The sequence below is a fragment of the Bubalus kerabau genome, chromosome 21 (assembly GCF_029407905.1).
Source record: "Bubalus kerabau isolate K-KA32 ecotype Philippines breed swamp buffalo chromosome 21, PCC_UOA_SB_1v2, whole genome shotgun sequence".
NCBI lineage: Eukaryota > Metazoa > Chordata > Mammalia > Artiodactyla > Bovidae > Bubalus > Bubalus kerabau.
This window is the reverse complement of record NC_073644.1, coordinates 45,818,391-45,959,275: the sequence shown is the minus strand read 5'-3', so window position 1 is coordinate 45,959,275 and position 140,885 is coordinate 45,818,391. Positions and strand designations below refer to the sequence as shown.

The following is a 140,885-nucleotide window of genomic DNA, read 5'->3' as shown; positions in this document are numbered from 1 at the left end:
ATTTGCTGGCCAAAAAAGTGCTGAGGTCAGGGGCTGGGTTCTGCCTGCTCTGGTGGTGGGATACTATTTGAGTAATTAAAGATGATTCATTGATTTACTCCCTCTTTTCTTCAACAGTCTTTACTGTGCTGTGAACACTGTTAGGTGTATAGGGAAGCCTGGCTTGCTGCAGTCCATGGGGTCGTAAAGAGTCAGACATGACTGAGCAACTGAACAAGGATTAGCTGTATAATTCTATAATCCTCATGAGGTTTTAGGAACATCTATGCAGACAAAAAATAACAATGACAATAATGCCATGAGTTGGGAGCAAATAGCAAGCACCATCATGCTTACTGTTAAACAACTTGGAGATATTTTCATGTTAATATTAAGGAAGAAATGATGGGGAAAAGCTGTCCATGAGCATGTGAGAGAATAGGCCTGTGGAGACACGGCCAATGGAGGATTCAATGGGACTTGCCTGCACAGGAAGAGCAGAACCCCCAAGGACAGCATGGGCAGGGCCAGCTGTGTGGCACAACCAGCCAGTCCTGGTAAGATGTGGGTGCCATCCAGGTTGGGTGCCTCTGGCCTTGACTTCTAGTCTGGAGGGCAGAGGAGCTGCTGATGCAAGCAGTCTTGGGCAAAGGCCCTGGACCTCTGCACCAGGGACCAGGGAGGTAGGGTTCCCTTGGATGCCAAGCACCCCTGCCCACCGCCTGCACACTCAGAGGTCAACTAGTAGTTTCCAGTGCTTTGTGGGTGATGAATCCCATGAGCATTTGTACTCACACCAGGGTACATTTTTTTGTGATAAATGTTATAGGCCAGAAATCGCATCCACTGATTAGTTGTCCTTGCTTTGTGGTCTCATTGGTGGAAAAAGACTTAATTTTGTGTGTCCCTACTCTGCCTTGAGCTTTGGGCGCAGTCATGAAACCATTTCTCTGTTGTTTGGATGCTGTTGTGGGTCCCAGCCTGAGTCTGTTCGACTTCTTGAGTCTGGCTGAGCCCCTCCCTGTGAAGCCACCACTTCTTGTTTCCTGCCATCCTCGGCTACCACCTCTCCATGCTGTGTCTTCTGCTCGGGCCTTGGACCCCTGACAACAAACTCTGTCCACCTTGGGGACCCCCATCCTCCTGCCTATAAGAGACCCTCAGGCCACCTCTTCACCCCCACCCCTGAGCTTGCAGCCTGCCTGCTCCTCCACTGCACATCTCTGGATCCTTTAGACCTGATTATCTTCTCTTCCAGCCCCTCTTATCACCCACTGGGCTGCTGTGTGGTGAGAAGCTGTCAGGAAAGATATTTAAAGCTATGTTGCACTTTCACAACTAAAAGCACAGATGAGAATCATTGGTTTTGTGCTGCTTAAACCAGCAGATTGGATTAAGTTAATCTGAATCATCCCCACTGCAGGTGGGCTGTTCTGATGGGCCCTTGTTCTGGTCCCAGATTCCAGTTGGATGTGATTCACCCCTCCCCCTCCTCCTGCAGGCGTGTCAGAGCAGTTCTCATCTGCCCCTCCTCCATGTCTCAGCAACCGTGAGTGCACGTGCCCACGAAGCGCCCACCAAGCTGCCAAGGCTCACCTCCTGGGTTGGGTTGTAAACTCCTCAGGTTGGAGACTAGACTTCCTGCCTGTAGTCATACTCAGCACATGACTTAACTGAGTAGTAGTAAGTGAAGGAAGAAAAGACAGACACAGATTTCACAGCCTCAAGGGACTTTCCTTTTCTGAAAGAGGGGACCCAGAATATTACGATGGGAAATGAAGAATTGAATAGCATCTCCCTAAGCAAAGAGGTTTCCACCACCGATTTTCTCCCAGTTAAATATAAATTCAGGAGGTGCCTTGAAAAGAGTCATAACCACGTCACAACTGATTCTGATGCACCAGATTATTTGTCAGAATTCCTTTCCCACCACTCAGGCTGGTTTGCGGCTAATCCTGACTGCTCTCTGCAGGGGTGGTGGGCACAGATGGCATGTGGGGAGGTTCTGGCCTGCCTTTCCTCCTCCACTGCTCAGGGGTGAGCAGCTTTCTCTGCTGACCGGCTTGGCAGGAGGCCGACCAATGCAAAGCCATGTGAATTCTTAGTACTTCTTCCCCAAGAGGAAAACCCTTCTATTTGGAAAGCCAGACGCAGTCCTGTCAACTCCCCCCTCCCCCCTCAGCTGTCCCAGCTGTCCTCAGGAATGCAGTGGCAGCCGCGCCCACAGGCCCGCTGGCCCCAGATTCAGAAAGCATCCCCCTCCACCCACCCCAGCAGCTCACCCCACGCTATGGCCCTTCCCTGCTAAATGTGTGTGTGCCCCCCACCCCCACCCCAGACACCTGCTCCCTGGCCCACTCATCCACTCCAGGGAGAGACAGAGGTCTGTGCCCATTGTCCCAGTCCTGGGAGGGGCTGACAAGTGCACCCATCATCCTGTCCAGGCAGGTGCATCCACTCTTGCACAGGTGAGGAAATCAGGTAACCCGTCCTCAGCCACACGTTTGACTCCAGCTTCTTTTATTTTTTAAGTTCATTTTACTGGGATTAGAATACTGAACACGAAGCCTACCCTCTCCTAGTTCCCAGGTGTGTTGCCTCAGGTACAACCGCTGCCGGTCGAACATCTTCTCCTGGCTTCTGACTGGCAACCGCTGCCTGGACCCTGGCTTCCTGACCCTGGTGGTGGGCCAGCACCCGCAGCTCTGCTGACATGACCCGTTTCAGGTGCAGTGGGGTTGATTGGAAAGTGATGAACAGGAGAACCGTCCGGTGAGATGCTCCTTCCCCGGAGGGCTAGGGGTCGCAAGGCTTTCCAATCGGGTGAACAACCCACCCCACCGCCCACTTCTGATGCAGCCGCCCCAGGCCGCCCTCCCCACCCTCTCATCTGGCTTCCGCTCAACAGAACAGCCGGCGAAGTGGTACCTCCAGGCCCCTGACTATTTTTATGCGACCATCTGCATCCTGGGCCAGGCCTGGCGGGCAGCAGCAGCCCAAGGAATCCCACGGCAGGTGGTGACAGCCGGACAGCTGGGACCCGGCCCTGCCCGCGACTGTCCTGAGGATGCTGCAAGTGTGTCGAGAGGACCGCTTAGGGCGACGTGGTGTCCGGCCCCTCCACCTCTGCAGCCCTGAGGCCGGTCTGGGCGCGGGGTGGGTTGGGCTGGGGGTAGAGTACGCCCCCACCCCACCCCCACACACACCTCTCCTAGAACAGCCCGGGAGCCCTGGATGTGGAGAGGAAAGGGCGCTGAGTCAGGCGGCGGCTGAGTCAAGGAACCGGGCGCTGAGTGAAAATTCCTTTTTTGGAAGTGAGGCCGTCCCTTTCCTGGAGGCCGAATCCCCGGGAAGTGACGCCGTCTCACCCGGGGAGGCAGCAGCGGCCCCTGGCGGAGGTGCTGGGAGCCGGGAGCCGTCTCGCCCCAGGAGGCCTGGGGACGCCCCTTCCGTCCGCCCGGACCGTGGGGAAGGGCTTCCAGCCGCGCTCCTTGTAAGGGAAGCGCGCGGCGAGCCCGCGGACGGGGTGGCGTCTCCCCTATCAGCGAGAAGGACGGGACCCTGAAATGCCTGCGTTTTTTTTTTTTTTTTTTTTTTTGTCTGAGTTTGAAAAAAGAGGCTGTCCTTCCAGGAATAAGGCGGCAACTCCTTTACCTCTGCCCCTTCCTCCATCGACCCCCCCCCCATCCCGCCCCACCCCGCCCCACCCCGGCATGAAGTCCTGGCTGCCGGCCCCGCTGCTCCGCGTGTGAAGTGGAGAAAGGGTGGGAGTCAGGTCCGGTGGACGGGGAGCAGGGGACGGAGGGGCTCCGGGATGCGATGGGAGGATGAGGGCAGGGCACGAGTCCCGGCCCAGGGGTCTGACTGCAAGCGGCTCTGAGGTTCTGGGACGAGCCGTGGGCCTCCCACTGTCCTGAGCCTTCAGACAGGAGGGGTCCAGGCCTCCGCGCCAGCGGTTCTCAGGAGGAAAACCGCAGAATGAAGGCACCTGGCACGTGCGGATCCCCTGGTGCAGCAGCCCCCCCACCCCCACCCCCACCCCATTTCTCCCGAGAGCCGCACTGCCCCCTCCCAAACCACGTGATGGGGCCTGGGGCCTCGCCTGACTCGGCCACGCCCACCCTGATCAGGATTCATTTCCAGCAGCTTCGTGTTCAGGAAAGGCTGGCAGAGCAGCCTATTCTCCGAAGACTGAGGCCCGCAGGCTTTCCGGTCTCTGGGCTCATTAGGAGCCCGGTTGTAATCTCTGACCCTACTGTCCCCGCGGCACCGACTCCTGATAGAGACTTAAGAGCGATTGCCTTTGTTGGCGGAGAGTTTCTGGTTGATTCAGCGTCTGTGAAACTTCCTGAGGTGAAGGAGACTAAGAAGTACGTGTATCATAGCAGCTTTCCTGATGGGTTTATTGTGGAGCGGAAGGCACTGTGCAGCCCCTGGATCCTGCCATCCTAGCCCCCACCGAAGGTACCACCACCCCAGGGACCCCCGCCCAGTCCCTGATAGTCGCTCAGGCCCGTTTTCTTTCCTGAGCAGGTGATACGTGGTGGGAACACAGCATTTTCCAAATTCATACCCTAGAGGAACCGGCTGGGTCAAAGCTGGCTGACCTCCCAGGTGTGCCCCTACCCTCTCTTGATCCCTCTCCAAGGGCGCGAGCCAGGCACCGCCTGCTCCTCTGTTTCAGCCAGCACTCGGAGCATGTAGGTGCCCATGTGGACCAGACACTGGCCAGTCACCTGGGCAGCGTGAGAGAGGAACCGCAGCAGGCTCCTGTAACAGAGGGAGTCAGTGGTAACAGAACCATGTGTGTAAGTCCTCATCGAGGTTTGGGGGCTACTCTGTACAACAAGGAGCATCCCTGATGCTCAGCAGTAAAGACTCTGCCTGCATTGCAGGAGCCACAAGAGACTTGGGTTCAATCTCTGGATCAGGAAGATCCCCTGGAGAAGGAACAGGCTATCCACTCCAGCATTTTTGGGCTTCCCTGGTGGCTCAGGCGGTAAAGAATCGGCCTGCAATGCATGAGAACTGGGTTTGATCCCTGGATTGGGAAGATCCCCTGGAGAAGGGCATGGTAACCCACTCGGGTATTCTTGCTTGGAGAATCCCATGGACAGAGGAACCTGGTGGGCTACAGTCCATGGGGTCACAAAGATTCAGACACGACTGAAATGACTTAGCACGCACAGCACAACCAGGTCAGAATTTCCTTGGGTCTGGATTTAGCCCTTGTTGCTGAGAAATAAGGTTTTAAATGCATGACCCTAGTTTTTAAAAGGAATTTGGTTCTTCTATTTCTTATACAGGGTTTTTGTTCCATTTTGGACTTAACGGTCTTTGGAGAAAACTATGTATTTTAGCTCAAGTCTCAGTTTTCTGAATAAGTCTGTGGTGTGACAAGTTTTTATGACGACACGAGTGCGAGTCGGGCCAGGGCTCAAGGGGCTGAGGAAGGGCAGTAGCTGTGTCCAGACCCTGCCTTCCCGGGTGCGTTACCTGAGCATGGCCTTGAACCCTGTGCAGTGGATGTCGTAGGACACAGAATACATCTCGTACATGGTGGCCTTCACGTTGAGGCAGCCAATGACATCCTTGGGGCTCAGCTTGTACAAGTCGAAGGTGACTTTCGCGATGCCCCGTCTCTGAGGCGGCCGGCGGGCTGGGGTTTGGTGGCCAGCCTAAGGGTGGGGAGGGCAGAAGCTGCAGTGCATCCCAGCTGCCACCTGCAGGGCCTGCAGTGCTGGGTTTTCCTGTCTGCTTAAAATCTAAGCATGAATAAGCTGCTAACTATTTGAGGAATGTTTTCAGCCAGTCAGGGTGCTTCTGCGGCCACAGGGTCCAAACCCATAAGAAGTCACCTCCTCCAGCAGGTCTCTTCAGGGACTGGGGGTGAGTGTGGTGTGGCCTCAGGGTCCAGGGCTCAGTGGACAGTTGTGCCAGTGATCTGTGGTGGACACGCACTCACCCTGGTCCCCCAAGGCCACTGCGGCTGCCTGGTGATGTGGATGGGCCCATGACAGTGTCACAGTACATTTGACCAGCGGGCATACTCTTCCACCATATGAGAGGTGGCCACGGAAAATGCCAGAATCCTATGGCCAACCAGGGCTGGTGTGAGGGCCGTCCCCTGATTTCTACTTCCTGCCCTGAAGGAAGGCTGACCTCTTGGGGACACTTAGCAGACTCACTCTCAGTTCTCTTGAGACCCTTGGGGTTGGGAGAGGTCAGAGACCTCTGAAATCCCAGGTTTATAAACAGCATTTTCACATGGTCTTCCTGCAGAAGCTTTGAGAAAAAACAGGAGAGAACTGTCCCAGGGCCATGTCCCAGGCACACCTCTGGTGGGTTTGCTGCACACACGGTCCTGTAGTGCACAGGATGCAAATAGAGGAATGACTTTCATAAACCTTGGGACCTGGGGGTAGTTGGGGCTCTGAGTGTTAAATTCACTGACAAAAGTCTAGTAAATTTGAAGTTAAACTGTAACCCCCCTAAAAGCACCTAAACCCTTCTTGCTGGCGCCTCTCTTCTCTCCCCACCCCTCAACTTGGACACATGATGGTCCCAGCTCAGGAACTAATACACATGAGGTCCTGCTGCCTCGGAAGAGGTGCATCCATTGTTTAGGAAACGTTATTAAAAATTGACTCAAGGCAGGGGGTTCTGGACACAGCTCCTCTCTGAAGCATTAAAGTTTTGATCTCTGCCAGCATCCTTGGTCTTGAGTCAGAATCAAGGTGCCTCCCCAAACTCGGAATCTAACCATGGCGGCAGGGGGGTGAGGTGGGCTGGGTGGTTGGGGGTAAGAGTTTCATCATCACCACCCCCCAGCCCTGCCCACCCCCAAGATACCTCAAGGGGGATTGACGGGCACCAAAGCTTTGGACTGAGAAGGGAGCCCCCTGGTGGATACTTCTGGGAAGTTCTGTCCAAGTCAAATCCAAGTGGCCTCACTGAGAAGCTCCTACAAGTGGGACAGGACCTTTGACCTCAGAAGGAAGGCAGTCCAGACACGTAGGATCCCGTGTTAAGACTCACATCAACCAGACTGTTACCAGATGGAGAAACATCCCGCCCCCAAGAACCATCACTTTGGTGCCACTCTTGTCCACTGCCTCCTGTCACCACCCTGACTTGCAGCTCAGTGCCCACTGCCGTGCCCACCACTTGGGGGCTTCAACCTGTTATGTGGCAACCAACTCCCCCACTAAGTAGAAGAGCATCTCACAGAACAAACAGAAAAGACCCCTCCCCTCTGAATTAGTGTCCCGGGGCTTCTAGGACCAATGGCCACAAGCTGAGTGAAGATATAGACTGATGCTCTGACAGTTCTGGGGGTCAGGGGTGCTGAATGAACTATGGGCTGTCCTGCTGGGGCAGGACAGAGCTGCCCATGTCCTTCAGCCCCTGGCCCATCCTCCTGTCACTGCTCCCTGCTTCCGCCCTCACTGGCCCTCCTATGTCCCTCTTACAAGGACCTGTGATGACCACCCAACCAGGTAATCCAGGGTCATCACTCCTATGAAGATACTTAAGTCAATCACACCCGCCAACTCCCCTTTGCCATGTAAAGTGACAAGTTCCTGGGTTCTGGGGATGAGGATATGGGTCATGGGGGCTGGAGGGAGGAACCAGCTAGGTCATGAGCATCAGTGAATAATCTCTGTCCCTGATTTCTGTAAACTACACTCAGCTTGGGTGGTCTCAAACTGAGCAGACTCTAAAGACTCGGGGGGAAGCTTGAGGCCAAATGCTCGGGAGAGAGCGGTGGGTGGCCATCTGCCCAGCCTCCAGCAGCGCTGGGGTCACTGGCTGCCCAGAGGGGAGATACCAATTTCGGCACCTGCTTATGCCTCTGGATTCTGGTTCCCATAGAATGTTGACCTCTGAGGATTTCCCCTTGTTGAAGGTCAGTTGTGTTAGTTGCTCAGTCATGTCCGACTCATAGACCATAGCCCACCAGGCTCCTCTGTCCACGGGATTCTCCAGGCAAGAACACTGGAGTGGGTTGCCATTCCCTTTTCCAGGGGATCTTCCTGACTCACAGATCAAAAACAGATCTCCCACATTGCAGGCAGGTTCTTCACCATCTAAGCCACCAGGGAAGGTCAGTTAGGCATACAAAAAGATGTTTGAATATTATGCTTTACATGTTTAGGTGTTTTATGGTGGGAATGTTTTTCAAGATTTATAATCTATAGTTTTCTCAGAAATAAAACCCTTTATGCCACTTCTTTGCTTATCTAACTCACTGTGTCACACTATGTCACACCCTCACATACCTCCCTAATTTCATCATCTCACTGCCTCCGGAGATCCAGGTCAGATCTACATGCCCTAACAGGGTCTGCAGCTTCTCACTGGCCGAAGCCTGACCCTCAGAATTACTGGCTCTAAATCACACAGTCCAGGTTTGCAAAGATGCCACGTTTCCTAGAAACACTTAGAAGCATCCCTGGAGAGCAGCAGATCCAGTTACCCGGTGAACACAGAGGAATTATTCAGAAAGTGAGCCAGTCAACCCCAAGTGGGGACCGCACTTACCCAGGTGAGCAGCCTGCCCAGCTGCCGCCCAGATAACACACTTACCGGTGTCCATTTCTGCCCCTGCTCCAGGACCATGAGGTGTGTGTTGTCCCCCAGGGTCTGGAAGAACTCCTCTGTGTCCACCACAGTGCCATCCTCCTCCAGCACCAAGGTGACCAGTTGGCTGGCGACCACCAGTGCATCCAGGGTCTAGGTCAGACGGAACACACCAGCGTCACCAGGTGAAGTGACTCTATTTGGACCCATCAGTGGCATCCATTAAGTCATGGTCCCCAAAGTGTTGGCTGACTTTAAGGATCTAAATGGTAAAGATGTACCTTGGCTGGTGTCTATAACTCAGACTTTGCTTGGAAAAGAGAAGTTGAAAAGTTGAATGGACCTAACTTCTTCAGAGGTTTCAACATCGTGAGGTAAGGAATTACAGTGGACAATATTCAGTTTCTAAAATGTCTTGCTTATTTGGACAAATAAAAAGAACGACCCTGTGTCCATGATGCTTAGAGAGCCGTGTCTCTCTTTCTTCAGAGACAGCATATTGGATGCTCAGGTCCTGTCTCTGGTGAAAGTCTATGATTCTTCCTTATTTGGTGATTGAGGACACTGTTTTAGATTAAGAACAATTGGTTCCTGGCCTATGTAACCAAAACCAGATTTCTAAAGTTGTGCCTCTTATATTCTCCCTTGTCAAGAAACTAAAGCCACATTATCAAATGATGGTTGTTTCCTTCTTATTTTTTAAAAATATTTTTATTTTCTTTTTATTTTTGACCATACCACAGGGCTTGTGGGATCTTAGTTTCCTGACCAGAGATCAAACCCTGGCCCACAGCAGTGAAAGTTCAGAGTCCTACCCACTGGACCACCAAGGAATTCCCCATTAATGGCTATTTTGAGGGCTCTCATCTCTGTACCTAAGTGCTGTATAGGACAGGGACACAGCAATGTTCCCTTTAACCCTGGTAGGGTCCCCCAAGCTCCCTGTCTTGCACTTATTTGTCCCCGAGACCCTGTGAGTTGGGGGCCCTCGTGGCTCATGGGGGTACCTTGCTGAGAAGCTCCTGTAGGCTACTGGCCATCACCCCTCGGCGGCTGCTCCGGTCATGGTTGGAGACACGGAAGGGGCGAGCAGGATGCATGAGGGGTGTGAACAGCACCTTCTTTGTCTGCGACCCCATAAACGTCAGGGGCCTGGAAAGAAGGGTCAAGTGAAAGCCAACTGAGGTTAGTTTAAAGAGTCTTTAACGAGAGGTTTAAAGTACATGGAAATAAGGTTAATATTTGCACCTAAAGAAAGGAAGTCAATGGTTGGGGATGATTAAAAATTGTGTACCTGATACCCAAGAAACAAACAAATATGTAAAATTAACAAACACAGTATCATCACACCTGTTTTACCAGAACATTCAAAGCCCTCGTGATAACTGAGAAGGAAAGGTGAAGGCACCAAACTCAAAGGAGAAATAAGGATAATATTCTGCAAACGTTGGCTTTAGAGTTGAAAAGCCTAAGTAAATGATTTCTTGAGGCCATGGAACAGCTGAACAGACTTAAAGAATCAGGCACACACAGAGTTATAGATTTGTACAGTAAGACTAAGGAAGAAATGGCTACCCAGCCAGTATTCTTGCCTGGAAAATTCCATGGACAGAGAAGCCTGGCATGCTACAGTCTATGGAGTCACACTGAGTGGGACATGACTGAGCGATGGACACTTTCACTTTCATACACACCTCTGCATATGTCAGTCATTTATCTATCTATATTTTATATCTCCAGCTAGACTGGACTTTCCTTACAGACAAAGGTGACAATCTGGACTTGTGACTGGCATCTACAGTGCAGGCAGGGTGCAGTCTTGTGGGGCTGAGCCCATACCCTGTGGGATCAGACACTGTCTCTGGGTAGATGGGGTCGAGACTGAGCTGAATCCTCGGGCACCCCACCGGCGTCTTAGAAATGCCTGGTGCTGTGTGGGAAGCCCCTCCCCTCCCCTGACATGCCGGAACCTGTGCCACAGCCTCTTTACCTAGACTGCCAGCAAGGATTTGGTCTGAAGCTTATTTGGCCAGTGTCAGGCTTGTGCCTTGTGACTGAAGGCACCTAAGCACCTGCCATGGCCAGCAGCATGCTGGCTTTTAAGATATATCAACTAATTTCATTATAACCTTACAAGGAAAGTATTACCCCATTTCTCAGGTAAGAAAGTCAAGGCTCAGAGTGATTTCTCAAGGTCATCCAGTTAATAAAGAATCTTTCTGAACTTCATCTTAAGCAATAAACATTAATTGGAGCTGGTGAGGGAGAGCTGCCTGCCAGGAGGACAGCCCTGGCTCCTCTCCAGGGTCACCACCCAGCCTGTGTCCAGCACAACAGCTGCAAGGAGACTGGGCCTGGTCACTGGTCCCTCCGCAGCTCTCCTCCAGACCAAGGCCGGCCCAGTGAGGGAGTCCAGGCCCGAGCCAACCCAGTGGAGGGCCTGGCACATGGCTTCTGGACCTCTGCCCCCATTCTGGGGGATTACACAGGCTCCTCAGTTACACAACTTGACAACCAGGGGCCCACGTCTGCCAGGGTGATGCTGCAGGGAAGTTGCTTGGTGCTCTCCCTTCTGGGGAACCCGGTAAACAGGACAATGAGAGTAATCCACATGATGCTTTACAGCTGAAATCCAGCTCTGTTCTCAACCTGATGGAAAACCAGCTCGCTGTAAGGAGCGAAGAAAGGAACAGGTTCACTGCCTGATCAGGACACAAGCTCACATCTCAGCTGGGTGTGGGGGGTGGTGCTCAGGGCAGAGGGAAGGGTCACCAGGGTCAGGGTGGGGGGAATGCCCTTCCCACCCTCCCGCCCCCTGGTGAAACCCTCCTCTAGTGCAGAAGAGCCCTGGGCCTCCCAGCAAGAGCCTCCCTCCCCCCAAACCCATTCCTTTGTTCCTGAGAACTGGAAGGCTCAGGCTCAACCAGAGAAATAGCAGGACAAAGTTCACGTCTCAGAACCCGGCCCCGGGGAATCAGTGCACACTGTGGGCCTGACAGCTCTGACCCAGTTAGTCAGGGCCCAAATCTCCTCATCTCTGCAGACGCTTGCACCTCTGTGAGCACCAGTGATCCGCTGACCTCGCTCCGCCATCACAAAGTCCTCATTGTCTTCTAACTACTGACCAGATAAGCGCTGGCCTCCCTCCTCACTGCTCTGAGATCGCCAGTTGTGATAAAGGAGGACGTCCAGTTGTTGCTGTCCTTAATCCTTACGTTTCCCAACCAAGAACTGGGTCAGTGTTGAGAAAAGGCTTAGGTACACCTAACAGGCTCAACCAACACCAGGTGCTTACTCTGCGCCAGCTAAGTGCACAGCGGGCTCAACCAGCCACATGAACAAAGCAACACATTAATCCAACTCAGTCTGGTCTTCTTGGTGGGATCATTTGTGTCACTGGCCAAACAGCCCCGTCCTGCCTCCCAACCTCCTACAGCAACATTGTCCCAGAAGCATTGAGAAGTCTTAGAGTCCAGCTTCTGATGACACGTCATGTTGGCCACCCTCTTATCCCCAGGAAGGTGCAGGTAATCACATGAAACAGGAAGGGGAAAGGCTCAGGACACGGGAAAACAAGGAAACAGGTTCTTCAAGGAAATAATATTGTTTCAGGGAAATCAAGATAAGAGAAGTCAGACTTTATGGAAGATTCTTGAAAATCATGGAGGGGCACAGGTCCCAGAACTGAAGGGACAGGGAAGTCTACCTTTTCCTGGAGGGACAGAGGAGACCGTAACACACACAGGTGGGAAATAGAGCAACGGGCACTGGCTGACCATGGATGTGAACTCCACTGCAGTGGAGCAAAGCTGGGCCTCCAGGTCATAAGATGGCATCTTCCTAGGCTGCCGTCTGAACTGGTGTTTATTCTAGAAGTACTGGGGGAGAGCAGGGGGCCCAGGAACAGGTTGTCGGGTGGACAAGGAGGGTCCATGGGAAGTCATAAAGCTCAGACAGATCCTGTGCCCACAGTCAGGTGACAGGACAGTGCTGGAAGGAAAGTGCGACCCCAGCTGTGGGATGGCAGAGAAGGGACAGGCCTTGGAAAGCATCCATCAGGCCTGGCAGGGCCTCCAAGAACTGTAGGGACAGCAGGTGAGGGACAGTGTTTCGGGGTGGGGGGATCTCACTGTGGCAGGAAGCAGAGCAGTGTTGGCCCCAAAGAGGCTTCCTGCCCTCCAGTGATGCCTGACCAGTGACAAGCAACACATGGGACATGGGGACCCACTGGGAGCTCCCTGGCAGGACTGTGGCCATTCCTAATGTGCCTTGAGCCCCGCCACCCCACCCCCACCCCACCCCACCCCCACTCTGGGAAAAAAAAGCTTGGCTAGAAAGCACATCCAGCACATGGCCGTGAAGTCTCTGTACACTTTGAATGTTACTAACGTGAGTTTAGACCAGAAAGGAGTAAGCATCAGTAACCATAGAAAAGTCAATTCCTCCCTTGTGTCTCCTACAAGACTGGTCAAATTTGTCCCAAAGGTCAGCTATTCAAAACCTAGAGTTCTTTGTTCAAGGAAAGAGGACCAAACAGCTACTCTGCACAAAGTGCAATGGAGATGAGCTCTGTAACTATCTCAGTGTGTGTGTTATCGTTGCCAGGACACAAAGTCAGAGCAGACTGTGTCTGTGACAACACACACTGTGGGGATGGACATCCTGGGCATCCGGAGCTGGGCCAGGAGACCTTGGGCTGCTTCCATTACCACCAAGGCCTCCTGATCACAGACAAAGAACAAACTAATGACTGGGTTAAGATCATTGCTTACCCACGTCTGATGTTAAAAAAAAAAAACATTAGGTTCCTGCCTTGGCAACATGCAGGTACTTACTAACAAAAGACAGAGTTAGGAAAACTCTACCAGGACCACCAGGCAACAGAAGTCCAGCAGTCACCTTGCCTGCCAAGGGGTCTCATGCAGCCTAGATATAGCTTTAAGGAAGGCAGAGGATGCAAGTTTTCCTTTCAGCAAGTGTTACAGGTGGGCAGAAGCAGGTGGGGTCCCATGAATCAGAGCAGCTCAGCATGGAAGCAGGACCTGGAGACAGTGTGTCCCCAGGGTGGTCCTCTGCCCAGAGCCCCGCACTCAGGGTTGGCTAAGCAGTCAGTCCTTCCCCATGAGATCATCTGCACAGTAACTGCAGAAGCAAGACTTCAGAAGCAAGTCCTTCCTCCTCACAGAGACGTTTTGGGTTTGGGATTGATGCTGTAGGGTCAGGAGCAAGGGCAAGGGCAGCCTTAATCTTGCAGGTCTTGCCTTGTCCTCCTGTTCCAGGCCACACCAGCCAGGAACTGATGCTCCTGTCGTCCTTACAACTTGGCCCACCAGCTCAGTGCCCAGAGGACCTTGGAGAGGTCCTTGGGAGAAACGTTTGGAGGATGCACTCCAAACTGTCAGTGTCTGTTACCCCAGGAGTGGGATTGGGGGCGGGGGAGGGTTGTGAGTGGAGTTGGAGGAAGAGGAAGAAACCAGGAAAAAAACCAGGGCCCTTCCTTTAGGTCTAAACCACATGAGTAAAGAGGCATGAAAAAGTCTTTCTCACCTTCCTGGGGTCACAATTTTAAAGAGACAGCCCCAGCCAGACAGCTCCCCTTCCATTGTGGCAGCTCTCTAACCCTGGGTATGGCAGGAAGCCCCTTTTAAGAACCCAGGTTCAGAAGCTCACAGATCACACTACTGCCTCACCCACCAATCCCTTCACCCCAATCACCTGGGGAAACCTGTATTTATATGTACACCTATGGCTGATTCATGTTGATATTTGACACAAAACAGCAAAATTCTGTAAAGCAATTATCCTTCAATTTAAAAAAAAAAAAAAAAAAAGGCATTCAAGGGCTTCTCCGGCCTTTTAAGGATCTTCAGAGAAGCATGCTGCTGCTGCTGCTGCTGCTGCTAAGTCGCTTCAGTCCTGTCCGACTCTGTGCGACCCCAGAGACGGCAGCCCACCAGGCTCTCCAGTCCCTGGGATTCTCCAGGCAGGAACACTGGAGTGGGTTGCCATTTCCCTCCCTTAAATCTACAGTCACTGCCACCAGGATCGTCAGGATTTTACAGAGGAGGAGTGGGTTGGGTTTTTGGACGTTAAGACGAACCCAAGAAGGAAAAGTGATGGGGGCCTCGGTCACTGGGCGTGGGAGGCGGGCGAGGAGGCCCCGGGGTCCGCCGGCACCTCTACCACTGCCCCGCATCCCCTGCCCGGCCTCGGCGGCAGCGTCACTGCTTCCCCCCAAACTCCGCGGTACAAACCCGAGAGCTCAGCCAGCGCCATCAGGTAGTGCCAGAGCCCGCGCGGCCCTGAGGAGTGAGCTGGCCACCCCGAAGCCGTCCCACCGGCGCCCCTCGTCTAGCCCTGGCTCCCGCCACGGTCGGGACCCGGAGCAGCCTGGCCCCGCGCGCGCCGGGGGTCTCCTGGGTCCCGCTTCCTCTGCTCCCGCGGCGGCAAGAGATGCGGCTCAGACACTCCCATGTTCATCTGTTCCCGGAGCCCGCGCACGTGGGGGCCGCACCTGGCGCTGGGGCGGCCGGAGACGCGGGAGGGGACGCGCGCGGGCTGGGGGCGCAGGGCCGCGCAGAGGGACGCGGGACGCAGGGGGACACGGGGCGTTGGGGGCCCCGGGGGGCGGGGAGACGAGGGGCCCCGAGGCGGCGGGAGCGCCAGGGGGATGCGAGGCGCTGGGGGCGCAAACCAGCGTGGCACTCGCCTGAGCAGGGCTCCGGCGCAGTCCCGGGCGGTCTCCATCGCTCAGTACGGTCAGTCCCCGCCCGGCCGGCCTCCCGGCGCTCCGGCCTCTTAAAGCGCCACCGCTCGCCCCGCCCAGGTCCACGCCCCTCGGGCTGCGGAGCTTTGTACCCTACAGCCGTTCCGCCGCCAACCCGGAGCCCAGCCATATCCTGGGCCTTCGAGGGTCGCCGATCGGCCTGTCGGATGGGTCAGTGGGGACATTGCCACGCCGGCAGCGCAGCCTCTGCAGTGGAGGGGCGGGTGCGGCCCAGGATGTGGGACACGGGACGTGGGAAGGGATGCTCTGCCGGAAAGGGTCAGACCTCAGAGGGGCCGGGCTGTCAGCTGTTCCGACTCTTAATTGCGAAGCCGACTCTCTAGAGCGGGTTAGCGGGTGGGGCACTGACCCTGACCCTTCGGAAGGAGAAACCCGGCCGACACTGTCCAGCGCCGCCTGCACTCGGGGTGACTGGCCCCCGTCGGCGCGCTGCCAGCCGGGCCGCGCGGAGTCGGTTCCCAGAGCGCTGTCGCCTGACCTCCGTCGCCTGACCTCTGCCTCCTTCCCCGGACTCACGTTACCTGCACAGCTGGCCCTGCTTTCCGAGTTCCTACTCCTCCTCTTCCTCCCCCGTCCTGCCCCGAGGCTCATGGTGTCACCGAGGGAAGTGTGGGGCCAAAAGCAATCTCCTTCCAGAGTCCTGGCGTCCCTGGGGCCTGCGGGGTTCCAGCCTTGGCGGACGACAGGGGTTCAAGCCCAGAGCCCCATCTGAACCTCGCCCCCTGCCAGTTTCCTGAATGTTGTATACCCCTCACAACTCATGTACTGACCTCCTAATGGCCAGTGTGCTAGCTTTAGAAGGTGGGCCTGGGTGGGGGGTGGGTGATGGGGTTATGAGGCCAGTTACCCCATGGATGGGGTTACTGTTCTTTTAAGAGAGCTCCCTCACCCCTTCTGCCTCCTGAGGACACAGGGAAGGGACTGTCTGCCGTGAACCAGGAGGCGGTGTCAACAGAACTGGGCCCTGCTGGTCCAGATCTAGGGCTTCCAGCCTCCAGAACCTTGGGCAATAAAACTCTGTTGTTCATAATAAACCACTGGTGTCCAGCACTCTGTCGGAGCAGCCCCACTGGACTGGACACCAGCTTGACAATGAGACAGTGGGTCCAATCAGTTCAATTCAACTAGACTCTAAAAAAATGTTTTATTGCAAAAAATTTCAAATATAAAGATGTATAGACAGAACATGCCATGAGCATCTTTATATGCAGTGCCTGGATTCAGCCACCCTTTAATATTTTGACATAATTGCTTGTTTTTTATCTGTATTTTTATTTGAACCCCAAATGCTTCAACTTGCATCTCTGAAGAAACCAGAACATTGTTACAGGAAACAGTGATGTTTTCTCTCCGAAAGAAATAAAAATGACTCCCAACTGCACCTGATGTTCAGTCTACAACTGAGCTCCCCGGACCCTGGGATCACTGTTGCCTTGTGCATATACACGGCCTCCAGGCCTGAGGTCCAGGTGTGTCGGGCCCAGGCTGGAGTAGTGAGGGTCAAGTTCACAGGAGCCTCGAACATGGAAGCAGCCAGGCAGCAGGAGCAGCTCACTGACTCACTCCCAGGGCCTCGAGGGTGAAGGCCTGTTAGTGAGCAAATGAGTGAACAAGATGCTATGGCAGCAGCAACACGTGAAGGCCTATTTCAAAGGGGGCAAAGGTGTGAATTCTACCTTAAAGTGCCCTGGAAGGGACTTTGGAGATGGGGCCAAGTGAGGGTGGGGAGCTGTGTGTGGTGGGGGCTGTTCTGTGCTCTTTTAGGAGGGGCAGGGGTACACCAGGACATGGGGGGTGTGGGGGGATCTGGAGGAGCCAGGGTCAGGGAGTGCCCACTGGGCAGCCATGTCGGGGAGAATCGGCACAGCAGTACCGTGGACGGGGCCTCACCCAACTCACACCTACAGTCCAGTGACTGCCAAGGAAAGCAGGTCCGGGAGCTGGGCAGGCTTCTCTGTGGGAATTCTGCACACAGAAGAACCACAGCCAGGAGGGGTGGAGCTGGCCCCGGGTGCCAGCCCTGCCGCTGGGTGGGGTGAGGCCCTGGACTGGCCATCCCATCCGCCCGGGGCCTGGCTGGGAGACAGTAGGTCAGGCTGTAATGTAAGGCCACAGGGGCGGGAGCTTGTGCAACAGCCCTCAGTCGAGACAACTGTCTCCCCAACTGGACTAGGAGCAGAAGTCCTCCTCCATTTCGCAACCTCATGGAGTCTGTAGCCAGTGTGAAGACCCCAGGGCTGACTTACAACTCATGCCCATGACACTCACTGAGACCTTGGGGCAGCAGTTCTCAGCCTTTGGGGGCTCCAGACCCTTAAATATAGTATCAATGCAAACTGCAGCGTCCCCTCAGAAACGCCTATACCCAGGCCCTCTGAGGGGTCCATGGGCCGAGAAGCCCCTCTTTGGGGACCAGGATTCATCTGCGGCCTACCCCCGGGCCTGCCTTGCCCACCCCACCCACCTTACTCTCCTCTCCGTGTGGTTGTGTCATTTCTGGGTGTGGACGTTTCCTTTTCTTCCAAATGTAGGAACAAAGGTGATGTGCTTTTCTGCTGACTTCTCTGCAGAGAAAGGGCCCAGAGAAGGCTGTGTTTTGGGGCTAATTTCTGGTCTTTCTTAAGTGGGCGGAAGGGCAGAGCGGAGCTGGGCCAGCACCACCACAACACATGTACACAAACTGGTGCTGGACGCTTCCCACAAAGGTCTCAGCGAAACTTTAACTCTCTAAGTAAAACACAAACACCTTGTCGTTGTGAGGTGTTTATATTAAAACCTTACAGATAAGGTGAGGTCTTCCCAGGCCACTGTCACCAGTTCTGCCCGCCTCCTTACTTACCTGAGTTCTGCCTGCCTCCTCACTTGAGTTCTTCCATGGGATCATTTCTATGTGGTTAAATACACACATGAGTGTCACTGCTTATGGTCTGTTTACACAGATGGTACTGTATTACACGTATTATATGCAGTGTTGTGCTTCACACCTCAGTCATATTTAATGCACACTGATAGACTTCAGACTCTTAACACAGCATACATATCACAGCACGTAGATAACAGGTTGTATTCAACATTTCTGCTTGATGAATATTGAGCACTTTCCCTTTGTTCATGTGTATAAACAGCACTGAACTAAGCATATGTCTTTCCAAGGTCGGGCAGCCCAAGCCTGCTTGCAGCATGGGCCAGACAGAAAGGATTAGTGTGAAAGGACTGTTTTGACTCTTCAGGAAGATTTATTGATACATTAGAGCAGTCAATGGAGTCCATGTTTGCAGTTCTCACTTTGTGAATTCCTAAGACTCTTGAGAGTCCTTTGGACTGCAAGGAGAGCCAACCAGTCCATTCTGAAGGAGATCAGCCCTGGGATTTCTTTGGAAGGAATGATGCTAAAGCTGAAACTCCAATACTTTGGCCACCTCATGCAAAGAGTTGACTCATTGGAAAAGACTCTGATGCTGGGAGGGATTGGGGGCAAGAGAAGGGGACGACAGAGGATGAGATGGCTGGATGGCATCACTGACTCGATGGACGTGAGTCTCGGTGAACTCTGGGAGTTGGTGATGGACAGGGAGGCCTGGCGTGCTGCAATTCATGGGGTCGCAAAGAGTCGGACACAACTGAGCGACTGATCTGATCTGAAGCACTCACTGGGCTTCCCAGGTGGCTCTAGTGGTAAAGAACCCCCTTGCCAATGCAGGAGACGTAAGAGAGGCAGATTTGATCCCTGGGTCAGGAAGATCCCCTGGAGGAGGGCATGGCAACCCACCCCAGTGTTCTTGTCTGGAGAATCCCATGGACAGAGGAGCCTGGTGGGCTACAGTCCATAACGTTGCAAAGAAATTGAACACGACTGAAGCAACTTAGCATGCAAGCACTCATTAAACGATGAGTCTTGATTTAGTGGTCAAGAATTCAGAAAGAGGGCGGCTTTTGTAAAAAACCAAATTGTGTTAATGGGTCTGAACCTGCTCTGCATCGTTATGGGAGCACCCAGGATTCCACCTTCCTCTTTATCCCTGAAGCCAGCCTGCGAGAGTGGGATCTCCACGTGAGCAGATGATGTTAAACCTCCTGACGAAGATAAAGAAGGGCAGCAGGAACACAGCTGTCCGCAGACTGCATTCAGCAGACATACTACATGCAGTGTTTTATTTTTTTTTTGCTTTTAAAGAAATTGTATCCAAATTATTATTAGCGTCCTGAGCCCCTCCACCTTTTTCTTATAAAATTTGCAATTTTGAAACTCATTTGGCCTATGAGTGTGTATGTCCTAAGTCACTTCTGTCTTGTCCGACTCTTTGCAACCCCATGGATTGTGGTCGGTCAGGCCTCTCTGTCCATGGGATTTCCCAAGCAAGAATACTGGAGTGGATTCCTTCCCTAGGGCATCTTCCTGACCCAGGAATCGAACCTGCGTCTTCTGTGTCTCCTGCATTGGCAGGCAGGTTCTTTACCACTAGCGCCACCTGGGAAGCCCATTTGGCATATAGATCTCATGAAATGGTCAATAAATATTGCCAAAAAGACAAAGAAAAAAGCTTATCACTTCTGCATAAATTTAAAACTCGGTTATCCAATCACCTCTATTAGGTGATGGGGGAGGACAGACCTAAATCAGGCCTGTCAAGTGTTCTTAGGCGTGGCTTGTAATGTCTTAGGTGGATTCTTAGAAGGAGCGAGGAATCATTCATAATAGCAGACCGTGCTTTGCACCTGTGACACATATATACACACACACACACACACACACACACACACTCACACTCATACATGGGCCCCCATCAGCATCTCCAGGGTGGTTCACACAAAACCTATCATAAGTTGCTCTAAAACTATTAGCAGCATTTGCCTCACTAGGGACATGAGAGACAGAGGCAGAAAGGAAATTTAATTTTTATCTATTAGCTTTTTGGCACAATGTGAATTTTGTACCTTTTAACTTAAACCACATGTATGAATTACTAATTCAAATATTAACTGGTCAGTTATTTAAAAAAAGTAGTTCAGAATGCTCTTCAGTTGCTTCTGTGTAAATATACAGACTTAATTATGGAGGATTCTTAAAAGAAGAGAAACACCAACAGAGGGGCCAATTCAACTCCACTGACATGGCTAAAGTATCAAAAACAGAAATTCAAAAAATCGATAGAAAATAACAGAGGTTGACGAGAATGTGAAGAAATCAGAAGCCTCATACATGGCTGGGGGATGTAAAATGGTGCAGCTGCTATGGAAACAGGCTGCAAGTTCCTCACAAAGTTAGACAAAGACTTACCATGTGCTCCAGCAATCCCATTCCTAGATATACACTCCTCTCCCAAAAAAATAGTCGAAAACATATATTCACACAGAAATCTGTACATGATTATTTTTTGCAGTGTTACCCAAAATCACAAGAAGTGGAAATGTAATCAAAATATCCATCAGCTGATGAATGGATAAATAGAATGTGCTATATCCATACAATGGACCTGTTTGCAGCTATGGAATAAAGGACGGACACCTGTTGCAAGATGAACCAACCTTGAACACATTGTTTGAAGTGAAGGAAGCCAGAATTGTCCAGAACTGTCAATGCCATAGAGAAAAAAATAGATCTGTGGTTGCCGGGGCTGGGAGAAGAGGGGTGGGGAGTGATGGCTGATGGTTCAGGGGTTTCTTTCTGGGGTCATGAATGTTCTGAATTAGACAGTAGTGATGGTAACACAGCCTGGTGAATACCTGAGATTCCCTTGTGGCTTAGCTGGTAAAGAATCTGCCTGCAATGTGGGAGACCTGAGTTCGATCCCTAGGTTGGGAAGATCCCCTAGAGAAGGGAAAGGCTACCCACCTCAGTATTCTGGCCTGGAGAATTCCATGGACTGTATAGTCCATGGGGTTGCAAAGAGTTGGACATGACTGAGAAACTTTCACTGAACTGTAAATTTTAAAACTGAGACTTTTATGGTATGTGAATTACACCTGAACTAAAAAAAGAAAACCTTACAACATGATACTTATAGTGAAAGACTGGAATAGTCAACACTCAAAAACTGAACACACCAGAGTGGTGGAATTTATTGTATGCAAACTATGCCTCAATACAAAATGATATAAAGATATAAAATACATAAATAATGCTGCAAAAAGAGAGAACAGTAAGACCAATAGGCATCATATTTTAAAAGTAATTTTAAAATATTTTAATTGTGGTAAAACACATAACACAGAATTTACCATCTAAACCATTTTAAGTGTACCATTCAGTACTGTTAAGTATATTTACTGATATGCTGTATATTTAAATACTGTATATTTAGTTATATACTGTTAAGTACATCTATGCTCATGCAATAGATCTGCATGTTTCATCTTGCACAATGGAATCTCCATATACTTTCTTTTTTAATAAAAAAAAAATTCTATTGAAATAGAGTTGACCCATACCCTTCAACAGAGAAGGCAATGGCAACCCACTCCAGTACTCTTGCCTGGAAAATCCCATGGACGGAGAAGCCTGGTAGTCCATGGGGTCTCGAAGAGTCAGACACGACTTCACTTTCACTTTTCACTTTCATGTACTGGAGAAGGAAATGGCAACCCACTTCAGTGTTCTTGCCTGGAGAATCCCAGGGATGGGGGAGCCTGGTGGGCTGCCATTTATGGGGTCGCACAGAGTTGGACATGACTGAAGCGACTTAGCAGCAGCACCAGCAGCATACCCTTCAAACAATAACCCTTCATCCCTCTCTGAGGCCCCGGGGCCTACTTCTGTCTCCATGAGCTTGACTGCTCTGTCACTCGGTGTTGGTCCTTTTGTGTCCGCTGGCTTCACTGAGCAGAATGCTCATCCACCTGGGGGCAGGTGGAAGGATCCCCTTCCTTTTTAGGCTGAATACCATCCCGACCATGTGGATGGACCACATTCCATTCATCCATTGGTCGTCAATGGACATTGGGGTGGCTCCCCTCTCTTGGCGACTGGGAACAATGCCACTGGGGACATAGGTGGACAGATGTGGCAACATGGTTTTTAAAAATATAAAGCCAGGTGGCCCAGGCCTTTTCCTTCCTTTTCTGCAATGACCTCACTGCCAACTAGAAGTCTGTTGCAGCCAGAGCAGAAACAGGGCACCCATGCCAGCATCAAGCTGTGGCAGTGAGCCAGGTGAGCAGAAACTCAGGCTTTTCTCCAAGTCGAGAGATGGCAAAGGCCCAGGGATGCGACTCTGGATGGTCAGGAGTGAGGGTCCAAACCTCTTGTCCCACACATCTACCCTGGCTCTATCTGGCTCTGCATGTGGTCTCCACCCCAGGGATGGGGAGGGGGACTAGCCCCCAGCTCCAACGGCAGTAAATGGCCCCTCCTCCAGCTGCTGAGGCCCCCATGCCCCCACACAGCCTATGGCTATCAAAGGTGGGTCTTTGTGCACAGGAGTGGGAGACTCCTTAGCCCCAAAGGAGACCCCAGTCCTCATATGTCTAGGCCCTTGACCATTGCATCTTTTGGGGGTTTACCTGGCACCCCATTCAGATAAGGAAACTCCTTCCTAAAGATAACAAACTTATCAATCCACAACCCAAGGGCAGGTGGAGATGAGCCCTCTGGGGATTGGCTTGGGAGGGGATTTCCCGGGAAACCCCCTGGGCTCCATCCTCCAGGGGTCTGAGTGGGCACCTGCCCTGTGAGTGGAGGGCAGTGGATGGTGAGGGGGAGTCAGCGTGCAGGGTTGTGAGGCTCCGAGGTATCCCAGGCTCCTCGGTGTCAGCAGAGCTCTCTGGGCATGGTTTGGTGACAAGGCCTGTGTCATCATAAGGGCTGAGCCCCTGAGTTCAGGCGCCAGAGGTGGCAGCTGTCAGGCGGCTCTAAACGCTCTGTAAGTATTGTTGACGGCAAATTAGGACACGAGGGAGAAAGTTAAGCATGACTGGAACTTCCTCTGTCCTAAGACTGACTTTCTTGATTCTTAAACCTCAGTGAATGTTTAAGTTCAGCCAGAGAACGTCCTCATTAGAATTGTTCTTATATAGAATTCCTCTTCCTAAAGAGGAAAAAAATAAGGCCAAGAAAATACTTTTCTTTATTAAACTGATGACAAAAACAATAGGATTTTAGAGGTTTGATTTTGGTTAGGTTTCCTTCAGTCTGACCCATGCCTTGGATTTTAAATACAGACGCGATAATGACTGAAGTTGTCATCACCAGTGGCAGGCAGACAACAAACCATGTGTGGACTCTGGGCTGTAACGTGCCAACAACTTCCCTAAAGGGCCTGTGGATTTTGGGGTCATTAGGGGAAACAGGAGACACACTTGTGGAGGGAAACATAAGCAGAGTGGCGTCACTTGGTTTATTGTATTCTGAAGTGTCAGAGGGGGCCGGGGAGGGGTGCTGAGAACGAGCCTACTTTATCAGCAGTTCTAAAGCCTTATCACCTGAGATTTGCATTCTGGAAACAAAATCATGATTGCAGTATCAGCACTGCACAGCATATATGTCCTGTGAGATCTGGGTTCCAGCCCTGGTGGATGGCTGGACTAACCTGACGTGAGGTCACAGAGAGAAGACACCAGACAGCAAAGATGCCCAGACACAGGCTCAGCCGGACAGCCAGGCTTGGCCTGATGGCTCTTCTGGGGATCAGGAATTCCTGTTGTTCAGGGTCTCGCCAGCTCCAGGCTCCCGGTAGACCCCATCCAGTGTGGCCCTGTGTCTGCTCCCCTCACCGCTCATCGTCCCGCCCGTAGTTAATTGTCTGCAGGGCCTGGGCAATGAGCACCGCCATCTCCCGCGTGCCTGCAGCAACCACCCTGCATGACATGAGGTCCAGTGGCCCGCCTATGGACAGAGGGACAGGGCATCAGGTGAGGGGTGAGCGCCAGCCCTGCTCTGCCTGACCTGGTCCATCCAGCCTGCGGGCCCAGCGTGTCCTGAGGCTGTGCTAGGGGATACCAGCTTCAGGTGCAGTGCCTGAGGCTCAAGACAGGAGGCAGTTCTCAACCTCTGTGTGCTTGGGGCTCCGCGGACCCCGCAGGCCTGGGGAGGCTGGGGGTAACCTTTCTGACAGGCCCCTGAAATGGATGCTCTAGGCACCAGATATCTGGGACAGGATGAAGGACCTCAGCCTCCTGGAGGTGTGAAAAGGCCTAATGGACTCGTTGGCAACCTTGGTGCACACGTGTGTTTGTGTGTGCTCACATCCAGGAGCCCCTGGTGCACATGGGTATTTGCAAGTACATGTGCTCATGTGGTCACATCCAGGAGACCTTGGTACACACGCATGTTTGTATGTGCGTGTACTTGTGGTCACGTCTGGGAGACCTTGGTGCACATGCATGTTTGTGTGTGCTCACATGGTCATATCTGGGAGACTGTGTTGCACACACGTTAGTGTGTGTGTGCTCACATGGTCATATCTGAGAGACCGTGGTGCACCCACGTGTTTGTGTGTGTTCACGCTCATGTGGTCACATCCAGGAGACCTTGGTGCACACGTATGTCTGTGTGTATGCATGCTCGTGTACTCACATACAGGACAGACATGTCTTCAGCTGAGATGGGTCTGCCTGTCCTTGATACCCAAAGCCAATGTGTCTTCATGTCATGCCCCACCCCCCTGCAGTCCCACCAGGCCCCGAGGAGAAGGAGCAACAGGGAAAGGCCAGCACAGGCCCCAGAGGTTATTCAGGAGCCTGGCATGTCCACAACAGGCTCTGGAGCAAAGGTTGGGGAGAACAGGCTCCACAAGAACCCTGACGTAAGAGGTGGCTGCATGGGCGTCTCTGGGGCGGGACTTGCCCCTGTGGGGCCAATCACTAGGGTGGTCACCTCCAAGCAGAGGGATAGGTCACCTCTTGGATCACCACCTAAAATCTCGTCATTAGATTGGGGTGCACATGGCCAGCTCTGCGGTCTTGGTGGACATGAGAGCTTAGAAAACACTGCCCGCCCTCCCCCAACCCCACCCGAGTCCTGACCCTGGCTCCATTTTCACACCAGGAAGCAGGAGAAGCCCTCTGGCCTGGCCCACTGTCTTCCCGACCTGTCTGTCAGGAAAGGTGGGAGGATGTCTGTCTGAGCTTGCGGGTCTGTTCCGGGGACACACCCCTGGGGATGGAGAGCAGTCTGACAGCCAAGCTCACCTGATGTGTCCATCACAACGCCCCCAGCTTCCCTGATGATGACCGTGGCTGCGGCCAGGTCCCAGCAGTGCAGGCCAAACTGGTAGTAGGCGTCGGCGGTGCCCGCAGCCAGATGGCAGAGTGCCAGGGTGGAGCTGCCGATGACACGAACCCTGACAGAGAGGGAGGGGGTGAGCACACTGAATGGCCCTGCTCCAGCGGTGCCCCCGAAGGTCTCCTGACTCAGAAGCTGAACAGGAGCCCAGGGCCTCTTCCCACAATCTCTACTCTGAGCTCTGAGCCCAGAGCAGTGCTGCCCAACAGAACCACCTGTGCTGACGGACCAGCCCTCAGTTGCGGAGCCTGTAGTGTGGCTGGTGCTGCAACGGAAGAACTCAGCCTTCACTCTGCGGACCCTCGATGACCTTGGATTTAGACCACATGGAGCGGCTGCTGTCATAGGGCAGACCCAGGGGAGGCTGAGGGGGCGGGGCATCACTGACATCACAGAGGGCGCTGAGCTCAGGGCCCTGCCCCCACCCCGGGCTGTGGAGCTCTGGGCTGCGGACTGGCTGGCATGTGTGTCCCCTGCTCCCGCCCAGGGGGCAGCTGGCTGCTGTGCCTGCCTGGAGGTCCCGGGAGGGGAGGCGTACCCGTGGGCACCCGCGTGGAGCAGCCTCTCCATGTTGCTCAGGAACAGCTTCAGGGTCGCGGGGTCCCGTCTGGGTCCGATTTCTGTCAGAACCAGGGCCTTGGACAGGTCTGCATGGAGAGAATATCCCCCCCATTAGAAATGTCACAGCGTGGCTCCCACCACACAGTCAGGGTACTCCCCGAAACGAACGTTGCACCGGGCTTCTACTCCTGCTCACACTCCATGTCCTCCTAGCGTGGTTGACGCTGCAGAGGTTTCTGACCTGGAAAAGGGAGGTCGGGCTGACCAGTCACACCCTGACTCTTACCTTCCAGGCCCCAGAAAGGCCTGGATGCCAGGGGAGCAACCTCCCAGTCCTCTCGTTCCAGGGACGCACAGCACAGAGGAACTCGGAAGGGTCTGGGGGTGGTTACAAAACCAGCATCACTCAATCACAAACAAAAACAAAGTGACTCCAAACAGGGAGGAAAAAATGCCTCATCTTAAAGCCTTTCTCCTGCTGCTGTGATGACAAAGATGGAAACATCACCCCCGAAGAGGAAGTGACATCTAAACAACGTCTTTGGAAAGGGGTCCCCAAGAGTAATCCCTCCATACACCCCCACATGAGGTGTGGCCGCCAGATGCAGGCAATTGGCTGACTCCCTGTGGGGCTGTAGCACTGTCCCTACTTGGCTACAGACCCCCTCACACTCAGATTTCATGTCCTGTGCTCTCAGGCCCCGGGGCTTGCCTGCCTGTGTGTTCGGTTGAGAGAATGAAGCCCCTCCATGAAGTGGAGGAAAAACCTGCCCACAGGTAACCTCACTCCTGCAGTCACCTCGCACCAGGAACAGACCACCTGCAGGAGACACTGATACTGTTGTTCCGTCTCTCAGTCATGTCGGACTCTTTGCAACCCCACAGACTGTGTAGCCCACCAGGTTCCCGTCCTCTACTGTCTCCTGGAGTTTGCTCGAATTTTTTGCCTTTTCATACTGTTCATGGCGTTCTTGTGGCAAGAATACCAGAGTGATGTGCCATTCCGTCCTCCCGTGGACCGTGTTTTGTCAGAACTCTCCACTATGACCCATCCTTCTTGGGAGGCCCTGCTGGGCATGGTTCATAGCTTCATCAAGTGACACAAGCCCCTTCGTCACGATAAGGCTGCAATCCATGAAGCAGCCATGGCTTCTAACCATTTGAAAACCTTTTTCTGGCTGAGGATCAGAGTGAGGGTGTCTTGAGAGAGGTTTCACAGCCTAGAGGCGAGGGAGGCAAGTCCTCTGCCCTGAAACGCGGCCTCACTACACTGAGCCTTCACCTCTGGGCAGTGAGCACGGGCCTGGCAGTTCCCCGTGGCGCCTGGGACCATCAGGTGTCACACGCGTGCTCCTGCCTCCAGATCCTTACAGGCCATGAGCCCCTCACGTGAAAAGTAGTATTAGCCGTACTACCTCACTGAAAAGCCCAGAACTAGACAGAAAGCAAGCTGGGGGCTGGGAGGAGGGCCACCTCGACTGAGCCCAGGACCAGAGAACTGCTCAGTTTACAGCAGTTAATTTCATGTCATGTGACTGTCATCGCAAGACTTTATGTTCTAAAGAAACAAGTAACTGAGGGGAAAAAACGCTGTTGAGAATCCTAGAAAGACCGCCGTGGACACCCACGTGACTTCTTCCAACTATCCTCTGACAGAAACAGCAGCTTAGAGAGTAAAACACAAAAAATAGACGAAACCAACCATAAAACCTGGCCACATCCGGCACTTCCCCATCCCGACACCAGGGGGCGGCAGACGCCCGTCGGCGACACGGTCCCGCAACCCGGAGTGGAGGCGGGGGAGGAGAGAAGGTGGCGGGTCTCCTGGACCCCAAGCAGTGAGTGACGTGAAAGTCGCTCAGTCGTGTCCGGCTCTTTGCGACCTCATGGCTCCAGGCCAGAATACTGAAGTGGGTAGCCTTTCCCTTCTCCAGGGGATCTTGCCGACCCAGGGATCGAATACAGGTCTCCCGCATGGCGGGCGGATTCTTTACCAGCTGAGCCACAAGGGAAGCCCAAGAACACTGGAGTGGGTAGCCTGTCCCTTCGCCAGAGGATCTTCCTGACCCAGGAATCGAACCGGGCAGGACCCTGAGCAGGAGACCCTCAAAATCTGCAATAGACTGAGGGGCCGAGGGAGCCCCTTGCATGGGGCGAGGTCTGAAGAGCGGGCGTCGACAGCCCCACAACTGTTTGTAACTGACGTTCCAGGGCCTCTCCGGGCAGGACCCACGGAGCAGACACTCATGGGAGTGAACCCCATGCTCACTGGGCTGGAATCAGGGGAGCAGGACCGAGGAGATGACGGCCGCCGTGGGGGAGGGGCAGAGCCAAGCATCCAAGGAAGAGCCAACTTTGCAGACACTTCACAAACAGACCAGGAGAGGCAGCCCCAGAGCCACTAAATGACAAAAAGTGCCTTCCCCTGCCCACCCCATCTCCTCAACTTCCAGAGCTCAGGACTACAAATTTCAAGTAGCAAGAATGTACAAGAATGATATTTGAATCTCATACGCCATTATCACAAGAAGAAAAAGAATAGGAAGCAGAGTAACATCTCTCCAGTTGATTAAATATTTCCTGAAAGATCTGCCAACAAAACAGAAGCAGCTATAAGTGAAAAATGGAGAATGCACGGGAGAGCATCATTCACAAGTAGAGGGGAGGGGTCCCAGGAGAAATCAGGGAAGAAAACTTTCATAAAAGAAAGTCAGACTAAATGAATAAGATACACACACATGATGGGGCTTCCCTGATAGCTCAGATGGTTAAGAATCTGCCTGCCATGCAGGAGACCCGGGTTCAATTCCTGGGTCGGCAAGATCCCCTGGGGAAGGGAATGGCTACCCACTCCAGAATCCTTGCCTGGAGAATTCCATGGACAATTCCATGGAGAACTGCATAGGGTTGCAAAGAGTCAGAGATGACTTTGAGTAACTAAACACAAACACGATAGATCATGCTTTACAAGAAACGGACTGTGAAAAGGAGAAAATTTTCAAAAATTAAAAAACTGGTAGAAAAGGTGAAAAGGTTTAAGAGAAAGTGACATATTGGAATGCACATGTACACACTGATATATTTTAAATGGATAACCAACGAGGACCTACTTTATAGCACAGGGAACTCTCCTCAATGGCAGCCTGGATGGGAGCCAAGTTTGGAGGAAAATGGATACATGTATATGTATGGCTGAGTCCCTTCACTGCTCACCTGAAACTATCACAACCTTGTCGATCGGCTATACTCCACTATAAAATAAAAAGTTTAAGAAAAAACAATGCTTAGATAAAAAGAGTGACAGAAAGATGTGTACTGAAATGTTGGCTAAGGGGCTTCCCTGATGGCTCAATGGTAAAGATTCCACCTGCCAATACAGGAGACACGGGTTTGATCTCTGGTCCAGGACGATCCCACGTGCCACAGAGCAACTAAGCCCATGCGCCACAACTACTGAGCCTGTGCTCTAGAGCCCAGGAGCCACAACTATTGAGCCCACACACCCTAGAGCCAGAGCTCCACAATAAGAGGAACCACCACAATGCCCACGCACTGCAACGAAGAAGAGCCCCAACTTGCTGCAACTAGAGAAAGCCTGTAGAGCAATGAAGACCCAGCACAGCCAAAGATAAATATTCTAGGAAACGTTGGCTACAACATGCCTGCAGAAATGCATCCCAGCCTCAGCAACAGGTCACAGCTGGCTGATTCTGTGCAAAGACTCAAGTTCCTGCTTTGATTACGACTCTCATTCTGGGCACCAGCCCCAGGGCGGTTCTCGAGCGCTAGGATGCAGGATGTAATGTAACCCTCCCAGCTGTCATCGCACCTCTCTGCCTGTATGAACACGGAGGTTCCAGGGGCACAGCTGACCAGTCACACACGCAAGGCATCACAGTTGGGACAAAGCTAGGTGTGTAGATATCCAAGGGTTGTGCAGCTGAGAGGAACATCCTGTCACCTCCGGTGGAAACCAAGTTACCCGGTACACAGAGGACAACCAGGGCGGAAGCTGTCACCCTGGACTGTATGAGTCAGAGTCTTAAAACAATCGTGGGAGGGCTTTGGAACAAAGCATGGAGAGACTTGGGCTTCCGTGTCACAGAGGGGGCGGATGGTGGGTGTGAGTTGTGGGAGGAGGGCTGGATACAGGAGGGTCTAAGAGAGGCATGAGCGTGGGGACCAAGCCGCCTGTCATAGCACATGAATGTGGAACAAAGTTCACCCACGAGTTTAACAACACACTCCCTCACCCCAGCGTTATACAACCGACTGCCTGGCCGCCTCTGGCAGGCGAGGCTGTAATTAACACTGCGGTCTACGGGGGCCAAACCAAACTGTCCTGGGGCGGGGCAGCAGAGGCAGTGGCTGGTCCGTGGTCCTACCCCACCCACCCTGCCAGCCCCTGTAATGTTCCTCTCATCCCCACCCACACTCTGGGCACTCATGACCTCCAGGCCGCCTGCCTGCCCTTGGTCCTGCTTGGCCCATTCTGCACGTGGTGGTCATCTCCCGTGCAGACCTGCTGCTCATGGTCATGGTCATGGGCCTGCCATCCCCTCTCCCCCAGTCTGGGGATCCACATGGTCTGCTCTCACTGGAGCTCAGCTTGGTGCACCTGGCCTGGGCTAGAGGCCCATCTCCCCACTACTGTGGGGAGCCGCTGACCCCTCTCACTGCCTCTCAGGCCAGCTTGCCACACAGACTGTGAGTCTAGCAGCAGACCCTCTGTAAAGGCCACTGTGTCCTCTGTCCTGCTCCAGGAATGACAAGGGCTGGCAGCACCTGTGCAGTGTATGACATGGCTCGTGATAAGGCTTCCCCGGCCAGCCGTGTTCTCACAGGAACCAAAGTCAACTGCATCTGGGAGCCACAGCCCCCACCCAGGTGATGTCATCCAGCCACCGAGAGGTGTTGAATGCCAGAGCATGCCTCCGACTCCGCCCTCGCCCTGGCCGGCTCACTGGGACCACTCGGGAACAGGTGGCTGGGTTCCTTCCCTCGTTTGGGATGAAAGGTGAGTGAAGAACAGACCCGGCCCAGCAAAGGGAAACACAGAGACACAGGCTAGCTCGACGTCCCGTCCTCCAGGGATGCGCTATCTCCAACGACACTAGACCTTGGCAAGGGACCCCTGTGGCTGCCCGGAGGAGCCAGTGACTCTTGACAGGTCCCTTCCCACGAGAGGGCCCACCTGTCTCCCCAGAGACGCGCAGTCGCTGACCGTTGCAGAAGGCACCCTGGCCCCTCCGGCCCGTGTACAGCCGCTCCTCCGTGCAGTGGTAAATCACCCCAAACTCCAGCTGTGGACAGGCAGGTGGGACAGAAAACAAAGAACGTGACACAGTGACCAAAGGCCATGAAGCTCCAGCTGTGACACTAACGCAAGGGGTGTGGGTGAAAATCAGCTTTCAAAAGGGAACTCAACAAATCAGCGTCCGCAGCCAAACCTAGACCTGAATGTGAAAGCAACTGTTCTTTTCTTAAATCACTACACTTAAAGATATATTTAAAGGAATAAAACTATATTTTAAATTGATATCATAATTGAGCATTTCATTTTGATATGCTCATAACTGAGCATATCATTTCAGCATTACTGAAAGTAACTGGAAAGGCTTCATTCTTCAAAAAGATCTCTTGTTTTTTTCCTGGGAGGTGAAAAAAGGCTCTTGAGACTCCAATCAAACCCCACAAGAAACTCAAAATTGCTGACATGTGAAGAACTCAGAATGTCTCTGGAGAGCTGAGGGCGTGACAGAACCCAGAGTGGGGAGGAGGGGAAGCCCAGGAAGAAATGTGGATCCCCGGAGGGGCTGGCCCCCCACCACACACACGTCGGGACACACAGCCTCGGACCCCAACAAGCTGGTGTCCAGAGGAAGTGAGCCTCCTTACATCTCTTCCCCTACCTCTCTGTTCTGGGTTAAGAACAGCATGTGTGCCTGTCCCGAGGTGGGGAGGGCAGCCAACAGAGAGAGAAAATGGGAGAGCTGCTGGGAGATACCCAAAGGAATCTGGGCTGGCAGGAAAAGGACCCACTCCTGGAGGACCCCCAGTCAGCCCCCACCCAGGGCCAGCAGCACGTGACTTTCCCCCTCCCCTTTCCCATGACCCTGGCCTTATAGGGCTCCCCAAGTTCAAGTCAGTCCTGGAACCGGGCTGGCCTTCCTGCACCCATCAGAGGCCAAGGCCTGGCTGGTCAGCGACCCTGCGGACAGAATGAACCCTCCACCCCTCTGTGCTCACCGCTCCACGCGCACGTCTCAGTGACCATGTTTAACACAGAAATAATATGAGTGACTGATTCCCTAACCAGTATCAACATGAAGACTCTCGCTTATTGTCACCTCAAAAACTAAGTTCTTTCTCACGAGCAGGACTCCCTTCCCGCCCGCCATCCGTGCTCACGCTGAGAGTGAGGATAGAACACGAGACTCTAACAAGGGCTCCTTCTGCACAGCTCGAGCCCCCGACCTAGGCAAGGGTAACTGGGAGCAAGGAAAGGTCCTTCCTGCCTGTAATCTCTGCAGTTGACTAATGAAGCTAAAGCCTGCATCCCGGCCTTTCCCGCAGGTCCCACAATGTGGCCCAGTTCCAGGGTCTGTGGGAACTGGGCGACAGCCACGCTCTCACCCAACAGCGAGAGGAGGATGAAGGCCTAACAGAATATTGGGACTAGAGATGTCCTCCCAAAATAGGAGCTTCTTTATTGTGTTACTCGATCACACGCCCCCGGGGTCAGATGGAGACTAACTGGAAACACGTGCCCAGAATGTTCCCTACATTCGGCCCTGCTGAAAGCCCTGGGGGGTGGGGCTGGTGGAGCCCCGAACCCTCACAGCCTAAACCTTCACAACCCAAACCCTCATGCCCCAACTCTTCACACCCCAACCCCTTATGCTCCAAACCCTTACGCCCCAATCCCTCATGCCCCAAACTGGTTTGCACCTGTTTCCTTTCTTGGATTTGAAATCAATACTAGTCACAATGAAGGCTTAGGACAAGGACAGGAAAACAGGTTAGAACCATGAAGTGAGATCAAGAAACAGCAGCCAAAGGCCCAGGCAGCCAGGGCTCCATCCACTATGTACCTCCTGGTTCACAGCAAAGCCAATGCTCACCGCCACGGTCGGGAACCTGCAGAGGAGACAGATGGTTGACGCTGTGACATCATGGACTCGTGCAAACTCAGCAGCCTCCGTGTGGCTGGAGACATAGAAGACCTTTCTACAGTATGGCTGGGTTTGTTTTGTCAGAAGCTACTTCCCACAATGGCACCAAGTGCTCCCAAGACAAGCAGGCCAAGCTGACCTGTGGGACAGCGACCTTGACAGACAGCTGCACTGATAGTTGTTAGGATGGACAGTGACCACAAAGGACCCGGTTGAGAGATTTTAATAATCAGCTTTCTGGTTCTCAGTGGCCCGTGAGGTGGAGGGTCCAGGTCTGCGACAACCAGGCCCTCCTGACACGAATCCTGGGTGAGCCTCACACAGGACACCAGGTGTGGTCATGGCATGGAAGGCAGGCAGTGACCTCGCAGCCTGCCTGTGGGTTTATGTCTCCAGAACAATCTCTCCTTTATGTGAAGACTGTCAGAGCTGAACAGGCAGGAACAAGGAAGAGCTGGTTCTAACCCAGGAGTCTTGGGACCAACCATTCCCAGGCTGTGAGGTGCTGTCCCCATGGGACCACTCATGACACCCCATGGCCCAGCAGGGGTCCCCACCCTCAAAGGCCCTTCCCTACTTTCTCTACCCCTGACGCAGCAGGACACGAGCAGGACAGGTCCTGTCAGAGCTGCAGGGTGAGGAGTCACCATGGCTCTGTGGCCCTGGACAGTGTCTGCAGACTAAGGGTCAGCCGCAAAGCTTGTTTCCTAAATGACACTCTAGTCCAGGTTCTCTCTCTCTGGTCCTGGGGTAGACATGTGGCCTTTGTCCACCATGGGGCTTGGCCCCTTCTGTCCCCAGTAGCCACACACACGGGCTCTACTCGGTGACCCACAGCTTGGTTCGTGTGCCCCAGTCCCACACGACTCCCCAGGGTGTCACACGCTAGTTAGAATTAGAGTCTGGTGGCACTGTTGGGGTCACCAGACCACTCTGTTCCACGGCCTCCAATAGGGCCATGACCAACTTCTCAAGGTGACCCTCATGCAGGAAAGGGTGACGATTCATGTGATGGGCAAAATCACTTTGCACACTTACATGTAAACACTCCAAGTGAGGGCTCCAACCCCAGCCCACTCACCTCCTTACTGTAAGGAAGGAAGTGGGTGTCTGGGGTCATCTATAGGAGGCCCTCCCTAAGCATTCAGCTGGGGGGATGCAGGTCACGGGACACTCCCCCGCCCTACACTGCAGGATAGGGACCCGGGCCCTCCCTGAGTGTCTGGCTGGGGCGATGCAGGTCATGGGAGCCCCCCCTGCAGGACGGGGGCCCGAGACAGGGCAGGAGCTCTGGGGGCTGCACACATGTTCTCGTGGGAGAGCCACCTTCTGTGGAAACCACGGCACCCTTGGTGTCCTTAGGCCCCTGACCAGCTGCACAACCCTGACACCTGCCCCCGGTCAGTGCTTCTAGGGCCGGGTTGCCGCCATCATTGCCCAGCCCACTCCCCTCCCCACCAGGGCCTCTGACCCCCCGAAAACCTGCTGTTTGGGGCCGATATTTTCCATCAGATCAAGCTGGCAGCTGGCAGGCTCCTCACCCCCAAGGCCACTGTCCACACCGCGCGTTCCTGAGGCTGCCGGCCAGACACCTTGTGTTATTTACAACCCTGTCTGTCTCTCCAGGGGGACTCCTTAAGGATCCTTCTTAATTCAACCCAACGTTTAAATGTGACAAACACAATAGTTTTTAAACAAGTGAAGATTTCCTACATGCTTTGAACGAATCTCACAAATGGGAAACCTTAAAGTATCAAGACTTGATCACCTTGTGAGTGAGACCAAAGCCCGCTAGAGGTCTGCTGACCGGCCGCTGCCTCAATAAATGCCTCTTCTGAAAAGACGGGTGTGCCCGCTCACCTGTGCACAAAGTTGCAGGTGCCGTCAATGGGGTCCACAATCCAGGTGGGGCTGGGTGTGAGCACGCACTTGGCCCCGGCGGCCGCAGCCTCCTCGGCAATGAACCTGCAGTGGACAGAGCTCAGTCTGGGAACGCGCCAGGTACCCAAGACACAGCATTTCAAAGCCCAGCTGTGAGACCAGCAGGCTTCTCTGGGTCAAACAGGGGCAGGATCTAGTGAGCTCTAGTTCTCTGACCAGGGATTGAACCCCGGGGCCCCTTGCATTGGGAGCTTGGAGTCTTAGCCCCTGGACCACCAGGAAAGTCCCTCATAGGCCTGTGGGAGGTACAGAAGGAAATAGCCCAGGGATAAGGTTCACAGCTCCAGACAAATTAGACCAACCCATTTCACTTTATTAGTTTTCTCTAAGAGTCGTAAAAACTCTCCTTGTGATTTTTGACGGCCCAGTGCACCCAGGCCTTCTCTCTGGCCAGTTTGTTGACTCTGTGACAAGGTCACCTTCAGTCCACCAGGGAGCCAGCTCATGGTGCTCGGCCTCAACGGTCAGGCCACAGCCCAGCTCCGCTGCCTGATGACGCAGCGTGAAACCAGGGAGCCCATATCAGGTTGTTTCTTATTTTATCAAAGTCAAAACAGCTGCAATCTATCTTTAATACTGTTTTGTGAAAGACTAAAAACGAGGAAGAGCAAACACTCCAAAAGAAAGTCCTTCTTAAGCAAGGGTGACAATCTTACACCAACTTGGTTAAGGGACATATTTAAATACTTAGATATGCAGAAAAATGACAACATACTATTTTATCTTACAATACATATGCAACTTTTTTCTCATCACAGATTTTTCAATTTGTCTCTGATCTAAAATACATTTAAATGCCCCCAAATTCTGGTGCTAGTGTTAAGTGCTAAGTCACTTCAGTCATGTCCAACTCTTTACGATCCTATGGACTGTAACCCACCAGGCTTCTCTGTCCCTAGGGGATCTCCAGGCAAGAATATTGGAGTGGGTTACCATGCCCTCCTCTAGGGAATCTTCCTGACCCAGAGATGAAACCCACATCTCTTATCTCTCCTGCATTGGCAGGCGAGTTCTTTACCACTAGTGCCAGTTCTGGTACTTTCTCTTAAATCTTAGTCATTGGGAAAAGACCAAGCCTGGGTTCAAGCTGCTGAAAGATGATCTCAGATATCTGGATTTTCTAGGCAACAGAGCAGAGAGCAGTGTCCTGGAGCTGGCCCAGAGCTGAGAAGGGGGCGGGCAGAGCCAGCTGACCCGGGCAACCAGCCCCCGCCCCTTGCAGCCTGCAGCTTAGGGACCCTTGGCTCTTGATGGGGGCTTGGGGGGAACTTGCATCCCCCACGGCTTTGTCAGGGGGGCTGGAAAAGCTCCAGGGAGCTTGACGCCCACCGTGGGTGGGGGCTGCTGCTCTGGGTGGACCAGATGGTCTTCTGAAGAGGTTTTTTTTTTTTTTCCCCTGTGTAACACGCTGACTTCTGCCCTGAAGTTGGCAAGGAGTATGGAAATTCACACCGTGCAAATAGATACCAGGCCCCACGTCGACACAACAGTGGATCCAAACCACCAGGAGCTGAAGCGTGATTCCAGGATTTGGCCTGTCAGAGCAATCTGACCGCAAAGTGCCAGAAGCCCTGGTACCATTTCTATGCGGAGCCCTGGTACCATTACCACACGCCATTACCACACAGAGCCCTGCAATGGCCAGAGCCTCTACCTGGACCCCCGGAGGCCCAGCCCAGACACCTCACTGCTGTCGGAGCCCTTGGATGACACATGGACGGAAGGAACCCCTGGAACAGACCTGGTGGTGGTTCCTGAGCTGCACTCTCTCAGAATCCAACCCCAGAACATGGCGGGGCTGGGGCGCCGACCTGCTGGCACCCCCGCCTGCATCTGCAGTGTTAATACTGAGTGACTGACTCCATGTCTGCGTGGACCTGCATGGCTCAAACCCATACTGCTTGAGGGTCAACTGTGATTCCTTGGAGGCTGCCAGTTAATTTAGATTTTTATAAACTAAGAAATCAAACATTTCAGAGCCTGTAACTATTATAACAGATGTCAGGTCCTGACTTTACACCAAACAGGAAAACAGGAAGAGATGCTGAAACACAAGGGCTGCCAACAGGAATATGTGTGTACACACCTACATACACACATCACACAAACACACTCACACAACACACACATACACATACCACACCACACGCACACACACCATACACACATACACATGGACACATACCACACACACACAAAACACACATACACACCACACACACATACACACCACACACACATACACACATATACCACACAAACACACACCCAACACATACATACATACTCACCCAACACACACACACCATACAACATACACACATACACATACCACATATACATACACACACCACACACACATACACATACCACACACACATACCAAACATACACACACAACACACACATACCACGCACATACACACACCCACACGTACACATACCACACACACAACACACACACATACACACCATACACACATATACCACACAAACACACACACATAACACATACATACACACCCAACACACACACACACCATACAACATACACATACCACATATACATACACATACCACACACACACACACACCAAACACACACACACACCATACACACATATACATGTACACATACCACACACACAACACACATACACACCATATACACATACACCACACAACATACATACACACAGCACACACACACACCACACATGTACACACACACACACCACACACACAACACACATACACATATATACACATACATACACACACAACACAAACACATGCACACAGAGTACACACCATGCACACACATGACCCCCAGGTGATGCAGGTTAAAAGGAAGCAGCAAGGAGAAGGTGCGAGTGTGGACTGGCTTGTCCTGCAACCTTGGTCACTTGCTGGGCAGCTGAGGAGGGAGCCCCTCACTGGTCCAGATAGACAGCGGCCAGGCCGACACTTTGTCTACACCCAAGAACCTGGTGATTGAGCTCTGGGGTAAGTGATTCCCTAAGGCGAGGACCTTCCTGCTCAGGAAGGCCCCCTCCCTCCCCAAGGTCCAAGCGTCCCCTGGGGCCCCAGGTTCCCCCGGAACTAGGCGCACAGCATTGGATGAGTGCTGGTCTTTCTCAAGGAAAAGATGAACAGTTGCATCAGATTCTCCACGCGGTAACTTATAAGGTCAGGGACACCTGTCCTGGAGAGCAGGTAGCCCTGGGGGACAGCCTTCCCTGGCTCGGGCTTGGGGCCGCGTCCAGGCAAGTCTGTGCGGCCTGGGGGGACCTCGGGCGTGGGGTGGGGGAGCGGGGTGCGCCTACCTGTGGGAGGGAAATCTGGTCTGCAACTCCTGCAGGATCAGGGCCTCCACCACGTGGTCCGTCTCTGTCACCAGGTCTGCGGCTGATGTCTTGGTTGAGACACGTTTTTCCTCAGAAAGGGCTTTTCTGATGATCTGCAATGAAGGTTGGGAGGTGGGTGACACTGGCCGCCCCCTCCTGCTCCAGGGTTGGGCCCTTCCCCCACTGCCAGTAGACAAACAGGACAGATAGGCAGACGGGCAGTGCCAGGCTCTCTGGGGGCTCTTAGGAGCCTTCACTGCTGCTCCCTCTTCTCATGAGAAAGCACCTCATGGCTCCCATCACCCCTGATGGTGGCTCACAGTGGCCTAGAGGACTGGCCTGGAGCAGAGACAACCGGACCTGAGAAGCCGGCCTTCCTTCCAGGAACAGAGCCCAGCCCAAGGCTGGCAGGCACCGAGCCACCTGGCAGCCCTGCCTTGGCCTCCTGTGAAGGCAGGTGTGGCCCTGGGCCCAAGGGTGGCCGAGAGGACGTGGGGGGCATCAATGTATGACCTGTGAGTCACATCCTCAAAGGGCTACCATTCGCTCAGTGCTTCTTCCTGCCTGTTACACTCCCCCCTTGCCGTGATACAGGCATGCTAGGGGGTCGGCTTCTGTCTCCTGGGTCAGAGCAATGGAGACGGGTCCCTGGGAGGCTTCAGGAAGCAGAGCCCATCCCCAGACTCTAATTGGATGGGGGTGAGGAAGGAGCCCCACCTCTGACCCCCGACCCCCTCTCTGCAGGAGCCAGGGCACCCTCCCACCTCTGCGTCCTCAACTTCCTTGCCCCTTCTGCTCCATTGAGCCATCACTCACCCTCCAGCCCTCTCCCATGGGGATCCTGTGGTCATCCGGGCTTTTTCTTTTTTGATGGTGGGGGAGGTGGTGGAGTCAGGCTCTGGGCCACAGATCACACAAAGGACTGTGAGTCGAGGAGGATGCCAAGCCTGTCCTTCTGTAAGGACTTCTTTTCCGTTTCTACTAGCGTTTACTATTGCCATCCTGTGATCGTTTCATTGAGGGCCCCTGTCCTTCAGCACAGGGCAGGCCACGCCACACCTGCATCCTCTGCCACCCATGGTGCTGCTCTGGCCAGCCCTCTTCACCAGCTGCTACTCCCCTGGGCCCTGGATGTGTCCTCTCATCCAGTTACACTCCCAGATATTCAGACTTCGTTTCTGAATCATTGCCCCAAACTACGCTGCCCTTCAGACAAGCTAGCCGCCACTAGCCCCAGGTGTCCTCTGTCTCCTTCCTCTGAAGGTCCATCCACCCAAGGGGCTGAGGCCTCACGAAACTTAACAACTTATGGCAAACCCCCAAAATCTACTGCACACACGATGTACAAACCTTAATACTAGGTTAACAAAGTTCAATTTCAGACATTTTCTACATGGAGAGGAGAGGTGGGGACAGTGTCTTAGAACATAAATCCTTATCAGGCTCGATCAGTCTTGCCCTTTATCGACAGTCCCATCCTCAGGGGATAATCTGTGGTATTTCAGGTGAGTTACCCACCAAAACCCTTGACCACATCTGTTTTCTCCCTGTCTAAAGGATTTTAAACATTCTCATTCTGCCAGCAATAAGTTAGTGTGTGCTGTTTTTTAATTGATGTTTTTCAGCTACTCACTAACTAAGCCTGCACTTCACAGACCTCCTGGCCTGGGTCTCTCCCTCCAAATAACATTCTGTTAATGTTTAATAGATAAAATATGGGCCTTAAGTCACTGAAGCCTGAATTTCAAACCTCATCAGCTCCAGCATCTGGGGCTATCATTCAGAGACATGTCCAGACATCTCTTGCTTGTCTGTGCACCATCTTGGTTCTGTGCTACTGTTTCCAAGTCGACCATACGGTTATCACCCATCCCCAAGGAGCAACTCATGTGAGCTCCAGAACCGTAGAGTACACTCGGAGAAGCCTGAGCAAGCGGGGTTTGGGCCTGGCAGTACCGTCACATTTCAGGTTCCAGACTTATGATGAGTGTGATGAGATGGTTAATCTTATGTGTCAGCTGGATACCCAGATACTGTGTCAAATGTTATTCTGGGTGTTTCTATAAGAGTGTTTTTGGATGAGATGAGCATATAAATCAGTAAAACAGCTTGCCCTTTGGAACATGGGTGGGCCTCATCCAGTTAGTTGAAGGCCTGAACAGACAGAAAACACAAACCCTTCTCTGTGTGAGAGAGCTCTCTACAGACTGCCCCCGGGCCCTTGGCCCACATATGCCAATAGGGCTGCTGCTGCTTCTGTCAATAGCTAGCTCACAAGTTCTGTTTTGGCTGAGTCTTCAAATGTTGGCCAAAGTGTTACAATTGTCAATGCGGGTCACCTCCCCACCCTGTGGAAGCTGGGGGTGCCAGTGCAGGTGGGGCCAGCTGAGGCCAGAACTGACACAGAAACACTGAGCTCACCAGCCGCCCCCTCTATCTGCAGGCAGGACAGCTGGGGATCTCCAAGAGGAAATGCAGGGGCTCAACCTGCGATCCACCTAAGGAGAGCTCAGGGCGGACAAACCTGCTCATCCCTGTTCCGGGGCAGGACCTGGCCTAAGACACCAGCACAGGCTGACAGCTCCCAAACTCTACCCTCAGCCTCTCCCGTGAACTCCCCAACACAGGGCTCCATGCAAGAAGAGATCCACTGGCAATTCAAGTTCAACAGCTTACAGCTGGGAACACAATATCTGACCTCTACCTCCAAACCTGCTCCTCATCCCCCCGCAGTTCTGGCAAATCCATGGACCAGTTTTTCAGGCCCGAACCTTGCAGGCACCCCTGGCTCTTCTCACATCCACCTCCCATCTGGCAGCAAACCTGCCTACAAAATCCAACTGCTTTACCGCCTTCTTCATCATCTGCAGTCAGACCCACCCTCACCCCTCACTCAGACAATTCTCATAGCTTCCATCGGAAGCTTCTGCCTGCAACCCTTTTGTTGTTGTAGGCCCCCCACCCAGCATCGGTCAGGGTAAACTCCCCTTCACCTTGTAAGACTCCACACAGAACTCCAAACTGAACCTCAGTCACATTCAGAGTAAAGGTTAAAGTCCTTTCCAGAGTTACTCAAATATTTGTTGAGTGAATGAATATATTTCTAATCAGTTTAGCACCATTATTTTAAAAACAGAGGATCTCTAGGAAGTCAGTAAACACATAAAAAGGCCCTTAAGTTCTTTAGTCGTATAGCACATACAATTAAAACTACCATAAAATACCGCTTCAAACCCATCACAGAGGCTAAAATGGAAAGACAGACAACGCCAAGTGTTGTCAGAGAACCCCCAACTGCTGCTGGGGAAGCGGGAACCCATGTGGCCTCCTTGGAAAAGCACCTGGTGGAATTTCCTACCCCGTGACACAGCAATTTCACTCTTAGTGTTAATCCAGCTCCAGCATAAATGCATATGGACGTAACCAAAAGACACATGCAAGAGTGCTGCATGAGCAACGTCACTGCTAGTAATTCCAAACTGAACATTGTACCAAGTCTCAAGAGTTGAGTGAATGAACTGTCATATCCTCACTCACAACAATGTACTATGTACAGCAGAGCCTCTCAACCAAGAACACCAGCTGGGGATTTGGTGGAGGTGCTTATTCTGGGCCCCTCTCAGGACCCAGCGGGTAGGAACCTGGGGGTGGACTCAGCCGGCCACAAAGGCCCTCCTGGTGCTTCTGATGCACTTGAAGGTGTGAGGACCACGTCTCCCCAGGAGCGAGATCCATGAGTATCTACACCGAGGAGACCATCAAAAATTCTGTTGGAAGATGGAAGTTGGTAGGTACACAGAAAACTAAGCAAAAGAGAAAAAAACACTTTTTTTTTTAACTTTAAGGGAAAATGCAAGTTGAGTAAGAAAGCAAAGAATGTGTAATACTGTAATACAACCATGCTGCCCAGCTTACCCTTGCGATATGTGTGGTCACAGCACGTAAGCCCAGGCACCAATGGGACTGACAGGGAACGCAGCTACACGACACAACAGCGTCTAATGTGGATGATGCAGAAAAGAGCTACTATTTAGAAGATGGGTGTAACTATCAGAAAATTGAAGACAGCGAGCTCTGGGGAAAAGGATGAGGATGACACAGGATAAGACACTGCTGGCTCCATGACAGTCCTGTTAGCGGTATCTCACTTATCAAATCCCCCCGTGTGAATAATTGATAAAAAATACAGTCAAAAACCAGACAAGTGGGGCTGCTGGGTGAGAGCCCCCACCATGCCCCTCTGCTCCAGGCAGCTTGAGGTGGACAGGGGGCACCCCACCTCAGAGTACACCAGGAAAGTTTTCCCTGTCTGACAACTAGAATGTTAAAGGAAACAGGATTCTCAAAATTGAGGGCAAGCCTAAATATTTATAGGAAGCCACCAGTAACAAGTCTGAAGCCTAAATAAACTTTTCAAAGCTATTAGTAATCAGTTTCAATGAGCCACCCTACAGAAAAGCTTGAATTTATCTTTCTAGTCTCTGCACAGAACATACTACTAACTCATTGTCATTTGAAGATGTACAGTATGAAGCCAAAACGTGAAAAAATATTACAGAAGGTTTTGAGAAGCAGTTAAAAACCTATTTGGATGTATTTTGTTATATTTGGGAGCATCTTAAAATGTATACTGTTGTGACCTTTTTTTATTCTAAATAAACAATTTTTATGTCGAATTTTGAATTTTGTATATTTTTTCTTATAGAAGGCCCCTAAATTATTTAAATTTCAGCTTCAACAAAACCTGGATCTATGCTGCAGGACAACTTAAAAAACATAGTTTTCTTAGATACTTTTGCTCACACATCACATAAAAGATGATAAATATTCATTTCGATGAATATCCCTCTCTTTACTTGTGGTGGTGATGGGGGGGCGGCTGACGTCACTCTGTCCCCCAAAGCCCAGCAGCCAGGGCAGGGTTCCTGCAGCTGTAGGGCGGTTGGACTGGCCAGGATGCCCCTGACCCGAGGCACCCCAGGACTGGGCGGTGGAGAGGCAAGGACGCAGGGGTCCAGGAAACCTCTCGGGATGGGCAGAGGGGGGACGGCAGCAAAGGGTCCAGGCTGCCCTGACCTGAACCCATGACTGAGAGACGGAGGGCCACACAGTCTCCTGGGAGCCAGTCCTTCCTCTGGCTCAGGACCTGAGCACACAGAGCTGTGTCGGGGCAGCAGGATGGGAGGGGCAGGCACCCCTGTGCTAGGAGGCCCTGGAACCTGCACCAAACACACCTCTGGCTGAGGAGGACTCAAGGGTGAGTGCTCAGCACCCTCTGTCCTCCCCACCCCAGGCTCACTGGCTACAGGCCAGGCTTTCTCCTCTCAGCGCCCTGTGATGTTACTGTCAGAGCATCACTAAGGCACTCTGTCCCTCTTCACACAGGACAGGACCACCCTGTGTGGCTTCTGTCCAGTCCCAGCCCCAGACCAGACCACTGGGCCCTCCCTACCCGCCTCCTCTAGTCAGGGAGGCAGGGAGCAACAGCATAAAGCCTAGGAGGGAGGCTGCAGTCCTGGGCCTCCTGACTAGACCCCTAAGGGTAGAATCCTTACTGCACCCTCACCCTACTGTCAAAAAATGCGTTTTCTGTTGTTCTTGGCAAGTTGCAAAGGCAGAAGAGATCTCTTAGATAAGTTAAAGTTCCCAAGACCCTTAGAACGGGGCCTGCTATGTTGCAAGTTCTGTGTAAGCATTTGCAAACTTAAAAAAAAAAAAAAAGGGGGGGGTTTCAAAAACCCTTCTGTTTCCTCAAGGATCTAAATTTGAAAAACCACAGAAACCCTGTAACAACCCAGCAGGGTTTACACAGTGGTGTCTGAATTCTAGACTGGCTTCTTCTCCAAGGCTGAAGGAAGAAAGTTATACGGTGGAACCTAAAAGTTACCATTATACCCCGAGGACGCGCCTCCGGAGAGGAAGTGAGGGTTGGGGAGGGGCGGGGCAGTGCCCCCGCATGGGGACCCGCTCTCCAGGAAGGACGTTGGCCCTGCAACCGCGAGCTTCCTCAGGGTAGCAGGCGGGGTTGGGGTCCTCCTTCTCCCCAAGGATCAAGGCTCACAGCGCCCCTTTGAGTCTTCAGTCCTTCAAACTGCAGAGGGAGGGCCCCCGACACAGAAGGCGTCCACTAGTGTTGAGGTTAACTGTCAGGCGGCCGAGGGACCGCACGGTGACTGTGATCTGGGGACGCACTTCTACGGCAAAACTGGCGACAGCCTGCCTTTAGAAAAGAAACTACCGCAGGGACAGGGCTCCTCCTCCGTCCACCTTCTGTTCGGATCGCCGGAACGCAGCCCTGCGCCTTGTCGAGCGAGGGGGTACCTAGCCATCCCTGCGCCCGGCCTCCCCCAGCGCCCCTAACTTGGCGCCGCACGTGGCCTGAGGACCCCAGGCGCGGGGCACCGAGGAAGGGAAGAGCAGAACATAACGAGAGCGCGAAGAGAGCGCTGCCCTCCGCAGGTTTCTTCGGCTCCGCAGCTCTACTTCATCCTTCCGGTGTGGGCAGCAGTTCCTCCATTCGCGCAGCGGAACCCTCTCGACTCCGGACGCTCGAGGACAGACGGTCCGCCCTATCTCCACGCGCCGGGTTCGAACTCCGGGCAATCGCACAGCGTCCCGCCCTGGGTCAAATCCGAGACCGTCCGCGCGCCTTGACCCCGCTCCCCTCGCCAGGCCGTCCTGCGCCCCCAGCCCGAGGGACCCCGGGCGCCAGCCCCCGCGCGGGAGCGGCAGGTGCACAGGTGTGCCGGAGGCGCTGCGGAACCCCTCGGCGGCTCGTGCCCCGCGCCTTCCTGCCCGCAGGGGTCTCCGTCCGCCACGCTCTACACCCGCTGTGCGCCTTGGGCCGCTCTCACCTGTCCCGCCCGCAAAGCCAGCTGCACCGCCGCCTCGAAGCACTCCTCCCACGGCCCCCCGGCCGGCGCCTCCCCGTCTTCACCGCTCGCCTTCATCGCAGCCTCCGGGCCTGCCGGCGCCCCCGGCCCCGACGCCAGGCTCCACGCTCGCCCAGCGCCTCTGGCCGCTCCGCTCCTGGGCCGCGCCCGCCCGCGGGTGCGGACCTGCAGGGGGCGGGGAGCGGGCGGGAGCCGAGCTGGACCGGCGCCTGCCTGGGGAGCAGCGCCCAGAGCCCCGCCCCGTCCCGAAACAAGCCGGGCCGGCTCCTTCACAGCCCCGCCCCAAGCCCCGCCCCGCCCAGACCCCGGCCCCGCCCTCCTCCCCGAGGACCACCCCACCCTGTTTTATCTCTTCTGAATCCCAGAAGTGGGCCCAGAGTGACCTCTAGCCATTCTCTCAACCTCGGGTGTGCCTGGTCGTGATCTGGACCACCCTCCTCCATACTGACCTGTGGACAGTGTATCCCAGAGACACTGAGACCATCCTAGGGAAGCGTTTGTTTGATATAGAAGCCGTGCAATGACAGGGTGGGCTGTCAGGTGGGCGTGGGGAGGGGGGTGAAGTGTGGTCCGGGAAGGTCTCACAGAGGAGGGGGAAGGGTAGAGGACCGGAGTGGGGAGGGGTAGAGGAGGCATCCACAGATGGAAAAGGGGAGAGTGTTTCCAGGCAGAGGACATATTCCCAGGGCGATGCCGAAAGGTAGCAGAAGCAGACCCACACACAGGGTTCTGAGCATCTCTATTTCAGCGCTGTCGACTTGGCAGTGCTGCCCACAGGGGACATTTGGCAACATCTCGGGACATTCCAGGCTGTTGCAACTGCTAGCACCTAGTGGATGGAGGCCAGGGAAGCTGCCAAATACCCACCGATGTACAGGACACCATAGCAAGGGATTGTTCAGCCCAAAAGGATAATAACCCTGGGGTTGAGAAATCATGTCCTACTTTAACTCTCTTCCCAGGAGTTTGGCTCCAGGTTAAAATTCCATGTCTGATGTTTCAGACCTGGCCACAGGCAACTACAAAGCTTTACCTGGCAAGTCTCATGAGGGTGGGGTCTACCTTCCTCGCGCTGGACTTGGGACCCGGCCAGCACGCTGCCATTTTCTGGAGGGAGGACTCAGAAGCCTCCCCCGCACTCCCCCATCCCAGCCATGCTCTGGGGCACGTCTCCATGTCTGGTCTAGGCACCTCCCGTCCCCAGGGGCAGGGCCTCACATGAGGCCTCTCCCAGGGTCTCTGCCAAGACCACCTTGTCCAGGAGCCTTGAAAGTGTTTCCTCCCCTCTGACTGAGGTTCAGTACTTTTCCACTCCAAGCCTTTCCAGGCCCCCAGGTCCCAGCAGCTCACCTACTGGCTGCAGACCTAGTCACGTTGTGCAATTACTTGCTTTTCTTTGTCTTTGAATCTAGTAGGCACTTGATTTTAGAACTGAATGAACAAAAGCATCTGTCAGTCTTGAGCTGACAAACCAAAGAGAGATAATCCACAGTAGATGACAGAATAAGGCCTCAAGGAATTTTGTGGACAGCTTTTTGTGGCAAAGGAGAATACACCTGGAACTGAAGTTAGCCCCTCTGTTTTGATCTCAGAAAGTCACTGCAAGTGTAAAGCCTGGGCTGAGAAGTAGGCATTAGGACCCTGGATATTAGAGCCACATCGGCTAGCATCTGGGGTTCGCTGGTAGCTCAGCTGGTAAAGAATCTGCCTGCAATACAGGAGACCCTGGTTCAATTCCTGGGTTGGGAAGATCCCGGAGGAGGGATAGGCTACCCACTCCAGTATTCTTGGATTCCCTGGTGGCTCAGATAGTAAAGAATCTGCCTGTAATGCAGGAGACCTGGGTTCGATCCCTAGGTTGGGAAGATCCCCTGGAGGAAGGCATGGCAACCCACTCCAGTATTCTTGCCTGGAGAAACCCCATGGACAGAGGAGCCTGGTGGGCTACAGCCCACGGGGTCCCAAAGAGTCAGATACGACTGAATGACTAAGCACATCACAGCACAGGTTAGTGTCTAGCTGTGCTCTGGCAGTCCTCCTAGGGTATCTTGTTCAGTTTTTAGTGTGTTCCAAAAGTTATTTACTTAAACATGTGATTAAGGGCATTTTGGAATGGGCTTTCTCACACATATTCAAACCAGGAGGAAGATAGTTGGTTTAGTTTGCTGAGGACTCTGGGTCCTTGCATGTTGACTTCTCAAACTCAGCTGTAGGGCCCCCACTGCCCACCTGGGAATATTCGTTGCTGCCCTAATGGTCAAGGGCCACAGCCACTTGGTCCTTGAGACAGGCTTATTGACACTTCATCACAAGGAAGCAGGGGTGATTATCTGCCTGACAGTGATGCCACTAAATGCCATGGTCACCAAGGACCACTTCTCAGCATCAGGGAGCCCTGCACTGCACTCAAGGCCCGACATGCCCGCATCAGTCCTGTGACTTGACTCACAAGTCTGCTTCCTGGGATCATCACTCCCAGCAAAACATCAGTCAGGGTCAGTCAGGACAATAGAAACCACCCTGAGTGTTTCAACAGAGAGAATTGAATATAAGAAATTGAATAAGCAGATAAAAAGGCAAAAACAGAAAACCAAAGCCACAGAGATAGTAAGTGCAGGCAGCAGCTGCCACCCTCAGGGTTGGGGTTGCCAGAACATGTCAGCCAGGAGGGGTGCCAGGATTCATGGCCAAGAGGGGCCTGGAGGCAAGGCTGCGCTGCTGTGGGCGCTACTGCCTCTGCCAGGTACAGGCAGGCTGGTTCAGGGTGCAGTGCTGTCAAGACCAGCAGGCGAGTGGGCCCTGCTCCTGCCTCCAGCCGCCCAGTTCCTCCGGGCCTCTCCTGTGGGTGGAGCCTAATGGAGCCAGCTGGCAAAGGGGCCTGCAGAGCCTTGCTGCTGCTGTTACTGCTGCTAAGTCGCTTCAGTCGTGTCCGACTCTGTGCGACCCCATAGATGGCAGCCCACCAGGCTCCCCCGTCCTTGGGATTCTCCAGGCAAGAACACTGGAGTGGGTTGCCATTTCCTTCTCCAGGGCATGAAAGTGAAAAGTGAAAGTGAAGTCGCTCAGTCGTGTCCGACTCTTAGCGGCCCCATGGACTGCAGCCCACCAGGCTCCTCCATCCATGGGATTTTCCAGGCAAGAGTACTGGAGTGGGGTGCCATTGCCTTCTCCACTGCAGAGCCTTAGCCCCACGTAAAGCTGCAGAGCAGAGAAGGTGGCTCTGACAGTAGCTCAGTGTCTAGCACAGCCTCCCTATCCACCTTCCCCAAGGATGCCTACACTCATCATTGGGGTCCCCTACTCCCCTGGAAAGCTGCTCCCCATGGCTCAGGCGGAACTGGTGCTACCCCCTCCCTCATGCTGCTCTGAATCTGCCCAGGGAACCAGGAAAGTCCCTGAGGACTTCTCTTTATGTTGATATGTCTGTTCCCTCAATTAAAGTTCCTAAGCCCTTGAGGAAAAGAATGACTTGTAATTATTGAATCTCCAAAGCCAGCGCTGTGGTTGGCACATAGTAGGTGCTTGAAGACCATTTGTTGAATGAATGACTCTTAAGTGTTTGCCCAATTATAGCACTGATATTCTCATCCTGAGAGGCCTTACAAAACATCCATATACAAATTGAAAGCCTTCAAAGGAAGGTAACAGATATTGGACTTAAATTAAAAATAAAAAGACTTCCCTTGTCTATAGAAGACCAGCATAACTTCCTTTTAGCCATCCAGTGCAGTGGACAGCTCTTCAGGAAGCTTGATTCTCTGGGCGTCTAAAAGCTTCCCTCTCTGCATGAGATGATTAACACACGGAAAATGCTGGTGGTCTGAAAGAAGGAGGTGTTTCTGTATAGGGTAAGTCTTTTTTTCACATTCCTTTGGGAAAGATGATAGAAACAGCCCAGCCCTACTAAATTTCCAGGAAAGGCAAGACCTTCTCTTGTCTGCTCCCTAGAGAAGGACTCAGTGATGTCTTTGGGCTCAAGACTGTCTCAGCTACAGCTGTGGAGGCTAAAATATGCTGACTTAGTAATAATTTGAAAGGCATGCTTGTCAAGGGGTACGGATCCTTTAAGGAGAATGGGGCTGCTACTTCCACCCATTCGGGCCAGGAGGCCAGGCAAAGGACTGGACCGCACAGGGAGCAGGTGTGGGTGATGGGCAGTAGGTGGTAAAGCTGTGTCGGGTGAGCACAGTTCTCCAGCAGGAAGCGGGTGTGAGCGAGTCAGGGCTGGCCATGCAGCCCGATCTCCGGCTGAAATTCCCAGCCAGGAACCAGTCTCCCCACAGAGACGCCCACCCCACACAACAATAACATGGCCACGCCCAGGAGACGTCCACTCAGCTAAGTGTATTTCATGCAAAACACTGTCCTTAGCTAAAGTAGTGTCCTTTCTGCATTTGAGTGATAAAATATTGTTTCTGTAATAAAATGATTCTGGGGGAAGATGGCAGGTTTTATTCTGTTTTTCCTTCTCACTTGGCCACATGAATGAACAAATTGACAAATCTATGTAGGTCACCAAAACAAAATTTTTTTTTTTAAGCAGTTGTTGGTGTGTGGGATTGAGAAGTCTGGAAATCACGGAAAAGGGCTCGTCCCCAGGGCCCTGTCATGTGTCTTTTCTTAACCAGGATGGGAGGGATCTGAGGGTCCAGGGAGGGTGCGCTGCATCTGTGCCTGCTGAGAGGAGAAAAACAAGTTGCTGAGAATCCCCAGAATGCAATTAGCTTTTCCAAGAACTGAACAGGGAATGCTCTCACTCTCAAAATGCCTTTTCAGCAGGAAAGAAAACACCCATTGGAAAACACGACTATTACATAAATGTTCCCCAAATTGTCTTAATCAGAAAAAATCAATCATGCAATCATCAGGAAGCGGGAGCCTGTGCCTTTTCTGGGGCGTGAGTAGTTCCATCTTCTCTGCTTGTCTCAACTGTGGCCAGAGGCCTGTCCGCTGCATGTGTGGTAGGGAGGGGGTGTTATGCTCAGAAAAGAAAAGAAGCTGGTGTTTTGTATCGGTGCCTAATGAACTAAAATCATAAAATTCAGGGAGTTCTCCTGTCACCTAGGAGTTAGAGCTCTGGTCCAGTTCAATTCCTGGTTGGGGTATTGAGATCCTGCAAGCTGTGTGGCACAGCCTATATATATATATATATATATATATATATAAAACTCAAATCCAAATGTTCTTCAAGCTTTTTTGGGGGTGGCATGTGGCATGCAGGATCTTAGTCTGCAACCATGAACCCGTGCCAATGCCTCCTGCAGTGGAAGCATGGAGTCCTAACCCCTGGACCTCCTGGGAAGTCCTCTTCGAGCGTTATGTTCACTTTGTGAGTCTTGTTAATCTATCCAATGGCCTAATAATGTCAGCAAGTCCAATGACTGTTCTGTAATCAACCCTCAACTTGTGCATAAATTAGACAGAGGAAGTTCTCCCAAACAACAGCATTTCTAAACTTGACTAAGTTACTGTAGATAGTTCAGGCTGTAATGATGAATGTAGCACCTGATTCTTTCAAAAACTTCCACGAGGCATGTTTATAAAAGTCAGGGTGGAAAACCCCTGCACACGTCCCTGTTCTTTTCCACCTGATGAATCAGACTTCAAAACCCAGCAAGTCAGGTGCCCTGATGCCATCAAACAAGCTAACAGCAGTTGAAACAGCATAAAACAGCATGTGACTTGACAACTGGCTACCACAACTGTACAAACATAACTGAAACTAGTCCCATATAATATGGGCTGGACTCCTTTCTTCATCCCAGAGTTAAGTCCGGAGTTAATCCCAGAGTTAAGCCCCCAGCCCAGGGATGGGGGGTCCTAGACCCCAGGTGTCCTGGACTTGAGCCAGTATCTACTCAATCTTGGGTAATTCTCCTCTACAACTTTTCAGTATTTTCAAACATCTTGTGGTTAACGTATTACTTTTACATTTTAAAATATCTTTAGAAAGTGAAGTTTTAGGGGCGAGCTGACAGTAAAAGCAGCTGCAGAGAGTTAGCCACATCAGTGGATGGGAGGGGACAGAGGCTGCAGGTGCCGACAGCTTAGCTGTTCACTGGAAATTAGTCACAGTCATGAACTCCCAAACTGTCTCTGGAAACTTGTGAGGACAGATGTCTAAGAAGTGGATTAACAAAGCTCTACTTTCCAGCTCAGATTTGAGGATGATTCCAAAGAATACATGTCATGTTCCCTGCCTCTTGTGCAGAGATGTCAATCTTTCCATTCTGCTGTCTGCTTACTTGTAGACAACACACAGCTCAGAGCTCAGGATGCAATAGGCAGTGAAGCAGCAGGAACACTGACTGGTCCCAGTAACCCCCAGTTAGTGTCACCTGCCCTGAGGTTTCCTTCAGAACTGGTTTGTCTGTTACAGGAAGCCTCTCTTCACTATGAGCCCTGCACCAATTATCCTGCCAGGAAAAAATATTTTGAGATGTGCTAACTCCTAGTACTTTGTTGTTCTTTGGGCCTTAATTTAAAGCTCTATTCTGGAAGAATTCTTAACTTTTTCAGACCCCCAAATGATGTGAATGGAACAGATTATTGGTGCGGTCAGTACATGTTTTTAACAGTTTAACATGAGAAATAAGTGTAAAAGCCTCCAGGTTTTGTCTTCTCTACTTGGTGTCCCCTGGGGTCCTGCTGACCAATTTCTTTCCTAACCCAACCTCTTACCTGGTTAGGGTCCATTGTCTCCACCATCCCAAGAAGAGAGAACATGTTTTGACACTAACGGAACCCAGGGTGAGGTCCCATCTTGGCAGAGGGCAGCGTGCGCCATCTGCTGGAGACGCTGAGTCTTTCCTTTCAGTCGTGAAGTAATGGGCTCCCAACTAGTAAGTGTATGACCTGATCGCCTTACTGCTTCTAATGGACTATTACTGGTCTTGAACCCCACTGTCTTTTAGAATATGTTCCAGAGAAAAGCAAAGAATAGTTGAGCCTAGTGAAAGTGCAATTTAGTAGCACAGTCATGTCCGACTCTTTTCAATTCCATGGACTGCAGCCTACCCTACTCCTCTGTCCATGGAATTCTCCAGGTAAGAGTAATGGAGTGGGTTGCCATTTCCTTCTGTAGGGGATCTTTCCAACCTGGGGATCAAACCCAGGTCTCCTGCACTGCAGGCAGATTCTTTACCAACTGTGCACTAGTGGCAATCTCTAGTTGAGCCTGCTTCTGCTAAGTTGCTGCTGCTACGTCGCTTCAGTCATGTCCGACTCTGTGCGACCCCATAGACGGCAGCCCACCAGGCTACCCTGTCCCTGGGATTCTCCAGGCAAGAGTACTGGAGTGGGGTGCCATTGCCTTCTCTGAGTTGAGCCTAGAGATACAAATAATTCTAACCCCAAATATGCAGAGTTATCCCAACCATTATCTTTGGTTACCCTAAAGGATGATGTTTCAGGAAGGGCTAAGATAGCAAGTGTAGCTGGAAAATAGCTGATTTATTTAGGGTGATCGTAATGTGGTATGTGAGGTGTGTGCAGTGTGTGCGGTGTGTGCGGTGTGTGAGATGTGTGTGTGTGGTGTGTGCGGTATGTATGGTGTGTGCATTGTGTATGCGTGGTGTATGTGGTTTGTGTATGGTGTGTGTGTTCCCATCAGAATGATGTTCCTCCCTCCCTCTCTTTTTTTCAGCTGTCTCTCTTTCATTTCTTTCCATTCTTCCTTGCTTTAACTAGTCTACTGTTTTCTCTCCCCATCCCCCTCCTCCCACCCCTCCTCCTCCCTGTCTGTCTGTCAGTCTTTCCCTCTCCTTTCTAATTAACAAAAAACATTTCTGGAGAATCTGCCGTGCACCCAGAAGAAAGGCGTGAGTGAGAGAGCTATGTGAGTGTCCTTCTGTTGACAAACATCCCACCTTCACAGGTGGCAGAGGGTGGTGATACACTCTGAAGAAGGACACCTGCCAAGGGACTCAGGCCTCTTGTGGTTCCAATGCTGGGCTGGGAACACCTGTCACTGCCCAGTCTGGTGGGGCCTCTGCTCCCTAGAGAGACAGCACAAGTGCGGGCTGGGACCTGTATTTATCAACTGTTCCCCTGACCACTGTCCAGTCTGCAGAAATGCTGAGCTCCTGACCTGCCTGCTGGCACCTAGATCCCTGCCCCTACCCTGCCCTGGGAGCACCCCTAGTGGCAGTGTGGACACTGCCTTCACTGCTCGGCCTTCCCTGCTCCCCATGCCAGGCCTTGGCCAGCCTCTGCGCCATGGACCAGTTAGCTCCCTGTTCCTCACAGAGGGATTCGGCCAGGGCATGACCCCCTGTAGATGCTGGGTCCACTGCTGTTTCTGCTTGTTCCCAAGTGGTTGCCCTTCTCAGTCCATCCAGCTGCTCTGGCTGAGAGAATTCGAAACCTTGCTCTTCTCCAGCTGTCATGGCAGTGTTTCCACAATGATGACACCGGCAATTTCTACCTACAGAGATTTTAGAAAATTGTCTAATATGACCTGGAAATGCAGTGAACCAAGCCTAGAAGCTCTGGGTCTGCTTCTGGATTGTTTGTGTCTGTTTATAAAAGTATAATCTACCAAATTGCTATAAATTATAGAAAGGTTAAGAGAGAAGAGAAAAAGTTTCCCTGGATCTCTAAAGAAAACATTAAAGAACCAATCACACTCATTTTTCATCAGGGCCTAATAGAATTACAATGAAAGTGAAAGTGGTAGTTGCTCAGTCGCATCGGACTCTTTGACACCCCATGGACCGTAGCCCACGAGGCTCCTCTGTCCACGGAATTCTCCAGGCAAGAATAATGGAGTGGGTTGCCAGGGTATCTTCCCAACCCAGGGATGGAACCCAGGTCTCCTGAATTGCAGGCAGATTCTTTATCAACTGAGCCACCAGGGAAACCCTCAATATCCTATAGTTATAATCTGCATCATCCCCTCTTATACAAGCAACAGTGTTAGAATAACACTATCAATAACACTGCTGCTCCTAAGTCACTTCAGTCGTGTCCGACTCTTAGCGACCTCATGGACTGCAGCCTACCAGGCTCCTCCGCCCATGGGATTTTCCAGGCAAGAGTACTGGAGTGGGGTGCCATTGCCTTCTCCCAATAACATTGCTACCAATATGCTATTGAAAGCAGGAATTTGTTTCTGCGTTTTTGCTCTCCATTCTTCCTCTATCAATAAAGAGCTGTATACATCTATTTTGTCAGAGCATATACCATTACATACCACTCTCTCTCTCTTTTAACCTGAAAATGGTCTTAATTCAAATGACACTGTGACTTTGATGTTCACCTCCTATTTTTATAGCAATATCTCTCCCTTGTCATTCTGATGGTCTGAAGCTTGTTTTTTGGAAGAAATCACGGAAACTAAATTCTCTGAATTCCTGCATGTTGATAACAGTTGTCTATGATCTTTATATTTGAAATTCACTTTTGCTGCATGAGTCCTAGGCTCATATTTTCTTTCCTCACAAAATCTTAAGTACGTGTACATATTCTCTGCTGGCATAAAGCTTACAGAGTCTGAAAGTGAAAGTGTTAGTCCCTCAGTTGTGTCTTTCCCACCTAGGGATTGAACCCGGCTCTGCTGCATTGCTGGCAGATTTTTTAACCATCTGAGCCACCAGGGAAGCCCAATAAACTAAATCCTATTCCTTCATAAGTCACTTGCTGTTTTGCCTGGATGCCCAAAGATACTTCCTTTTCATTTTTATTTAAAACTCAGCAGTTTTACTAGAATATGTCTTGGTGGTGTGCACTCTGAATTGACATTCTCTGTTATGCCGTGTTTCCCTTCCTTATATTTCAAGTATGTAGAGTTCATATTTCAGGAACATTTGTTTCCTTGAATTGCAGGTTTTAGAACTGTTATCTCATGTCACTTTTATCTTCCGGGACTCCTGTTATCTGCTGGATGCTTTTGGCTGTCCCCAGTATTTGTTCTCTCTCAAACTTATTTGCCTTTCTTCATTAAAAAAATTTTTTTTAATGATTTTCTTCTTTTCAGTTTCCATTTCTCCTAAGGTGTTGTTGGTTATGTTTAGTTCCTCTCATTCCTTTAGACTTTATTTTTTCTTTTATTTCTATTTCTTCCTAATTTTGATTCACATTGTCTCTCACTCTCTAAATGTCTTTAGTTTGTTCTGACATAGTAGGTGACAGCTTTGGTCTGTTTTGTGAGCATACCCCTGTGGTATGCTTTCATTGTCTGCAAGAATGTTATTCTACTTCTTGTTCTTTGTTTTTCTGATAACTTTGCTGACCTTTGACCTCACTTCTTTCCTGATGCTCATTCCTGAACTGATGTCAGCTGTCACAATGCCTTCTGTCGCTGTCATCGGCGGGCTAACGTGTGAGGGCTTGCCTTCTGCAAGTCCCTTGTGCCCAGTGTTATCGGCATGTCTTCCTTTCTGTCTGTCTCTTCTTCAAGTCCTGCAAGTGCTCATTCCCCGAGGGGGTCCCCCTCCATGTGGGGTCTTGTCCTGGAAGAAGCATTGCTCCAGCCCCTCAGGCCTAGAGGAGGAAAAACCCTTCCTGTGTTCAGCTGCTGTTCTCTCTGCACTTTCTGGGGAAACTGATGCTGGTTCCCTGTCTTCAGGACCATCAGGTTCCTCAGTGCTCCTGCTTCTACCTGCACACACACTGATGTCACCTAGGCTGCAGCACTCTGTGGTTCATCCTCACTCCCCTTACATCTAGGGGTGAATGGGGACAGCTTGTCAGACTGTTTTCCCATGAGCTCTGTCTGTGGGTTTTGAATCTGCTACCTACTCATTTAGTTCATAGAGCCTAATGGATAAATGAGATGAGATGGTGAGATAGCATCACTGACTCAACGGACATGAATTTGAGCAAACGCTGGGAGATAGTGAAGGAAAGAGGAGCCTGGTGTGCTGTAGTTCATGGGGTTGCAAAGAGTTGGATACAACTTAGCTACTGAACAATAACAATCATCTGACATCCATTCCAAATCCAAATTTCCCAATCTTTTATTACTTTTTTTTTTTTTTTTTTGCTATTCAGTGCGGGTGGAATGTGGGATCTTAATTCCCTGATGAGGGATCAAACCTATGCCTCCTGAAGTAGAAGTGTGGAGTCCTAACCACTGGACCTCCAGGGAAGTCCCCAAATCTCAAAAAAAAACCATTTTTTTAAGCTAGTTTGTCCCACTCACGACCCAACCCAGGCCATGATCTGCTTTGGCTGCCTTGTTTCCTGTCTGATTTGCAAAGACAGATCCTCCTCCCTTCTGCTGTGATGCTACTTGTTCGTGGAATAAAGACAGTGGGCCATCTGCTCTGTACACTTACTACACCCTGGGTTCACTGCTCACTTTCTGCTGTGTCACATAACAGTTTCGTTTGGTCCCTGTATTTCCTTAGGCTTGTAGTTCTAGGCTTGGCCAGATTTCATATTTTTCCTTTTCTTTCTCAGTGAGAATACTTTGGGGTGACTGATGTCTACCTAATTGCATCATGAAGAGTCCGGTTGTGTTGGTGTTCTGGAGATGTTAAAATTGTTCATCTGGGCATATTTGGAAATACCACAAAATTTTAATTAATAATACCACTTACTGCTTACATATACCAGGCATCTTGCTAACTGCTTTCTCTGTGATTTCTCATATTACATCTCAGTACATTCACTGTGTTCAGATTTGAAAATCGGCCCAGACTTGGTTGTTTGGAAGACTCTGAATCACTGCTCTGAGCTTCTGTTTGCTTGACATAGTGATGCTTGCTCTTGATTTACAGGGTCATTTTGCGGATTATTTGAAGTCATGATGTGTGAGCATTTTGACAAGGAGAACATGGCCAGCTTTACTGTTATAAAAAATTTAAGAAAGAAAATCCCAGATAAACAGTGACTGTGATGTCGTTTCACTTGTTCCGCATCTGTTTCTTGAAAGCGCTGAGCCCCACAGACCACGCAGAGAGCTGCCGAGTGCCAGAGCCGAGAGGAAGCCCGGGAGCTGCGGAGATTTCGCAGCCAGTCCTGCACCGGGCGCAGCCTCGTGCGCCGGAAGCCCAGGTCCTCCCGCGCGCCCCGCCCCCGTGCCTCTACGCCCCGCCCCATGTCCCATACTCCCCGCCCCTACGCCCCGCCCGCCCCTACGCCCCGCCCGCCCCTACGCCCCGCCCGCCCCTACGCCCCGCCCGCCCCTACGCCCCGCCCGCCCCCCCCCTACGCCCCGCCCGCCCCCCCCCTACGCCCCGCCCGCCCCCCCCCTACGCCCCGCCCCCCCCCTACGCCCCGCCCCTGCGCCCGGCCCTCCCGCTCCCCAGCGGCGCTCGGGCCCCGCCCCGCGCGCCAGCAGCCAGACGCCTGCAGCTTGCGGGTCCGGATCCGAGCGAGAGTGTCGCCGCGGGCAGGTCTCGACACGCTGCCCTTGGAGGCCGAGTGAAGGAGGCGCACCGAGCGCGCGGTGGAGCCCGCGATCCGAGGTCGGCGCGGGGCTGGGCCTCCGGGACCCCGGGTCTGCCCATCGGCCCGGGGAGCAGGTTGCGCGCCGCGCTTTTGTGCTTCCGTTCGTTGCTGTTCCGGCTCTGCGAGCTGCGGCCCCCACGCAGGTTAGTCAGTACATGAAATATTCTGCTCCCGGTGATGGACGGCAGCTACTACTCCTTTGGTGTTGGGCCACACAGAAAGATGTTGTATATGCGCTTTTTATGCAAATATTTAGCTTAAGTAACTGTTCTTGACCAATCACGTAATGTGGGTCATCAGCTGTTAGATTATCAGCGCATTTTACTTCCCTCCTGGCTCAGGCTCCTCGGTGTCGGGGGTGGGGGTGGGGGGGTGGCAGCCGCTGTGCCCTCCAGAAAGTGATGCATTTTCCGCTTTAGTAATACTTGACGAAAGATTATTCAGCCATAAAACACACGTTTGTGTTTTATTTCAGGTAAAGGCGCTCTGATTTGGGGAAGCACAAGTCGACCTTTAAACGAGTTTCATTCTTTAAAAGGTGAGAAAATGAAAAAGAAAAAAAGAAATGAGAAAAATGACTCAGTGATATTCCCTAAATCCAACTTCTGGAGACTTTTCCTTTTTTTAAATATAAAAGTAGTGAATTTAAATCAGAAAGAAAGCCTTTGTTATAGGATATTGTTAACTTATAGGCTCCTCTGTGTGCATGTGTTTGTCTTCTTTTAAAAAAAATTGTGCAAAACCTCCATCAGTTCAGTTCAGTTGCTCAGTCGTGTCTGACTCTTTGCGGCCCCATGGACTGCACCGTGCCAGGCCTCTCTGTCCATCACCAACTCCCGGAGCTTACTCAAACTCATGTCCATTGAGTCAGTGATGCCATCTAACCGGCCATCTCATCCTCTGTGGTCCCCTTCTCCTCCCGCCTTCAATCTTTCCCAGCATCAGGGTCTTTTCAAAGGAGTCGGTTCTTCGCATCAGGTAGCCAAAGTATTGGAGTTTCAACTTCAACGTCAGTCCTTCCAATGAATATTCAGAACTGAGTTCCTTTAGGATGGACTGGTTGGATCTCCTTGCAGTCCAAGGGACTCTCAAGAGTCTTCCCCAACACCACAGTTCAAAGGCATCAATTCTTTGGTGCTCAGCTTTCTTTATAGTCCAACTCTTACATCCATACATGACTACTGGAAAAACCATAGCTTTGACTAGATGGACCTTTGTTGGCAAAGTAATGTCTCTGCTTTTTAATATGCTGTCTAGGTTGGTCATAACTTTTCTTCTAAGGAGCAAGCGTCTTTTAATTTCATGGCTGGAGTCACCATCTGTAGTGATTTTGGAGCCCCAAAAATAAAGTGTCTTACTGTTTCCACCATTTGCCCATCTATTTGCCATGAAGTCATAGGACCAGATGCCATGATCTTAGTTTTCTGAATGTTTTAAGCCAACTTTTTCACTCTCCTCTTTCACTTTCATCAAGAGGCTCTTTAGTTCTTCTTCACTTTCTGCCATAAGGGTGGTGTCATCTGCATATCTGAGGTTATTGATATTTCTCCTTGCAATCTTGATTCCAGCTTGTACTTCGTTTAGTCCAGCATTTTTCATGATGTACTCTGCATAAAAATAAGGGTGACAATATACAGCTTTGAAGTACTCACTTCTAGATTTGGAACCAGTCCATTGTTCCATGTCCAGTTCTAACTGTTGCTTCTTGGCCTGCATACGGATTTCTCAAGAGGCAGATCAGGTGGTCTGGTATCTCCTAAGTTTTGCCATTTTTAAGTGTACAGTTCAGTGGCTTTTAGTACATTCACATTGTTCTGCAACCATTACTCCATCCATTTCCAGAGCTTTTTCCTCTTCCCAGATAGAAACTCCACATCCATTAAGTAATAACTCTCCGTCCTCCCCATCCCATGCCCTGGCATCCACCGTCCCACTTCTGTATCTATGGGACTGACTGCTGTAGGGCCCTCATGTACCTGGCCCTCATGAAGCGTTTGTTGTTTGTGACTGGCTTATTTCTCTCAGCATACTATCCTCAGGGCTCATCCACGTTATGGTCTGGGTCAGAATTTCTTTCCTTTTTTAAGGGCTGAATGATACTCCATTAATAATTACAAGTTTATGCAACATTTTGTTTATCCATGATTCATCTGTCACTGGACCCTTGGGTAGCTTCCACATTTTGGCTCTTGTGAACTGTGCTATTGTGAACGTGGGATAAAAATATCTGAGTCTCTGCTTTCAGGACATTTGCGTGTCTTAAGAGTTATTACTTAATGGATGTGGAGTTTCCATCTGGAAATGGATGGAGGTGATGTTTGCAGAACGATGTGAATATACTGAAAGCCACTGTGTACCCAGAAGTGTGTTTGCTGAATCATATGGTAGTTCTACTTGTAATTTTTTTTGGGAGCCACCATACTGTTTTCCCCAGTAGTGGGAGCCTGTGTGGCAGCCTGTATGGCTCTCCTGCTGGGTTAAATTTGATGAGCTTAGTAAAACTGACAAATTGAACATGGAGACAGAAAAGAATAACATTTTATTAATTTTGCCTTTTGAGCCCAAACCTGCTAACTCAAAGGAAACCTAATATTGACAGAATGATTCATCATTTATCACAAGAAGGCAACACACAGAATATAGCCTTTATCCTAACCTCCCTCTTCCTCCTTTTACAGACTGGTGATACAGATGGATAAGCACGTCTTTTCCACATGTTTGTCAAGTAGACAGGAGGGGTCAGTGGCATCTGGGCCCAGGCAGCTTTGAGGAGGGACCAGACATCCCCACCACCCAGGTTAGTCTAGAAAAGGACATATTTTCTCTGCATTCGTCTCTGAGCGCCTGGACGTGAAGGGGACGGTAGTACTTCGTGGTTAAGTAACACAGTAGTGGCTGTGTTACAGAAGAGGGACCCTTCACAGGCCTGAGGGTGGGCTCTTATCTAACACTCAGAAGTGAATTGTCTGAGGAGACAGTAAGAGTCAGGCTTATGCCCCGAGGCTGTGATGAAGGCTGATGAAGCAGATACTGATGAAGCAGAAGGCTTTACTGGGAAGGGTCACCCGGCGGGAGAACAGTGGAGTCAGGGAACCCAGGAGACCTGCTCCGCCGTGTGCTCCCAGTCTCAGGGTTTATGGTGATGGGTTGGTTTTCTGGGTCGTCAGTGGACAGTCATCTTGTTTGGCCCATGTTAAGTCCAATTCCCGATGCTGAGGGCATCTCAGACAAGGCTCATCTCAGCTCAAGGGCTTCTGGGAGGTTGGAATGTATTATGGGCTGGCATCTCCTCCCTCCTTTTGGCCCCTCCCAAATTCTTCCTTATCCTTATTGGTACCTTCTGTTGTGAGATAATTCATACAAGCGGTCACTGTTCTGCCTGGCCAGGTGGGCGGCTTCAGTTATTGGTTCCTGAACCTCTGTGAGGATCTTACGTCATTGGTTTTGTTACGGTTGAGATAAAACATGAGGTTTACTTTCAGTGAGTCAAGGATCTGGGGCTTCAGGTGTGAAACGTGAGAAGTGCTACGCAGTGAATGGTGGAAAAGTGGGGTCAGCCCTGCGGCCACAGCTCCTAGGCCCTCTGGTCACTGGCCTTTCCCTGGACCCGCTGGTTCCTCTTACCAAGCTGGAGGGACTCTCTTAGGGTGTGAGCCTGACTCTTATCTCATTCTGATAAGCCTGCCTCATGGGAATGAAATAAAATTCATAGTTGATGGCAAGATGAGGAAAACCTCAAAATAAAAATTTTCTCTGCCCATTTGGGCCTCCTCCCCCCCTTAGTGCACACTCTGCACCTGCACTGACCAGCCCTCCTGAGAGAGGGGGCTTCCATCGCCTCCTTTAGGGGGCCTGGTGACCCACCACCCACCAGTTGTACGTGCAGGTCTGCCTTGTTCAAACTGTCAATGAGACATCTGATGCATGACCCCTTGCTCAGAAGCAAAAGACTGACTCCCAGGCTGGCTCCAATAAAATTCTCCATTTCTTTCTTGGACGAACTGTTAGTTAATTTTCCCATCAACAATAGAAAGGCTTTTTTTTTTTTTTTTAAAAAAGCACTTTTGTGAACATTCTGTCAGTGTCCGAAGCAGCAGTGGGGGGTGGGTGCTGTGACCCTGTGAGGCCCAGGGGGTCAGAGACTCACTGAGGACCCCAAGCGGAGCTGCAGTCAGTTCTCACAGGTCAGTGCATCTCTCTCTGTGTGGTGGAGGGTGAAGCGCGAAGAGGACTTGAAGACCGCTCGGTCTTGCTCTTTCCAGCACTGCTGGCCGCAGGGCAGTGACTGGGCATCCATGGCCACAGGTTCCTTCCAGCTGGGCCAGGAGGTGGTGAGGCTGACTGTAAGCTCCGTGAGAGCAGGGAGCTGTCAGAAGCAGCTGTGGTGGGAGTGACGTCCAGGCCCCTAGTGTGGGGTTTGGAGTTGAGCCCAGCCCCGTTCTACTACCCCATCAGCCCTGGAAACACTGCCTTCACTTCAGAAGGTGAAGAGGGTGAGCTGTGGCCGATGTTGAAGACGGTGAGGGGAACTCGACTTTGATGGAAAATACAGTGAGTTTTGGAAGGAGGAAGAGCCGTTTCCAGGATTTGAGGAAAAGGAATTCTGTTGGAAGGATTCTGTGTCAGAAGTTGTCAAGTATGGTTTCACTCTTATGGGGAGTTCTGTGTATTTTTCAGTGATCACACTGTAGCAGGGTCACGTGGCCTTAGGGTGTTCTTGAGAAAAAATGTCTCAGTACCAGCAGGCTGGCCTGCTGCCCCTCCTTCCTCCTTTTCTCCCTCCTTTCCTCTAGGTCCTCTGGCTGAAGGGCTCTTTATGGAGGAGAGAAAAGGGAGCCTGGGGAAGGGCGGGGCCCTGGGTCCTTATCTAAGCTGACAGCTGTGGGCGGTGCCCAGTGGCAAACCCTGTGTCCCCCATCTCGTGTCCCCCTAGTCCTGTGTCCCCCCCTCTCCTGTGTCCCACCCCGCTCTTGTGTCCACTGCCCAGCTGAGCAGCTGGAGTGTCGCCTCTCTGTACTCCAAGGTCTCTGTCCCCACCACGCCTGCCGGGAGCAGGATTCCATGACGGAGCAGTGGGCGTGGAGGAGCCACTTGACTTGTCTTTCAGGCTTCCTCACTGGGAAGCTTGGAAGCACCAGAGCAGAGGCCACAGGGATGGGCTCCCTCCCTCCCAGTTCTTGCGGGACATCAGGTTGTCGCAAGTTTCAGCTGCTGCTGGATCTTAGCTTTCAGGATTGTAGGGTATTCTAGGCCTTTTGAGAGAAGATAGGCAGTGAGAGCAGATGCCTTTCATTTATTTTTTTCTTTGCCCTGTTTTTTTTTTAAATTAATTTATTTTTTAATTGAGGGATAATTGCTTTACAGAATTTTGTTGTTTTCTGTCAAACCTCAGCATGAATCAGCCATAGATGTACATATATCCCCTCCCTTTTGAACCTTCCTTCCATCTCTCTCCCCATCCCACCCCTCTAGGTTGATACAGAGCCTCTGTTTGAGTTTCCTGAGATGTGCAGCAAATTCCTGTTGGCTGCCCTGTTTGTTTTTAGGTGAAGTTGTACAGTTTTCTGTGTCTTGGTGGGTGTGTGTTATGAGCACTGCTGTGGAGCAGTCTGGGCTTTTACTGGTGCAGGGGGACTGTTCCGCAAGCTGGACTTAGCGGAGATTGTTTTAGGCCCTAAAACAATGTGTCCTGGTCCCTTTGGTGTCAACCAGATGCAGGTTCCTAGATCATCCTGGAAAATCGCCTCCTCCAGAAAGGGTTTTCTGCATTTATTGGCTCAGTTAGGACCCGTGGTCAGTGTCTCCACAGCCCAGCCCCCCCACCCCCCAGGCTTCTGGGGCGTCTCCCATGTCTGAGCTCTCTGTGGCCCCCAGGTCACCACGTGCAGGATCCTTGTCTTGACCATCAGTGTAGGACCCTTCCATGGAGGACTGGCTCTCAGAGGCCCCCTTGTGTTGGCCTTCACTTCAGATGTGTCAAAAGTGGATACAAAGCTCATCTACAATGAAGGCGAATCTTAATGTTTAAAGGCTCCTGAAGAGCAACCACTGCACATGAATGTTTCATGAAGGAGGGTCATCCAGAGTGTAAGGCTGATGTGCAGGTGAAAAATCATGTTTGTGGACATGTGTGTAATCCTAACACAGAATTCATGGCTGTTGCTCTGTCCAACCCCGACTCTGAGCCAGCGAGGGGGCACCTCGCCTGTGAACATCCACTTCTTTTGTGGAAAACCTGTGTAGAGAAGTGGTGAATTCACACCAAAGGCAACACCCTATAGGGGGCTACATACAGCCTGTTGATTTTTGTGGAGGTGGGTGGTGGGGAATCCTGGAATTGGCACTTGCTTGTTAATTGTTGACTTTTCCTGTTTTTTTTTCTCTGACCTTAACAAACACCCTTTCATCAAACGACTTTTGTCGCGCAGTCCTGTCTGACTCTGCGACCTTGTGGACTGTAGCCTGCAAGGCTCCTCTGTCCATGGAATTCTCTAGGCAAGAATACTAGAGTGGGTTGCGATTCTCTTCTCCAGGGGATCTTCCCAACCCAGGGATGGAACCCAGGTCTCTTGCATTGCAGGTGGAGTCTTTACCGTCTGAGCCACCAGGGAAACCAAATGTCATTAAAATAGTGATGAAACTGTCATCTTGTTGGGAGAACCATTCTAATAGCTCCTCTGGCCCTTGTAGATATAGAGACCTCGTACGGAGCCATGACAGGTTGTCCTTGTGAAAGTACAGGACAGTGGGTCTGGGAAGGTTACAGGCTCTGAAAGTCATTGGTTCTTAGTGGTGGTGCCTGATGGTGGCTCCTCAAGGGAGACACATAACCTGGTCCTTCTCTTCCCTGCAGGTACACAGCGGAGACGCGGACACCACCGCACCCGGCCAGAAGCCTGGCTTCCTCGTGGAAAGTCTCTGGCTGCCAGCACCCCTGGGCAGGGATATGGCCTCAAGCCAGCTAGGGGCCAGGGGGCAGTGCCTCCGTTTGCTGAAGACGAGGGGCATCTTGCTGCTGAAGCTCTCGGCCGCCATCTTGGCCGTGCTTGTCTTCTGTGAATTTCTGATCTACTACCTCGTTATCTTCCGGTGCAGCTGGCCCGAGCTGAAAACCCCTGAAGGTGCTGGCACCCTTGGGGCTCCCAAGGCCCCTGAGCCTGTGCTCAGGGCCATGTTCTTGGCTGACACCCACCTGCTTGGGGCCGTAAGAGGCCACTGGCTGGACAAATTACGGAGGTAACTTGGGCCAAATTCAGTTTTCTGCAGGTCTGTAGGCCTCTTCCCACAGGTGGGGTCTCACGGTCCCCCATGTATTTCTGTCTCCACCACCTCAAGGGCCCGTGGGCACTGGGTCGCTTCCACCCTTTGACCTTTGTGGGTGATGCCACCAGAGGGTTGATGGGGGCACCTCCTGCCCCGGTGGCCCTGTCTCTGACCCCTTTTGTCACCCTGGCTGCACTTGTGCCTCCCTGAATAAGCCTTCACTCCTGGGGTGGGTGGAGCGTCCTGGGGCACCGGGATATCCCCGGGCGGGGGTGGGGGAGGCCAGACAGATGAAGGCAGGGCTACTGTATTTCCTCTCGGAGCTTTAAACCCCGGGAGGTGTGAGGTAAACAAGAACCGGAACACACCACCCCTCCTTTCCTCTTGGCCTCCAGGGAGTGGCAGATGGAGCGAGCCTTCCAGACAGCGGTATGGCTGCTGCAGCCGGAAGTTGTCTTCATTCTGGGGGACATCTTCGATGAGGGGAAGTGGAGCTCCCCCGAGGTGGGCATGCGCCCCAATGCCTGGGGCTGCACTGAGGTTCAGGGAGCCCAGGGCGTGCGGAGTCCTGGCGCTGGGCGCTGGGGCTCCAGTGTCCGCAGTCGTAGGCTCCATGTCCCCGCCGGTTCTGGGTCCTGTTTGTGTAAGAGAAGTCTGTGAAGGTTGGCAGATGCTTCCCACGACCTTCTCAGAAGGGAAGGTCCGCAGGAGGGAAGCATCTGGGTCGTCCCCAGAGTTTAGGATGCACGCTGAAGTGTGGTTTATGAGGCTGGGCTGCCTATGAGGTCATGGTCTTCTTCTAAGGGAGGTGGGGGGTTGCTGGTGGGAGGTCTCTCTGCCCTCAGGGGTGAGATCAGGTGCTGTGAGCTTTCCAGGAACCAGAGGGCAAGGCTGTTCTCACCTTGGCTGGCAGAACGCTTGGCTTACTGCATTCTTGGGATTAATGGTGGAAAGAAAAGCACCATTCTTGCTGCTTAGTTAAAAATGTTCAGTCACTGATGGTTTGAAAAGTGAAAGTGAAAGTTGCTCAGTCATGTCCAACTCTTTGCAACCCCATGGACTATACAGTCCATGAAATTCTCCAGGCCAGAATACTGGAGTGGGTTGCCTTTCCCTTCTCCAGGGGATCTTCTCAACCCAGGGATCGAACCCAGGTCTCCCACATTGCAGGCAGATTCTTTACCAGCTGAGCCACAAAGGAAGCCCAAGAACACTGGAGTGGGTAGCCTATCCCTTCTCCAGTGGATCTTCCCAACCCAGGAATTGAACCAGGGTCTCCTTCATTGCAGGTGGATTCTTTACCAGCTGAGCTATCAGGGAAGCCTGATAGTTTTGGAAGATACTTGAAAAAAAATTTCAATTAATTAAAAAAAAATATCTTCCAGATGGTTTTGGAAGATATTTTTTTAAAATTAATTGAAATTTACTGGAACACTTCAAATGGTGTACAAAGAAAGTCCAGATCTGATGGGAACCCGTTTGTGGGGTTGCAGTGTTGATTGTTGTTCTTCCATCACTAAGTTTTGCCCGACTCTGTGACCCATGGACTGCAGCACATTATGTTTCCCTGTCCTTCACCATCTCCCAGAGTTTGATCAAACTCATGTCCATTGAGTCGGTGATGCCATCCAACCATCTCATCCTCTGTTGCCCCCTTCTCCTTCTGCCCCAAGTCATTGGTTTCATCTAGTCCAGAACTAATTGTGAAACCATGGAAACGCTGTGTGTAAAAAGCAACTGGTTGTAGAGTGAGCTTGGATATAAATGCTGCTTTAGAAAATTAAGGGGAACATGTTATATTTTTCTAATTTTATGTTATTCTAACTCTAAGTATTATTTGTTAAAGTCTTTGTAAAGTACTGAAGGAATCTGTCCAGTTTATTTCCATAGGTTGGGCCAAATTTAAGACTTTAGGACAAAGTTGACTACTGTTCAGCTAGGTATCATCCAGCCTAGTGTGTTTGTCCAGTTTTTTAGGCTTCATAAAAATAAGGACTGAAACATCATCTCAGGCTTAAATAGTAAAGTCAGAAAAGCCTGGAGAGACCTTTTGGTGTCTGTCTTTCCCACACATTTTGTTGGTCCCCACCCCCCTACCCAGCCCCAGGGAGTGTAACCCTGAGGGAGGCACTGGTCCTCATTCCGGGGGGGCCCACCCTGAGCTAGATGTTTCTGCAGCCATTTTTAGGACATGTCCTGATCTGAGGGGATCCTCAGCCTGGGGTCTGTGCATGGCTGTCAGGCGACATTGAAGTAGCAGGTGTGTGAAGAGGATGGTTTGGGGAGATAAACTGTTTCATCAAACTTGGCACCCAGGTTAAATACTTAGGTTAGTCTTGGGAAAAGAATGGTAGAAATACTGCACATTGGCTTTATGGACATCTGATCCCGGCAAGGAGTGACCTTCCCACCCTACAGCCTGGCAGGGCGGTTCCCTGGGCTGAACTGTGTGCTTCTCTCTGCAGGCCTGGGCGGACGATGTGGGGCGCTTCTGGAAGGTGTTCCGACACCCGCCCCACGTGCAGCTGCGGGCCGTGGCTGGCAACCACGACATCGGCTTCCACTACCAGTGAGTGGTCAGCAGAGGCGCCTTCCCCCTGCCCAGCCCAGGGGGGCCTTGTCTGTGGGGTCAGGTTCTGGGGGCTCCTGCACATCACTCACCAGCCCTACCACCTAGCTGAATGTGCCTAAGAGTGGTTCTCACTTGAACTTAATGTTTTGTGACCAGTTTTCTTGGGAATCAGAAAACAAGACGGTTTGGGCTTTAATAGCTGATGTTTACATGGCGCCGGCCTGTTGTGAGCACAGCGCTTCCATACATTCAATCTTTTTCTTTACCTGTTATTTTTATTGCTTTACCCACTCTACCAGTGAGGGAGCTGGAGCTCTGGGGATGAAGTTGATCACCCTGGGCCCCAGACTCCGGACTCCAGGCCCCAGGTCGGACAGTGGTGGCAGCACCCTGCTTACCCAGGGCAAGTGGGAGCTCAGAACCAACATGCTGGTTGGGCCTTCAGGTCCTGGATGTTATTTTTCCTGTGTTCTTGATAATTCTTAGGATGTTTTAAGAATGACTTGTTCTGAAAAACATTTCTTTTCACAATTGAATATAGGATGGACACATACAGAATAAAACGATTTGAGAAAGTTTTCAACCCTGAAAGGCTGTTTTCTTGGAAAGGAATTAAGTGAGTATTATCTGTGAATTCTTAACGAAGACCCCTAGAATGTGACTTAAAGTGTAAACACGATGATTGTCTTCCAGATCATGGGGTTAATCGACTCCTGGCTTCTGAATTCTTTAGACGCCAGGCACCTCTTTGTGGCCAGTGGACATGTGTGCAGGACACGATGGCACATTTAACGGGTCTGTGACGATGTCCTTGAGGGAGGAGGTGCCAGGGCACCTCAGCTGACCTGCTGTCATCTGGGTTTGGGCTCCTTGGCCCAGTTAGCTTTGCAGGCCCCTCTCCCCGCCTACCCCCCACCCCCACCCCACCTGGCCTGGTCTTAGGCTCTGATGTCTTATTTCACGTCACCCCCACAGGAAGCCAGGGCTGTGGGTGGCCGTCATCTCCCCACTTTATATCCCAGGCCCAGGGACACAAGGTCAGGTGCTGAGTGTAGTGGTTACCTGGGGCCTTTTACTAGTTCAGGGTGGAAAAGCCTTTCCTGTCTTGGATTCGACTCCCAGAGATGCTGTCTTGTCCTCTTAGCATCATCTGTACCTGCATGCACAGTGCAACAGGACTGGAATCTCTTCTCTGTGGGGTGCAGCTTCCGGGTCCCAGAGCACAGGGGCCCACAGACAGCGCCAGTGCCCATGGCTTGACCTCCTGTCTCTCCGCAGTTTCGTGATGGTCAACAGTGTTGCGCTGGAAGGGGACGGCTGTGACATCTGCTCCAGGGCAGAGGCTGAGCTCCTGGAAATCTCTCACTGGCTGAACTGCTCTCGGGAGGTAGGACACCCCTCAACCCCTGCCCCACTCTAGGGGCACGGCCATCCCCGCTTCCCCCTCCCTCCCACCATCCAGTGTCCAGTGAGTGAAGAGCCCGGCCTCTGACCTGTAGGAGCATAGCCCCCGTGGGTGTGGAGACAGGCAGCGGCTGCCGGCCTCAGCCCCCATCCTGCTACAGGTGAGGGGACCCCACCCGGCGGCCTGCGAGTGTGTGGGGGAAGCGCTGGGTCTCACGGTCCCCTGACCCATCTCTGGTCTCGACAGCACTTCCCGCTTTACCGGAGAAATGATGCCAACTGCTCCGGGGAGGACGCAGCACCCCCCGACGAGAAGTACACCCCCTTCAAGGAGCGCTATGACGTGCTGTCCTGGGAGGTCTCGAGGAAGGTGTGCGGGGATGTGGGGATGTGGGGATGCAGGGATGCAGGGTGGGGCAGGTGGCGCTTACACAGGCATTTCATCTTCCGCCCTAGGAAACCCACTCCTAAGATCTGAGTGATGATAGTCTCAGCTCTTGTTTATTCTGTTTCCCACCAACATGTATCCAGGACAGTGAATGAAACTAAAGAGTGGAGTCTTAAGACTTAATTAGAATGTCCTTCCTAAATATATACATACAAATATTTATATACTGTATGGTATATATAATATATAAAACAAAATATACATTTGTGAAATGGATTTATTAAAATATTTATAAAAAAGAAAATATAAAAGTTAAAACCATGCAATCTGGGATGGAAAAATAGATTCTCCCTGAGAGCCTGGGCTTACTTTTGATGGAGTCTGAAAAGACTGAAGGACTTGAGGGTGGAGGGAGCTGCTGGGGGTGTGTGTCCCCAGGCCCCGGCGACCTCTCACTGCCTCCACTCCCACCACAGCTGCTGTGGTGGCTGCGGCCGCGCCTGATCCTCAGCGGCCACACGCACAGCGCCTGCGAGGTCCAGCACAGGGCAGGCGTCCTGGAGGTCAGTGTGCCATCTTTCAGTTGGAGGAACAGAAACAACCCCAGTTTCATCATGGTATGTGAATGTTTATTTTCGTCTCAAAGCTTCCACAGTATTTAAATCAGCACAGTGATCACCTACTGAATTGCAGCATGAATTGCCGCAATCTGTGAAAACATACAGAAGCTGTAACCACACCCCTCCCAGCACACCCAGCAGCGTGAACCCCTCTCTTGGGGACAGTTGTTTCTGGTGGGGTGGTGAGGGGACCATCTCACAGTGTCTCGTCCGGCAAGGACAGCAGTGCCCCGGGAGCTCTGCCTTCTATTTTCTAAGGAGACAGGGTCATCCTGTCTTATTTTCCACACACGCCTATTTGTGCTGACAGACAGATGCTGCGGGTCTTGCACGTTTGTCAGGGACGTTAGTAACGACCTAAAGCTTCAGTTCCTTTCTTTGAGCCCTGAGTCCATGTCCAGGACTTATAGTGCTTTCACATCAGGAGTTTTTACTTAATAACAGGATGGGGAAAACCTTCTGCTTTCAAATTCAAAGTAAATGAATGTTCCCCTCTGTCATTCCACAGAGCAAAAATGTCTACCCCCCCCAAAAAAAAGGCCATTGAAATGCCCCACACGCATGCATTTCTAGGTGATAGGTTGCTTACTTCAGCATCAAGTGGTATGAAAAACAGCCGTGTCCTGTTTTTTCCTGGATGACCACTGATCTAAGTCTCCAGGCCTTTCTGAATCCTCTCCTGCATGGCCTCTGGGTTTAGAGGACCTCCCCACCCTGTATTAGGTGCTAGATTCAGTGCGGGATTAGCTCCCGGGCCATGTGCACTCAGCCCCTGAGACCCAGCATGTGGGATGGGGGCAGTGTGGCCTGCAGTGTCCTTGGTCTCAGGTTCATCGGGCCCAGCGGCTCACTCCCTTGGTCTTGTCTGCGGGTTGGTGCCATCCATGCAGTGATGGTCTTGCTTTCTCCCCAGGGCAGCGTCACGCCCATGGACTATGCCCTTGCCAAGTGCTACCTGCCGCGCGAGGACATGGTTCTGACCACGTATTGTGTGGCAGCTGGGTGCCTCATGCTCATCACGTTAATCCCCACTGGGCTTGTGTCTGCACCTTTTCATTTTGGTCAGAGGGTGCTCAGAAAATTTAAGACCATGTGAGTTAGCAGCAGACTTTTGCTCTTAGCCGTAGTGTCCCAAAGCCAAAGAAAATAAACTTTGGGGGGTGCTCATGGACGCTGAGACTATAGTGGGCCGTAAGCACCACTCCTGGGCTCCGGATCACTTGTGTCAGGCCCTGCAGGATCAGTGCTGCTCCCAAGCTGCAAAAATGGGACCTGTCTCTACATCGGGTCTGTCTGCTTGTTTATCAATGTGTGTGTTATCAGAGACTCTGTACAGTGTGCAGAAGCTGCGTGTGATCACTGGCATGCACTGGACAGCCTCCCTTTCCCAGGACTCTTCCCCAGAACGGAGGGCCAGCTGTACACATATGTGGGGTCTGCGTCTGTCCTCCTGTGAATGTTCTCAAGTTTCTGTTTTATAAAGTTGTGTGCTTAAAATAAAATACAGATGGTACAAGCAAGAATATATTGTTCTCGCAGACTTCTTTATTTCTGTGCTAAATTAATGGAATCAGATTTTTAGATGAGTGTAATTTCCTCTCCAAGTTGTTAAATCTGAATTGAATGCCTGTCAGTAGAAAGTCGAAAAAATGGACCAGGAAGAGGCTTTTGGTATTTAAAATAAATATGCTGTGGTAATTTTAAGCCTCATAAAATCTGTGTGTGTGTGTGTGTTTTAGAGAATCTAGCTCTTCAATCAGACTTATCTAAATAGGAAGTTTAGTTACAGGGGAATTGTTGAATTATAATTCATATAAAAATACAGTTTTATTCTTTTGGGTATATATTAGGGCTGTAGCTCTTAAGATTCTTTTCATGTTGTACTGTGAAAATGCAATGAAAACTGAAGATTGTTTCCCCTTTGTAAGTCTCTGTTCATCTGAGAGTTTAATGGAACAATCAAGGATGGCAGGAGCCCAAATTCAGTGATAATGATTCAAAATATGTGATGGTGCACTGTATGTAAAGCTGTCATCCTTTATTTCATGGAAAACTAGTGTAAATGTGGATGAGTTTATAAAAGATAGTAAGATGCTGCTTTAGAGAGTAAACTTTAAAACATTAAAGACCATAAAGACGAAATGGAAGTTAATGTCAGCATCCATGTTGTTAGGATATGACCTCAGACAGTTTTAACAGGTTATCCTTGACCTGAGAGCACCAGCCTTGGGGTGGTGGACAGATAAGGCTGGCTTTTGAGGTCTTGTGCTCGATGGCGCTCACAAGGCTGCATTTGCAGATCTTTCAGGGTTGAGGAACAGCTGTATTCGTGTTTCAAATAAAGGTTTTGTTGTGTTTCTTCTTCAAAAGGCAAATCAGAGTCTGTCCTTTGACTTCCCCAGGCCAGACACAGCCTGAAACCCTTGTATTTTCCTTGCTATTTATGATGGGACCTGTGCTCAAGGAAGTAGTTCAGAAACTTTGACTAAGGGAACAGGTGGCATTGAAAAAGTCTTTAAATAGCCAGATAATGGAGAAACATGTTTTTTGGATAGAAAAGTGTCCCTGGTTCCCTGAAAGAGGCTTGTGGGCATGGCATTCTGTGAGAGGTGGAGGATTACTGTGTGTCACTTACAAATATTTATATAAACATATATACACGTATCTATTGATCAGTGAGTATTATAAAGAGTACCAGCCTGATAAACCCCTAAACTCTACATACACCATATGTTCTCGTCCTCAAAGCAAGTGCAGTGATGAGGATGACTGTTCAGCACAACAGAAACGCGTTTCTTTACAGGGACAGCCACAGTCAAGGCACAAAGATCTATAGGGATTTTCCTTGAGTAGTTAGTTATCAAAATAATATTACATCTTGTGGTCTGTACAGTGTAATAAACCAGCAATAAAACAGCAACAGGAAGAACCTATTAAAGGAGGCGCTGCCACAGCAGTGGAGTCTGGGGGACCACAGTGGATGGGACTCATGTGAACTGGTGAACGTGGCCCCAGTGAGTGGGGGCTTTCTGCTGACACGTGGAAGGTCAAGGGGCTTCAGCAACAATGCTGAAGCTGGCCTCCCCTGTAGACGGAACTGAACCCCACTGCGGCTCAGGGTCTCCCCCTGAGTCGGGGGCCCATTCGGCCAGAAAGGCAATCCCCGGTCAGGCCTGAGCTAGTGTGTCTCCCCATCTTCCAACTTCTCCACGAGTCAGGGGCCCCTACCCCTACACAGACCAGGGTTTGGGGAGGAGTGAGGGGACAGAGGTGGCTGGGGGCCCGGTGGTAACGAGAGCCCCGCAGACAGCCCCAGGGCGGACGAACAGGACTCCTCGAGTTGTGCCTGGCGGGCCTGGGATGGGCGGGGCGGGGGCGGGGCAGCGGGGGGCGGGGGGCTCACAGGAGCTCGTACTGCTTGAGGTGCATCCGCTGGATGATGTCCCTGCAGTCGTTGAAGACGCGGCGGATGTTCTCCGTGTCCACGGCGCACGTGAAGTGAGGGTAGCAGTAGTGCTTGCCGTCGCCAGTGGCCGTGCTGATGCGCTGTGGGGACATGGCCGTCAGCTCCGGGGTGGGGGGCGGGGATAAGGGGTGTCTGCCAGGGTTGAGCTCCCCAGAACCCACTTTCTATGCAAATTTGAAATCGGCTCAGAATACAAAGTTTCTTTTCAAAATGAGGACATTTAAACCTGAGTGGGTCTGCTTCTCTGTGACCCCTGAGCCGAGGGGGAGCAAACAACTCCCCCCCCCCGCCCCGTCCCTTTGGGAAAAGGCGACACGCGGATGGGTCGCTGTCTCGGGGTCGCCCCGGGGCCTGCGCCGTAACCGGCGCTGCTGACAAGCTGTGTGACCCTAGGTCGTAAGTCCACCTCTCGGAGGCTCGGGGCGCTCATCACTCCTCACTCCGGGGAGAGGAAAGGAGCCGTGGGAGGTTGAGCGCAGAGCCGAGAGGGCCGAGGTAGCGGGAAGGCAGAGGGCGGGTAAGTGCTCACCAGGAACAGGTCCCGGATGAAGAATTTCGCCCTCGTTACTTTGGGGTCTTCTCCTGCATCCGGCGTCGCTGTAGGAGATGAAAGGAGTTTTAAGAGCCGTGAAACGAATACAGCTCGATGGAGGGCATGAGAGGTGGAGGGCCTTCGGCCATGCAGCCGAAATCTTCCTTCCTCCTCCCAGGTCATTTTGATTTTAGCAGTGGTTGGCGTCTGCTGCTGGGAGACGACGTCCACTCACATCAGATGAAATGTCTCACTGATGGGGAGCCCCGCCCCCCGACCGCCTGCACCCCCGGGTCATCCTTAAGCCTCATGCTGAGACCTTCCCATGAAACAAGCCGACCAGACAGGGTGAGGGGAGCAGGAGGCTGGTTCCCCGGAGAGGTCAGAGCAGGCCCCGCCTGTGAGGTGGACGGCGACTCCACCACACGGCAGGCAGCGTGGGGCCTTGGTGCTGCTGCCTGTGGGCAGCTGCTCCCCGGCCTAGGGAGCCCCCGCCAGGGTGGCTGAAGTTGGTGCAAGGACCTAGACAGGTTTCTTCTCTTTTAACTGAAGTCTCTGGGAAAGCCCCCTTCATTCTGCTTCATCCCGTTTGGGACTAAACCATGAGGAGTGGGGTTATTGTGCTCTAAGCAAACCCCTCCTTGCAGACTCTGGGGGCGGGATGGGGGGTGGCCTAGGAAACTCAAAACCCAGAAGCAGCCCCTGAAAGGGGGCGCGAATCCTTCAAGGTTTGCCGGATGGGACCTTCTAGGCTGCAGCAATGACGGCCTCCTGGGACGGTTGGTTGCCTGATGAAGTCACCGTGCTGTGGCCGGAGTCATCGCTGGGGACAGAGGCCTCGACATGGTGCCGGCAGCAGGTGGCTCAGGACAGAGGTCTGGCTAGGGCCGCTCAGACAGTGGCTCCCTCTCAGTCTGTGCTGGTCAGTGGGCAGGTCCACGTGGACCGACCCACACAAGCCCGGGAGGCACAGAGTCTCCGTCAACCCTCACCCATAACAAGCTGCCTTCCCTCCGCCTGCCCAGTGTGGACCAAGTCAGACTGAAATTTTCATACATGGGACCCTATGGACACTTGAATGCTCTAGTAGCTTAGAGGCAGCAGGGGTCAAGAAGACTGATCTAAATGAACTAAATTTCCCAGATTCATCAGAATTGGGAATTATAGTCACAGTGCTATTGAAAGAGCAATTCTTTCCCATAATTCTGAGATAACTTGTTTCATAATCTTACCGTCTTCAGGAACAGTATAATTTGCGTACTCTGGGAAATAGTCTTCAATTTTTGATTTCCCCGCTAGCACTTTTTCTGCCAGCATATCCTGTTTGTTCAGGAACAAGATGATGGAAATGGTGCGCAACCACCTGGAAGGAGAAGCAAGCACACAGATGCGGGTCCTCGGCAGGAGCAGGGTAAGGCAACCTGCCGCCCTCTGGACGCTGTGAGGGGCTTGGATTTCTTGACAGCCTGGCACCTCAGCCCCCACTCCATCTGGACGCTTGACACTCGCATGAGGATAAACTCTCCACCAGGATAACTCTGCTATACCAGGCTGTACGTTTACTGCCACCAAAACTAAACTTCATGTAGGGAATAAGTGCACTTGGATTTGTGGTGTAATTTACTAGTAAAGGGTTAGAAAAGCAGAAGTTAAAGCTCCAACAACAGAACAGAGAAGTGGGCATCTGGGGCTATCGGTCGAGGAGCTGGCATGTGGGGGGTCTGAGTGGGGACCCATCACTTGGCTGACAAGCTGAGGGAGGGGCTCAGGGGTCATCTGGTCATCAGTGGATGCTTCGAATGGTTGCTTTCTGAACGTTAAAACCCAAACAAAGCCAATTTTGAACCAGAAGGCAATGGCACCCCACTCCAGTACTCTTGCCTGGAAAATCCCATGGACGGAGGAGCCTGGTGGGCTGCAGTCCATGGGGCCGCTAAAAGTCGGACATGACTGAGTGACTTCACTTTGACTTTTCACTTTCATGCATTGGAGAAGGAAATGGCAACCCACTCCAGTGTTCTTGCCTGGAGAATCCCAGGGACTGGGGAGCCTGGTGGGCTGCCGTCTATGGGGTTGCATAGAGTCGGACAAGTAGCAGCAGCAATGTAGAGATATGGATTTTCCTGACCGAGTCCTATCAGTTCCAGCCCCAATGAAAGTCTCCACATTAGATGGGCTGGAAGGGACGCTGCTTATGGTTTGAGAAGATTTATCACGAGGAAAGATTCCCTTGGAAAACAAAGATGGCCGTGCTGAGCGCTATTAGCTCTAAACCCAGGGTGAGGTCGAGTTCACCACCTCTCACCTGTTGTTCCAGATGCTCTCGAAAAGGTCCAGTGACTCCCGCAGGCGGTTGGTGTTGTTGTCTTCCCGGATGACCATGTTGTAGCTGCTGCAAGCGGCCACATAGATGATAGCAGTGACGTCTGGGTGGGGAAGAGGGGCACCTGGGTGACTCACAGCAGTGATGCTCCGTGTCTCCAGGGAGAGCTCCCTCGGTGACGGCACTGGTGACCCCAACCCCCAAAGCAGCAGGGACAGTGTGACCCAGGATGCCAGACTCCCATGTCCAGGGGACCCTTGGTCAAGGCGCTTGATGATGAGCTAGTGGGAAGCAGCTAAGACACGGCAGTGGGAGTGGAGGTGGGTTCATTCCTATTTTCTTGAGAGAGCGGAGAACTCACCATTGAAGCACTGGATCCATTTTCTTCTCTCGTCCCTCTGGCCTCCAACATCAAACATGCTGGGGTAGAATGGGGTGGGGGGGTTAACCAGGGGTGGTGGATGCTCCTCCTTTGCTGCTTCCCCAGCCGAAGACTCTCCTTGCATGGTGACATTGTGGACTGGACCCATGGGGCCTCCCTGGTCTGGCCCAGCTGGGTGTCCACACCCAGTGTTTCTCTCCTGTGGGCCCTTGCCCTGAGGTCTGTCAGTGGCTCTCGGCTCTTGTCCCCCCAGGGCAGCCCCCTGCCTGCGTCCTCCTCCTCTGCACCTGCCCAGGCTGCCAGGCTGGCTCAGCCTCTCAGCCATGTGGAGCTCAGGTACCTTCCTCCCTGCACTGACCACCTGCACTCCAGGGTGTGCACGGGGGTGTGGCAGTGCCTGCCTGCCCAGGATCACCCACCGCCCAGACCCAGGGGTCCTGCCCACACACTTACTGGAAGTTGACTTTGTCCACTTGGAATCTGGTCTCGAAAATCCCTGAGGTCAGAACTCTGCACCTGAGGAGGTCCTGGGGGCGAGAGAGGGTAGCAGACCCAGTGACCCTGTCCTTAGGAGTCATCCTGGGGCAGAGAGGGAAGCAGACCCAGAGACCCTGTCCTTAGGAGGTGGCCCCGGGGCAGCCACAAGCCGTGAGTTTCTCTCCACCAGAAAAGAAAATGAAATTAAACACTTGACAAACATTCTCGGTCTCACTCCCCAGAGAAAGTCACAGTTATGTATTGGTCTGGTTTACAGTCTTGATGGCTCAGCTTTCTTTCCTTTAGGAATTTCTTCTAATCTCTCCTGAGTGTCCTCTACTGACACGGGTCCCTGACAGCCGCCTGGGGTCTGGGAAGCCGGGCCCATCCTGCCGGCTCTTGCTCTGGGTCAGATTCCCGTGGGTGCTGGCTGGTTTCAGACTGTCTTCTCCTAGTCGCTAACATAAAAGATGGTGTATTCCCAAGGGGATGAGAAGGCCTTACAGTTTCACAATCTGACACCTCTGCAGGCCAGTCAGGTTTCAGTGTTTCTTTGCTGGTGACTAAATCCATTAGGATGTCAATCAGCCACTGCAGATTCCAGAATTGGGGGGACAGTGGCCCCTCCGAACTGATGAGGAGTCTGAAGACAGAATCCAGGGGCAGGCTCAAGGCCCAGGTAATAGCTCCTGGGTCAGCCTCACAGAGGGATGGATTCTGGTGGGTGAGGATCCCAGACCTCTGGGAGGTGGGAGGCAGGGAGCAGAAACCCTCCAGTATCCCCAGGTTCAGGCTGTGGTCATGGCCCGACCCCACCTACCTGGTCGGTGGGCGTGTAGTCCACCAGGCTGACGCTGTCGATTCTCTCCAGGAAGCTAGAAAGAAAGCAAGACATGCTGGGAACACCTCCAGGCTGGGAGGTAGGTGCCCATGTTTGGGGGGGCCCCCTCGAGTCCAGGGGGACCAGGCAGCCATGGACCAACAGGTTCATGCTTTATTCCTCAACACGTGTCTCCCCAGCAGGTCAGTGTCCTCACGGTGCTGATGGGGTGCCAGACCCTTCCCTCCCTCCCCTCTTCCCTTGTGCAAGGCTGGGGTCCTTGCAAGGTTGAGCTGGTGGATGGCTGCTGTGTAGGCACATAGCAGGCCAGACCATCCCAGTAAGACCGGGGTTCAAAGGGAGTCGTGTGTGCACAGGCTGAGCCTGCCTGGAGGGTCAGACTGGTCCCCAAGGTCCGATGTTTCACTGGTGGAGGGGTGGAGAGAGGGCAGGACACGGCATGTGTGGGTCCTCCCACCCCCCACCCCCGTTCACGTCCACCTTCACGCCCACCCAGCCTTTTCTTCCTACATAGCACTTACCACCACCTGACAAGTTCTACACATACTTGTCTATTATCTGTCTCTCCCTCTGAATTCAGGACCCACCATTCTGTCCCGTTGGATGGGTTTCCCCAGCACCTGGCTTGGCCCCTGCGTGTCTGTGGGATGAGGCGAGCAGGTGCTGCAAGGCCCAACCTGGACCTGGGAGGACACGGGGGAACCTAGGGGATACAGGGGGACCCCGGAGGACGCAGAGCTGGTAACCAGTGAGCACGGGACCATGTTCCAGGTGGGAGGAGCAGTGTGTGTGAGGACCAGGAGGGGACTTGCCCAACATTCCTCCTGGATGGCTCGAGTCCACTGCTCTGATCTGGAGTAAAGCCACGGAGGCTTCCCCTCAGCCTGTGTGCTCAGGAGCTTCTGCACAGCGATGGGTGGGCGCCTCCCCATGGCCACAGCAGCCTCCCTGGCCAGCACTGCAGGCCCTGGAGCTGCTTTCTGGAGGAGGGTCTAGAAGGAGATGCCTGATAGCTCAGCCTGGTGTGAAAACCACAGTGGGATTCGGCCCAGTCCTCGCTGGCTTTGTGTCTGGTACATCAGAAGGCCCTCAAGGTCCACCCCGACCACCTCATGGGGAAGGAACAGGGCAAGAGCCTTGTGTCTGTGATGGAGGGGGAGAGGTGTCTGCACAGTGGTGGTGGGGCTCCGGACCCTGGGGGCTCTGGCAGGGGTGGGGGATGAGCTGCCTCCCTTCCCACTGCAGGGCTGTGATAACTTGAGGCGGTCCTCCTCTTAGCAGGGAAATCTAACATGAACATGTGACAGATGCTGATCCTCTCTGAAAGGGATGGAAGGAACTGAAAATCAGACCAGGCAGGAAGTCCTTTAGCTCAGAGTTTAGGGGGCACTGCTTTCACACTGGATGCAGACAGAGAGGAGGGGATGAGTGAGTCTATTAGATGGCAGTGACTGGTACAAGTAGAAACAATGAAATGTGGTCAACAAAAAAGACATCAAGCATTCCTGAAAGATCAGAGACCACCATCCCAAGGAGGACGCTGTAGGAGTACCCTCCTGACCCAGACAAAGGAAAGCTGTCCCTCGTGTCCCCACCTCTGAGCCCGGGAGGGGTGTTAGGGTTCTTCCATGCATTCGGGCTAAGATGCTTCAGTCATGTCTGACTCTCTGCAACCCTATGGACTGTAGCCCGCCAAGCCCCTCTGTCCGTGGGATTCTTCAGGCAAGAATACCGGAGTGGGTTGTCACGCCCTTCTCCAGAAGATCTTGCGAACCCAGGGATTGAACCTGCAACTCATGTCTCCTGCATTGGCCGGTGGGCTCTTTACCACTTCCACTTGGTACTTAACCACCTGGGATCTGACAGGCATCAGTGAACATTTCCCAGGCATCTTCTGAACTGTCACTGATGCAGGATAGTCCTCTGAGTTCACATTTGTGCCACCGAAGCTGCAAATCCCCCCAGACGGCTGAAAGCCTAAGGAGTAAAAACTACAGCAGTCAGTTTCTGCAGGCTTTTTGCCTTAATCTTTGGTTCAACTGGTGTATTACCCACATGGTGTAGAAGGACTTCTTAAAATTGGGACTCCTAAAATAATATATAGGACAGGAATTTTAAAGGAACTTTCCAAATTATGCAGTTTTGTGTGACAAAATTTTTTTTATGGTTTTTAAAAAAGATTTATTTCTGGCTGCACTGGGTCTTCATTGCTGCGTGCTGGCATTCTCTAGCTGGGGAGAGCAGGGGCTCCGGTTGTGGCACACAGGCTCCAGGTACATGGCATTGGCACACAGGCTCTAGGTACACGGCATTGGTAGTTTTGGCTCATGGGCTCAGGAGTTGCAGCACTTAGTTGCTCCTCAGTATGTGGGATCTTCCTGTACCAGGGAATGAACCTATTTCCCCTGCACTGGCAGGCGGATTTTTAACCACTGGACCACCAGGGAAGCCCATGACTAAATTCTAAAGGGTTGACTCCCTAAACACACCACTGTCTGTGATGGGGAAAAATTCACAAGATCTAAGGGTCCCACTTGTAGACGCTTCACTCCCACTAGACACAGAGCTGCAAGACAATAACAAGTTACCATTGTATAGTCACTCCCATCACAGTCACTTTAAGAAAAGCCGTTAAAGAGCAATTTACTGTGCTTGCTTTTAACTGCTTCCTACTACAGCTGAGGATAGTTGTGTTTGCAGAGTGTTTTTACTCTGGTCACTGGGATCACCTTCTGCTGGATCCTGGCACGAGACAGCCATTCACTGCTCTTTTCTCCTCTGTTGGCCGCCCCACCCCAGTATCTCAGAACCGCAGAGTTCTTCTGGCTGGGGGGTGGGGGGTGGATTGTAAAAACATGAAACTATTCTGTTAAATGTCTTTGAACAACTGGATCCAAGGAAAAGTACCAAAGATATTTAAATAAAATGTATTTAAAATGATTTGTTTTGTGAAGAATGTAGCAGGTCAGAGCTCAGACAAACTGAGTAAAGCCTTTTCTCAGTGTGTTATCAAAATTCACTTCAAGATGCTTATTTACTTGATGGAAAAACACTGGAGGAAAGTGTTACCAGAAGTGACAGCAGCCTGCGGCAGGGCTGAGACCCAGGCCACATAAGTGGTCCTCGACCAGAGCTGGGGCTTGGGAGTTGCAGCCAAGTCACAGTTGGGGTGGACGAGTGACCCTTGTGCCCCCACCCAGGCTGTCCCTGCCCCTCACCTGCAGGGCACACCTGCTGACTCACATCCTGCTCCTCCCCAGGGAGTGAAGCTCACAGTGACCCTGCGTCCACGCCCTCTGCGATCCGCCCAGGTTCTTCCCTGTTCCCAGTGGTGTCAAACCTTCCACCCCAGTCAAATCCACACGGAGATTTTCGGCTTTTCAGACCTTTATGTAATCCCCACTTTTTTTTTTTCCCCTTGGCAGCCTCAGATTGAACCCAATCTCTTCTAAGAAGCCAATTCTAGAGAACAGAATCGACAGCCCAGAAACAAACCCACAACATACAGACAACTAATTTATGACAAAGGAGCAAAGAACGTACACTGGAGAAAGGATGGTCTCTTTAAGAACGGGTGTTGGGGAAACTGGATGGCTCCACGGAAAAGAATCAAAGCAGACTGCTACCTCACACCCTACGTAGAAATCAAACTCAAAACAGATTAAAGACTTGAATGTAAGACCTGAAACCACAGAATTCCCAGAAGAAAGCATAGGCCATGTTCTCCAACACTGGTCTCAGTAATTTATCTTTCTGGATGTCTTCTCAGGCAAGGGGAAGCAAAGCAAAAATAAACAAAAGGGATTACATCAACCTAAAAAGATTTTGCACAACGAAGGAAACTACCAGCAGAACAAAAAGACGGCCTACCAGATGGGAGGAGGTGTCTGATAAGGGGTTAATAATCACAATATATAAAGAAGTCATAAAACTCAGTAGCTAAAAACAATCCAATTAGAAAATGACGCTGTCACTGGGGAGCTCTGGGCGGGGTCGGGAGCAAGAGAACCCAGGGGAGGTCTGAGTTCAAATGGACCCTCAGCCAGTTGCCCACCGAGCTGGGCACTAATCCAACGCCCAGGGATGGTAACCCAGACATACCTGTCCTGCTCCAGATGGAGCAGTTGGGGTGGACTAGTGACCCTTGCTAGTCCATCTGGCTGTAGGAAAACGAGTAACCCTTGCTAAGCATCTGGCTGTAGGAAAACGAACCTGGTAAACCAGGCAGGCTGGTCTCATTCCAACCAGTTGATTAAAAGAAGAAAGACAAGAGGCCTGCTCATCAGTGTGTTATGTCCACGGGCTTGAAGCTTGTTGCCAGCAGCACCTGAAGTCCTGAGCTCTGGATTCTGGCTGTGGAAACACCTCCAAGAGGGTGTTGTAGCTGTTGCAGGTGTCTTGCTCATGGTCAACAGGTTGAGGGGGTCTGGCTGACCCCTAGACTATGTTCAGTGAGTGGGATGGTCGGACTGGCACTTACTTTAGGGGGTGCTTTTCCAAATCAAACATGGCAGGGTGGGCATTTGACACCCCCACCTGAAGGGCACACCCACACTAAGACTCCTTTAGGGAGAAGCAGCTTTAGTAAGAAGGTCTCCAACAGCACACTTTTCATCTGAACTGAAATAAACTGAACAGCTCATAGAGTGAACTTAAAAGTTTATTCTAAATCCATTTGGAAACTGCATTTGAAGGCAGAAAAATACAAAGGAGAAATAAGAGGAGAAATTGTACTAGTGGTTGCACAGAAGAGGAACTATTTCCTTGGCTATGTTTGAGCTGGGCTCAGCCTAGGGCAGTTTCAATAAGGAGGAATCTGGCTGCCTTGAAGAAACTATTACAGTAAAGAAGTTAACGACCTGGGCTTCTAGAAATGGGCATGCAAACAGAAATTCAGGTGCTAAAACTGAGTCCAGAAAAATACTAATGCTTTCTGAACCAAATCAACCTCCAAATTATTTTTCCTTAAATAGCTTTGTAAACAGCATGTACACTCATGTGCAATAACATGCAGTTTAAAATGATTTATTTGACAAACTTCTGTGGTTCATATCCCAACATTTTATCAACTGCAAAAGTGAGGAAATAATTCGTGGGCCTGTTATGCTTTTGAAAATATGTATGTTTTATAAAAATGTACATTCATGTAGTTTGAAATGAACATATTTTAAGAAAGGCCAAGCATATATAAGCACTATTTAATCTCACAAAATATATTAATTTTGTTGGGAATATCTGCACTATAAAAGGGTCCTAAATGTACCAAAGGATCAACACCAAGCTATTTTTTAAGCTGTAATAATTTTTGCAGTCTGAGGAGGGTTAGGATGTGCTCACATACAGCTGCTTCTGTGCAACATGCAGATGGGAGGAGACACCTAAAGGGACAGGTTCTAGAGAGGGGATGTGGGGAGACGACTGGCAGGTGTTGCTCATAGAAGACTGTGGAACAACAACCAGTCAGACATAGTGACACTTAAAAACGAGGGTCAGTTCTCATCTGCACACACCTCTGCATTTTTTCCCCTGCTTAAACACACACATTCATACAGGAGGACATGTTATAGTGGTGAACATTTGGTTCTCAACCTTCCGAAGAGCTTGGAAGAGTCCTCTGAATTATTTCCTGAAATACTGGAATTGTCTCATGGAGAAATCTTCCAGTGAAGGGAAGGGGGAATTAAAAATATCCTTAACTATTTAACTTAGATTAATATGCTTGCTGAGGCAAAAGCAAGTCACTGCTCTCTTTGTTCAAGGATCAGAGAAAGTGGTGGCTACAGGCTCTACGTTTTCACTTTTACTTTGCACACCACCGTTCCAGAAAGACGGAAGGCAGCACAGCTGGGCTCTCGACTGAGAGGGTCGAGTCGGCACTTGTCCTTCCCACACTTCCAGACGCTGCACGAGAATGTCAGGGATTTGAAAGGCTAAACCAAAAATCCCAGCTTGTATCAGTATTTCCAAGGTTTTAAAGAGTTGTCGCTTTAAGACAAGATAATAAATGCGAATAACTAGAACCTAAAATTTTATTTCTAGTTTTGATTAAAATCTAAACAAAACTCACTCCCACACACAGTCCCAGGGCTTCTCAAACCCATCAACAGTTCTTTGGCAACATTAGAGAAATGTAACTGTCATGCTAATTGGTATACTTTAAAACAAATCTAATCAAAGTCTAATGAAATAGGAAAATAACCAGAAATGTGTGAGAGAAATTCACTTGGAAATAACCGTCACACATTAAGCCTTGTAAATCTTAAAACCATAAACAAATGATTTTCTCTTATGATATGTGGAAGTTACGTAGCATTTTCTTCCAGTTACAGAAAGGCAACTACCACAAGAAATTTATAGGCCGTAAAAAGTAAAAGAGTATTACACAAGAAGGTACTAAAGTAATTTCAGTGTAAGTTATGAGAACAGATTAATAGTCAGATGTAGACTGCATTTGACAGCAACAAACAAAGGATACACAGAATGGCGCTGCCCATGAAATAAGTTGCTGAATGAACAGTAGAAAGCCCAGCAACAGACCTACGTAATCACCACCCCTCAACTCCAGATATGATACTACACACAAGTAAAAAGAAAACTGTCAATTTTGATAATTCGGGCAGAAAACTGAATACACGGGAACTAGAGTTACATAGCAACCCACTCCAGTACTCTTGCCTGGAAAATCCCATGGATGGAGGAGCCTGGTAGGCTGCAATCCATGGGGTCGCGAAGAGTCAGACATGACTGAGCGACTTCACTTTCACTTTTTACTTTCAGGCATTGGAGAAGGAAATGGCAACCCACTCCAGTGTTCTTGCCTGGAGAATCCCAGGGACAGGGGAGCCTGGTGGGCTGCCGTCTATGGGGTTGCACAGAGTCGGTCGCGACTGAAGCGACTTTGCAGAGTTTTGACTAAATTTTTGAGAAAGATTCATATAAGTCAAATTAACTAGATACACTTAATCACAAGCCATACAGAACTTTCAAATCCAGTTAAGAGTTAAGAGAAGGCCTGGGAATTCTTCGTGTGTCTGGAGAGCACTGTAAACCCGAAGGGAGAAGCATCTTGAGTAAGAGCAGTTCAGCATTCTGGCCGATTCCGAGGTTCTAGTGTAGAGTATCCGTCTTCGGAACGTCGCTTGCGGCTGGCTCGCCTCTGAGCGGTCCAGCGGTCACACCTGGTCCCGCAGGCGGGCCAACCTCTGGGACAGCTCGTCCTGCTCGGCCGAGGCTACGCTCGTCCCCACGGAGCCGGTCTGGCCCTGCGGCAGCTCCATGTTGAGGTCGAGGCCGGCCTCGTCTGCCATTTCCTGCAGCAGCATGTCCACCTGGCCCTGGGGAGTGGTCAGCGTCGTCGTGCTGCTCATCGTGTCCTCCATCTGCTGCGTCTGAACGTCCAGCGTCTCGAACTGGTGCTCGAACTTGTCCATCAGGGCGGAGATCTTCTCGAGGTTCATGGTCTTCAACGTCGCGTCCATCGACTTAACCACTCCGGCCATCGACTTGGTCACCTTGCCCATCGTCACGGCCGTCTGGACCCTGGCGGCCACCGCGTCCACCCGCGCGCTCATCCTCAAGAAATTCACTGCTTGGTTCTTCTGGCGAATCGCGTTCTCGGCGTGAATCCTCGCAACTTCCATATTGCCCTTCTGAATGGCCTTTTTAATCTTGGCCTTTTCGGCCTTTTCCTCCTTGTCGCATTTTTTGGCACTCCTGCCCAGTTCTTTGGCCGCGAACTTTAAGTTGAACAGGTGTTTCTCCATGTTGGACATGTTCGGACTGCTTCCGAGGGTCGGCGGCCACGGTCGAGGAGGAGGCCGGAGGAAGCCGAAAAACAGAGGCCGTTCCCCGCCGCCGCTCCTTTGTTTTGGTCTCACTTCCTGTTTCTGCCGTCCTGGGCGCAGGCGGTGACGTCATCCCTCGGCGCCAGGGCGGGGCCCGCGGCGTAGCGGGTGGGGCCAGGAGACGCACGGCGCGGCTCAAGGGACGCACGGCGCCAGGGGCGGGGCTTCCGGACATGGCCCGCTGAGACCAGGATACTTTCGGGCAGGTTCCTCCACTTGGAGGACTGGGGCCTCGCTGACTAGGGGACTCGCCGTCTGTACCTAGTTCTCGCCAGTTGTTAAAGCACTGAAGCATTAGTAAATCCACAGAAGTGCGTGTATGCACACTTCTTACGCACGGACAGGCTGGGGGCCGGAGGTGTCCAGTTAAAGACTGAAAACCAGGAAGCTTTCCCGAGGTCAGCAGACTTCTCCACCTGCTCCTGCAACTTCCACCTTCTCAGGGGAAAGTGGACCGTTAATAATTAAAAGTACAAAACACACAAAGTTGTGTCTCTGACCTGCACCTCATTCTTTAGGGACAATCTGGCTGCAGCCTGAGACATCCTTTTACTGCAGTGGATGAAAATACCTTCCAGTCCATGGACCACCTCATCTATGCCATGGCTGAAGGTCAGCTAGTAGGTGAATTGCTAATAACGACCATCCAGAAATCTTTCTGAAGTTTAGTAATAAAAGACCCATCTTTTGCCGACATGATTCTATTTGATATTTTATAAATATCCAAGGAACTTCACTCACATTTAACTTTGACAGGCAAAACTGTCATTTTACATGATGCAGGCAGATGATGGTGAAGTGCTGGGACCCACACCCATTGGCATATATCAAAACTGTCACCCTTCAGAAGTGCAGGCTTGGAGGTGGCTGCAGCCGGTGCTGCGGCTTTTTTCTTTTAGGAAGAGTCCTTTGGTACAGCAATGACAACATAAAAAGGCCCAACCTGCCCTAAGGAGCTCAGCTGAAAATGGATTCTGAGAATAACTGTTTGAGATAGTTTTAATCCAGAGGCTCACCACCCCTTTGGGCCTCCTGTGATAGTTGGCCATGGTGGTGTTGGCACATACATTTTCCTAAAACACAGCTCTGGTTATATCACTCTTGCTCCAACACCTGGGCAAGAAAGGCATGTGTGGACATGGTCCCCACCCTCTTCTTTCTCTCCACACACAGGCAAGTCAGACTGAGCTTGAAGGCTGAACACCACTGTGTCACCTGTCAGTGTGGATGAGGAGGGGTGGTCACTTCTCAATTTGCATGAGTCCTCTCTGCGGACACTGTCCCTGCTGTGTGGGCTTCCACCCCATACATCTCCTCCTGCTGAGATCCTACCCCCACCTCACACCACTCCTCCAGAACCTTCTCCAGAAGCCCCTCCGAGCTGCACTCTCCACTCCACACAGCATACACAGCAGACCTCCTGGCACGGGAGGACCTATAATATTATGGAGACCTATAATATTATGAGCCACGTGGAGGCAGAGAACAGCCTTGTTCCTTTCCCCGCTATGGAACCTAGAACATGCTCTGCACACAGGAGACACTGAACCCAAGTGACGCTTTGCTTAGTTGAATTTGATTGAGAGGGGCTAGGATGTTACCCTCATCAACAGCTTAGCTAAGATTTTCTTTTCCTAAAGTAGAACTCTTTCTTTACATGAGACACTTCTAGAAGGTGGCTCAGATGGTAAGGAATCTCCCCGTAATATGGGAGTCCAGGGTTTGATTCCTGGGTGGGGAAGATCCCCTGGAGACGGAAATGGCAACCCACTCCAGTATTCTTGCCTGGAGAATCCCATGGACAAGGAGCTTGACAGTACAGTCCACGGGGTTGCAGAGAGTCAGACATGACTGAGCAACTAATGCTAACACAGCTGTGAATCACTTCACCTTTCCCACTATACTTTTCTTTGGGGGGCATCTTTCTTCCAGAGTATTCTAAAACCAATTATGTACATGGATGCGTCTGAAAGGTATCACGTAAACACAACAGTGCAAAGCCTGAGACCCTATGTACACTGCAGAGTTTCAAGTTAGATTAAGCAAAGTCTGACTTTATAAACCTGTTCTGAAATCCAATTTTCTTTGATTTCCTTTCTCCCAAAATAGCTGTTTCCATGGCTACCTAATCACTTATTATTAGCACTTAGAGGAAGTGCATTTTGGGGGATAATGCAGTAGAGATTGTTTTTAATTTTCACAGTGGGCACCGGGGACCTCTTATGAAACAGAATCTCTGCTAATTTGCTCAGCTTGCTTGATACTCCAAAGACACTCATTTTTACCGAGAGGCCAACCCTTAAAGCTCATAATATGCTTATTCCCAGGCTGCTCCAGCCAGGTCCTCTGTCAGATGGTGCAGTGCCCACCCATTTCGAATCACTCTCAATTTCCCCTCCCCAGCTTCCAGCAACCACGAATCTACTTTCTATGTCTATGAGTTTGCCTGTTTTGGACATTTCATACAAATGGAGTCATAGGGCATGTAGCCCTTGTGCCAGGGTTCTTTCACTGAGCCTCATGTCTTCCACAGAGAAGGCAATGGCACCCCACTCCAGTACTTTTGCCTGGAAAATCCCATGGATGGAGGAGCCTGGTAGGCTGCAGTCCATGGGGCTGCTAAGAGTCAGACTGGACTGAGCGACTTCACTTTGACTTTTCACTTTCATGCATTGGAGAAGGAAATGGCAACCCACTCCAGTGCTCTTGCCTGGAGAATCCCAGGGATGGGGCAGCCTGGTGGGCTGCCGTCTGTGGGGTCGCACAGAGTCGGACACGACTGAAGCGACTTAGCAGCAGCAGCAGCATGTCTTCCCAGTTCACTCATGCTATAACATGCATCAGAACTTCTTTTGATTTTATGGCTAAATAAGATCCCTGTGTGTGGCTGGACCAAGTCCGTTTATCCCTTCATCCTTTCATGCACATGTGGGTTGTTTGTGCTTTTGGATACTGTGGATGCTGCTGCTGTGAACATTTGTGCGCAGTTTTTGTGTGGACCTATGTTTTTAAATCTCTTAGGTGTACCCGGGAGAGAAACTGCTGGGTTCATCCGTGTTTTAAGTTTCTGAGGAACTGTGGTGAGACCATTCTTGGATTCTTCACTGGAAGTTCAGCCCCCTGGAAAGCATCTCCTCCCTTCAAATATTCCCATGGTTTCTGCCATGGAAGAAATGACTTAGAATGAATCCCTTCTTAGTTAGCATCTGGGTTCAAAATACAAGACTGCTGAGCAGATAACATAGTGACTTGGAGTCACACCAAGATGTCAGCAGATCTTTTTTTGAGAATTCAGAATAGAAGGGAAAAGAAGACATGTCAGAACCCTGGACTCTGCCAGCGTGAAGCTCAGCTCCCCACCAACCCCACGCTGAGCCCTGGGCTCCTGATTTCAAACAGCCCTGACTTCATGCAAAGACACCCTCCCAGTAATTGAGCCTCCAAGGAGGAATAAGACACATTTTTCAAGCAGCTGGAAACCTGGGGGCTGGGCAGGCGGGCTTGAGTGTCCCGGTCCCAGGGCATTCCCAGCTGGATGCTGGAATGTTCTTTCTTCCATAAACCATGGTGATAGGAAGCGGAAGCAGCTACTTTGCTTCAACATCTCATTTGGCAACATAAACACATTGGGCACCACGCATGCATCTAACGAGTGTTATGAAATGTTACTTGTTCTTGAAACCCCTTGTCCCCAGCTGCAAAATCCGAGTGCAGAGGAAAAACAAGACCGTGATTAAGAGACAATGGTTGCTGATCCCACTTGAGTCCCATGCATATTAAAATGGATTAAAGAAGCCAAGCTGGGGATGTTAGGATTAACCCAGACAGTGATGTTCAGGGCAGGCGGGGTGGTGGCGGGCAGAATCCAGAGCAGGAGTCACGGTATTGATGTCTGACAAGCCTGTAGTCTTCACCTTGGATCTCAGTCTCGCTCTCCCTAATTTGAAAGGACAGAACTGAAGGAAATAGCAGATGGTGGCTGGGGTCCTCCCGGGTGGGAGTGCTGATCTCAGGCCCCTCAGGGGACCCCCTAAACCTCCGATCCCACATGGAGACATGGTAGCAGGAGCTCAGCAAGGGCCCCCAGGTGCCAGGCACGCTCTGGGGTGTTTGGGTCTCTGCTTAGTCAATCCTACAACAACTGCACAAGAACACAGTCCGTGACTTTATTCCCATGAAGCACCCTGCCCAAGCGAACATCTGGATCCTGACTGCCTGCCAGCAAAGCTCAGGCTGCTTCTTTTTGCCATATGTGCCTTGCATATTCTATTTTAAAGTAAATCATTAATTCTAACACTATAGTGATGGGCTTTTTTCATAAGAAAGAGAAATTCCTAATGGGACACTGAAGGGCGCTGAAGGCCCAGGAGACTTCACTCAAGAAATGCTGGAAATGGCGATCAGACATACCCCCATGAACCTCAGATGCAAACTTATATAGGTTTTAATGTTATCTTGAGCTGTGCTGGGAATTCCAGCTGCTGGCATTTCCTTAGTATGACATTTCCATCTCTACAACATTGTGATTTAACATATAATTCCACTGTGGTTTTTAAGCGGTGGTGACATGGCCTTAGAAAAGAGCATGAGAGGGCCTCAGAAGGGAGATGAGGGCTCCTCTGGGAGGGGTGGCCCCCAGGACCCTCTGAGGTTGCGTTTAGCTCCACCAGATCTGTACCCCACACCACACCCACACCCACATCTAAACACCCCAGCTCTCTGGACTTCGCAATACGGCTGTGGAATAAGTGATCACAGGAAAGCAGTCACAAATGTGAACCAGAGCCTGTGGTCTGTTTACAAGGTGATGTGGATTCAAGGCAAGTCTTGAAGGAACTGTTAAGCATGGCAGGAAAAGAGAAGTTTTAAGTACTGCTCTATTTAATTAGCAAAGAGTCAGAGGCAACTGAGCATGCACAACTAATTAACTACAGATCCTTACCAGTAAATAGACTTTCGAGTACATAAGGGAGGATCATTAATGCTGTTGGTGGTCATTCAGGGCCCCTGGGGCAGGTCTGTGGGCACCTCTGGTTAACCTGGCCCTCCTGGACAGCCCCAGAGGCTCCCTGAATTGGGGCAGCTCACCACCTGCCAGCGGCTGAGCAGATGTGGCCGGCTCCCCGGCACAAGGGGGATGAGGTGAAGTAAGGTTCCACCAGCACCATCTGTCTCTCTGTCTTGGCCTTGAGGACTGCCTTCCTCCTGGTAGGATCCCCTCTCTTCCCACTCCTCCATCCTCTGAAGACTGAACATCATTGCTTAGTACTTCTCCTCTGTCTATACTCGCTCATCTTGTCCAGGCTCTACAGTCATCAGTGGGCAGGCACCGTCCACACCTGGGTCGCTTCCTCTCGTCTAACACCAGCTCCTACATCCAGCCGCTTGCTCCATCTCTGTCTCTGCTCTGGTATCTCAGCTTGGCTTCTCCAAACTGGAACCAGATGGTGTCCTGTCCTCCACTAACGACATCTCCCTGGTCTCCGTCTGAATAATAGCATCATGACGCACCTGTGGTCACCCTGACCCCCTCTTTTCTCCACCTCTCTCATCCGATCTGCTGCCTGGCTCTGTCCCCATGGACCAAGGCTCACCTCTAAGCCCACCACCTGCCCTGAAGCACCCAAGGATCTCTATTGCCTCCGTTCTACCCTCTGAGCAGCAGCCAGAATGACCTGACAGTCTGGGTCATCACATATCCAGGAGATGCCACTTGCTGCATGGGGTGGGAGAGCTGGACTCTGAGGGGCAGTGCGGTGGGGGTGCCCACCCTGGGCTGGGCCTCGTGGGCAGACTCACTATTGGGCGCAGTCGATGAGCTGGTACTCGTTGGACCGCTCGAAGCAGGCCTTCACACCTTCATCATCCCAGAGCTTCTTCACATGATCGAAGAATTCCTGAAATTTGAAAAAGTTATGAGTAAGAAAACATGTGCCACCCACCTTCTAAAAGTTAAAAGGAAAAAGAAAATGCCAAAACCATCTGCAGGGTAGGTCGGCTCTGCACAGGGTGGAAGGCCTTATTCCTCAATCTACGTCAAACACTCTCATAGTCCCAGAGAGTTCCCAAAGCCGAAGTGATAAGTCCAAAATTAATGACATTCATCAACTATCCATTCCACTAAGATTTTACCGTTCTTAAGACTCAGCGACTTGACTAGCAGAATGGCCACTTCAGCCATGAAAAAACACACTTGTTATAATGGCAAGGTCTGTTTTAGCTGCTTCCCTCGTGGCTCAAATGGTAAAGAATCTGCCTGTAATGCAGGAGATCTGGATTCAATTCCTGGGTTGGGAGGTTCCCCTAGAGAAGGAAATGGCAACCCACTCCAGTATTCTTGCCTGGAGAATTCCATGGACAGAGTAGCCTGGCGAGCTACAGTCCATGGGGTTGCAAAGAGTTGGACACGACTGAGTAACCAACACTTTCATTTTTAATTTTCTAGGTGAGAATGAAGCCACGATCATGAACAGACATGACTGACCAGGTGAGTTATGTTCTGCCCAGAAGCATTAGGTACATGAGAAAGAAACTTTTAAAATTATAATCTTTGGGGATAGTGATTTATTGTCTTCTAGTCTTTTAAGAAACTCTGAGGTAAGCATGAACTGGGAATTTTCATTCAAGCCCATCCATTATGGCACCAGCAGCCTCTGAATCGGGAAGCTGGCCGCCTGGGTAAAGATGACTCTGTGAACCTGTATTTCCAAAATTACCCATTTTAAATGAGCAGCGCTATGGCAGCAAATGACTATACATTAGCAGCTAAATATAAAAGAAGTTATGTAAATTTTCAAGAAACTCTTTGTTAGAATATTTATATCCCTTCCCACACCAGGAAGCACTGACTTCCACCTTCGATCTGCAGGGGAGGGTCTGGGGCAAACCCTCCAGGAAGCAGCTGAGGCCATGCTCCCTAAGAAACAGCACAGGTTCTTTGCAGGGGGAAAAAAAAAAAAAAAACTGAGTTGGCACATTTTTTAGAGATTCACAGTTCCATACAAGGGTGGATCCCAGTTCTGAGGGGCCTGACACTTCTAGAAGTTTTAGGCCCTCTAGGAAAAAGGAAACATAGAATTACAGGTACAAATTAGGTCCAGAACCAGGGAAGGGAAGTGGGGGCCCTAAGTGCAAGCATCACCAGATTCTAGTATGTCTCATCCTGACTCCTAATGTCAGGAACAATGTTTAAGCTTACGCCATGAGTCTTTGTGTCTATCGTGTCTGCCTGCCTGTTGGCATCAACAACAAATCCATACTGTCCATGGGGGACAGGAGTGGACAGCGTCCATGTGAAGGAAAGGAGCTTGACCCTCAGCTTTTATCCTGCCCTCTGAACTGACGCTTCCTTCTGGAACCCTCCAGGGCTGCTCCCATCTCTCCAGAGAAGGGGTCTGTCTGTGGGCTTCCTTAAAAACTTCTTTCTAAGAGCCAAACAAGGAGACACACACACACACACACACACACACACACACACACACACACACACACACACGTTTAAAGAGAAACGCTCTCTTGTGTTATCATCTGCCAGTCCTGGCAGGCAGTGATGCCACTGTCTCGGTGAATGCTGGAATTTGAGTGCCCCCTTTCCCCCACTGCAACCTCTCATGCAGTGGTCCTGGAACAAAGTTCCTTCCTGTCTTTAACAAGGGTCAGGATTAAAAACAGGATTAATTAAAAAAACAAAGTATGGCAGAAGGGAACTAGGAGCAGGAAAGCGAGTGATGTGAAGCAGACTGAAGTAGGTGCCCAGAGCATAAGGCAAGGTCTACACACAAGCTCGGACCTGTGCCCAGACAGGGTTTCTGAGCTTCTGTGCCATCAACTTAGTGATGTAAGTGAAGTTTTTCTTTAATAGTCTGAGCAGAAGCCTTGGAGGCAGAGTCACAGAGGGGTGCTTGGTCCAAGGAACAAAATGCACGGTTCTTGGGGTGATGCTGACGACAGCAGAGAGGTAGGAACCTGGTTGCCGTGACCTTACGGCAGATGCTGTGACCTTATAGCAGATGCTGTGACCTTACAGCAGACACTGTGGCCGACACCAAGAAGACAGGGGCAACTTCTATCTGTTTCATCCTCCTCCTTGGGGAACAAGACCTTAGACCAGGTGCCCAGGAGTCTCCACATTTACTCTTTAAGGAGTTCTCAGACCTTTGTGGAAAATTCCAGGATGGCTGTGGCTCTGACTTATTTACCTTTCCATCAGGGAAAACGTCACACAGAAGCAGAGAGACTGCCGCAGAGCACTCACTACCCACGGGCAGATTCCACACTCATTGTGTGGCCGGTCTCTTTATCTGTATCTCAGGCCTTCTCTCTCACCTTGATTATTTTATAGCTGCTCTCTTACACCATTGTTTTATTTCAACATTATTTCTAAAAGATAAAGGTTAGAAATCATAGCCATAATGTGCGTGCATGCTAAGTTGATTCAGTTGTGTCCGACTCTTTGCGACCCTAGGACCATAGCCCACCAGGCTCCTCTGTCCATGGGATTCTCCAGGCAAGAATACTGGAGTGGGTTGCCATGCCCTCCTTCAGGGATATAGTCACAATACCACAACCTCAAATAAAAATATACAAACCAGTAAAGAAATGATTCTGTGACATCATGAACCACTGCAGCTTCTTGAGCTGCAAGCAAACATTTGTCCAGAGCCTGGCTAGAATCCTCCTACATTTGCTAAGACAACTGGGAAGTAAATATGAGGAGTAACTTTAGTATGCCTCCCTTAGCAACTAAAATGAACAATACTAAATAAAAATAATTTCAGTGTTGTGTGTGTGTGTCTAAAAAGAAAGGGTGATTAACAGTGAAGTGTTCCTTGTTTTTGACATCTGGGAGTTGAGAGAAACTGAGAGCATAAAGAGAACATTACTAAGTCATACTTCCTATTTTTTCTGTATTACAGAATATGAGAATCACCTTCTGATCTTCACATATTTAGCAACTGAAATACATGGAGATTTATGTTACTCTTATTCAAAGAAGTTTTAGTTGTGTTATAGAAAATAAAAATGATGATATCAAATTAAACCTAAAGTAAGGCTTTAAATTGTTACAGCATAATCTTGATGTTGAAATCAAAATTTAAACTAAAAATATTAAATACCCAACTTCTCCATTTCCTAGCACAGCACCTGCCTTCTGGTTCTGCTGTTTACACTTCTCTGTAGATATAAAGTATACTCAAAGCTAGCTTGGAATTCTCAGGTGAGTAACTTTTTTTTTTTTTTGCTTTTAAATTCTTCATTATTGCTTTAAAATAGAAATAGATGTATGCCAACAAGAAATGTAAAAAAAAATCCTTGCGTGATTTTTCTAATACAATAAAACAACTTTCTGGTTACACTAACTCTTAAAATATATTTTTCATTTTGGAAATAAAAATCAAGTCAAAAATACTTCTTGTCTGATGAGCTGAATGTGGTCCAGGGGTCTGGAGGGCACCCGGATTTCAAGTGGGGCTGCTCCCACACTCCGTGCCCTGTCCTGAGGCTGGTGGAAACCTTCGATGGGTGGAGTGAAAAATGTTATTCCTAGGATGACTTATGGAAAAGATCCCTCTTTAATTTTAGTGTCAGGAATAGTTTTTTGCATCTCTCGGGCAATTGCTGTTTCAATATTATTATTAATTTTTAATCCTCTGGGATCCTGTGACTCTTTTTCACTTATATCACTGAGTTGATGGCACAGAAGCTCAGAAACCCTGTCTGGGCATGGGTCCGAGCTTGTGTGTAGACCCTGCCTTATGCTCTGGGCACCTACTTCAGTCTGCTTCACATTACTTGTTTTCCTGCTCCTAGTTCCCTTCTGCCATACTTCATTTTTAAAATTAATTTGTGTTATAACCTTGTGAGTGGCACCAAATCCTTTATGGAACTCGTTGAAGCAAAAGTGAAAGTTGCTCAGTTGTGTCCGACTCTTTGTGACCCCGTGGACTATACAGTCCATGGAATTCTCCTGGACTTTGGGAATTCTTCCCAACCCAGGGGTCGAACCCAGGTCTCCTGCATTATAGGCAGATTCTTCAACAGCTGAGCCACAAGGGAAGCCCACATTGAAGCAAAATAAATGATTAAAGGAACCGTCCATGGTAACGGAGTGGACAGTGATCATCACACCATCAAGTGGGCCTTAGAAACAGGCAGTTTGTTTCAGGTGAGTAGCCATTTAAATGGAATTTTCTGAAGCTCAGGTCTGAGTCTGATTCATCTAAAATGCACCTACTCAGTTTTACCCCTCAGAAAGCAGGGTGATCTAATAGGCTTCTGTCATTTCTCTTTTCAGATATCTGGTGGATGTCAAGTTGAAGGTGCGTGTGGGATCTGTCAGGCCTGGTTATTTATAATCTCTGTCCATCCTCAGGTCTAAGTGAATACAGGATACCTCAAATTCTATTTAGAAACAGCGTTCAGAAACCATGCTAAAGGGGACTTCCCTGATGGTTCAGTGGTTAAGAATCTGCCTTCCAATGCAGGAGATGCAGGTTCAAGCCCTCGTCGAGGAGTTAAGATCTCACATGCTGTGGGGCAACTAAGCCCATGCTCCACAACTAGAGAAAGCCCACACGCGTTGTAATGAAGACCCAGAAAAAAACAAAGTATTAACAATAATCAGGGGTCCCCAAGCTTGTGTGTTTCCCAGCATGAAACACAGCCTCTGTGGGCAAAAAAACCACAGCAAGAAACCAAACGTAAGGTGGGGTCACCTGGCCCCTCCTGGGGCCTCGTGTGTCCCAGGCAAGGTTCTCAGGGGCTCCTGGCCGAGGACTCATTTTGAGTCTCAAATGTCCCACCTTGCAGGTGATGCAGCTCCTGTTCTACAGACGACAAAATGGGAAGGATCATGGATCCTTCACACTTGTCTGAGCCCCGTGATGAGGAGGTGTCTGCCTGCATCTGGAAGCAGCACAGTGGGCTGGGCCAGCTTCCTGTTTCCCCGCCTGTAGCAGCTCCTTGTGGCTGGAGACCACTGAGAGCAAACCCATGTTTACAATAAATACCACACTTGCCTTCCCCTGACCCCCCACCTTGGACAGCCTGCTTTATTCTTAGAATCATTTCTAGCAGCCTTTGGAGGTTTACTTTATATGCCCTAAAATTCACCCATGTAGTTATCCAGTCACACACCCACCAACACAGCCAGGTCTCGAAGCCTCTCTACCACCTCCACGCCACCTCCCCCATCCCCACCCCAGTCTCAGACAACTGACAATCTACTTCAGTCTCTATATAGTTTTGCCTTTTCTAGAAACTTAATGTAAGTGAACTCATGAAGCCATCATGGTCAACAAGAGTTCGAAATGCAGTAGTTGGATGCAATCTCAAAAATGACAGAATGATTTCTCTTCGTTTCCAAGGCAAACCATTCAGTATCACAGTAATCCAAGTATATGCCCCAACCAGTAACACTGAAGAAGCTGAAGTTGAACGGTTCTATGAAGACCTACAAGACCTTTTAGAACTAACATCCAAAAAAGATGTCCTTTTCATTATAGGGGACTGGAATGCAAAAGTAGGAAGTCAAGAAACACCTGGAGTAACAGGCAAATTTGGCCTTGGAATACGGAATGAAGCAGGGCAAAGATTAATAGAGTTTTGCCAAGAAAATGCACTGGTCATAGCAAAAACCCTCTTCCAACAACACAAGAGAAGACTCTACACTTGGACATCACCAGATGGTCAACACTGAAATCAGATTGATTATATTCTTTGCAGCCAAAGATGGAGAAGCTCTATACAGTCAACAAAAACAAGACCAGGAGCTGACTGTGGCTCAGATCATGAACTCCTTATTGCCAAATTCAGACTTAAATTGAAGAAAGTAGGGAAAACCACTAGACCATTCAGATATGACCTAAATCAAATCCCTTATGATTATACAGTGGAAGTGAGAAATAGATTTAAAGGACTAGATCTGATAGACAGAGTGCCTGATGAACTATGGAATTAAGTTTGTGACATTGTACAGGACAGGGATAAAGACCATCCCCATGGAAAAGAAATGCAAGCAAAATGGCTGTCTGGGGAGGCCTTACAAATAGCTGTGAAAAGAAGAGAAGTGAAAAGCAAAGGAGAAAAGGAAAGATGTAAGCATCTGAATGCAGAGTTCCAAAGAATAGCAAGAAGAGATAAGAAAGCCTTCCTCAGCGATCAATGCAAAGAAATAGAGGAAAACAACAGAATGGGAAAGACTAGAGATCTCTTCAAGAAAATTAAAGATAACAAGGGAACATTTCATGCAAAGATGGGCTTGATAAACGGTATGGACCTAACAGAAGCAGAAGATATTAAGAAGAGGTGGCAAGAATAAACAGAAGAACTGTACAAAAAGGATCTTCATGACCCAGATAATCACGATGGTGTGATCACTCACCTAGAGCCAGACATCCTGGAATGTGAAGTCAACTGGGCCTTAGGAAGCATCACTACGAACAAAGCTAGTGGAAGTGATGGAATTCCAGTTGAGCTATTTCAAATCCTGAAAGATGATGCTGTGAAAGTACTGCACTCAATATGCCAGCAAATTTGGAAAACTCAGCAGTGGCCACAGGACTGGTAAAGGTCAGTTTTCATTCCAATCCCAAAGAAAGGCAATGCCAAAGAATGCTCAAACTACTGCACAATTGCACTCATCTCACACGCTAGCAAAGTAATGCTCAAAATTCTCCAAGCCAGGTTTCAGCAATACATGAACCGTGAACTTCCAGATGTTCAAGAAGGTTTTAGAAAAGGCAGAGGAACCAGAGATAAAATTGCCAACATCTGCTGGATCATCAAAAAAGCAAGAGAGTTCCAGAAAAAACATCTATTTCTGCTTTATTGACTATGCCAAAGCCTTTGACTGTGTGATCACAATAAACTGGAAAATTCTGAAAGAGATGGGAATACCAGACCACCTGACCTGCCTCTTGAGAAATCTGTATGCAGGTCAGGAAGCAACAGTTAGAACTGGACATGGAACAACAGACTGGTTCCAAATAGAAAAAGGAGTTCGTCAAGGCTGTATATTGTCACCCTGCTTATTTAACTTCTATGCAGAGTACATCATGAGAAACGCTGGGCTGGAAGAAGCACAAGCTGGAATCAAGATTGCCAGGAGAAATATCAATAACCTCAGATATGCAGATGACACCACCCTTATGGCAGAAAGTGAAGAGGAACTAAAAAGTCTCTTGATGAAGGTGAAAGAGGAGAGTGAAAAAGTTGGCTTAAAACTCAACATTCAGAAAATGAAGATCATGGCATCTGGTCCCATCACTTCATGGGAAATAGATGGGGAGACAGTGGAAACAGTGGCAGACTTTATTTTTTTGGGCTCCAAAATCACTGGAGATGGTGACTGCAGCCATGAAATTAAAAGACACTTACTCCTTGGAAGAAAGTTATGACCAACCTAGATAGCATATTGAAAGGCAGAGAGATTACTTTGCCAACAAAGGTCTGTCTAGTCAAGGCTATGGTTCTTCCAGTGGTCATGTATGGATGTGAGAGTTGGACTATGAAGAAAGCTGAGCGCCAAAGAATTGATGCTTTTGAAATGTGGTGTTGGAGAAGACTCTTGAGAGTCCCTTGGACTGCAAGGAGATCCAACCAATCCATTCTGAAGCAGATCAGCCCTAGGATTTCTTTGGAAGGAATGATGCTAAAGCTGAAACTCCAGTACTTTGGCCACCTCATTGCAAAGAGTTGACTCCTTGGAAAAGACTCTGATGCTGGGAGGGATTGGGGGCAGGAGGAGAAGGGGATGACAGGGAATGAGATGGCTGGATGGCATCACTGACTCGATGGATGTGAGTCTGAGTGAAGTCTGGGAGTTGGTGATGGACAGGGAGGCCTGGCGTGCTGCGATTCATGGAGTCGCAAAGAGTTGGACACTACTGAGCGACTGAACTGAACTGAACTGAACTGAATGGATGCATGCTGGCATCTGGCTGTGGCTTTAGTTTGCATCTCCCCAATGACCAGTGATGGTGGACATCTTTTCACGTGATGGTTGCCCACTTGCATGTCTTATTTTTGAAGTATCTGTTCAGATATTTTTCCCATTAAAAATTGAGATGTATGTCTTCTTAGTACTGTTTTATTTTCTTTATAAGAGTAAAATATTCTTGGCCTTCTGAGTTTCCACATACATCTGAGAATGGGCCTGTCAGTTTCTAGAGAAAAGCTGCTGGTACCTTGGCTGGAGTTGCACCGTGTTTCTAGGCTACTTTGGGGAGAATGCTATCTTAATAGTAATGAACTTTCTATCCATGAACATGGTATATCTGTTTATTTATGTCTTATTTTCTCTCAGTAATGTTTCCTAGTTTTCAGTGTACCACATTTTCTACATCGTTTGTTAGACTTCTTGCCTAAGTAGATTTTTGGTGTTATTTTGAAGGTGTATTCTTTTTAAAACATCATTTTTGGAATTATTCATGGTTAGTACAAAGAAATACAGAAAGAAATACAGTTAATTTCTATATTTGATCCTGTATCCTACAACCTTGTTAATTTCATGTATGACTTCCAGAGGCTTTCACTTCCTTCCTGTGTAGCTGAACACAGAATTACCCATGTAGCTTTAGCCTCTTTTTCCCTGAAGCATGACTCAACAAGGTCTGGGGCAGCATCAGAACTCGCTGTGGTTCCAAAGTGCAGAGTGACTGAGCCAAAGGGGCCTTTGCTAACCACAGTGGCCAGGCTGCACTTGGTTTAAAGGTTTATTTATTTATTTATTTATTTTTCTATTCTTAATTTTTTTAATTTATTTATTTTAATTGGAGGCTAATTACTTTACAATATTGTATTGGTTTTGCCATACATCAACATGAATCTGCCACGGGTGTACATGTGTTCCCAATCCTGAACCCCCCTCCCACCTCCCTCCCCATACCATCCCTCTGGGTCATCCCAGTGCACCAGCCCCAAGCATCCTGTATCCTGCATCGAACCTGGTCTGGTGGTTTGTTTCTTATATGATATTATACATGTTTCAATGCCATTCTCCCAAATCATCCCACCCTCTCCCTCTCCCACAGAGTTCAAAAGACTGTTCTATACATCTGTGTCTTTTTTGTTGTCTCGCATGAAGGTTTTTTTTTTTTTTAAAGATATAGTAAGGGACTTCCCTGGTGGTCCAGTGGTTAAGAATCCTCCTACCAAAGCAGGAGACATAGGTTCAACCCCTGGTTCGGGAACTCAGATCTCACATACTGCAGAGCAACTAAGCCTGCAAACCACAACTAAGACCTGATGCAGCCAAACAAAAAAAATGCCCAGTAAGATTTGTCTAAGGACTCTCTACCTTTTGTTTCAAAATTATAGTCTCACAAAACTGATAAGTATAAAGTTTTAGCAATAAGATCCATGACCCACAGTACAGTTAAATAAATCTACCTCATTGTGATGGGAACATATAATTTTCCTTAAAGTATTCTTTCCCATAAAATTAATTTCTTAGCTTTTGATTTTTCTCGTTCACAATACTCCCACTCTTATACCTGAGATTCTCTCTCTAAAATCCTAATTCTCGTGCACTTGAAGCATGCCAAAGAGACTCATGGGAGAAACTTATTTGTGTGGGAACAGAGATAAAATAATTATGTATTTTCATTAGGGGTAAGACACTAAAGAATCACGACTTTGGTCTTTACTTCCAGACAGGCTCTGTCAAGTTGTCTCCCCAAAGTTCTCCGTGGTGTCAACTTGATTATGCAACACCTGGAGGTATTATTCTTGGTCTCTTAGTCACTCTGAGTCCTGTCTGCTTTACGTGCTGAGAGGCAAAGAGGAAGAAGAAGGCCCACTTTTGGGAAGAGATTAAAGCAAATGTCTGTAAAAGGGTGTTTGCTGCATTCCCACAGAATTAGATACATATGTATTTGGGGAAACTTTAGTGTAGGACATAATAGAGGAGCCTAACAAGGAATCCTAAGACAACATTTGATCGTGGATTCTAGTATCGGAGGGCCTGGGTTCTGGCCTGGTGGGGTGGGAGGGCTCCTTTGCTCTGGCCACTGTACCCTGTTCCCCGGGGACAGGGCAGTCTTTCTGGGCAGCTGCTGGAACACGTGGCCGACAGGTGGAGGAAGTGGGTGAGGATGTGCCTGTGAGGGGTGGGGCAGGAGGGGGTGGTGAGAGAGTGGTGGGAAGATAAAACCAGAAGGTGGGGGTGGCACAGGGAGGACAGACTTGGCGCGAAGTTGAGGACTGGCCTGTGAAGTGCTGCCGGGGGAAGGCTTGGGAGTCCTTGGCTCCGGGCACCAGGACAGGACCTGAACTCAAGGGTGCAGATCTGGCAGCATTGTGACTAGACTGCCAGGTGCCAAAAGGCCCGGACAGGAGAACATGGCAGGGAACAGGAGGCCGTGCAGGCTTGAGGACACCCACTGATACAAGGCATCACCAGCTGCTGCGGAGGGGGCACGGGTTCTGAACATGGGGCGGGGCGTGTCCAGGTCACTGGCATGAGGCTGGCTATGGTGGCAAGAATGGGCCCTCAGGACAGGAGCCCCGAGGGCAGTGCTATTGGGCTGAGCGGCACCCCAGCTCCCAGACCCTGCAAGGCCCCAGACTCCTGACTTACAGCAGGGGAGGGGTGGGGCTGGCTGAACAGAACTGCAGCCATTTTCTAGAAACAAGGGCTGAGCCTTCTTAGGAGAACATGTGCAGCCCCGTGAAAAGGCGCCTGGGAGCCAAGCCCCCAAGTCTCCACACTGGCGAGGGTCCCCAGGGTCGTGGATACAATCTATAATGCATGTATACAAAGGACCATAGCAGATGAAGATGAACAGTGAATGCATGCTCAGTCACTCTGTGTCCAACTCTTCACGACGCCATGGACTGTAGCCCGCCAGGCTCTTCTGTCCTGCAGACTGCCAGGGGGTGGGGAGGAGGATGGGGAGCAGGCTGGGGGCGGGGGCCCAGGATCCCCAGTTACTAAGTGGGCTGTTTGTAATTAACTAAGCGACACATGTACCAGGCACCCACAACAGGTTGAGGGTGTCCTCAGTAGGACCATGCAGCCTCTGTGAGAGGAAACAATAGCTATGAGGAAACACGACACCCTTGGTGCATTTCTGGAGGGATTAGGGGACTCATGTTTCCACAAAATAACAGATCTCAAAGGCACTGCTGATCTCTGCAATTCTGCACCAGCTGAGAATCTGGCATCTGACACAAAAGGGAAAGAAAACTGCCCAGAGAACCAGAGACCTTGACATTCTGCACTCGTGAATTTGCGAGAGATCATCTTTAAGATTTCTTCCAGTTCTGGGACTCTCTGATTCTGAGTTTTGTATTTTCCCTCTTTCTATTTTTAATGGAGCCATTTTATTGACCTTTAATGCACATACCATACAGTTGACCCATTTACAGTGTACAAATCTGGTTTTTAGTTAATTGTGGAGTTGTGCACCCATCACCATGATCACCTTTAGAAGGCGTCCATCACTGGTAAAGAATCCGTCTGCCAATGCAGAAGACTTAAGAGATGCAGGTTTGAACCCCGGGTTGGGAAGATCCCCTGGATAAATAAATGGCAACCCACTCCAGTATTCTTGCCTGGAGAATTCCATGGAGAGAAGAGCCTAGCAGGCTAAAGTCCATGGGATTGCAAAGAGTCGGAACACAACTGAGCACACACACACATCACCTCAAAGAAACCCTGTACCCAGGAGCAGTCACTCCTCTTTCTCACCTCCCTCTGCCCCTGAACAATGAGTCCACCTCCTGTCTCCACCGACCTGCCTGTTCTGGACATTTCACACAAATGGACTTCATACAATATGTGGCTTTTTGTTAGGCTTGTTTCATTTAACAAGTTTTCAAGTCTGTAACATGGGTCAGTGCTTCATTCTGCTTTTAACCAAATAAGATCCCACCGTGTGGACAGACCACATGTGTTCATCCACTCATCCTTTGATGGACATTCGGTTGCTGCACTGTTCGGCTGTTGTGAACAGCGCTGCTATGAACGTTCCTGTACAAATATTTGTGGAAATGTGTGTTTTTAACTCTCTTGGGTGTATACCTAGGAGAAGGCCTCCTTTCCCAAGAGAAATGTGTAGAACCATTTTACAAGAGCTATTGAGTTGGAACTTTTGATTCATCATGCTTAATTAATCTCAGTACTTAATAGCTATATTAAACATTTATTCATTGGAAGCATTGATGCTGAAGCTCCAATACTTTGGCCACCTGATGTGAAGAGCTGACTCGCTGGAGAAGACCCTGATGCTGGGAAAGACTGAAGGCAGGAGGAAAAGGGGGTGGCAGAGGATAAGATGGTTGGATGGCATCCTAACTCAAAGAACATGAATGTGAGCAAACCCCAGGAGATAGTGAAGGACAAGGAAGCCTGATGTGCTGCAATCCACAGGGTCACAGAGAGTCGGACATGCCTTAGCAACTGAAAGACAACAACCTTAACGGAGTTGAGCAGTGAGGCCTGTGTGACAAAGTTTTCACTCTCATCTAGCTCTTGAATGTGATTCTGATTTAAACTTGAACACAGATGGTTGTTGTTCAGTCGCTTAGTCATGCTTGACTCCTTGTGACCCCATAGACTTCAGCTACCCTGCCTTCACCATCTCCTGGAGTTTGTTCAAACTCATGTCCATTGAGTCAGTGATAGTATCCAAACATGTTGTCCTCTGTTGTCCCCTTCTCCTCCTGCCCTCAATCTTTTTTGGCATCAGGGTCTTTTCCAATGAGCTGGCTCTTTGCATCAGGTGGACAAAGTATGGGAGCTTCAGCTTCAGCATCAGTCCTTCCAATAAATATTCAGGACTGATTTCCTTTAGGATTGACTGGTTTGATCTCCTTGCAGTCCAAGGGGTTCTCAAGAGTCTTCTCCAATACTACAGTTCGAAAGCATCAATTCTTCAGCACTCAGCCTTGTTTATGGTCCAACTCTCACATCCGTACACGACTACTGGAAAAACCATAGCTTTCACTCCATGGACCTTTGTTGGTAAAGTGATGTCTCTGCTTTTTAATATGCAGAGAAGGAAATGGCAACCCACTCCAGTGTTCTTGCCTGGAGAATCCCAGGGACGGGGGAACCTGGTGGGCTGCCGTCTCTGGGGTTGCACAGAGTTGGACATGACTGAAGCGACTTAGAAGCAGCAGCAGCAGGTTTGTCATAGCTTTTCTTCCAAAGAGCAACCATCTTTTAATTTTGTGGCTGCAGTCACTGTCCGCAGTGATTTGGGGCCCAAGAAAATAAAACCTGTCACTGTTTCCATTGTTTCCTCGTTTTTTCTTCTTTTATTGGCCACACCTTGTAGCACATGGGATTTTAGTTCCCCCACCAGGGATTGTACCTGCATGCCCTGCAGTGGAAGCATGGAGTCTTAACCACTGGACCACCAGGGGAGTCCCATAAACATTTTAAATTTTGATCAAGTCCAATGTGTTTATTTTTTCTTTTGTTGATTGAGTTTCTGGTGTCACATCTAAGAAATCACTATCAAATCCAAAGTCATGAAGATGTATGCCTATATTTTCTTCTAAGCATTTGATGGTTTTAACTCTTAGATTTAGGCCATTGGTCCATTTTGCGTTAACTTCTGTGTGTGGTGTGAGGTTATGCATATTGTAGGTTTAGTTCAACCTAGGTTATTTCTCAAATTCACATGAATTTTTGTTGGAAAATGACATATTTCAATACTATAACAAGTCCTTACTAAGTTATATTAAAATTTTTTGTCCTGTTCTCTCTCCCACGGAGAAGGAAATGGCAACCCACTCCAGTATTCTTGTGTGGAAAATCCCATGGATGGAGGATCTTGGCAGGCTACAGTCCATGGGATCGCAAAGAGGTGAACACGACTGAGCAACTTTCACATTCATTCTCCCACAAGTGAACTCTCAACAATCTTGCATGGAATGTTCACTGTGATAATGGTCTGTCAAAGATATTGTAAAACAAGGATAACCTTCTCCCTCAAAATTTGTCATCATAGCCAAAGTATTTCCTGAGGGCCAACAATCAACCAAGCATTTACCAAATATTTACTGAGTTCCATTTCTGTGCCAGGTTCTGTGTTGGGGGCTGGGAGACTGCGGTGAGTGTGGAGGTGGCCCTGTCCTCAAGGAGCTTGAAACTATGTGGATAATATCCCCAGGACCCAGTGAGGAGCTGAGGACAGGGACCACCAGAATGAGCCACGACTCCTGGTCCCAAGAAATTAACACAAAATGACTGAGACACTGAATAACTAGTTAACAATGAAGGGCAGTAAGTACTGGGCATAATACAACGACCAGAGCTAGAGCCACAGGGAAGTGAAAGCTGCAGGAGTTCAGGAAAGGGAGAGATGATCCATTTCAGAGCAGATTGGAGAGGTCTCCAAAGGAGGGGGAATTAAACTCAAAGAACTTGTAGGACCTGAGCGATGAAGGTGGTAACAGTCAGGAGCCTAGAACAGGGTGGCTTCACTGACTGGGTGGGAGACGCAAAACCAGGGAGCCACCAAGTCTCAGTGACACCTGCAAGCTAACCTGGGTGCTCTCTAACAATGACGTCTTATCCAAGTGGGTCATGTGCTCTATACATGCGTCCGTGTATTGCCATCACCCCCCAACAAGAAAATCTAGTCTCTGATTTCCTTGCATGGGAAAGGGGGATACTACATGAGGGAGGGGATATTATCCAGGGGATGGGTATTACGTGGGGGAGGTAATACTACTTGGGGGAGGGGATACAATACAGGGGTAGCATCTTATTTAGATTGTGTGGTGTTGGTTATAGGCTTCTGATTTCTTTTTTTCTGAAAGCTGTTAAAATGTTTTACCAAGAAAAACACCCAGGAGAGAAATCAGCTCATTTGTTTCAAACAAACAAGCGTGATCTCTTGATAATCAGCCTTCTGCTGGGAAGGCACTTCGGGTCCCTCATGGCTCCTCTGGGACCCCCTCCCGCCTGGGTGTCTACGGCTCTGCTATGGCTACAGAAAAACACCTTGCTGGCCCTGTTCGCTCTCCTGGAAACCCTTGTTAGGGTCCCAGGCATGGCTACTGGGTCCAGCCAGCCTCTGACCCTGAGCTGCCCTTCCCAGCACTAAAGGGACACAGCACCCTTTCCCTCAGGGCACCTTGCTCTGTGCATCCTGAGTGGTCCTTCCCTTCCTTTGACGAAGCACTGAAACAGTTTTGATAGAAAAACCAACAGGCTGCAAACCACAGAGTTGGACACGATAATAAATGCCCAGGGGTCTCATAGATCAAGGCCAAACAGGCTCACCCATCCTCACATGCCCCCCGCACCACATGGAGTTGAGGATTCACCCCCACAGGCACCGCCCCCCCGGCCTGCGTAGAGCGAAGATTCACTCAGAGTCAGGAATCCTGAAGGATCTGCACCAGGATGCAGAGAATCCAGCTGGTAAACATCCCCCTCCAGGGACTCAGTGATGTCACAGCGGGAATCAGAGCCATGACAACTGTCCTGGAGGTCTCTCCTGTCCCAGGCATAGAGGTGAGGGCCCAGGGTGAGCCCCCTGCCCCCACACTCCACTCAGTGATTCTAGTCACACCATTAAAAACCATTCCCCACTTTAATTTTTTGACCTTGAATACATGCGGCATCTCACTATATTTTAGAAAAGAACACCTTTCCTGGGCCCTTTTCCATCTCTAGTAAACTGAAACCTTGAACTTGTTTTCCTAGAATTTTCTTCTCATGTTCTCATCAGTGACCTGAGTCCTTCTATCTTTCTTCCTTATTTTCTATTCAAATTGAAAGTGAAAAATAAAAATGTTAGTCACTCAGTTTTGTCTTGACTCTTTGCAACCCCATAGACTGTAGCCCGCCAGGCTCCTGTGTCCATGGGATTTCCCAAGAAAGAATACTGGAATGGGTAGCCATTCCTGCATCAGGGGATCTTCCTGACTCAGGAATCAAACCTGGGTCTCCCGCACTGCAGGCAGATTCTTTACCATTGAGCCACCAGGGAAGCCCTGATGTGCAATCCACTTGTGTCCCCATAGGTCTGGCAGGGGTGGGAGCAGAAGGACAGGCCGAGGAGGCTCAGGCCACCCTGCCCAGGGCTGGACCACCCACTCAAGGGGGCGCAGGTGTCCTAATGGGAGAGGCGTCAAGCCCTCATTATGACCAATTCTTCATATTTATCACACATTCTGTCTTCAAGCAAAAATGCTGTTGCTGACTTTGAATGAATCAAGACCTATCCTGAATTGTAAATGTAAAAATACCTACAGGAAAGTGCAGTTATCACTGTGATGGTGAAGTATAGCTACATTTATGCCCAGCAGCCCCCATATCCTGAGATTAGGAGGCATTGCAAGTCCACTGCCACAGCTGGGCCCACCCAGGGCTGAGAACCACACAGGAGCCCATCTCTACCTGAGGGCGCAGGGGAAACCTCAAGGAGCTTTTCAAATACACAGATTCCTCGGACCTTCCCCGGAGAGTTCCTACTCAAAGTCTCTGAGGGCAGGCAGAGGGATCTTGCTTTAAAAGCTCCCTAGATGATCCTGAGATGCTGATCTGGGAATAATGCCTAGACCTCGGGGCCGCCAAGTTCTCAGGCTGCTTCAGAGCTCGAAGGCTTGATTATGGGGTTGGCTCAGGGTTTGATCAGAGTTATTTACTGGGGCAGTAGGAGATAAAGAGGAAAGTCTGTGGAAGACAGTGGGACTAGGGGCCCTATCCACCCTCTCTGCCTTTCCTGTTGAAGAGCTGGCCCTGTGCATGGGCCCACGAGCCCATTGAGCTTGCCAAGTACACACAAGAAAGTCACCACATAAAAACTGACTGAGGCACGTGATCACCAACACAGGAAACCACCCATTCAGGTTGAGCGTTTGTTAGTTAATGAGGCTGCCCAATGATGCCAAAGTCTTCTATATATATAAGCACATTCATACTTGGGCTTCCCTGGTGGTTCAGACGGTGGTAAAGGATCTGCCTGCAATGCAGGAGACTCAACTTCAATCCCTGGATCGGGAGGTTCCCCTGGAGAAGGGAATAGCTACCCACTTCAGTATTCTTGCCTGGAGAATTCCATGGACAGAGGAGCCTGGCGGGCTACAGTCTATTGGGTTGCAAAGAGTTGGACATGACTGAAGCGGCTTAGCATGCACACAGAGACAATTTTAGTCTAGGATTTGGTGAAATCCTAGGATCTTTTGATCTGCAGCTTTTCATGCGTGCTGGTCTCATCTTTCTACTTTTTAGACCATGAGCCTGAGAACAGGGATTATTTTAGAAATCTCAACTCCACTCCCTGAGCCCTTAATCGGATGCTCCAAGCACAGCTGGGGCTCCATGAACACAGCCTGAATAGTTTCATTAGCTTGCAAAAGGGTGCAAGAGATGCAAAAAGGCGAGCTGAACTAACGAATTATAAAATGATGCTCATTAAATACAAAAGATTTAAATGGAGATGTGTGAGGACCATCAGGACCATACAATCATGAGTCATGTGTGAAAGTACCATTACTTCTCATTCAGATGGGACCCCAAATCAGATTCATTTCCATTGGTGGTTCTAGGGCTCAAGGGGCGGAGACATCAACTGAGTTTCCCTTCCTTCCCCTACACTCTCCCTCCTGCATTTCAGTTATTGGGGGTCTCTGAGTCGTGCAGCCCCTGCTCTGTTTCAGGACCTTGGATTCTGAGCCGACCAGGCACGCAAGGCAGCTGGGACCGGCTTCCTCTGCCTGGTTTCCGGGGCGGATGCTCCTGACACCCCATCCCGCTCTCCCTAGGTACAGAGCAGCATGGGAGGGTCACAGCCCCCTCTCCCCTCTCCTTTTCAGAACAGGGAACAGTCATTTTCTTTCACTTTAATCATTTTCTCCCTTGAGAAACGAATTCAAACGTCTTTCACTTGCCAGCAGAGTGGGCGGGAGGTGGGTGGAAATCTTTCAAGATTCAATAACAGCTCAACACGGGGCTCAGCCGGAGGAGCAGGCGCTGTAACCCCTTCAGGGCCGACACCGCCTGATATTTTGCTAGAGGGGGACTCAGTCCGGGTCTCTGGTCAGAATCACCCCTTATGGCCTTACATATGATGACGTGGATCCAATTCAAGAAAGACATGTGGCAAGAAAACCAAGACAAAACAGAAACAATGCAATTGACTCCTTTTACCTAAGATGATGAATTGTATGCTCGAGAGAGAAAAAGAAAACCCTTGGAAAGTCTGGGTGAGGAACTCCTTGGGAACAAGGTGCTCCATGGGTCCTCGCTGGCTGGTGCTGGGCTGGGGTGGAAGCACCTTGGCACCCAAGCTGGCACCTCTAAGCACAGCCCAGCACCCTGTTTCCTCGGATCGTCAGAATGCTAACATGTACCACTGCCACGTGTTCTACCCGTTGGGTGGCTCCAGGCACACAGATTTGCCCTGGAGCAGCCCAGCCCCCTACCTGTCCCAGAATGCCTCCTCCCCACCCCCTCCACTTTTAGCATCTGGAAGGAGCTTCCCCGGGATGAAGCCAGGGGAGCCCGCAAAAGCCAGGTCAACCTACCCAAGCTCTCCTCTCAGATGGTAAAGAATCTGCCTGCAATGTAGGAGACCCAGGTTCAATCCCTGGGTTGGGAAGATGCCCTGGAGAAGAGAAGGGCACCCCACTTCAGTAGTCTTGCATGGAGAATCCCATGGACAGAGGAGCCTGGTGGCTACAGTTGATGGAATCACAAAGAGTCAGACACGACTGAGCGACTGAGCACACACTTTCCTTCTAGACTTGATCTCCAAATCCCACTGGGGCAAAAAGAATGATCTGGAAGCCTTTGGTGAACTGAAGCTGGGAAAGAAAGATCTCCTTTCAAATGGCTGATAAGGGACAATAACTAAGCACGGGAGAGACAGAAAGTATGAATCACAGCAATTTCAGACTCTGGAGAGACTAACGATGCTACAATATCTGGAACTTTCTCTCTGCAAACACCATGTGCTCACTGTCTTCTGGGCCCCAGTTTTAAATAGTAGCGACTGAGTAATGCTTCTTGCTCATCCCCTGTTTCCACACTCGAATTCTCTGCACACTGTGAGTCACTCACTTTCTCCCACGTCTCTGACTCCCTCCTGGACAGACACCCAGCCCCGCTCACTCTCACAATCCAACTGAACAGCACAGTGAGTTCCTTTAAGGCTCAGGAACTGGGAACTGGCTTTTCTCCCCACTGAGCTGAAAAGGAATCCCCCCCAACCATGTATCCTATTCAGATTCATAACACAGCCTTTTCTAAACACACACAGACCAGAGCCAATTTTGTGGCTCACAAGTACAATGCTAATTTGTATGTTTTCAGTGAATTACTCAATGCCCTAAAAAAGCGCATGCATAAGTGACAATGAAAAGAACAAAGTCGCACAATCTGCCTCTGCTTGAGCGATCCAGACGGCGTGGCTCTTCCTTGGCTGTGGTGTCCAGAAGGACATGCGTACACACAACAGTGCGGGGCGTGCAGCGCTTTCCATCACAACAGGTGTGGAAAGGCAGGTCTCACAGGTAAACCAGACCTGGCCACTGGCAATCCACCTACAGACATGGACAAGGGCCACGTGGCTGACTGTCCCTGAGACAGGCGACGGTGGACAACACGGGAGACAGAGAGGCTGGGAGATGGTCAGGGCCATGCCAAGTGGTGGACATGTCCCCGACTGCCCAACTTGCAGACAGAGAAGTGTGGCAGAGGAGGCTCTATAAGAGAAGCAGCTCTGGTCAGCACTGGGAGGGTGAACGGGGTGGTGCCTACTTGTCAAGGAGGACATACGCTGCCAGGGCCAGGCCAGGCCCCCTCCTCAGGGGTTGTCCCTCCCCGCCAGCCTGGTCTCTGACAGCCACATGGACATCAGGGTTGCAGCGTGGGCTCGGGGAGGCCCAATGAACAGCCAGTGGCCTGCACCTGCCACAGCACCACCATGCAGGCTGGCAGAGAAGAAACCTCTGTTTCCTCTGCCCCAGCCTCTGGTCCAGCCCCAACTGTCTGCAGCGGCAGCCACGGTGATGGGGTCCTTGGGCACCTGGCATGTGGCTTCATCAGCGTGAGATGTCTGGACATGTGCAGTGCACAACAGAACTTAAAGACTAAGAAAAAAGATGATTAAAATATCTCATAAATAGCTTCTGGAGATCGTATGTTACAAGAATACATGGGGTAAATCACGTTAAGTAAAACATATTGTTAAACTTCACTTGTTTCTTTTCATTTTGTAAAAACGTGGCTGCTTGGGGGTAAAATTACACATGTGGTTTACATCCGTGGCTCTCATTACACCTTTACTTCCTGTGTGTGGTCAGTGTGGCGTGGAGGGCGTGCTAACTGAGATAGGGCTGGCCGTGGTTTCATATGGTGACGCAGCCACTCTGAAATCAGCAGAGTGTTTTGGCTTTGCAGACACATAACAAACATTTGATTAAAAAACACTTCTCTTCTGCACAGCTATTCGGGAGTAGAGTACAGCAAATGTGGAGCCCAGCTTTCTGCATATACTGACTCACTCAACTCAATCTGCACAGAGGTCGGGGAGGAGGGAGCGCTGTTATGCTCATTCTAGAGACGGACACACTGAGGCACAGGGAGTGTGGCTGCCGGGAAGGGGTGGGCGGCCTCCGGCTCAGGAATGTTGAAAGTTTAAAATACTTTCAAAATCACCTGGCTTATAATACTCATAATAAAAAAGGAAGGGGACAGCATCAGCTTCTGGAATTAGTGTCCCATTAACCACAAGAGTGACTGCCAGGATGTGACATGGAGCTCCTGGAAGGACAGTTACTCCAGCATGCAGGGATTTATCTCCCACCGTGTCTCCTGCACACTCGGAGCCTGTCTTCATGAGGAAGCACCTTAACCATGTTGTGCCAGTGAATCTCACAGCATCATCCTCTATCACAAGAAATGCAAGTCCCAGTAAAATCCTCAAGGTTCAGGATTTTCTTTATCAGGCATTTTGCTCACACGACCCCTTTGAGATCATCTCGTAAACTTCCCTCTGAGAGGGAGCAGGGCACAAAGAATACAGGCTAATAAATTAGAAAATTTATTATCTTCTAATTATGAATATGCTTGCTCCTTGGAAGAAAAGCTATGACCAACCTAGATAGCATATTAAAAAGCAGAGACATTACTTTGCCAACAAAGGTCCATCCAGCCAAAGCTATGGTTTTTCCAGTAGTCATGTATGGATGTGCGAGTTGGACTATAAAGAAAGCTGAGCGCCAAAGAATTGATGCTTTTGAACTGTGGTGTTGGAGAAGACTCTGAGAGTCCCTTGGGCTGCAAGATCAAACCAGTCAATCCTAAAGGAAATCAGTCCTGAATATTCATTGGAAGGACTGATGCTGAAGCAGAAACTCCAATACTTTGGCCACCTGATTCGAAGAACTGACTCACTGGAAAGAACCCAATGCTGGGAAAGACTGAATGCAGGAGGAGAAGGGGACAACAGAGGATGAGATGGTTGGATGGCATCACCAACTCGATGGACATGAGTTTGAGTAAGCTCTGGGAGTTGGTGATGGACAGGGAAGCCTGGTGTGCTGCAGTCCATGGGGTCACAAAGAGTAGGACATGACTGAGCGACTGAACTGAACTGAAATTAGAAAACTCCAATTTATCTTTACTGTGGACCGCAGGTGGCCAGAACTGGGGGGGTGAGGCAGCTCATCACTGGTCCTCACGAGTCCTCTTTTGCTTTGCTTTGTGTTTGTCTATAACACAGTGAAAACACTGCACCCCCTCTGTCCCCCATACCAGAACATTCCACATGTCTCTCCTGCTTCCTCTCTGTTGCCCCGAACACTGCGATGCTCATTCTTTTCTCTTTTACAGAAATCATCACAAATATATTGGGTTGCTCAAAAAGTTTGTTTGGGTTTTTGCATAACATCTTATGAAAAGCCCAAATGAACTTTTTGGCCAACCCAGTATGTGTGCTGAAACAGCACAGTCCTTACTTCTGCTTGTTTCTGAAAGTCATAGAATGGTGTTGTTCTTCACATAAACTTCCATCTTTTCAGTTGGTTCAGCATCAACACACGGAAACCCACCCATGTCGAGGTGCGCGTGGAGTCCACTGATGCTGCACCCGTCTCTCACGGGTCCCCGCAGGGTCTGAGTCCATGTCCTACGGATGGGCATTTGGGCTGTTCCAGCCTTTGGTTCCAACAACTGGGCCACTATGTTTCCTGTTACACGTTCCTAACGACAACACTAATTTTATTAATTAAAACAAATAATCTTGAAATCCATTGTAATCTCTGCCCCTCTGGCAGTAGCCATAAATCTCATAGGTGTTCCTCAAAAATGGCAGCATGAAGAACAAAAGATCTGGTACTTGGATGAGTCTACTGTGTGCAGCTCAGAATCTCCTTCCCGTTATGATCAAATACATCTTTTCAGTCCTTGGTGGTATACAAGGACAAGGTTTATCTTCAAAGAACTCAGTAATTTGTTCATTATGTAAAATGATGGTTTTTTTTAAAGAATTATGCAATTAGCCAAAAACATGTCTACAACTGCTCTTTTCTTTTTTTTGAAGCAATATGATGTTTAATTTCCTACAAAATGCTGTATTTCTTCCACTCTGGATGTACTACAGTTTTAATAATAGATTCTGGGGGGTGAGGGGGTGTATGGGAGGAGAATGCTGTCACATTAAATGTGCGTATCTATTATAAGACACATGGCAGTTTCAGAAATTCCACACTTTAAAGGTGCAGAGTGATAAGGTTCCCTCAGCCCTGGGTTGGTCTCCCTGGCTTGGGTGACACAAAGGACCCTTCAGAGCTACTCAGAGCTGCACTCAACGGTTAGGCATTCCTGAGTCCAGTTTCTTATGCACAGGTCAAGAGATGCTTTATCTGCAGTGGACATGGATGTGATGTTGAAAAGATGCCTATAAGAGGAAATGTTGATAATGAGAAAGAAAACATATTTTCCCTACACGTAAATCTAAATTTGAAGCAACCATAAAAAGCCCTGAGAAGTTTTAGTCATTCACTGGTTGATACTTAAAATGGAACTTGTAGGGGACTTTCCTGGTGGTCCAGACTATCTGGGACTCTGAGCTCTAAATGCAGGGGACCCGGGTTCAATCCCTGGTCTGGGAACTAGATCCCACATGCCACGACTAAGACCAAGAGCAGCCAAATAAATAAATAAATAAAAGTATAAAAAAATAAAATGGAACTTGTAGAATATTAATCCTGTGGTCCCAGGCTCTGAGTTGATTAAAAGGAAAGACACTTGGGAGTAACACCTGTCATCGGTTGCTTAGGCCTGGGGGTGACCCATGTCTTCTGGGCCAGGAGGGAGGGTTGGCAAAAATATATACGTCAAATTGGATTTTCAGCACATTTTTATTTTAACTAAAGTTCCTTTCTGGTTCTCGCATTTGTACTTGGTCAACGGTAATAACCATAATGATTCATGGCTGTTCTGGTCTTTAAATTCCCAAGCTTTCTCACTGGATACGACTCATTCTCAAGTAATGCCATGAGGCTGATACTACTGTCCCCATTTTACAGATGGGAAAATTCAAAGGCAAGTCGGCTAAAAGGCTGTGTCCTGCCAAGAACTGGTTTGAGTCCATCAGATCTGGGTTCATTCTGCTGCACCCCAATTCACTGGGGCTGGCTGGAATAATCCTAAAAACTGTTTGGAGAGAGGCCAAACAGTTTATATCTCTTTATGGCTGCACTATATTATTTTCAAGGGCCAAAGAGGTTCCCACTGGCACTGAATTTTTTTTTGAAGACCTTAAAATATTTCAAGTCCCAGAGTTAGCACATCTTAAATTTGACAAAAAAAAGTATCCTTTATAAACTATCAGGGACATAATAAAAACTTTTTATACATTTTCTCTGAAAGATGGCCTTGTGTAATAGGATTCAAACACATCCTAATAGCCTATAAGGATAAATACCTGGAGAGAAGCGCACAGATGTGACAACACAAGAATGCCTCTACTTAAGGGACTGGATTCAAGACCCGACAGAGTAATGCCAGATATCACAGTATAAGAAGCTACAAAAATTTAAAATAGAAACTTACCACAGAGATATTTTTATACTACATCCAAGTAATGTAACACAGGCTATCTGGGATCCTGGGGAAGAGTATAAACCAAAAGCTGGGAAGAGGCCCTAATGGGGTGATATCCACGTTCTAATGGCCTATTTAGTTCAACAACAGGCTATCAGAGGTGACTTTGACCAGCTCAGGAAGCTGCATAACACTTCTTCAAGGGAGTGGAAAAATAATCCCTCATTGATATTTTTCATCTTGATTAATTAATTGACTGCACAGGTAAATGTCTGCAAATATGATGCAATGGGACGAACAAAGCTGCAAGAATGTCCCATGAAAGTGGCCAACTTGCAGCAAGAGTTTGATGGATAAACTGTTCTCTGGGGCAGATCTGCGTCCTGGTCACTGGGATGTTCCTGTTTCCAGGTCACCCTACCCTTCACCTAAGAGGCCTCTGGGAAATTCTACTTGAATGAGTGAATGACCCAGTAATTCCCAAAGTTTCATTTTCAATCACTTGCATTTTTGCTCCTAAGAGAAAGCAGTGGCCGCCAGAGCTGACTGTCTCCGGCATGCTGGAGGTTGACCCCAGTGACTCCAGAGACCACCCTGCTCTTCTGGGAAACTTCCTCTTGCCAGGCTGTTTCAAGGGGCTGCACCTGGCCTGACTATGCCTCTTCGCCTGCGGCTGAAACCAGGCTGACCCGGTGATGGGGGTGGACTGGCAATTCTGGAGCCCAGGAAGGCCACATGGCAGGCTTTGGAGCCAGGCCACTGGGCTCCAGTCCTGAACTCTGACTCTGGAGCAGTCAACCACCTCCTCTGAGCTCCTATCCCCGACGAGGGCTGGGAGGATAACACAGACATTGTGATCGTCGGATTCAGGACATGGCCTGAAGGCTTCAGGAGCTGAGGCCTTGTTTTCACTGATATCAAACCAGCAGACCGACACCGCCAAAACAAGAGGAAAACCAAGGAAGAGAAAATTGTTTCTGATAGACTCTTATGTATTTTAACATCCCACTTTTGTTTTTCTTTACATTTTTACTATAAACTATAAATTTATCCCAGATCAAAATATTTTCTGCAGAATATAATATTTTTGACTCTGCCCAGGGCTTCCCCGGAGAAGGCAATGGTACCCCACTCCAGTACTCTTGCCTGGAAAATCCCATGGACGGAGGGGCCTGGTGGGCTGCAGTCCATGGGGTCGCTAGGAGTCGGACATGACTGAGCGACTTCACTTTCACTTTTCACTTTCATGCATTGGAGAAGGAAATGGCAACCCACTCCAGTGTTCTTGCCTGGAGAATCCCAGGGACTGGGGAGCCTGGTGGGCTGCCCACCAGGGGTCGCACAGAGTTGGACATGACTGAAGTGACTTAGCAGCAGCAGCAGCAGCAGCAGCAGCAGCAGCAGCAGGGCTTCCCTGGTGGCTCAGATGTTAAAGCATCTGCCTGCAATGCAGGAGACTCAGGTTTGATCCCTGGGTTGGGAAGATCCTCTGGAGGAGGACTTGTGATAAACATCCATTTAGGAGACGGGTGATGACAACAGAGCCCTGACTTACCTGACTGCTCTTAGATTGCTCACTAAGTCTCACTTATCCACCAGCCCTTAGAAATGCTAGCAAAACACACCTTTAAGGGAGCTAATATAATACCCACATTTTGGGAATAAAACACCAAACAAACCAATTAATACTCCAGTTTAATTCATCACTGATTCTCTACGGGCTTCCCAGGTGGCACTAGTGGTAAAGAACCTGTCTGCCAATGCAGGAGTCAGAAGAGACGCAGGTTTGATCCCTGGGTCGGGAAGATCCTCTAAGAAGGGCATGGCAACCCACACCAGTATTCTTGCCTGGAAAATCCCATGGACAGAGGAGCCTGGCGGACTACAGTCCATGGGGTTGCAAAGAGTCAGACACAACTGAGCAACTTGGCACACTAATTGTCTGGTATTGTGCTAAGAGTTTTGGTGGAGCAATTGCAGTATTGTTCTACTTTGTAAGTGATCAAATAGTGCATGTTCTGTCATGCCCACCACCTGGCCTGTGTCTCCTACCACTTCCTGTGCAGACTGGCCAGTGAAGGGGTCGAGGCCATGTGGACGGGTGCTCATGAGCAAAGCACTGTGAACAGGCAGTGGCCAGTGAGCTGTCCATTCCAGACTTCCCGGTGTCTCCGTCTGGACTGTTCCAGGTGCCTCTGAGATGGTTCTCCCACTTCACCTCTCCCTCCCCAGGACCTGTTCCACCCACAGCCAGAGCGACAGTGATGCAACACTCAGGTCTCCCCTCTCAGAGGTTCCAATCTCTCCCAGGTGGGGACAGACCAGGCCTGAGAGCCTCCAGTGCTCGCCCTGACCTCCCCAGGCACCCTCTGCTGGGCAGGCCACTAGCCAGCCTCACTCCTCTTCCTGTTACAACATTAGGGCTGTTCATGGAGTCGCAAAGAGTTGGCCACGACTGAACAACAAGGGTTCAACCGAGATTCACTCAGGAGTCTAAGGTGAAGAGTAAACCCAGGCATGACATTCTTAGAGGAAATTCTCAGGACCCTCTGAGATACTCTAGACTTTTCATTATAAACAGTAACCTTATGCAGAATCTCAAATTCTTAATAATGAACAAGAAACTCCAACTTTCTTCTAATTTTTCCTTCTTAAATTAAATAACTCTGAAATTAATTTTTAATGATAGGAAATATTTGGTTCAGAAATTATTCTAGATCTATAGGGAAACAAACTTAAGACCATCAAGGAATTGGACTGTGACACAGAAAGATTTTCTCAAGGATTTAATCTGAAAGTACTAGATTTAGTAAATTCGTGTTATGTTTACTATTAAAATATTTGATTTAGCACTACTGTTATAGTTTTTAAAATGGATATGTTCTTTAAACAAAAGTTAATTGTCTTCAAATGAACCAAGTGTTATTAGTATATGTCAGACATTTGCCTTAACATCACCGTTTGCCATCACATTTGCCTTAACATGAGGCTCATCAGAACATAAATTCAAGAACTATTCAATCTAATAGTACAAATAATGAATATTTCAGAGCACTACAGAATAAACATTACTGAAACCTGTATGCACATTAAAATAAAACAGAATTTTCAGGAAGAAAGTTAATATTAGACACTGATTTCCTTTTTTATGTAAGTGCTGGCTCAATTGTAAATATAATCTTATTTGGCACAGAGACCCAGTATGACAACAGAATGTAGGCTTAAAAACTACCAAAAAAAAAAAAGTTTTGCTTCTGAAAAAGCATTACAATTCCATCTGCATTAGCTGGTTCCCAATGCTCTTTTATTTTAATGACAGTTAATTATGACCATCATTTCACAATGGCTTCAACATACCTATATGAAAATATGTCTTCAGTGCAAATGGTTTCTCGAGTTTTATTTTTTTATTATTAAAAATAGTTCTATAGCTCAAAAACACATTTGCAAATTAGGTGCTTTGGGTTCCTTAGTAACCCACACGGGTGTTACTGTTTTAGGATATCAGATGGAATCTGGGCGGCCTTGTCACGTGTGTGTTCGTCATGAGCAGAAGAAAATATGACAGATCAATCCATCTTGATGTTAATTTCTCATTATATGCTGAGAATAACGTCTCCTTTCATCAGAACCACACAGAAGGTGTTTCGTGATTACTTTTAGATGAACATGCAGGACAAAATTTAGAACTCAAATGCATATCTATAAATAAGTAAGTCTGAAGGGGATTGAGAACACCTGATTTCAGTTAGGAGCCTGCAGTTCTGGGGGACTTTTCTAGTATGTAAGCCATCGTAGCGCGCTAGGAGGACCCAGGCTCCAGTAGGCTGAAGCCCAGCTTTGTCCCCTATCGTTTCCTTGACACCTCCCCTCCACGACATCCAGTTAAAGACACAGTTAAGTAAACAACAGCGTGCCTGCCATGCCAGACGCCGCAGTCACTTTTTCTAGGTGGTTTGCCATCGCTACCTTTGTCTTCTTAGAAATTCTAGGGGTTTCATTGGCTATGTTGGAATGCTTATCAGTAACAAACGTCACGTGAGAGGATGCAGTAAAAAGCTTTAAAAAGTAATTCTTATCCGCCATCTGGACACAGAGCCTATGGGGCAATTGTGTTCTACTGAAGGGGGCGGGGAGGGGGATGCACATGGGCCCATCTGTCTTACACAGAGCCTCCCATGTCAGCTTTCCTCGGAAAAGAGAGTGCTGAGAATGAAAAACGTCTCAAGGCCACCATGCCAGGCAGAGGGAACTTTGAAATACTGTTGTTGTTTTTTTTGGGGATGGGGGTACACCCACACACACTCTTCTGGCACAACTAAAAAAATTGATTTTCTGACAAACTGAAGAAATATTTTCTTCTTTGAAACATGCTACATCAAATGACCAAACAACAGTATTTTAAAGAAACGTATGTCCACCAAGCAAGAGAAAACTCATATTCACATCACCCTCTCACATAAGCAACAGTGCTATCTAAGTGATCAAAAAAGCAGCCCAAAATTCTGCGGACATAAAAGGAATTACATTTTCCCAGGAGACAGTCGACATTCAGAAGTGATCCAGGTGTGACCTACATCTGGTCTGCGCCCCTCACGTGAGCTGAGGAACCCCCATCTTAAGAGTAAACTGGGTTCTATTCTCTTACTCCCAAGGGTATGATCACATACCATAAAGCACTTCTGCTCAAACAATTTTTACTCTTCTGTTATCTGGGAAACGGCGTAATTGTTGATTTAGAAATACGCAGGGGTAAAAGCACCACCAGTATTTCTTAGAGGTATGCTGTCTTCCTGATCATCACACGCACCAACATGCTCATTAAAACATCTCTTACAATCTTATTGTCTTTATTACTATTTTTAACACATGTTAATATTTTGGTCCAGAAGGAAGCACTTCTCCCAGGCAGAGAGCTAGAATTTTGAAGAAAGTCAATAATGAAATAGCATTAACACTGGTTCTCAGTAAGCCACCTGGTTAACAACTGTTCCATCTTGCACCGTTTAAAATACTTCAGTAAGGATTTACTTACCTGGGAATATTCAAAGTCAGTGATGGGGGCAATGCTCTTGATATAGTCTGATCGAAACTGGTTTTCCGGGTTGGCCAGTGGAACGGGGGGAATTATGGTACTCATTGCCGACACAATTGTCTACAGTGGAATGAAGGAAAAGAATGTATGGATAAATACACCACTTCGGCTCCATGTGTGATAATCTAGTCTGTGATTTCTGTGTATACTGTTTGAGGGAGCAGAGGACACAACCTTTTCACTGAACAAATATTTAGGAAATTCCTGGGACTTCCCTGATGGTCCAGTATTTGAGGCACCAATGCTCCCAAATCAGGAGGCATGGGTTCAATCTCTGGTAGGGGAAGTAAGATCCCTCATGCTGCACAGCTTGTCCAAAAACAAAACAAAATCCTTACCACAATAGCATCCTTAACGTTTTTCCGGATGTCCAGAATTTTCTGTTTCTTCTCTCTGTGTGAAAAGAGAATGGTTATTAATTAACTTTCTGCACAGCTGGTTGAATGCTGAATGAAGCTTTAGATTCCCAGATGCAGTGGGGCTAACATAGTACCACTAGACTTCAACATTAGCCCCAGGACAATAGTGAAAAGTTGTTTCTTTTTTTTCAATCTGGGCAAGAAAAATACCTACCTTTACTGGTTTGGACTCTAAATAAATTTGAAGGGATGCACCACAGACTCTAGCTCTAGACAACCACACAGGTTAAACATAACAAGGTAAAATGGTCATGGCTACTGTTACCAAAAATACAGGGCTACACTTGCAAACATATCTTATTTGAATCTATCCATATGTTGAATTGAAATAGATGCAGACACAGGGAGAAGTATATATTGACACATTAAGTGAGATCAGAGCAATAGTAATAACACAGATCAATACCTCGAGTATCTAATAAGTCATACTTTGTTAAGTAAATATTTTGATGTAGGCACCACCAGAGGAAGGATTTGCTTAAATATGCCAAATTCAACAACTCGCGTCTATATTTTCTGTCCTTAAAGGCTGACTCAAAGATCAAATTAACTGTTTAGAGAGAACATTTTTGGGGAGGCCGGGAGAGAAGGGACAAAGTTTGCATGTGGTTGGGAAGCAAACCCGGAATGGGTCATTCCTTACTCTGGATTAAATCCGTTGACGTGCAGGATCCTCATTTGCTTGACGATAGTGCTTTTCCCAGACTCACCAGCCCCTGAAAACACACAGAGAGAACGCTGTGACCGGGGGCTGGAGACCGTGGCCATCTCTCCCGCCACCAGAGACGCACAAGCGTCCTGCCCGCGCGCGGGCGTCTTCAGGCGCGCGCTCGCTGTCGGCGGGGGCGCTGGCCTCGCAGTCCGGCCCTCTATGAGCCGCAGGCCGTGCGCTCCGCTCTGGCCAGGCGCCGCCGCGCACCCCACGGCCTTACCCAGCAGCAGTAGGCGGTGAGTCGCTTTGTAAGCCAGCCGCTCCTTTTGCAACTGCTTCTCGATCTTCTTGTTGGCCTCGCGCCGCTCCTTTTCATCGACGCCCTGGTCTTCAGACGTCTTGCTGTTGCCTAAACACCCCATGCCTGCCCGCTCGCGTGGACCTCAGGCACGGTTAGGAATTTGCACAAAAGGCGGCAGACAGCTGTAGGTGTGTGTAGACCCTGCGGCGGCCTCTCTTCCTCGCTGTTGAAAGAGACGTTCCGGTCTCTCGGTGTTTTCCGACCAGAGTAGGCGTTTCTTCTCCCTCCCCGTGCCCACCGCGAGCTCCCAACTCAGAGAACGCAAAGAAGACGCGCGGAGCCAACTGCTTTTTAAAGACAATTGTTTAGAATGATCTGCTGGATAAACAGCAGTAAGCGGAGACAAGGCGGAGAGAGCCGGTCCTCCGGAGCCGGACGGGTGGCGCTGGCCCTCCCCGCGCCCCGCGCGCCCCTCTCCGCGCGCCCGGCTGCTCGCGCCCGATGAGCTGCTGGGGAACGCCTAGGGGGACCGGAGCATGGGCTCTCTGCCGGGTGCCTGGGCCCCGCCGGTGGCGGCCGAGCAAGGCGCGGTGGGACGGTGCGCGCCGGGTCCCCGCCAGTGACTGTGGGCACCTGTTGGCCATCCGCGCCCCATCCCAGCTCCGAGCCCCTGAGGCCTCCTCGCGGCGGGGAAAAGGAGCCGACTCAGGGCGGCGGGGTAGGGGGTCCTGGGATCTGGAAGGGTGGCGGCCGCCCTCAAAGGGAACCGCGGAGGCTCACCCGCGTGCGGTCCGGACGCGGCGCGCGCGGCTCCTTCGCAGCCCCAGCGGCTCTGGGTCTGGGCGTGCGCTCCCGCGATCCCGCACCGCCTCCGGCTCGCGGCGGGCGAGGCCTCGTGCTGGATCATGCATATTCTATCAGGGGGAGGGTCCGTGGCGGGCTCAGGCACTCCGCCTCCCCTCGTTCCCGTTCTAGACGGTTCCAGCGCTCCCACGCCGCCTCTCGCCCCCGGCTCTCCTCCGCGCGCTCTGAGCAGCTTGGCTACTTTTCTGGAAGACGCCGTGGCCCCGAGCCTGGCTCCGCCGCCAGAACCAGTGAGGGCGGCTGCCCGTTCCCACCTGTTGCGCGGGTGCCAGCCGGTCACTCTCCCGCTGCTGGACGTCCCGCTACTGGACGTGCTTGGCGTCCTCGCTGCTGGAACCGGGGATCACCTCCCTGTGCGTCTCCAGGCTTGGGATCCTGGCAGCGCGCGCCAGTTCCTCTCAGGGCTCCTGTTGGCTCTGCTGTCCAGTCCCCCTCCAGCTCTGACGTTCCCTCGCGGTCCCCACGCCTGGCCTCCTGGGCCCAGCGCTCTGCGGGCCTCACCCGGCTTCCCGCTCTTTCTTCCCTTATCTACAGCGCTTTCCTTCCAGCGGACAAACACCGTCAACTCCGTCCAGTCTGACGTTTTGACACCGACGGCCCTCTAGGCCATACTTCCACCCCACCATGTCTTGCTGCCCACGGGCTCCGAGTTAAAACCTAGGACTGACTCCCCCCGCCCCGGGCGGTTCACCCCACCTCGGTTCACACTTAAGCTCCTGCGGTCGGGCTTTGACCCACTGTTCACTGAAATACTCTCTCGGAGCCATCAGTGGACCCCGGGGTCAGCCTTCCCCCAGGAACTGTGGTCTTGACCTTCTCTAACTCTCCTGGAGACTCCTTCCCCCTCCCCCCGACCATGTCCTTGAATTCCCCCCCCCCCTCCACCGGGAGCAGGCACCTCAGCCCCAGCCCAGCCCCCTCCTGTCCGCAGCGCCCCAAGCACACCTCCACATCGGGGCCTCCCAGGATCTTCGGTTCTACGGACCGGACCGGACCGAGATCTGAGCTCATTCCCTTGCCCACCCACACCTCCAGCCGCTCCTCTCTCTGTCTCTGTGAATAAGGTCCCTGATTTCCCGAACCAGGACATGGTTTGATCCCCTCCTTTTCCTTCTTGCAAACCCAGTCACTGTGTTCCTTTGGGTGCCTTTCCTAAACATCGCTCCTGTTCTTTCCACCCCATCTGCCATTGCCATGGTCACTGTCCAGCCTGGATGTCAGCAGTGGCCTTCTGCTCACTTACTCCTGCCTCTCTGCACAGTTGCCACAGTGCCAATGCAGATCTGACCACATCACTGTCCCCACCACCCCCAAGTCCCCAGCCATGGTCCATCAAGACTGTTTTTGGGTAAACTGTGCAGCTTGACAGAGAAGGCAATGGCACCCCATTCCAGTACTCTTGCTTGGAAAATCCCATGGACGGAGGAACCTGGTAGGCTGCAGTCCATGGGGTTGCAAAGAATCGTACATGACTGCGCGACTTCACTTCCACTTTTCACTTTCATGCATTGGAAAAGGAAATGGCAACCCACTCCAGTGTTCTTGCCTGGAGAATCCCAGGGATGGGGGAGCCTGGTGGGCTGCTGTCTATGGGGTCGCACAGAGTCGGACACGACTGAAGTGACTTAGCAGCAGCAGCAGCAGCAGTGCAGCTTGAGCACTCATGTCCATGCTTCCTGGAGCTGCCCCAGTCCCCCTTCTGCCCCTTGTGCGTGAACACCCCAGGACATAATGTGGGCACGTGTGTGCTTCTCTCTCTGGGAGACTTGCTGTAATGGTTTGTTTACTGCTTTTTCAAAAGTCCACTGGACTTGGGCTCAATGAGGGCCAGGGCGGAGCCTGCCCTCAGCACCTGCTTTGCTGTGCCCGGTTCAGTGCCTGGCCAAGGAAGGAGAGGCCCCATGAGTCTTCATTGGATGGATGTATGAATGAATTCCCGAAAGCCAAAGATAACTCCACTCCAAGTGTAGGTTCTTATGAAAGGAATTTCACCATCAGATTTTAAATTCATAAGATACCTGTCCAGTTTAGCACCATATCCATATAGGAATACTCTTTCAAAAACAAAAGCAGTGAAGCTTTCTTTCTGTCAGGGCAGAAGCAAAGACACAGGATGAGCTGTGAAAGGACTTTTCAGCTTGTGAAAGGACACTATTCAGCAGTGTTCTGAGGCCTCCCTCTTTGTGTTAACACAAATATTTACCTTATTTTGGTAAATATACACAACATATCGTGGAAGGTGGTGGGCGGGGCAGTGAGAGGTGAGAACAGGTGCACAAACACAGCAGAGTGTGGTGGGATGTTTTAAGGGATATGTCTATTTTTTCTTATATTTTTTCAAGGTGGATATGTTTTCAAGGATATGTCTATTTTTTCAAGGTGTCTATAAAATTGTTAGCTGGAAGAGAAGGGGACAAAACATATCCCATGGAAACTTGCTGTGCTTAGTCGCTCAATCGTGTTCAACTCTGTGACCCCATGGACTGCAACCCGCCAGGCTTCTCTGTCCATGGGGATTCTCCAGGCAAGAATACTGGAGTGGGTTGCCATGACCTCCTCCAGGGGATCTTCCTAACCCGGGATCGAACCCAAGTCTCCTGCTTTGCAGGTGAATTCTTTCCATCTGAGCCATCAGGGAAACTGATAAAGGGGAGAAATAAGAACCTGTAACCCTAAAAAATATAGCAAAAGTTTTCACTTTTTCAAATTTAGGAATTAGAATTAAAATAACTCATTTCTATGACTTATCCAGTGATTGCTGGCACTGAGCTAAATCCTTTCCATGGAGTGATTTATTTAGTATTTGCAATAACCCTAAAAGGAACTATTGTGACTGTTGTTTCATAGAATGCTAGAGGGTGAATAAGAGGTGTGTATGGGATCTAAACCTTTGCAGCCTGGCTGCAGCATCTGCACTGTCCATCCACAGAATGCTGTTGTTGTTGTTGTGTAGTCACTTAGTCGTCTCCCGACTCTTTTGCTATCCCATGGATTGTAGCTCACCAGCCTCCTCTGTCCATGGAATTCTCCAGGCAAGGACACCGGAGTGGGTTGCCATTTCCTTCTCCAGGGCATCTTCCCAACCCAGGGATGGAACCCGCACCTCCTGCATTGGCAGGCATGTTCTTTACCACCTAGCCACCTGGGAACCAGTCCAAAACATAAAAGCAACTTGTTTACACGGCAATGCAACATTTTTGATGAGAAATACCAAGGTGATCTTTGCACAGTCAATTATCAGGTAGGAGGTGAAGACACTTAAAAACCAGTCATGTGGCCTTTTCCTAGTCTGGTCTAGGCGACCAGTCCTCCTTTGAGCTTTGAACCCTGGGCTCAGAATCCGGATCCCAGCTGGCTCACCTGCAACACAGCAGCGGCTGTTGGGAGCAGCTGGGAGCGGGTGATGCCGGCATCTGTTGCCAAGCAACGGCAGCACAGCAGCATCACCACCCTCGCTGCAGCGCACGCCCACCTGCGGATGTGAAGAGCTGCTGAGGGGGCAGCCAGGTGGGGGGATGCTGGGGTGAGGGGAGGCCCCAGGCAAGGAGGAGGGTTGGGAAGACATGGAGTTTAGGGTGAAAGGGCAAATGTGAAACAAAGTGGTTTTTCCTGCTCTTGTTGATGTGAAGAGACAAGGAGTCTTGTGAAAGTGAAAGTGGCTCAGTCATATCAGACTCTTTGTGACCCCATGGACTGTAGCCAGGCTCCTCTGTTCATGGAATTCCCCAGGCAAGAATACTGGAGTGGGTAGCTGTTCCCTTCTGCAGGGGATCTTCCCAACCCAGGGATCAAACCCAAGTCTCCTGCATTGCAGGAAGGTTCTTTACCAGCTGAGCTACCAGGGAAGCCCCCGAGTGCATTTGAAAGTTGAATTATTTGAATTTCTTTTGTACTTAATTTGTGAATTTTGAATAACGATTTTGAAATTTGTTTTTTGTTTCAGCCCCTCCCCCCGCCATTGAAGCTGGCAGATGTCCAAAAGTTGACAACTATTCTCTGGTTGCTGCTGCTGCTGCTAAGTCACTTCAGTCGTGTCCAACTCTGTGCGACCCCATAGACGGCAGCCCACCAGGCTCCTCTGTCCCTGGGATTCTCCAGGCAAGAACACTGGAGTGGGTTGCCATTTCCTTCTCCAATGCATGAAAGTGAAAAGTGAAAGGCAAGTCGCTCAGTCGTGTCCGACCCTCAGCAACCCCATGGACTGCAGCCTACCAGGTTCCTCCGTCCATGGGATTTTCCAGGCAAGAGTACTGGAGTGGGGTGCCATTGCCTTCTCCGGTTAGCTGGACCTAAATCTCTGATAGCAATGGGAACAAAATTCGTTTTCCGTTATATAAGGAGGCCCTCCACAGAAATTTAATTAACAACAAGATGAAAAAAATTCAAAGGAACTGTCTCACATCACCTCAGGCCTGGATTCAGGAGATGCTGAGCTCATTTGAAAAGTGACCAGAATGCTGTGGAGCACAAGATAGCGGATATATTGAATTAAATTTAAAAAATCAATGTTTTTTTTAATAACTGGTCTAGCATTTTATGGGACTTCCCTGCTCACTCAGTGGTAAAGAATCTGCCTGCAATGTGGGAGACCAGGGTTTAATCCCTGGGTTGGCAAGATCCTCTGGAGGAGGTCGTGGCGACTCACTCCAGTATTCTTGCCTGGAGAATCCCATGGGCAGAGGAGCCTGGCAGGCTGCAGTCCTTAGGGTTGAACAGAGTTGGACATGGCTGGAGTGACTAAGCAGCAGCAAAAGCAGACCCTGGTGGGGCAGGGGATGTACAGCGAGCAAGAGAACATCTATCTTGAGTGGCCTGACCATACACCCCTGTAGATGAAAGACTGTGGTACCATACAGATGTTTTAAAGAATTTCTCAGAATAAAATGTTAGAACTACCATCTTTGGAGAAAACACATGGTGATGTCTGATAACTGGTGCAGTCTCCTCCTTTATGTACTAACTACAGATGTGGCTCAGATGGTAGACAGTCTGTCTGCAATGTGGGAGACCTGGGTTCGATCCCTGGGTTGGGAAGATCCCCTGGAGAAGGAAGTGGCAACTCACTCCAGTATTCTTGCCTGGAAAATCCCATGGATGGAGGAGCCTGGCGGGCTACAGTCCATGGGGTTGCAAAGAGTCAAACACGACTGAGTGACTTCACTTTCTTTCTTTCTAGCATTTTATACTGTAGAGGTTACTAAAGGTTAAAACTGCATTCTAAGACATTAGGATCAGGAATATTGAAAGATTTAAAAGAGGAGGAACAAAGCAGAGTGAGAAAGGCCAGCAGTCCTGACTCAACGCAGTGATATGGACCCAGGAAACTAAAAGCTGTGCCTGTTTTGCAAACAGACTCGGTGGGGTCAGCGTGGGGGCAGCTGAATGGCCGGGGCAGACATGGCTCTTGTGCTGTCTCATGCCTTTTAGCACTTTGCAGCTGTTTTCTCTCTTTCTTTTCTTTAGGGTCTCGGTGGAAATGGTCCGTATGGATTATCTTCATTCTCAGCAGCAAAGCTTGCTCCATGACCTAATCACAACACACTTTAAACATCTTTTTTTTTTTTTTTTAACATTGTTAAATAGAAAAGTAGGGAAATATTTTCACCTTTCCCTTTCTGTACACAGCACTCTGCAATCAAATATTGTAGAATTTATGGAAATAATTTCTCTTCCACAGCAAAGCACACTGCTGAGCCATCAGGGATACCCCATGAATGTACATAAGACCACTGAATTGTATACTGAAAAATGTTAAGATGGTAAATTATATGTTTAACTACAAAAACAAGAAAAAAAATTCACACTCAGGATCTTCATCATGACAGTGGTTTCCACTGTTTGTTTTGAGGCAGTTAATGTTGTGATAGTTATGACCAACCTAGACAGCATATTAAAAAGCAGAGACATTACTTTGTCAACAAAGGTCCATCCAGTCAAGGCTATGGTTTTTCCAGTAGTCATGTATGGGTGTGAGAGTTGGACTATAAGGAAAGCTGAGTGCCGAAGAATTGATGCTTTTGAACTGTGGTGTTGGAGAAGACTCTGAGAGTCCCTTGGGCTGCAAGATCAAACCAGTCAATCCTAAAGGAAATCAGTCCTGAATATTCATTGGAAGGACTGATGCTGAAGCAGAAACTCCAGTACTTTGGCCACCTGATGGGAAGAGCTGACTCATTTGAAAAGACCCTGATGCTGGGAAAGATTGAGGGCAGGAGGAGAAGGGGACGACAGAGGATGAGATGGTTGGATGGCATCACCAACTCAAAGGACATGGGTTTGGGTGGACTCCAGGAGTTGGTGATGGACAGGGAGGCCTGGCGTGCTGCGGTTCATAGGGTTGCAAAGAGTCAGACACCACTGAGCGACTGAACTGAACTGAATGTTGTAATTAACACGGGGGCCAGTTCTTGCTTACAAACATCTCCTGCAGTTATAGTTTTTGACCAGCAGGTGGCGGCGCAGAGCCCAGAGTCAGAAGGAGGCTCCAGGCACACCACTCATTCACCATAAAGCAGGTTTCCAACCCTACACTCAGGTGACCTTGAGGTTACAAGGATGAATTCCTTGTCGCTGATCTCAAGCAGTTTAGTGGGCCAGTAGAGAGGAGCAGACTTGCATTCAAGTCCTCAGGGTTCTGTGGAGATCACAGTGGGATACTGAGGGATGTGTGTGGTCAGTTATGAATGTGAAGGAAAATGTCACTTGATCCCCTAGAGGATGTGTGCTAAGTCACCCTTCGTTTTCTTAGAAAAGACACTGAACGGTGCTCTGTTTCCAGCAGCTCATCTGATAAGATCATCTCAACAGCTTCGAGATTATCCACACTTTGCAGAGAAGGCTGTGGTCTGAAGGTCCCAAGGGGCCTGACCGGGGTGGAGCCCTGTCTGATCCCAAAGCCTGAGCCCTTTTCAGAAGGAACTCTGACAAGTGGGGAAAAAATTTGCACCGTTCTCTCTTCCGGAAGGAAAAATCAAACAAGCCCATCTCCTTGTGAACACAGGCAGGTTAATCTGCATATAATGACTGATGAATTCATTAACTCTTCACTCAGTTGCCTTAGCAACTGGTTTCTTTTAGAATTTGGCTTAGTTACAGAGTCTAAAGCAACAGTTTTTCTTGTAATAGAATGTCAACTTGTGTATGAAGTTCAACAGAACTTGAACCTGCTCCGTGACAGGTGGGAACTATGGACCTTTCCCAGGAAAGTTGGACGGGCTCTTCCTGAAGCTTGCAGACTGTGAACCAGGGAGAAAGAGCCTAGTGTGTGTAGTTGTCATTTGTTATTTATTTTGTCATTAGGTAGGAACCGTTTGATGAATTTAAACAACAGGTCAATTCAAGACCGATGTTCAAGAGGTAGACTCTGAGTGACAGATCCCAAGCCCATAGATACGTGATTGACAGGACAGAGGCATGCGTGGAGGTGGTTACTGAGAAACAGGACTTTCAGAGAGACAGAGAAAGCACAAATATGGAGTGGGCAAAGGCAAGGCAAACCTGTGGGATGGACTGCAATTGTAGCAATCGGAATGAGCTCACAGTGTCAGATATGTTTGTCCGTGACTATCTGCATGTACATGTGTGTCTGTTGTATGACTGTGTACATGTATAGCACACACATGCATCATTCTCTTGTTCTGTCTGCTGAAAACACCCAGGTGTTAGACACACTAGTAGCTGTGAGTGCACCTAGTGCCCAGTCTTGGCCTTCAGCATCACCCACCACCCAGAGGAGCCAGAACTCCTCAGAGAAATGGCAGATTCTGAGGCGGCGGCAGTGGAGTCACAAGATGAACCTGGAATATGGTTACACAGAAAATGAAAAAAGAACGTCCCTCAGTTGTGTCCGACTCTTTGGGTCCCCAAGGACTATACAGTTTATGGAATTCTCCAGTCCAGAATACTGGAGTGGGTAGCTTTTCCCTTCCCCAGGGGATCTTCCCAATCCAGGGACTGAACCCAGAACTCTGGCATTGCAGGTGGATTCTTTACCAACTGAGCCACTAGAGAAGCTCAGAAAATAGGAATATGCTTTCAAATGATGGGGCAGGTCCCTGAGAACACAGAGCCAGACCAAAGGCACTCCCTTTTGACCAAATCTGGGATGATTTCAGCACCAAAAGAGTTAAGGTCAGTCATGAATTCTAAGCCATTGATAAATATAGGAATACCACATGTCCATGCCAATAAGAGACAGAGCCAAAGCAAAAACAACACCCAGTTGTGGGTGTGACTGGTGATGGAAGTAAAGTCCAATGCTGTAAAGAGCAATATTGCATAGGAACCTGGAATGTTAGGTTCATGAATCAAGGCAAATTGGAAGTGGTCAAACAGGAGATGGCAACAGTGAACATCAATGTTTTAGGAATCAGCAAACTAAAATGGACTGGAATGGGTTAATTTAACTCAGATGACCATCATATCTACTGCTGTGGGCAAGAATCCCTTAGAAGAAATGGAGTAGCCATCATAGTCAACAAAAGAGTCTGAAATGCCATACCTGGATGCAATCTCAAAAACGATGAAATGGTCTCTCTTCGTTTCCAAGGCAAACCATTCAATATCACAGTAATCTAAGTCTATGCCCTGACCAGTAATGCTGAAGAAGCTGAAGTTGAACAGTTCTATGAAGACCTACAAGACCTTCTAGAACTAACACCCCCCCTCCCCAAGATGTCCTTTTCATTATAGGGGACTGGAATGCAAAAGTAGAAAGTCAAGAAACACATAGAGTAACAGGCAAATTTGGCATTGGAGTACAGAATGAAGCAGGACAAAGGCTAATAGAGTTTTGCCAAAGGAACACACTGGTCATAGCAAACACCCTCTTCCAACAACACAAGAGAAGACTGTACACATGGACATCACCAGATACTTAAATCAGATTGATTATATTCTTTGTAGCCAAAGATGGAGAAACTCTATATAGTCAGCAAAAACAAGACCAGGAGCTGTGGCTCAGATCATGAACTCCTTATTTTCAAATTCAGACTTAAGTTGAAGAAAGTAGGGAAAACCACTAGACCATTCAGGTATGACCTAAATTAAATCCCTTATGATTATACAGTGGAGGTGAGAAATAGATTCAAGGGATTAGATCTGATAGAAAGAGTGCCTGAAGAACTATGGACAGAGGTTGGGTTCCAAAATCACTGCAGGTGGTGACTGCAGCCATGAAATTAAAAGACGCTTACTCCTTGGAAGGAAAGTTATGACCAACCTAGATAGTATATTGAAAAGCAGAGACATTACTTTGCCAACAAAGGTCTGTCTAGTCAACGCTATGGTTTTTCCAGTGGTTATGTATGGATGTGAGAGTTGGACTGTGAAGAAAGCTGAGTGCCGAAGAATTAATGCTTTTGAACTGCGGTGTTGGAGAAGACTCTTGAGAGTCCCTTGGACTGCAAGGAGATCCAACCAGTCCCTTCTAAAGGAGATCAGTCCTGGGTGTTCATTGGAAGGAATGATGCTAAAGCTGAAACTCCAGTACTTTGGCCACATCATGCGAAGAGTTGACTCCCTGGAAAAGACTCTGAGGTTGGGAGGGGTTGGGGGCGGGAGGAGAAGGGAATGACAGAGGATGAGATGGCTGGACGGCATCACCGACTCAATGGATGTGAGTTTAAGTGAACTCCAGGAGTTGGTGACGGACAGGGCGGCCTGGCGTGCTGCAATTCATGGGGTCATAAAGAGTCGGACCCGACTGAGCGACTGAACTGAACTGAACTGAACAGGAGGCAGGGATCAAGACGATTCCCAAGAAAAAGAAATGCAAAAATGCAAAATGGTTGTCTGAGGAGGCCTTACAATAGCTGTGAAAAGAAGAGAAGTGAAAGGCAAAGGAGAAAAGGAAAGATATACCCATTTGAATGCAGAGTTCCAAAGAATAGCAAGGAGGGAGAAGAAAGCCTTCCTCAGTGATCAGTGCAAGGAAATAGAGGAAAACAACAGAATGGGAAAGACTAGAGATCTCTTCAAGAAAATTAGAGATACCAAGGGAACATTTCATGCAAAGATGGGCACAATAAGGGACAGAAATGGAAGGGACCTTACAGAAGCAGAAGATATTAAGAAGAGGTGGCAAGACTACATACAAGAACTATACAAAAAAGATCTTCATGACCCAGATAATCACAATGATATGATCATGCACCTGGAGCCAAACATCCTGGAATGCGAAGTCAACTGGACCTTGGGAAGCATCACTATGAACAAGGCTAGTGGAGGTGATGGAATTCCTGTTGAGCTATTTCAAATCCTGAAAGATGATGCTGTGAAAGTACTGCACTCAATATGCCAGCAAATTTGGAAAACTCAGCAGTGGCCACAGGACTGGAAAAGGTCAGTTTTCATTCCAATCCCAAAGAAAGGCAATGCCAAAGAATGCTCAAACTACCACACAATTGCACTCATCTCACACACTAGCAAAGTAATGCTCAAAATTCTCCAAGCCAGGCTTCAACAGTACATGAACCGTGAACTTCCACATGTTCAAGCTGGATTTAGAAAAGGCAGAGGAACTAGAGATCAAATTGTGAACATCTGTTGGATCATTGAAAAAGCAAGAGAGTTCCAGAAAAACATCTATTTCTGCTTTATTGACTATGTCAAAGCCTTTGACTGTGTGGATCACAACAAACTGTGGAAAATTCTTCAAGAGTTGGGAATACCAGACCACCTGACCTGCCTCTTGAGAAATCTGTATGCAGGTCAGGAAGCAACAGTTAGAACTGGGCATGGAAAAACAGGCTGGTTCCAAATAGGGAAAGGAGTATATCAAGGTTGTATATTGTTACCCTGCTTATTTAACTTCTATGCAGAGTACATCATGAGAAATGCTGGACTGGATGAAGCCCAAGCTGGAATCAAGATTGCTGGGAGAAATATCAGTAACCTCAGATATGCAGGTGACACCACCCTCACAGCAGAAAGCAATGAAGAACTAAAGAGCCTCTTGATGAAAGTGAAAGAGGAGAGTGAAAAAGTTGGCTTAAAGCTCAACATTCAGAAAACTAAGATCATGGCATCTGGATCCATCACTTCATGGCTAATAGATGGGGAAACAGTGGAAACAGTGACAGACTTTCTTTTTTTGGGCTCCAAAATCACTGCAGATGGTGACTGGAACCATGAAATTAAAAGACGCATACTCCTTGGAAGGAAAGTTATGACAAACCTAGGCAGCATATTAAAAAGCAGAGACACTACTTTGCCAACAAACATCTGTCTAGCCAAGGCTATGGTTTCTCCAGTAGTCATGTATGGATGTGAGAATTGGACTATAAAGAAAGCTGAGTGCCGAAGAATTGATGCTTTTGAACTGTGGTGTTGGAGAAGACTCTTGAGAGCCCCTTGGAGTGCAAGGAGATCCAACCATTCCATCCTAAAGGAAATCAGTCCTGAATATTCATTGGAAGGACTGATGTTGAAGCTGAAACTCCCATACTTTGTCCACCTGATGTGAAGAACTGACTCATTTGAAAAGACCCTGCTGCTGGGAAAGATTGAAGGCAGGAGGAGAAGGGGACCACAGAGGATAAGATGGATGGCATCACCAACTTGATGGACATGAATTTATGTAAACTCCAGGAGATGGTGATGGACAGGGAAAACTGGCATGCTGCAGTCCATGGGGTTGCAAAGAGTCAGACCTGACTGAGCGACTGAACTGAACTGATGCCAATAAGAAAGAGATAAAGCGGGGAGAAGGGAAACATTATCAGTCATGGAGAAGTGAGAACCCTCTCAGTTCTTGGTTCCTTTTCTTCCTCTCTGTTGGGTTTCATTTGTGTGCAATTTATCATCTGTCTCCCCAGGTGCTTAGGCAGTGCTGACCCCATGCTGGGTGCTGCCCAAGGAGACAGGACTCACACTGTTGGGTTGTGGGTTCTCTTCAGTTCAGTTCAGTTGCTCAGTCGTGTACAACTCTTTGCCCTTAGGGGTGATTATTTATCCACAGGCCAGCCAGAGGTCATACTTGTTAGAAGCATGGCAGAGACCAGGCCAGTTTTACGTGGAGAACTGATGACAGGCCAACCTGGAGGTGGGATGCCCTGCCTGGGACAGAGAGGACAGGAGCAGTCGTGCAGAAAGGATAGGTGCATGACCTGTCTGGGGATGTACAGTCTCGCACGGGCACGCAGAGCAGTTATTCCAGAAGAGAAAAGGGACCGCACCAAGGAGGGGCTGCTGGAGGATCCACCAACACTGGAGGATGGATGCTGCTGTGTGGGGGTGTGCGCGGGTGTGTGCAGGTAAGAGCCCGGTCAATGGGTTTCCCGCCTCCGGGCCCAGCTCTGCTGGGTCGATGGTCGGCCATCCATCGCCTTCATCTCTCTCCCAGCATCACCGTTCACACCTGGGAGCTCAGATCCAGCCGGTTTCCCTGTTACCGGAGGGCAGGCAGTGAGGACCACGGTTTGGAAGCGGCCGCCCCGCATCCATCAGGTTTCTCGCGCCGCAGCGCCATCTGGCGGCCGCCTCAGGAACGACCTGAGGCAAAACTTGGCATTATTCTCTATTGAACAGAGAGCCCCGCAGGTTAGGACCGCAGGCGCAGTTATTTGCGGTTAGAACGATAGGCTCCAGAAGCTGGAATATTAAGAGGCTACTACTTAAATTGTTGTGTTGCTACTACTACAACACAACAGAAAGACAACCCAGTTAAAAAAGGAACAAAATATTTGAACAGACATATCTCTAAGGAAGACATATGAATGGCCAGTTCTGCAGGTGAAAAGATGTGCAACGTTGGTGACTCTAGTAGGATGTAATCTGATGGTGGATTTCAGCTAAACTTATGTCTAAATAGAAGGTAAAAAAGTATTCTAAGGGAATTACATATAAAATGAGGGGACTCTGCTGATAGAGGGGATCAGGAAAGTCTTGGAAGAGGTGACACTGGAGACGACCTTTGAAACTGAGGGTGAACAGGACACTCAGTGGTGTCGGGGAGAGGATTCCAGGGTAGAGGGCGGGGGAAGCCAAGGGGCCTGCGAGCAGGTGGCACAGACTGTGTGGTGTGGCAGGTCCACCCACAGGCAGGGGGGAGTGGGCCTTGAGAAATTGGGGGGAGATGAAGGGTATAAACCCTGAGTTATGAAACAAAGTCCCAGGAGGCAGTGCACAGCACGTGACTACAGTCAGTAACACTGTGCTGTGTACTTGAAAGCCGCTAAGAAAGATCTTAAAAGTCCTCTTTGCACACAACTTTTTAGGTAACTATATGTGGTGATGGGTGGTGTTAACTAGACTTATTGTGATCACTTCACAATATAGACAAATATCGAATCATTTTGTTGTACACCTACAACTAAGTTTTCTGTCAACTGTATCTCAATTAAAAAAAAATACTAAAACAAAGTAACCTCCTAAGAAAAAAGAAAAGTTTGCTACCCTGTCCTCTTTAGCCTCACAGCAGAAACAGAAGGAAATACAAGGAAGTTAGTGTCTCTTATCAAAAACAACGGGAATGAATTTTCTCAAAGTTCAAGAGGCTGGAAGGTCCAAGAGGGAGGTGCTGGCAGGGCTGGTTCCTCTAGAGACCTCTCTCTCCTTGGCTTGCAGACACCCACCGGCTTCTCCCTGTGTCTTCACATGGTCATCCCTGTGTCATGTCTGTGTCCAAATTTCTTCTTTATAGTAGGATATATAAGGATACCCATCAGGCTGGATCAGAGTCCACCCTAACGACCTCATTTTACTTATTATTTTTGGCTTTGCTGGGTCTTCTTTGATTTACGGGGGTTTTCTCTAGATGCTACTAGAGTAGCAGGGGCTGCTCTTTGTTGTGGTGCATGGGCTTTGCATTGTGGTGGCTTCTTTTGTAGCGGAGAGCAGGCTCTAGCTGCATCGGCTTCGTAGCTGCATCCCATGGGCTCAGTTGTTGTGGCACATGGGCCTAGTGGCCCCAAGGCTTGGGGAATCTTCCCAGACCAGGGATGGAACCCGTGTCCCCTGCACTGGCATGTGGATTCTCATCAACTGCACCACCAGGGAAGACCTTATTTTAATTAGCCTATTCAAGGCTCTGTCTTTGAATACAGATGTTGGGGGCAGACTGAAAGGCCATTTTATATAAAGGACTTGGGCATCCTCAGGTTTTGGTGTCTGGAAGGGCCCTGGAACCAGTCCCCTGTGGATTCCTGATGGCAGTGACCATGGTGTGACTCAGGTTGTGACCACGGTCTTTGGGTGGTGGGTTGACTTGCAGGATATGGAGGTCACCATAGAAACCTGTCCTCTGTTTTCCTAAGTGAACACTCAGCTGCACTTGATGGAATTGGGTACTGTTTGCTCCCAGGCTGACACACAGAAATTCAGGTCACAGATAAATGGGCAGGGGGCCCGCCCCGGGGCGCAGTGGCATCGCTGAAGCCCACCTCCCTGGATGCTCTCAGCTCCACTCTTACCAGATCATGCTACACCGAGGCCACAGCCGAGTGGGACCAGTGACCCTGGCCTTCAATAATGAGCCCATCCAAGCTCATTATTGTGCCTAAGCCCAAAGGGGAGCTGTTTCTTCTGAGAAAACACCACTTGCCAGAGGGGAAGTGGGTCTGAGTATTGAATACACATCCTCCATTAGTGCATCAGAGCAGCTGCGTCTCCGTTGCCTCTCAGGCCAGGTGGCACCAATCAATGGCTGGCTGGAGTGCAGGATGTGCTTACATTAAGAAATGACTCTAAAGTACCAGTTACTTCAGAGCTTCCGAGAGAACGGATTACATCACCATCCTTCCTGGCCTGGGAGGGAAGGACAGACAGAAAATAGCCACCTCCCCGCCTCGGGGCTTTGCTGATTTTTCCCAGCACACAGAATTTTCTCGTATGTGAAAATCTCTAACAACCAAATGAGAGAGACTGCTCTCATCCCCTGGGGGGACACCACAGAGGTTGCTGGGGATTTGGGACTGGACCATGGGGGCAGAGGTGAGTTCTGATGGTAGAAAACGTGCTGGCATTTTGCTCTGCATCTGCCCCAAGTGCAACCTTAATACACCATTCTCTGACAAGCCCCTCAAAATGGAAAAAAAACCAGAACCCCTGGTCCACTTTTAAAACAAATCTATTCAACGAGTGTACTTTGATGTTTTGGTGACCTCCACACCGTCTCCCTCTCCCAGGCCCCACTCCGTCCTGCACATGCAGTGCCCACGGACTGGGGTGATGGTGCTGGTGTTCTTGTCTCCGCACAACACCATGGGGACACCTCTCTGCTGACCTCTGGGCAGGTGAGTGTCCCGAAACACAGCCCGACATCCTTCTGAACACAGGCGACCCCACATCAAATGGTGGATTAATTCCAACTCATGCCCTCCAGGGCTGTGCTTCCTTCTGACTGGGGGTGTGGGTTCAGGGTCCATCCACCCTTGCCCTGGAGGCCCACAGTCCCCCTGCTTGTTCTTTCTGCGCCGTCCCTCAGCCACACCTGCTGCCTGAGTCTTGCTTCACCTATGGAAATGTGGACCTCTGTGTCTGAGGTTATGGGTGATGGTTTATACAAGAGACTGAGACAGGGCTGTGACTGCAGCCCCTCCAGGCTGTAAGGACATGCTGTGAGCGTGTGGGTCTGGAAAAGCGAGGCACAGCCAGAGCATCTGGAATTTCTCCTGATGACAAAGCCCACGGGGCTCCAGTGGGCCGGGGCGGGACAAGGCAGCACACTGAGAAGGTGTCCTGAGCATCCACCCAGCTCACGTCCACTGCACGACTCAAGAACCAACCGCTATCTTGGTCACTGTGTGTGTGTGTGTGTGTGTGTGTGTGTGTGCTAAGCCGCTTCAGTCCTGTCTGACTCTTTGTGACCCCATGGACTGTAGCCCACCAGACTCCTCTGTCCATGGGATTCTTCAGGCAAGAATACTGGAGTGGGTTGCCATGCCCTCCTCCAGGGGATCTTCCTGACCCAGGGATGGAACCTGTGCTCTTATGTCTCCTGCACTGGCAGGTGGGTTCTTTACCACTAATGCCACCTGGGAAGCAGGGTCACTGTATTTATCAAAAAAAAAAAGTGATCAACCCCCACCCCCCACCCCCACTGGAGAACATTGTTTTCCTGTGATTTCACCAAGTACTCCCTTTTAGAGGAACTAGACATGGATGGGGGTCAAGCCAGAGCTCTGGTTTATCCCAACAGCCAAGTACAAGGCGATGACAGTAAATGTCCCACAGAGATGGCCTCCTTCTAGAAAGATGTATTGCTGGTGGAGAAAGACCATACACACAGGAAAATAGCAGGAGATAATTGAAGGAGGCAGAAAACACGAATCCTACTCATAGTTGTCCATTTTTAATTTGAATGGTATCTGGAAAATGGATAACATCAAATGAATACTTTTCCAATCAGAATGTCAAGTGGCGCCTACTATGTTGTGGGACATCGACTATAGTGAGAGGCAGGGAGACCTGGTGTGCTACAGTCCACGTGGTTGCAAAGAGTCGGACATGACTGAGCAACCAAACAACAATAACTATGTCATGACTATGAGTTCAGCAGCTGAAAGGTACACTTGAAGGGTGGGGACTCAGCTTTGATTGCTGGGTGTTCAGACAGATGACGTTTTTTGACCCCACACCCAGTCTTGTCAACTGTGTTTTTGTTGGCAGTGGCTCATGGGCCGAATCAGGCACGGAGATTGTGCTTTATTAATATGTGTGTGCTCAGTTGCTCAGTCATGTCTGACTCTTTGAGACCCCATGGACTGTAGCCTCTCAGGCTCCTCTGTCCACAGGATTCTCCAGGCTAGAACACTGGAGTGAGTTGCCATACCCTTCCTCCAGGGGATCTTCCTGACCCAGGGATTGAACCTGCATCTCTTCTGACTTCTGCATTGGCAGGCAGGTTCTTTACTACTAGCGCCACCTGGGAAGCCCTTTATAGATATGAGCCAATGGTTAACAATAAGGAGGTTTCAGGTGAAAATGAAACATTTTCCCTCTTATTCTGAAAATTCAAGATGGGCAACGCTGGACCTGTATTTAAATTTTTTCTCTATATGGAGCATCTTTTGCTTCACGTATCCTTTTAAATGTTTCTGTTTGGCTGCATAATCACATTAAAACATTAAGTTGCCAGAACTCTGGACCTTATTTGGTTTTCTCTTATTTCTTGAGACCACAATTCTCTCCTTTTTGAGTTAATTTGGTGCATGAAAAGAAATTTAGCTGGAGTAATTTCTGAGTGATTTCTTTCCGGAAAAATATGTGGGTGGGGATATCCTTTGAGCAATTATGTATCTGAAAATCTATTTTCCCCTCACATAGACACAGGTACACACACACACAGACATATGCATATACCCACAGTGGTTTAATGAGGTCAAGCGTCTAGGATCACCGTTCAGTATTTTCAGACCTCTGGCAACATTGCTCTGTCCTGTGGGGAAGTCAGCACTGTACATGAGAACTCGGCTTCTGATGCCTCCTCTTCCCTTTTCAGGTAACCTGATCCCTTCTGTATTTTTTGCTCTTTGATTCTCCTAAAACGTTTCCCTTTATATTCGAATTCAGATATTTCACTGGAGACAGCAGCTAGGTTTGTGCC

General features: G+C 49.9%; 6 protein-coding genes across 9 annotated transcripts; 1 reads left to right on the top strand and 5 right to left on the bottom strand.

Annotated features, from left to right (window-relative positions):
* Positions 1–2,415: 2,415 nt before the first annotated feature.
* Positions 2,416–3,694, bottom strand: LOC129636034 (translation initiation factor IF-2-like). Its single transcript, XM_055559309.1, has 3 exons — positions 3,634–3,694; positions 3,186–3,517; positions 2,416–3,049 (listed from the first exon to the last, which is right to left on the bottom strand). Exons 1-3 carry the CDS (start codon positions 3,692–3,694, stop codon positions 2,579–2,581), a joined length of 864 nt encoding a protein of 287 aa, XP_055415284.1. The 3' UTR covers positions 2,416–2,578.
* A 662-nt stretch (positions 3,695–4,356) lies between these two features.
* Positions 4,357–15,338, bottom strand: CIDEA (cell death inducing DFFA like effector a). Its single transcript, XM_055559031.1, has 5 exons — positions 15,272–15,338; positions 9,570–9,714; positions 8,569–8,715; positions 5,476–5,657; positions 4,357–4,749 (listed from the first exon to the last, which is right to left on the bottom strand). Exons 1-5 carry the CDS (start codon positions 15,307–15,309, stop codon positions 4,602–4,604), a joined length of 660 nt encoding a protein of 219 aa, XP_055415006.1. The 5' UTR covers positions 15,310–15,338; the 3' UTR covers positions 4,357–4,601.
* Positions 15,339–21,408: 6,070 nt separating this feature from the next.
* Positions 21,409–45,675, bottom strand: IMPA2 (inositol monophosphatase 2). 2 transcript variants are annotated; one of them, XM_055559068.1, is made up of 8 exons: positions 45,447–45,675; positions 38,572–38,705; positions 35,165–35,269; positions 33,224–33,269; positions 31,354–31,432; positions 26,107–26,215; positions 25,475–25,626; positions 21,409–24,170 (listed from the first exon to the last, which is right to left on the bottom strand). In XM_055559068.1, the coding sequence occupies exons 1-8, from the start codon at positions 45,540–45,542 to the stop codon at positions 24,055–24,057; spliced, it is 837 nt and encodes a 278-aa protein (XP_055415043.1). In that variant the 5' UTR covers positions 45,543–45,675; the 3' UTR covers positions 21,409–24,054. The 2 variants fall into 2 exon arrangements, with proteins under 2 accessions (XP_055415043.1, XP_055415042.1); XM_055559067.1 differs by having other exon boundaries at positions 21,412–24,170; positions 31,324–31,432; positions 45,447–45,672.
* Positions 45,676–57,763: 12,088 nt separating this feature from the next.
* Positions 57,764–71,651, top strand: MPPE1 (metallophosphoesterase 1). Of its 3 annotated transcripts, XM_055559349.1 has the most exons (12): positions 57,764–58,024; positions 58,357–58,419; positions 60,560–60,678; positions 64,735–65,117; positions 65,540–65,648; positions 67,610–67,713; positions 68,258–68,332; positions 68,995–69,103; positions 69,216–69,281; positions 69,368–69,490; positions 69,985–70,125; positions 71,042–71,651. In XM_055559349.1, exons 4-12 carry the CDS (start codon positions 64,828–64,830, stop codon positions 71,222–71,224), a joined length of 1,200 nt encoding a protein of 399 aa, XP_055415324.1. In that variant the 5' UTR covers positions 57,764–58,024; positions 58,357–58,419; positions 60,560–60,678; positions 64,735–64,827; the 3' UTR covers positions 71,225–71,651. The 3 variants fall into 3 exon arrangements, with proteins under 3 accessions (XP_055415324.1, XP_055415325.1, XP_055415326.1); XM_055559350.1 differs by lacking the exon at positions 60,560–60,678; XM_055559351.1 differs by lacking the exon at positions 69,216–69,281.
* Positions 71,652–73,527: 1,876 nt separating this feature from the next.
* Positions 73,528–123,376, bottom strand: GNAL (G protein subunit alpha L). Its single transcript, XM_055559042.1, has 13 exons — positions 123,257–123,376; positions 122,456–122,699; positions 122,167–122,239; positions 121,443–121,497; positions 121,045–121,164; positions 91,793–91,890; positions 78,129–78,183; positions 77,285–77,358; positions 76,811–76,869; positions 76,432–76,552; positions 75,359–75,489; positions 74,124–74,191; positions 73,528–73,674 (listed from the first exon to the last, which is right to left on the bottom strand). Exons 2-13 carry the CDS (start codon positions 122,595–122,597, stop codon positions 73,528–73,530), a joined length of 1,143 nt encoding a protein of 380 aa, XP_055415017.1. The 5' UTR covers positions 122,598–122,699; positions 123,257–123,376.
* Positions 82,792–86,056, bottom strand: CHMP1B (charged multivesicular body protein 1B). Its single transcript, XM_055559043.1, has one exon. It carries the CDS (start codon positions 85,919–85,921, stop codon positions 85,322–85,324), a length of 600 nt encoding a protein of 199 aa, XP_055415018.1. The 5' UTR covers positions 85,922–86,056; the 3' UTR covers positions 82,792–85,321.
* Positions 123,377–140,885: the final 17,509 nt, after the last annotated feature.

Excerpts from the sequence above, each read along its gene's own strand:
- LOC129636034 (XM_055559309.1), bottom strand. The coding sequence starts at position 3,694 with ATGCCGGGGTGGGGCGGGGTGGGGCGGGATGGGGGGGGGGTCGATGGA. Across the intron at positions 3,518-3,633 it reads CGATGGAGGAAGGGGCAGAG|GGGAGACGCCACCCCGTCCG; the intron begins GTAAAGGAGTTG and ends TCTCGCTGATAG. Across the intron at positions 3,050-3,185 it reads CCCGGGCTGTTCTAGGAGAG|CATCCTCAGGACAGTCGCGG; the intron begins GTGTGTGTGGGG and ends ACACACTTGCAG.
- CIDEA (XM_055559031.1), bottom strand. The coding sequence starts at position 15,309 with ATGGAGACCGCCCGGGACTGCGCCGGAGCCCTGCTCAG. Across the intron at positions 5,658-8,568 it reads AGGGGCAGAAATGGACACCG|GCTGGCCACCAAACCCCAGC; the intron begins GTAAGTGTGTTA and ends CCCCACCCTTAG. Across the intron at positions 4,750-5,475 it reads GGGTTCAAGGCCATGCTCAG|GAGCCTGCTGCGGTTCCTCT; the intron begins GTAACGCACCCG and ends CCTCTGTTACAG.
- IMPA2 (XM_055559067.1), bottom strand. The coding sequence starts at position 45,542 with ATGAAGGCGAGCGGTGAAGACGGGGAGGCGCCGGCCGGGGGGCCGTGG. Across the intron at positions 35,270-38,571 it reads ACCAGATTTCCCTCCCACAG|GTTCATTGCCGAGGAGGCTG; the intron begins GTAGGCGCACCC and ends TGTCCACTGCAG. Across the intron at positions 31,433-33,223 it reads GCTTTGCTGTGAACCAGGAG|CTGGAGTTTGGGGTGATTTA; the intron begins GTACATAGTGGA and ends GCCTGTCCACAG.
- MPPE1 (XM_055559350.1), top strand. The coding sequence starts at position 64,828 with ATGGCCTCAAGCCAGCTAGGGGCCAGGGGGCAGTGCCTCCGTTTGCTG. Across the intron at positions 65,649-67,609 it reads GGAAGTGGAGCTCCCCCGAG|GCCTGGGCGGACGATGTGGG; the intron begins GTGGGCATGCGC and ends TTCTCTCTGCAG. Across the intron at positions 67,714-68,257 it reads GACATCGGCTTCCACTACCA|GATGGACACATACAGAATAA; the intron begins GTGAGTGGTCAG and ends AATTGAATATAG.
- CHMP1B (XM_055559043.1), bottom strand. The coding sequence starts at position 85,921 with ATGTCCAACATGGAGAAACACCTGTTCAACTTAAAGTTCGCGGCCAAA.
- GNAL (XM_055559042.1), bottom strand. The coding sequence starts at position 122,597 with ATGGGGTGTTTAGGCAACAGCAAGACGTCTGAAGACCAGGGCGTCGAT. Across the intron at positions 122,240-122,455 it reads TCACCGCCTACTGCTGCTGG|GGGCTGGTGAGTCTGGGAAA; the intron begins GTAAGGCCGTGG and ends GTGTGTTTTCAG. Across the intron at positions 74,192-75,358 it reads TTATACTGTTCCTGAAGACG|CGACGCCGGATGCAGGAGAA; the intron begins GTAAGATTATGA and ends CATCTCCTACAG.